Below are 122753 nucleotides of genomic sequence, written 5' to 3'. Positions count from 1 at the left end.
TGTTGTAGTTTGCGGTTTGCTGTTATGTTTAGTTTTACTTGATCCTTACGCATACATACCTTTTTTATTTTTTATTTTATTTACAAATATTTCTTTCTTTCTAATGTTCGTTTTTCTATACCAAATAAACAATAATAAAAAAATCAAAGTATATATAATTTTAGAAATGACCACAAACGGAGAATAGGGGTTGGGGCTTTGATGGCATGATTCAGCACAAATGGCATCATCTGGCACTGCCCACTTTTGCTGAGCCCCAAGGGGGGCAAGAGGCCGCTGTGCTGCTGTGGGAGACTTTTCAGGGGGCCGGGAGTGGCACCTGATTTTTGGGAGCCTCTCGGGATTCCAAAAGGGTATGCAAGTAATAATAATAATAATAATAATAATAATGCCATTAAATAATGCCACCATCCATAAGTTGTAGTACTAGGTACTCCTTAATGCCTCTTTTTTTTAAACTATATAATCCTCATGAAAATTGATTTCTTATTGTATTACTAATCCGTTATTTAGTCTCTGAGAGTTTTAGAAACATTGATGGATTGTTGATGTTACATACAGTACTTCCAGAGGCGTAGTGAGGATGGTGCCGGTGGAGCACCAGCTCCGGGCGCTGGAAGCTATCATGGCGCCGGAGCTGTGCCGGCACCGCCAGCTCGCCCGCTCCCCTGCGCTCTCGTCTGCCGCCGCGCCATCTCCCCCGCCCGCTCTCGGCTCCTCACTGTGCACAGGAGACGTGGTGCTATTTAAAATTCACGTCTCCCGCTGGACCGCTAGCCAATAGGCGCTTGCGGTCCAGCAGCCAATCAACTGGTGGCTGCTGGACCGTGAGCGCCTATTAGCTAGCGCGGTCCAGCACGAGATGTGAATTTTAAATAGCAGTGCACAGAGCCGGGGGCATCCATAGGGCTTCAACATAGCTTCAACATTAGTGGCTCGTGGGGCACCCGCCAGACAGCGCTGCCACCCATCGCTGCTTTTACACAGCTGAGGCGGCAGCTCCGGGTGAGGTGCACTCTGCAGCTCCTCTGTGGTGGTGGCCATAAAAAACATGCCAGAGGTGGGGTAGAGAGAGAGAGAGAGAGAGAGAGAGACCATCAGATATTCGGATTCCCCTAACAAGTATGGCCGCTGTCACTGAGGAGGGCTGCTGCGCATGCCCAGCTGCAGCAGTCCCTCCGCTTATACCATCAGGGGTGGAAATACCATAAAGATGAATGAAGGAGAGGGTCATCTGGCTGGAGAAGAGGAGGGAGACCACTTCCTCTCTCTGCCCCTCCTGTCACCTCCCCTCCTCTGCTCCACAATGTGCGCAGGCAACTGATGACCTGGCAGTGCAAAGAAAAACAACAGAGGAGCCTCCTTGCACCTGCGGGAGTCACTCTCTCTATGGAAAACACACACTACGTGGGGGAGTGGGAGTGGGGGCTCTGGGGTAAGTAACACAACATCTCTGAAAGGGCCCACCACCACTTTCCACATGCCGCTCTGCTGCTCTCCTAACTGACAGCAATCACAGCCACCAGCGCTGAAGAGCTTTGCTGGTTGGACAGTGACAGCTGACTTGTGCACATTTGTATTGTAGCTGCAGCCTGTGGCTCTGTTACTTGCAGGCTGCAGTGAAGGAGAAGATAGGGTCCCTGCTACAAACAGGGAAGCTTTCTCTCTCTGGGCCAGATTCTATATGCTTCAAAAGCGATAAAAGGGAGAGTGATAAACAGCCAGCCAATCAGCTCCTACCTGCCATGCCACAGACTGTGTTTGAAAAATGTTAGGCAGGAGCTGAGTGGTGAGTGAGTTGCGAATGGATTTGCAGATGGTATGCAGTCAGGGATCCATTCGCATATCATTCGCAGACTTGCAGAGGGCGGAATATAAGATAGGTGGCTATCTGATTGGAGTCCTCTGCAAATTTGCACAGCAGCAATCAGGCCTGTTGTAGTTTGTCAGGTAAAACAGGCAGTTCAATGGAACGTCGTTAGCGATATTGTTCATGAACTATATTGCTTAATGTGTACAAAGATTAATAAAAACAAAGGACAAAGATAAACCAGGAAGGCAAGGTTATACTGTATTACTGATTATGCCACTGTGTAGCAAATGCAGTGCACATAGGTAACAGTATACAGTAGTCATAGGGGAAATACAATCAGCCCCGACAATGTTTTGGGCTAAAAAGAAAGCAACAGGGTTTTACTGCAATTTTCTCCCAAATTTTTTTAAAAGGCAATTCAATTGTAGCACATATTTTTATCATGTAAAATGACCCGTTTTGGGGAAAAAACACATAAGGGTAAATAGATAGTAGTTCTTTTGAAAGTGACATCTTCCCCATAGCAACTAATCAGATTCAATCTATTATATTCTAGAACAAATAGGAAGTAGAATCTGATTGGTTACTATATATAACATCCCACAACCCAATTTTCAAGCGCTAATCTATGAATTAATTTTAAAAAAATTAGCTTTCTACTGCACATGCACAAATTTTTTTGAAGGAAATGCCCGCTGCGCCATTTCCCCGCTGATACAGGACTCTGGAGAAATGAGCATTGAAGAAATTGGCATAGGGGCATTTGTACACCGCACACACTTTACCCATTATAGATACATTAACATAGCAATGGCAGATAAGGGGCATACAGTATGGGGTCTGTTTGCATTTGGAGAGTTTTAAAGGCACAGAATGGGTGTGTATTTACAACTTTTTTTTCTCCCTAATATAACAGAAGCCTTCATGTTTCTTATTGGTAGGTGACAGTGATGTCATTAGGACTCAAGAGGTCCAGTGCTGTGCATTGACGTCCTCAGGATATGTGTGACGCAGCAGAAATAGTAACCATGAGACTGTGCTTTAGGAAGAAAAAGTTTTAATAAGAAAAGAAACATAAGAAAACTCCAGTATACCCTATTCAGTCACAGCCAGATGTTAGGAAAAGACGACTGCTACTAGTTCCTAGGTAAGGAACATATACTTTTAGGAGTTTTGTTTTCGCCCTTTTATTGCTTTGGATGGACGCTTCCCTTTCTTCCCCTGAGGAGCTTTTTTTGTTTCCTGCAGACATAAGGAAGAATCATGGAATACACAATGAGTAATAAGAAAAAAGTTTTACACCAAGATAGACATAGAAAATGACAGTGCGGTGTGCGGGGTGGAGGGGGGGCGTCTAATGTTACCCAATGTACTCAGAGCCGACTGATACTGTTCAATGTACTGAGCTCTGAAGCTCATGACAGAAGACATGTGTCATAGATACAGCACATGAGCACTTGCCTTTTTCTTGGGTCTCTTTGGCTTGTCATCCACATTTTTGCCACCAGCCTCTTCTATTTTACTGCTATTGCTAGAGAGAACAAAATATAATGTTGAGATAAAATAACAAATGGCACTTGTGTAGTTTCATGGTGGCAGGCTACGATACCTTTTCAGCGTAGGCTAAGCTACGCTGTCAGCGTAGCCCGAAGGCTGCCTACCATAGTCAGCGTAGTGTCTCCGTGGCAGCCCTGCATAGTCATCGTATTGTCCCCGTCAGGCAGCATAGTCACCGCACCGTCCCCGGGAGCTGCAGCTCTGTCCCCAGCATCCCTGGCAAGCCTAGTGAGTGCTTCTCACACAGCGCCGGTAACCGCCAGATCCCCTGCGCTGGCGGACGGTGGCGTAGAGGCAATCATGCGGGCGCCGGCAGAAGGCGCTCCATCTTTCTGAGAAGCATGAGCATCTCAGGCGCTTGTGCGTCTCAGTAACAACCCTGCCTGTGTCCGCTTTAGGGAGATGGACAGGGTTATGGGCTCGGTAGCGTGTGCATCTCCTGCACAAAGGGGGGTGGTGCGTGCGCAAGTGCATCTCATGCACAATAAAGGATGCATTTGCCAGTGCTCCATGTTACATACTGGCAAATGCCTCCATTTCAAACCCCCACTATCCACGCCAGCCCGAAGCGTGGCGAACGTAGCCAGTATGCATCCTCCTGACCTGTTCATACCCACTATCCACGTCGGCGTGGAGTTTATTTTATAAAGTGTGGCGAGCGCAGCGAGCCCCGCAAGGGGACGCAGATCACATTTTTAAATGTGTGATTTTAAATTATTTTTAAATCTATGATTTTCTAATATGCTGTGGCAGTGCATACACCACCACTGCTAAACCACCAGTCAACCAGATAATGCTGGCTAGGAACAGATGTAAGATACGGCCTTTAGGGCAATAAGGACGCTGACAAATCTGGGATATACCTTCCTTCATGTCTCCTTTTCTGACTGCGGGAACCCATCACACTGGTCTTTTTCCAGGCATAGTAATATTTTACTAAGCTACCAGTGGATTTGTGAGGAAGCTGCAAACAATAAAAGTAGATATTTAGTTGTAAAGAGCCCAATACAATTTATATAAAAGGTACTTGTTACCTAGAATGGCGCCCAGATTTTCTACGTACGGCTTCATGTATTTTTTTTTTACTCATTGTACACCAATATATCGCATCGCATTGCATGTCCCGCAAAATCGCATGCGATCGCATGTGATTTTATAGAGTGTGTCAGTAGCGCACGCAGGGGGAGTTTCTGAGTACCCAGAAACCCCCCCAGGGTCCCCTCTTTCCATGGGTACAAGAATTTTAAAAATCGGCCCTTGGGAACCGGATATATCTGACTTCAAACTAGTGGTCCCCAGCCAAGCCTGTTAATTGCTCTTCCCAGTCAGATATTTCAGGTTCTGTTTGACTTAGAGTTTTTCTTAGGATATATTTCAAAAGCTGGGACTCTCCCCCTTTGAAGGACACTAGTAGCTTGTCTCTACTCTTCCCAGTACCAGAGATATCAGCCTTCCAGCAGCTGGTTACTGCTCCAGCTCCACACACCTGGTATGTAGTTTTATATACTCGCTGGCAGATTGCTCTGCCTCCTGAATTCTGATCCCCTAGTGCCCAATAGCATTTGATAGGTGGGATTCTCTAGGTTTTAATTCCATTAAAATCTAAGAAATCTATTTCCGGGAACTGGAGATATCTGCAGTAAAGCAAGCTGTCCTCCCACCAGAAAATTATGAATAATAAGCCCACTCCACTATACACCCCTCCTCTGCATATTAAACATCCTCTACCACCCTGGAAGTTATGTATCAGGGCCCCTTCATTCAGCCCAATGCCCCCTTCTCCCACCCCATCTCCCACCATATGTGCAGTAAAGGGGTAATTAGTGGAAATTAGTGATCCAGGCCCTACATGCTGAGCGGTTGATATAATACCCCCTACCACCCGCGGGACATCAAAGCTTCCCCTACCACTGGAGGATTGGTAGGGGCCCCAATACATTGCTATGCCCAGGTGTCTACACTGCTGTTTTTTATATATATATATATATATATATATATATATGTGTGTGTGTGTGTGTATATATATGTGTATATATATATATATATATATATAATTATTATTATTATTTATATACATTTGGTCTATCTATAATACTTTAACTGACTCGGCATATACTGGGTCACCTAAGTGTCCATCTCCGTGCTTTCCCCCCCCCCCCCCCCCCCCCCCTGGAAACCCCCTTCTGAAAGAAAATCCTGCGTTTGCCCCTGCGTGTGATGCCATGACATTAGGTATACAATAATATGATTGTATGTCCCAAAAATAGGTTTAATCCCCCCCCCCCCACACTATCCACGCCACGGCGGCAGAACGTGTCCTCTGAGTTTTTCATTACCCCACTATCCACGTCGGCATGGAGTTGATTATACATAGTGTGGCGAGTGCAGCCAGCCACCGAGCCCGAAGGATTACTTTACATGTATTCCGCGTCCGCTCACCACGCTTCGGGCTCGGTGGCTCGCTGCGCTCGCCACACTGTATAGGTTCAACTCCACGCCACCGTGGATAGTGTGGTAATGAAAAATTCGGAGGATGCGTTCCGCCGCTGCTCGCCACGCTTCGGGGTGGCGTGGATAGTGAGTGGGGGGTGCGTTAAACCTATTTTTGGGACATACAATCATATTATTGTATACCTAATGTCATGGCATCACACACCCTATAAAATCACATGTGATCGCATGTGATTTTGCGGCAGATGCAATGCGATGGCCCGGGGTTGAGAGAGCAGTGAATAAATTACATAGGAAAATCGCATTGCATCGGACATCGCATGGCCCTAAAATGGCCCATGCGATGCGATTTCACTACGCAGAATAACCCACTAGTGGGCACCGTGCTAGGAAACAAGTACCATATAAAAATATAATAGTAAATGCAGTAACCAGTACAGGCAGGGGCACTACAGAGGACAGAGATGCAGAAACGGTACCACAGAGTAAAACAAAAATGAACTGCAACATGCTTTGGCCATTCTTGAACGTTCAAGTCTAAATAAAACAGAGTATTCCCTGCTCCCCTCCACCAAGATGGGATTTTAAATTTGTATTACATTTACTAAATATATTCAGCATTTGATTGGCATATATTAGCATACATTAATAAATGCTATACATGATAGGAAATAATACAACCTACTCATAAGTTCCCTATTACATACCAGATAAATGTGGTTGCTACACTCAGAGGACCAATAAATCTAGTCAGCAGGTGATAGTAACCAACACTTATCATGGGAGAAGAGATAGAAATTAGCAGGATAAAGTCTTATGGCGAGATGTATTAAGCCTTGAAAAGTGATAAAATGTAGAGTGATGAACCACAAACCAATCAGCTACTGCCTGTTATTTTTCAAACACAGTCTGTGACATGGCAGGTAGGAACTGATTGGCCGGTGGTTTATCACTTTCCATTTTATGACTTTTCAAGCTTAGTACATCTGGCCCTTAAAGTGAAAACTGCAAAATGCAGTAACCGGGTAGATTTCCATGCACTGAATATAGGCTGTGACATAAATGTGTCTATGAGAAGGCAGGGACATACTTGCCTACCCTCCCGCATTTAGCGGGAGTCTCCCGTTTTTCCAATCATTCTCCCGCCTCCCGCAAATCCCTGGGGTTCTCCCGCTTTTTTGTCCCCTTTCCAATAAAAATGTAATGCGCATGCGCGAACGCGTCATTGTGGGGGCGGGGCCTAAATGCGCGACGCCGTGATGTAATTAGGAAGGCCACCGCGGGGCTGTGTGGGTAGCGCTGGCCTGAGCGTGCAGGAGCGGCACTGGCAGCGGCAGTGGACTGAGGCATTGGCAGACAGTGAGTCGGGCAGCAGAAGCCGGGAGCACACAAGAGTGTCAGACTCGTCTCAGCTGTGTGTGGAGCAGCAGCCGCAGCAGCCAGTAAGTAAAAGCTTAAAGTTAACTGACTGTTTCTGACTGTAAGCTGCATTCCTCTCCCCCACTCACTACGCCTGCTTCTTATCGATCACCTCTCCCCCAACCACTGGTCCCCGACTGGCTTCCGTCCCAAGACATGCTCCACTCCTCCTGTCGTCATGCCACATTAATTTTCTAGCTGCCTGCCGGCCTGCCTTCCTACAAGGGGCACTTAAAAGATATATATATATATATATATATGGTGTAAGTGTATGTAGGTTGCAGTGTGTGCCACTGACAAGCTTTCATACAGCTTGTCACCTGTTTGTCATGTTCCCATGACTACTGTTATGTGAAATAATAATGAACATGGGATAGCTTACTATAGTCATTCTGTCATTTCTGCTTTTTGGGCGGGCACGGTCTAAGCCACTATATCGCTAAACTTCTCAAATCAGTAGGGCAGCTGTTGGCAAGAACATGTGGTTGACTACCGGAGCCGTCTATTTTGGTATGTTTAATAAGCATCACGGTCTGTGGCATGTGTATAATGGGTATCACAGTGTGTGGCATATGTATAATGGACATCACGGTGTGTGGCATATGTATAATGGGTATCACGGTGTGTGGCATATGTATAATGGACATCACGGTGTGTGGCATATGTATAATGGACATCACGGTGTGTGGCATATATATATAATGGGCATCATGGTGTGGCATATGTATAATGGGTATCACGGTGTGTGGCATATGTATAATGGGTATCACGGTGTGTGGCATATGTATAATGGGTATCACGGTGTGTGGCATATGTAAAATAGAGCATCACGGTGTGTGGCATATGTATAATGGGCATCAAGGTGTGTGGCATATGTATAATGGGCATCACGGTCTGTGGCATATATATATATAATGGGCATCACGGTGTTCTGCATATGTATAATGGGCATCATGGTGTCCGGCATACGTGTAATGGGCATCACAGTGTTTGGCATATGAATAATGGGCATCACGGTGTGTGGCATATGTATAATGGAGCATCACGGTGTGTGGCATATTTATAATGGGCATCACAGTGTTTGGCATATGTATAATGGCCATCACGGTGTGTGGCATATGTATAATGGGCATCGGTGTGTTACATATGTATAATGGGCATCACGGTGTGTGGCATATGTATAATGGGCATCACGGTGTGTGACATGTATAATGGACATCACGGTGTGTGACATATGTATAATGGGCATCAGGGTGTGTGACATATGTATAATGGGCATCACGGTGTGTGGCATATGTATAATGGGCATCACGGTGTGTGGCATATGTATAATGGGCATCAGGGTGTGTGACATATGTATAATGGGCATCACGGTGTGTGGCATATGTATAATGGCCATCACGGTGTGTGGCATATGTATAATGGGCATCACGGTGTGTGACATATGTATAATGGGCATCACGGTGTGTGACATATGTATAATGAGCATCACGGTATGTGACATATGTATAATGGGCATCAGGGTGTGTGACATATGTATAATGGGCATCACGGTGTGTGACATATGTATAATGGGCATCACGGTGTGTGACATATGTATAATGGGCATCACGGTGTGTCATATGTATAATGGGCATCACGGTGTGTCATATGTATAATGGGCATCAGGGTGTGTGACATATGTATAATGGGCATCAGGGTGTGTGACATATGTATAATGGGCATCAGGGTGTGTGACATATGTATAATGGGCATCACGGTGTGTGACATATGTATAATGGGCATCACGGTGTGTCATATGTATAATGGGCATCAGGGTGTGTGACATATGTATAATGGGCATCAGGGTGTGTGACATATGTATAATGGGCATCACGGTATGTGGCATATGTATAATGGCCATCACGGTGTGTGGCATATGTATAATGGGCATCAGGGTGTGTGACATATGTATCATGGCCATCACGGTGTGTGGCATATGTATCATGGCCATCACGGTGTGTGGCATATGTATAATGGGCATCAGGGTGTGTGGCATATGTATAATGAGCATCACGGTGTGCGGCATATTTATAATTATTATTATTATTATTATAATTTTATTTATAAGGCGCCACAAGTGTTTGGCAGCGCCGTACAAAGGAACAATACAGGGAGACAAAACTTGGCATAACATTGAATACATAACAAAAATACAGTACAAATAAAGAGCACCACAGTTCAATACACATTACAGCTTAAATGTAAGTAGTGAGGACCCAATCAACATACAACTAGAGGCTTGAGGCCAATGATGGAGATGAGTATGTGGACAAAGATGGTCACTGAGTGTTGGAGTAAAGGAGAGCTGTGAGTGACATGTGAAGAGAAGAGGGCTTTGACAACAGGAGGGATGAGGGCCCTACTCGGAGGAGCTTACAATCTAGTAGGAAGGGGAGACAGACGGATTACAAGAGGTGCAAGCGAGGGGGTGGTGGTTAGATAGCAGGATGTAAACAGGCAAGGGGTCGGAGAACCAGCTGGTTTATGCAGTGGAAGGGTACGCTTTGATGAATAGGTGAGTTTTCAGTGCCCGTATGAAGCTTTGCAAGGTCGGGGAGAGTCTAATGGAGCGAGGGAGTGCGTTCCACTGAAGGGGTGCAGCACGGGCAAAGTCCTGTACTCTAGCATGGGAAGCAGTGATCAGGGTGGAGGAGAGACGACAGTCGTCAGCTGACCGTAGAGGGCGGGAGGGTGTATGAATGGAGATGAGGTTAGAGATATATGGAGCAATGGAATTAGAGATGGCCCTGTATGTGAGTGTGAGGTGTTTGAAGAGGATTCTGTAGGGGAATGGGAGCCAGTGCAGATTTTGTTGAAGGGGAGTAGCAGAGTTAGAGCGGCGGGAGAGGAAGATAAGCCTGGCTGCAGCATTGAGGACAGATTGGAGAGGAGCCAGTTGGGATTATAATGGGCATCACGGTGTGTGGCGTATGTATAATGGGCATCACGGTGTGTGGCATATGTATAATGGCCATCACGGTGTGTGACATATTTATAATGGGCATCACGGTGTGCGGCATATGTATAATGAGCATCATGGTGTGCGGCATATTTATAATGGGCATCACGGTGTGCGGCATGTATGTATAATGGAGCATCACGGTGTGTGGCATATGTATAATGAGCATATGCCACATACCATGATGCCCAATATACAGTACATATGTGGCTGTCTGTGTCCCTGCTGTCACTCTCTCTGTGTTCCCACTGTCTCTCTGATGTCACTCTCCCTGTCCCTTTGTCCTTGAATTTTGTCTCATACTGTGTGGTACAATGTGTAAGGGCACTAGTACTAGATAGTATAAAGAGTCCGACTAGTGTGGTGTATAAGTGGTATGTGGTGTGGTACACTTCACATAAAGACACGCCCCTTTTCCCGTGGCCACACCCCCTTTTGCAGAGCGCGCGCCTTCGGCGCGCGCAGAACTATGTCCTCTGGTCTGTTCCATACTCCGACTTTATAATTTCATCTATATATATATATATATATATATATAATATATATATATATATATAATGTATGTATGTATATATGTAGATTGCTGTAGAAAGCGTCACTTCAGAGCTTGTGATCGAGTGATCAAGGGGAAATTTATTGTGTCAATGCAGTTTCGGGCCTCAGCCCGTCATCAGGAGGCCCGAAACGGCGTTGACCCAATAAATGTTAACTTGATCACAAGCCCTGGAGTGACGCTTTCTACAGCAATCTACATTGGCACACATGTACACTGAAGCAGGCACCCAGGCAAGCATATTGACCCCGGCAGCAGAAACAGAGTGCCGGTCCACTGATCTCTATATATGTATGTATATAATGATGCGCGACGCTGCTCTCAGTGCATTTTGCGATCATCTAAAATCTCCCTCATTTTGCTTTTCAAAAGTAGGCAAGTATGGGCAGGGAGCACATTCAGTGCAGCGTCCTGGTCATCTACAGAGACACCATATAACTAATCCTGTCACAGCTACATAGTTCCCCTATATTTTATTACTACATGTAGGCCCCATATTCTGAGATATCATGTACCGTACCACCACGTTAAGTGCTTGTGAGAAACCCAGCAGGAAGTACTGAATGGCTCTAATTGAATGGATGTGGCCTGGGAATCAGATGCGCTGCGGTGGCTGCGTGGGCCGTGTGGCGTCTCTGTTATCTCTGTGTGCTGCTGCGGCTCCCACCCGCCTCACCCTCCTCAACAATATTATTTGTGTGGTCCGCCCTAACTGTGGTGGGAATTGGATGCGGCATGGGTTGGTGGCTGCCATGGCTCTCGTCCACCTCTCCCGAGCAGCCGAGTCTGCCAGACAGCTCGTAATCCACACAGCGTTAGAGGAGGAGGAAGAACCCGGCACCACCAATGCATTCATTGACCCTCCTACTCCCCGGGTGCGCCGGACTATGGAGTGACTGGCTCAATATGCCCCCCACTATCCAGCGCCCCTCTAGTTACGGCCCTGGCTTAGGGCCACCAAAAATATTCAGTTAATAAAAAATGCAAGTTTAAGTTTTAATAATGACATTATTACTATCAGTCTGAATCAAAAAAGTTTTATATTAAGAATTGTGTTGATTACTTTACAATAAAAGTAGGCTTTGACGCAGGCTGAACGGTAACCAGTAGACTTTACGTAAGAAACTATTTACACCTAAAATGCCATGCATGTGTCCTGCTGTAGTCACCTAACATATGCCGGGGCTCTAACATATTATCCCAGCTGTTAAAAAGTAGTGTTCTTACCACTTGCTGGATCAACGGAAACACCTTCCCATGATGGCTGAATGCCTGCTCAAACAGGGCCTTATCTTCCGCTGTCCATTCCTCTAGAAGGGGGGTGAAGTTGGCCAAATCACTCAATGCCTTCTCAATATGATAATTGTGCCAGAAGAGCATGCCAAGAGCCTGTAAGGGAAGGACAAGCCAAGCGGGAGGATGACTAAGCTGCCAGCACTTACATGCAGACACAGTGTGGTCCTGTGAGCAATCCTTCCAGCCTTTATAAGGGGATAGTCACAGTATTGTCCAATAGGATGAACTCTGCACACTTGGCCCAAGCAAACACCATGGGATAATTGTAATAGGGTTGAAATTTAGAAAGTGAGAGATTTTAGGAGAGTTTTCCAATTTGGCAATCATTTACACTGGAAAAAAAGGTTGATTTTGCCATGTAAATGATTGCCGCTTATTTTAAAAAATGGGAAAACTCTTCCAAAATTTCTCACTTTTTGATTCTAACACCCAATTTCATATGGCCTCATGTTCTGGTATTTTACTTTTCCTGATGGAATGTGTTAGGACATGTATTTGGATTACGCTGGATGATCATGTGAAAATGGCTGGGCGTAATATTACTCAGTGCATACACACTGAGCAATTTTCACCCAACCAGCAATTTCACGGGGGGGGGGGGGGGGTTGGTTGGGCTAGTGAAACACTTTCAACAGTTGGAGACTGCGGAAAGGGCACAGGCCAGCCCATACACACTAGGGGCGAGAAGTATTAAAATGAAAATGCGGTAAAACTCCTGGTTTCCCGCATTTTCATATGTACTAAAATCCGGCTGCACCGAGATCACCGGGCAGGGTATCGCCACCCAAAAGTGGCGATACCCTATAGAAGCCTATGGGCTTCTTTTCACCTCCTCTGCTGCAACCCAACCACCTCGCCGACTCCCCTCTCCCCCTCCCTTGGGCTTAACTTCCTGAAAGGTCCATCTGGACCCTGGAAGGTAAACCCCTCCTCCCCCTAGCAACGCATCCGGACGTCCTTCCGGCTGCAGGGGGGAGGAGGAGGCGCCAGGGACAGCCAAGCTCAGATGTCCTGGCTGCAGGGGAGAAGTAGGACGCTGGGAGGTGACGGAGACGCCCTGCAGACCACAGTACAGGTATCGCGGGGGGCCTCCGTCACGCACCGCGATGCCAGCTGCATATGTTAGTACATATGCGCTGGCATCACGGCAGGGGCGTGGCAAAGGGCGGTGATGTATATTAATACATTGCACCCTAGGCGATTTTGTGCTCAAAGTAGCTCAAAACATTAAAAGTGAGTCTTTAGTGATGCACTGTAATAAGGACGTTTACATACTGGAACTAAATGTCCACTGTGGCAAAATCTATATTTAATAAAAGCAAAAAAAACCCTTTACCTGCTCCATGTTGTAGCCGTGCTTCTCTTTTGCAATAGCAATATATTCATCCACTGAAAAGTAATTACAGAAACGTTAGTAGTATACATGTGTTCCATAAACCCCACCCCAGGAAAGCCACATCCACTCTGAACTCCCAGATCACTGTGAGAATAAGGTGCGATATATTCCTGGAGAGTCACCGATTTCTTCCATTAAAGCAATAACTGCAGCAGATGATTTATGGGTATGGGTCATAGGGTCGACAAGAGGAAAGTCAACGTGCATTAGATTGACCACTGACGGTCGACATGCATCAAGGTCGACATGGGGTTAGGTCGTAAGGTCATAATGTCAACACAAGCAATATGTCGACATGGCCAGTGTCGAGAGTCAAAAAAGTCGACATGGGGTTTTAATGTTTTTATCCCGAATGACAACATACTCGACATGGACACACAAAGTGTGACCTTTGTTTGTTTAGGTAAGTATAAATGCTCTATTTCTTATAGGTCACTGCATAGACTTTGTACCACACAATATATTCAAACAAATTTATTACAACAGTATTGTTATGAACACCAATGTCTACATTTAATATAACAATCGTAACATCAGAATGACAATTTTATTGTACCGGAACATGAACTTGCTCCTCCAGACGTCTGCTCTCTGTACATATAAATCCACTCAATTCACAACGATATAGATATCATTTTCAATGTAAATCAATACACAGGTTTCTCCTATTTACTTCCTCAATGACTATACTGTATTTCCTTTCTTCAACTATGTGCTGAACTAACTAGTATAGTTTTATAATTATTTCTATGGTTCTAAGTGGTAATAATGTTATAGACAAAACAGTATACTTATATTGTTACTTCTATGTTATTGCGCAATAACTTGATACCTGCTATGTAACCTAAAGCGCTTTATTCCCATACACAGCGTCCCACCCCGTGGCCACTGTCCTGAAGACTACAGTCCCCTTTCAACAATCCGGGATACAACTACAGGTGAGTCACAGTTTATCTCAGTTCTTTCCTTCCTTAAAGATTTATACAGCACAGCCTGTAATAATAAACTTTCCTTTGGAATGAAGAGATAACATTATATCCATGCTGCAGATACTGTTGATGTAGAGATTACTGACCTCGAAATTAATAAGTATTTAACACAGTTCCATACGCAGCGTGGCTTCAGAAGATATTTTATACGTCTATACAGGCATCCATGGCTCTCTGCAAATTAGGCTAGTCGGATACTCTGATTTGCTGCACTCACTGTGGTCATCCAGAGCAATCTATTAATAACGCTTCTGGTAACACTAAAGGTGTGATGATGCAGATTTATTCCTCTCCGTGTCACCAAAATGGCTGCTGCAACTGTCCTTTAACTGCCTGCCACTCTGATAGGCCCGATAGCAGCTCTCCTCTTGCTAAATGTGTCAAGCCTTTCTCTATCTCTGAAAGTCTCCTGAAGTATAACTAGCACTAGTTTGGAGCGTCCCCTGGTGTTTTCACCGGATTTAGCTTGTTACTGTATGCTCTTTATTTATTTAATGGCAGAATGACGATTCTGTAGGGACGTCCCCAGGCCAGGTAAGCCGGCCGGGTTTAGTCCCCTTCTACTGGCTGTTCGCAAGGTGTAGGTAATCCTGGGTGTCACTAAACATATAAGGCAGTGCTGGGCTTGCCGGGGCAGGGTTCAACACTTACCACTCCCCATATTGGATGCTGTCAGTGTCCCGGCCTTCCACAGCACCGCTATCCGCCCTGCCTGCTGCGTAGCTCTGCTGACTACCAGTCTCTGAGGGGAACTGCCAGGTCATAACGGCTGTCCTGGTGCCAGCCACACTCCAGCCAACTTTATTATTCTTATAATCTCCCACTTGACAACCGTCAGCCATCAGCGAGACATCTGTATACTGTGACAAGTCTATGGGGACACTTTAACACAATAATCGCCACTTGCTGACAATCCAATAAAGTCCTTCCCAAACATCACATAAATAATGCAATATTTTCCCCTCTGCGAGGAAGACACATCTTTAGTACATTTATAAAAGGTTTCTTCATTTTTTTACACGTATATACAATCATATTGTAGGATGCCACAAAAGAAAAGCACCTCATCCCCTCACATGGCTCCCTGCACTTACCCTAAAGGATGGTAGGGCATGAAATACCTCCTGTCGGCACAAGTCGGCGCAAACAAAAGTCAAAAACCACATGTCAACCTTTTGACTGTCGACCTAGCACATGTTGACCGAATAGCCCTGTCGACCTAACCCCATGATGACCTTCAGACATGTCGACCTTCATGCATGTCACCCTCAATGGTCGATACAATGCATGTCGACCTTCCTCTTGTGGACCTAGTGACCGTATACCTGATTTATTGCCATTGTCTGCTATATATAACTACTTATCATCCATTTGCCAGATCAAATAGCTTTTTTACCATCACACATTTCAGATTCATGTCCTGGACCTTTTACCCGGTAATGCGGGGGTTAATAACATACAGAAGCTCATTTTATTTTTATCATTTTTAATGGTAAAATAATTCAAGAAAATGGCCAGTCGCCAGTCAACCTGGAAACATCCTCGTAATAACACAGGTTTCAGGTGCGGTCAGGGCCGGCGCTCACCCACTCCACAGGGGGGTACCGGGTGATGTGGTGCGCACCGCCGCGCCCCTCTACAGGGGGGGGTGCCAGGTGATGTGGCGAGGCCTGTTGGGTCACTCCAGGGGGGGTGTGATGTGGCGGCGGCCACTGAGTCACTCCACGGGGGGGGGTTCTCAAAGCCTTTGAAAAAGCTGAGAAACCCTCAGCGAAACGCATCAGGTGCTCCTGCACCCCTCTTCAAGCCTTCCTCCATTGCATATAGACTACAAACACCACTTGTTTTGGATACCTGAACCTGGACTCAATGTTGAACTTTACCCTTGCCCGGTTTGGATTGAAGCCATTACAGTAACGACAACAAGTTTAGCCACACTCCATCTGCTGCAAGCCTCACAGCAATAATTACCCCGCCACACGTGAGTGATATAAGCCCAATAGGAACAGGATCCTGTCAAGGAAGATAAGAGGGGTGCCATTCCCTTAATCCTAAATGCACCTTTATGTATCCAACTGCACCTTTTTCTAGGCGTTGTTTTCATTGAAGTCTATCAACTCATGTTATTATTATTAATACTTTTTATTATGTGTATGTGATGTCCTATGAGTATTAATAGTGGTGGCGCCGGCCCTGGGCGCGGTATGAACTGGATATCAATGTAAGAACATATTGCACTATAAGGACATCACCCAGTTTAAAAAGGACTACAAAGCGACAACAATTCAATGCCTTGTATCATATATGGAGGATCAGTAGGATTTAAACCTAACCTTATTTTTATTCTATGTCTATTCTAAGTCACACAGGTCACCTTCTGCCCTATATCAGTTTAACCATTTTCTCCAAGTTTAGAAAATGACTACATGCATGGCCTCAACATTACCAAACCAAACCTCAGCCACCCAGAACTGATATATAGAACATGGTATATAAATGTGATGTTGTAGTTCAGTGCGGTAGTATCTCCAGCCAGAAGATACTGAATGATGGGCTCAGAATAATTTGACCATAAACCCCTACTGCCATCTAGTGGTAGAATTATAGATATAAACAGATTACATTTCTTCACATCACCGCAACATGAGCATTAGATAAATTAATGATTTTAAAGATTTAAAGCATTATCTCCTAAAAATATGTACATTGGAATTGTTCAAAATGACATGTCAAATCTAATACAGATTTGAAAATGTCAAATTATCCTTAAAATCTAGAGCCCTGTACACTCGGGGGAGATATATTGATCAGCAATATATTGCTAGCAATATATGACTAAGCAATATATTGCTCAGTGTCCCCTTTTCATCAGCGACCAGAGATGGTCGCTGATGAAAAGGAACCTCAGCCGGCAGTGTCGCAGAGGTAATCAACTGGTCGCAGGACTGGGGCAGAAAACGGGAGCGCGCACCCGGCGATTTATCCCCGGGGCACACTCCCATCACTGGCAATATGGTTGCCAGCGACCATATTCCCAGCGATTTCAGCCCCTATCGCCCCCGTGTGTACTCAGCATTAGGATTATTGGTCCCTCAAGCAGCAGTTAATTATGATTATACCGACCATCTGAGTGCTACGGGCTCAGGAGGTGTACTGTTATCTCACCATGCTATCCTCTGCACACTTATTTCAGAATAAATCATCAGATGCATGTATTGCACTGGCCAGTGGCAGTTGTGCATTCTGTGCTAAAGGACACAGAACTTTTCTTCAGCAGAACGGTTTAGGATGCAAAACTAAGGGGCTTATTCTGATTCACTCGGTGAGGCACAATCACTCTCTAATGGACAAAACCATATGCACTGCAGGTGGGGCTGATGTAACATGTGCAGAGAGAGTTAGATTTGGGTGTTTTATTGTTTCTGTGTAGGGTAAATACTGGCTGCTCTATTTTTACACTGCAATAGACAGTAGATATCAGTTTGAAGTACACCCACACCCAAATCTAACTCTCTGCAAATTTTACATCAGCCCCACCTGCAGCGCATATGGTTTTGTCAATTAGAGAGTGATTGTGCCTTTCCGAGTGAATCAGAATAACCCCCTAAAAGTTCCAACGTAACACTGGTAGCCCACATAAAGTATATAGGCTAAAAGACTATGGGCCAGATGCACTAAGTTTCAAAGGTGATAAAAGGAAGAGTGATAAACAGCCAGCCAATACCCTCCTATTTAAAAAAAAAAAAATTCAAACACAGTGTGTGACATGGCAGGTAGGAGCTGATTGGCTGGCTGTTTATCACTCTCCATTTTATCACTCGTGTTCATTCTAGTACCCTGCACCTAGTCAGTGATGGGGGTATATTTTAATATTAAAAGGCAACATTTTTAGATGTGATGTATCCTTACAGCCATAGGTGTGCGCACATTGAGTGTGAGGGGTGTGCAGGCACCTCCAAATGCTGTGTCCACCCTTATGAACAACTCCCTGCTGCTAGCAATACCAGCAATACCTTTTACCAAAGTCTTTTGATTTTTAGACCTGTATTATGTTAAAATTAGTGCCGATCAATCAATTGTGTGTTTTGCATTGTTAATTGTACTAGACCGTTGTCATATCACTACATACCTGCATAATCCATTTTTTTTTACTTTATATGCATGTACATATAATATATATATATATATATATATATATATATATATATATATATATATATATACAGAGCAGGGCCGGCGCCACCACTAGGCAAGGTTAGGCATGTGCCTAGGGCGCCGGCCACTGGAGGGCGGTAGTGAGCCGGCCAGCAGCAGTAGCAGAAGCAGCAGCAGGAAGCTACGTCGCTACCGCAGTCTGCAGAGGTGGAGAGGATCAAGAAGCAAGCTGCCTGCAGGACTTCTACAGAGAAGTGTGCAGCTATTCCCCCACCCTGTCCCCCCCGCCGGAGCCCGCCCGCAGGCGTGGATTGGCCATTCTATTTAGCGGTACCTTTCCCGGGAGGCCGCTGCTACTGTGGCCGAATTAGGCAGCCGGGACAGCACAGAGCATAAATATACAGCTGAGCGGAGGTGGGCCTGCACTACAAGCAGGCGGCCGGCAGCTCACCTCAGGCTCAGACGCTGAGCAGTAGCCGGCGTCAGCCCAGTAAAGTCCCTGCTATTGGCTGCACTGCAGTGCAGTCAGACATAGTGGCCGGCCCCCGCCTCCTCCCACCCGCTGTTCTCCTCTGAGAACCTGAGACAGTGGCACGCTAGTCTACTCACACAGTGTGGACTGCAGAGCCGGCCCTAGGCATATGCAGACTAGGGCTGGCTCACCTTGACAGGGGCAGTGGCAGTTTTACGCTGACTCCTCAGTCTGCGCCTGTCAGGTCCTGCGCTTCTGCTTCCCCTGTCCTCTCCCAGCCGGCTTGATCATGGGTGCACGGGAGGGTTTTTTCCAAAGGGGGGCGTGGCCACGAGGGTCCGTGATTAGGCCACGCCTCCTCTTTGCCTGGACCTGGTGCAGCTCTGCCTCTGCTGCTCCCCTATGACTGGCTGCTGCAGGTGGCTCTGCAGCCATAACATGGACCCCTGTCATGATGGAGGGAGTCATCAAGATGGAGCAAAGTATCCCAGCCAGAAGTGGAAGGTAAGGTTTGTCAGCGTATGTGTATGTGCCAGTGTATATGTGTGTGTGTGTGCCAGTGTATATGTGTGTGTGTGTGCCAGTGTATATGTGTGTGTACAGTATGTATCAGTGTGTGTGTCAGTGTGTGTGTGTGTGTATGTGTAAGTGACTGCAGCTCCCCTGCACCCAGGACCACCATGAAGGTGTTACAGACTGTAGCATGGGCCTGATTCAGACCTGATCCGATGGGGACGAATTTGGCCCCGTTTCCGATGGGGATCTGCGCATGCGCGAATATGCACATGTGCAAATCCCTGTGCAAATGCCTTCGGTGACTATCACACTCGCCGAGGCATTCAGACTGGCTGGGAAGGGCAGAGGGCGGTAGCAGGGAAATGCCCAGCATAAAATCGCTGGATGTTCCCCTGTGATCGCTGGCATGTCGTTGCCTGCGTGGGGTGGGCGGCTGACGTCAGTGCCCACCTCCTTTTTGGCCATCTCCGGCCAGGATAAAATAAAGTATAGACTTACTTTTATCCACGAATAAAGGAAAAATCATTGGATAGTCAGCGACCGGCGTTCGGCCATTGGGAGGCAATCACATTCGCTAGGCTGCGTACATACACAGCCTAGTGAACAGGTCTGAATAGGGCCCCATGTCCAGGAACACAGGGGAACCGCAGCATGCCAATGATCCCTCCAGTGAAATGCTTCTTTGTTAGGATCACTGCACCATGGCAGCGCCTGCAACACAGGAGGAGATGAGCAGTCAAGGGGAGCGCAAGCACCACCCTAGTACAGCACTTCCCTCCAACCACCGACATCGATCCCTCCCCTATCATTACTTTACTCATGGTAGTGGGACATCACAGACCACCTGGGCTGGTGGAAGCACAGAAACAGAAGGGATGTCTGGCTGTGATGGACATGATGCTGCAAGTACAGGTTATACAGGGATCTCAGGGGGGGGTCGGGTGTCAATGGCAGCTATTTCTTTTTTACACGGTGGTGCTTCCTGCCTCTATTGGGGGGGGGGGGGCGGTATCCTGTAGGTTTGCCTAGGGCGCCTAGATGCCTTGCACCGGCCCTGATACAGAGTAATAAGAATATTAAAACTGAAATAGGCTGGAGACTATGTTCTGGCTGAGAGACATTTTATATTTTAGCGAGTACCAATAGATGATGCTAAACATGCATGATTGGCAGTGTTAGACACACCCAATGGGCAATGCTAGACACGCCCAATAGGTGGCGCTAGACACACCCCTTTGACGGTGCACCCTCTAATAAAATGGGCTGCGCACGCCTATGTTGCTGTACTTGTAGTAATACATTACATAACAATTTTACCATAAAAAAATAAAAAGATCTCCTTACCACTAATTAGGTGCAGGGTGCTAGACTGAATATTAGGGGGCCATTAAAGACTGTTCTACTTATCAGCTCCCATTAAGGGTAATGAGCAGGAGAGTAAATTAGGAAGACTGCTCTAATGTACAAGACAAAAGGAACGGTGTATTTGTACTGATGAAATGGCAAAACATTAATAACCAAAATGATGGTACATTCTTATCTCTAATGTACTTTCCGCCAAAAACTCATTCCTGAGATAAAACCATGACCTTTACATGTGTGTTGTTAGTATGTTTTCCCCATGTCTTTTTGGGGTGCCTGTTTGGATTTCACAATCCAAAAACATGCTTGTAGGTCAATGGTAGTCAATGGTAGAGGGCTTAGGCTAAACTATAATAGGGAACAGGGACTGAGTCTACGTCACAGAATACCAGCAGGTTGTAAGGTGTACTACAAGGCACGTCCACACTTCCCCTGTCACAGGGGAGTAAATTCTCAATACTAAGGGCAAGATTCTCTAAGCTTCAAAAGTGATAAAATGGAGAGTGATAAACAGCCAGCCAATCACCTCCTGTCTGACATATTTCAAACACAGTCTGTGACATGGCAGGTAGGAGCTGATTGGCTGGCTGTTTATCACTCTCCATTTTATCACTTTTGAAGCTTAGAGAATCTAGCCCTAAAAATGAATCGGAAATCTTGGCCTGTAAGTCATAGTTGCCTACCCTCCTGCATTCTGCAGGAGACTCCCTGAAATAGCAGCAATCTCCCTCTCCCTGATTAGTCTAGCAATCTCCCTCATTTCACCCAGCCCACATTACACTGTATCTTTTTGGGGGAAAATAGGAATGAGAGACAGATACATTTACACTGAATCATCAGTACCATTTCCCAGCACTTTACCAAGTCTAGTAACTCTTATTAACTGCTTTGGGGCTCATCTACATTTGGATATAAGTCATTTTAAAAGATTCCGCTCAGATGTAGCAGTACACAGCCACGCTTCTAGGTGCCACATTCACAATCTCTTTTCACAATCTCTCCATATATGGAACTAGACACGCCCTTTGGGTGGAGCATGACACACCCCCTTAATGGGGTGCTGTGCAAAATTCTATTACCAACTATAGGCCCTTATTCTGATCGGTGCGGATATTCCCGCATGCGGACGGCCCGCCGATGTTGATCGTCTGCGCATGTGCAGAGGTCACTCTGCGCATGTGCAGGCGATTTCGCCGCACGGATTCTTTATACGCCGCACAGGGGGCGTAGAGGGGCGTGAGGGGCTACTTAGCCTCATTACCCTATGCATACGCCCCGCGTTTCATGGGCGTTCCCATGCAAACGCGGGGCGTATGCATGGTAATGAGGCCGTGACGCGTGGGTACGGGGCGGGCATCTGACATCGCCGGATGTCAGCTGCCCACCCCCATACATGATTTCACACGGACAAGTGTCCGTGTGGTCTTGTGTTGCGGGACCTGGTGGAGCGTGCGGCCCTGCATTCGATGTTCGGCGACCATCGAATGCAGGGGCTGCTCCCAAGACGGAGGAGGCGTATCCCCGTCCAATTTCATGCGGATCGCCACATATCCGCGTACGGACGGCAGGTGACGATCCGTATGGAAGGCGGGGATTCGCCTGCACGGTCGCGGCCGCATATTCTGATCGGGCCGCACCGATCAGAATAAGGCCCATAATCTCCCTGAAACTAATTTTCAAAGGTAGGCAAGTATGCTGTAAGTATCCACCCCAAAAAATTAAATGGAAGAAATCAGAATTTCTTGTAGCTGAGGTCTCTACAACAACACTGAACATCAGACTTAAAATGTCCAACATGTGACACTTCCAAAAGACTGCTCATCATGCACAGCTGTATCTCATAGAACACCATGGCTCTCTGATGTATGAGCCACAGGACAAATAAGAACACACTTGTGCTATACTTACATTCGGCATCTGATAGGTTGTGATTCGGTGACCACATCAACATACCAAGCTTCTCATTCTCCTGGTAGGTTCCTGCCACTTCTGTAATACAGATGATTACAATTTATAGGAGTACTATAAATAATTAAAACTTGTAGCAGAGTTTATCTAAACTGCAAACCAAAATAGAACACTAGAAAAAATCCTACCTGTAAATGGAACTGTGATTTAGAGAACACATGTAAGCAGGGCTGCCATCAGTAATTTTGGGGCCCAGGACTCATTTCCAGTCCGCACCCGGGCCTCACCCCTCTCCTCACTTGACTTACAGTAACCTGGCTCCTGCTCAACCATCTCCTCTTCCGCTGAGCTGCAGCCAAGGGTCCTGGAGCGCAGGCTTCTTCAATCCAGGATGTCAGCGGCCAATTAAAATGCAGCACTGGTTAGTGAGCCAATCAGAGCTTGTGTACTGGCAGCTGCTCTGATTGGCTGCGGTACCAGTACAACTTATCTGCAAAGTTATTAGTATTAAAAGTGTGTGTGTGTGTGTGTGTGTGGGGGGGGGGGGGGGGGGTATTAAAGCTTAGCGATCCATTGTTGTACGGAAAACAGAAAGTATAAATAACTTTTAAACAAAGCCAGAGAGCACAGAAGAGAAAAACTGGTACATATATAATTGCTTAGTACAGAAAAAGTGCTTTCACTTTTCATTAAATGTTGTAATTAAGCATGTTAAAGATATAAAACAAGAAGTAAATAATTTTGGGGTATAAACAGGGGTTAAAGTGAGGGGGAACGGGGTGGAACTGAGTTCCACCACCTCTAATGGTGAGGTGGAACATTTTAACCTCCACATTGGCTCTGCACAGTAATTCTCACAGGAAAGCATTCTAGTTTGCAGAGGGATGCCAAAACCCCTACCACTGGCCCTGTCTCTGCCTAATGGGGGGAAGGGATGGGGTGTAATTAGGTGGCATAAAGAAATGAGTTCTCCCACCTCTGCATGACCACTGTATGTCCTGGGTATAAATAACTTTGTGTTATGCAACATGGCTGTTGCCATGCAAGGGGTATAAATATATATATATATATATGTGTGTGCATTGTAAGCACTGACTGCTTTTGCAAGTATTTAGATTTAGATTTTAGATTTCAGTTCCAAACCCCCCCCCCCCCCATCTAAATCTGCCCTACCTGCAGTGCAGCATGTTTTTTCCACAAGTGCACAGGGGGTGTGGTATGGGACTCCGACAGTCGGGATCCCGACAGTCATTATCCCGACGTTGGGATCCCGACTGGCCAGAGTCAGACAGCATGGCGAGTGCAAAAAAGCCCCTTGCGGGCTCGCTGCGCTCACCACGCTGCGGGCACGGTGGCTCGCTACGCGAGCCACCTATTCTATTCTCCCTCTATGGGGGTCGTGGACCCCCACGAGGGAAAATAGCGGGTGGCCGTCGGGCACCCGGCTGTCTGCGTTTTGACAGTCGGGATCCCGACTGCCGGGAACCCGTCCGGCACCCGTGCACAGGTACTTGTTGCTTTTTATTTTGCTTTATTAACCATCAGAATCAGGCTAAAGAAAAATGGGGTTTTTGTACTCTGCCATCACACCACAGTACCCACCACTCCTGCAGCCGCCGGCTCCTTGGTTGAAAGCAATGGACGACAGAAGTGACCACAGCATGTAACGACATATACATCCTTTCTTCATTATACATGTTGTGTGTGTTAGCAATATTGGGGCAGATGTATTAAGCCCGGAGAAGAGATAAAGTGAAAGGAGATTAAGCACCAGCCAATCAACTCCCAATTGTCATCTTCACAGTTCATTGGCTGGTGCTTTATCTCCTTTCACTTTATCTCCAGTTTATCTCTTCTCCAGGCTTAATACACCTGCCCCACTGATTCTGGGGATATCGCTAGTGACCACGGTCACCTGCAAATTGGACGCACATACTAGGTGATCTAGCCGATATTATACTCTAATTTGTCCGGAAACAACATCGCTTCCGCGTGTCACCAGCTTAAGCTTTGGATAGAGATATAGTGGACAGATATAAAGTACCAACCAACCAGCTCCCAACTGCCATTTAGCAAACTCAGCACCTGACATGTCAGTTAGGCACATACTGTCTGATACATTATATCCTTCCCCTTTATCTCTCTCCAAGATTAGTACACAAACCCCAAAGTACTAACCAATCAACGCCTGTAATTTTTACACAGCCTGTAAAGTGACAGAAGCTACTTGGTTAGTAATATATTTCTCTTCAAGCTTTGCCAAATCTCCCCACAAGAAAAACACCATGATATCTTGATCATTACCTGGCTTTAGCGACTCCTCTATCCAATGTAACCCTGGCAAAGCCATCATTACCTCTTAAGGTCACCACACTCGAAAAAATACTGAAACTTCTGGAAAAACTGATTAGTTATAGACTGGAAATTACTGATAAACAGCAAGTGAAGATGCTCAAAGGTACCACCACCTACTCACACCTTTCATTCAAAAGGCTGTAGCTGGTGAGTGAGTCATACCCTGCTGATGTCACAATTAAACGATCACCATCCCATGATGCTTAGCTGCACTTAGCTTAGCTGGGTTTATAGTTTACATGGAAAAGTGAGTGGTACTCAGATCTATCTCTGTAGTACAAGAATGCAACGCTAACCCCTCCGTTTGCGTCTGACTTTCTGCAAAACAAAAAAAGTACTCCATTCATCTTGTACACCCCCTACCCCCATTACTTTCCCCTTGTAATGAGAAATCTACTTATATAATTCTACAGTTATATTGCTCAAACCACACAAATATAGGAACATATATACATACTGTACATGTATACAGTATATATATAAATATACACACACACATATATATTTATGTGTGTGTGTGCACATTCAGAGGGCGTAGCATGGGTGTACCTTCTCGCACATCCAGCGGGGATAGTTATATAGGGCCTTATTTTGGTTCATTCTTTCTGACAAAATCCTTCTTAGATGGACAAAACCATGTGCACTGCAGGGGGGCAGATGTAACATGTGCAGAGAGAATTAGATTTGGGTGAGTAATTTTGTTTCTGTGCAGGGAAAATACTGACTGCTTTATTTTTACACTGCAATATAGATCTCACTTTGAAGTAAAACCCCACCCAAATCTAATTCTCTCTGCACATGTTACATCTGCCCCCCCTGCAGTGCACATGGTTTTGCCCATCTAAGAAGGATTTTGTCAGAAAGAATGAACCAAAATAAGGCCCATAGTCACATCTGGTTTTCCAGTGGTAACATTACAGTAAAGTAATATTGCAGTATCTATATCATGCTCTTTAGTATACCAGCGGCTCCAATACTCACTGTATTGATGGGGCTAACTGATAATGTGGGAGTGCACTCTAATCAATGAATCTAGTTTATAGATAGCTCATATTGCACCCTACTTTACCTATTGTGATGCTTCTAAATGTTCCTGTAAAAAAAATATTTATTATCATTAATTTTCAATTACCAGCTATATTTCACTGCCAAATATTGCCCGAGTGGGCATCTTATTGTATGCACTTCACGTTTATGTAAGTTTGCTGCACATTGATAGTTGGTTTGTTGTATGTTTCCTCAGCAGGTTGGGTGACGCCGGGAGTCTGGCCGTCTAGCGGTTGCTGGGCGACGGGAAGGCTCGGTGTAATTCTGACACCATCTCTAAGCGCCCTCCAGCATCGGGACACTTTACACCTGTATTTATTGAGGTATGTGTCACTTGTTTCTTTGTTCATCACTCACCTGACGAGGAGACTCAGGGTCTCGAAACATTGTGTTCAATAAAAGTATTTTTGCTCACCATACAAGTCCCTGGAGTGCCGTGTCAGAAGCTGTCTGCCGCAAGGAGAGTGAGAGCTTCACACTGAAAGTATATATTTATATATGACACCCTGATAAAAAAATGTGACAATACATTTGAAACGTTGGTTCAGAAGTTTTTGCTGCTGAGTTGTGTTTTTTTTTGGAGTGCCACCTATCTACCTACTGCTATATTGGAGTGAACTTTAATCTCCTGGGAGGGCACCCAGTCTATTAACAGCTGTTAGCGGAGTGCCGGCCACACCAACATCGATTTTATATATATATATATATATATATATATATATACATATACATATACACACACACACATATATCTAAATATAGATCTATATATATATATATATATATATATATATATATATATATATATATATATATATATAGTGGGGCAAAAAAGTATTTGGACAGCCACCAATTGTGCAAGTAGACCCACTTAAAAAGATGAGAGGTCTGTAATTTCCATCATAGGTACATTTCAACTATGAGAGACAAGATGTGGGAAAATAAAAACAGGAAATCACATTGTATGATTTTTAAACAATTTATTTGTATATTCTTGTGGAAAATAAATATTTGGACACCTATCAACCAGCAATATTTCTGGCTCTCACAGACCTGTTACTTCTTCTTAAAGAAGCTCTTCTATCCTCCACACGTTACCTGTATTAATGGCACCTGTTTGAGATGGTTATCTGTATAAAAGACACCTGTCCACACCCTCAAACAGTCAGACTGCAACCACGGGACTCCCATGATGAGGCCACACCCAAGTTTTCTTGAGGCCATGAGGAACGTTTGTGATGCATATAGTATATATCCAATATATATATATATATATATAGAATACAGACAGTCCGGCACTCACTCTCCAAACGTTGCTGCGCCCGGTGCCCTCACGAATAGGGGAGTAATAGCATACACGATGTGCGGCACTCGTAGCAAGAAATCACACGGAGTCTGGGATCAGTAATAACGTTTCATTCCTAGTGGAATTTCCTCAGATTACAATTTACAAATGCAATAATCTTACCTTATATCCCCACCCTGTGCACATAGCGCCGCCTTGGCGTCCATCCACGCTGCACGGCATCCCGATGACGTCACTGTGTCAGCGCCCTGCACCCACGCTGGCGCACATCAGTGACCCAATCACGTCGAGATCCTCCTAGCGTCTGGTTGCCAAGGTGACGGGGTCTGTGAAATTTAAAAAAACATACAAAGGACAAAATGAATAACAAACATATTAATACTATAATGTACTTAATCAGTTCAAAAGATACATGGTTATATATCTACTCGTACACTGTGCAAACATAGCTAAAAAGTGCATGTTAAGTCAAGATATCGACATAAGCGACATGTTAACCCCTTCCTGACAGAGCCAGTTTTTGCGTTCCTGACAGAGCCCTTTTTTTCAAATCTGACATGTCTCACTTAAGTGGGGATAACTTTTTTTTGCTTTTACTTATCCCAGTGGTTTTGAGATTGTTTTTTCGTGACACATTGTACTTCAAATTAGTGGTAAATTTGGGTCGATACAGTCTGTGTTTTTTTGTGAAAAATACCAAAATATCGTGAAAAAATGGAAAATTTAGCGATTTGCAAAATGTTAAATTTTCTGCTTGTGAGACAAATAATCTTACCACTCAAAATAGTGAATAACTAACATAGACCATATGTCTACTTTATGTTGACATCATTATTTCAACTTCCTTTTAATTTTTTGGGACACTAGGAGGCTTACAATATGAATAGCAAATTCTCAAATTTTCAAGAAAATTTCAAACACTGATTTTTTTAGGGACCAGTTCAGTTCTGATGTGACTTTGAGGGACTTGTATGTGAGACACCCCCATAAATGATGCCATTTCAAAAACTGCACCCCTCACAGTATTCAAAACAGCATTTTGGAAGTTTGTTAACCCTTTAGGTGTTTCACAGGAATTAAAACAAAGTGTAGGTGAAATTTCAAAATTTCTTTTTTTTTTGCAGATTTGCAATTTTAATACATTTTTATAAGGAACACAGTACATTTTACTAGAGAAATGTGACTAAAAATTGATTCCCCCAATTCTTTTGTTTTCATAAATATCCTATATGTGGCCCTAGTGTGCACGGTGACCAAACCACAGGCTTCATAATAGAAGGAGCACCTACTTGATTTTGGAGCCTCCTTTTTATGAGATTATTTTTTAGGCACCATGTAGGTTTCAAGGCACCATAAGATGCTAAAAGTTAGGAACCCCCCCACAAGTGACCCCATTTTGCAAACTACACCCCTCAGGGAATTCATCTAGGGGTATAGTGTACATTTCAAACCCCCAGGGGTTTCACCAATTGTGGTACAACTGGGCAGTGAAAATGAAAAATTATTTTTTTTACACAAAAATGCAGTTCTGGCTCCAAATTTGTCATTTTCAGAAGGTATGAAGGAGACAAAGCACCCCAAAATCTGTGCCCCAATTTCTCCCGAGTACGGCAATGCCTCACATGTGACCAAAAAATACCAGTTGGGTGCATGGCAGGACTCAGAAGGGAAGGAGTGATTTTTGGATTTTGCAGCTCAGATTCTGGTGGAATTTTGGTGGGTGCTATGTCGCATTAGCAAGACCCCCCAAGCACCAATACAGTGGAACCCCCCCACAAGTCACCCCATTTTGCAAACTACACCCCTCAGGGAATTCATCTAGGGGTATAGTGTACATTTCAAACCCCCAGGGGTTTCACCAATTTTGATACAAGTGGGCAGTGGAAATGAAAAATTACATTTTTTTACACAAAAATGCAGTTCTGGCTCAAAATTTTTCATTTTCAGAAGGTATGAAGGAGAAAAAGCACCCCAAAATCTGTGCCCCAATTTCTCCCGAGTACGGCAATGCCTCACATGTGACCAAAAAATACCAGTTGGGTGCATGGCAGGACTCAGAAGGGAAGGAGTGATTTTTGGATTTTGCAGCACAGATTCTGGTGGAATGAATGGTGGGTGCTATGTTGCACCAATACAGTGGAACCCCCCCACAAGTCACCCCATTTTGCAAAGTACACCCCTCAGGGAATTCATCTAGGGGTATAGTGTACATTTCAAACCCCCAGGGGTTTCACCAATTTTGATACAAGTGGGCAGTGAAAATGAAAAATTACATTTTTTTACACAAAAATGCAGTTCTGGCTCAAAATTTTTCATTTTCAGAAGGTATGAAGGAGAAAAAGCACCCCAAAATATGTGCCCCAATTTCTCCCGAGTACGGAAATGCCTCACATGTGACCAAAAAATACCAGTTGGGTGCATGGCAGGACTCAGAACGGAAGGAGTGATTTTTGGATTTTGCGGCTCAGATTCTGGTGGAATTTTGGTGGGTGCTATGTCGCATTAGCAAGACCCCCCAAGCACCAATACAGTGGAACCCCCCCACAAGTCACCCCATTTTGAAAACTACACCCCTCAGGGAATTCATCTAGGGGTATAGTGTACATTTCAAACCCCCAGGGGTTTCACCAATTTTGATACAAGTGGGCAGTAAAAATGAAAAATTACATTTTTTACACAAAAATGCAGTTCTGGCTCGAAATTTTTCATTTCCAGAAGGTATGAAGGAGAAAAAGCACCCCAAAATCTGTGCCCCAATTTCTCCCGAGTACGGCAATGCCTCACATGTGACCAAAAAATACCAGTTGGGTGCATGGCAGGACTCAGAACGGAAGGAGTGATTTTTGGATTTTGCAGCTCAGATTCTGGTGGAATTTTGGTGGGTGCTATGTCGCATTAGCAAGACCCCCCAAGCACCAATACAGTGGAACCCCCCCACAAGTCACCCCATTTTGCAAACTACACCCCTCAGGGAATTCATCTAGGGGTATAGTGTACATTTCAAACCCCCAGGGGTTTCACCAATTTTGATACAAGTGGGCAGTGAAAATGAAAAATTACATTTTTTTACACAAAAATGCAGTTCTGGCTCGAAATTTTTCATTTTCAGAAGGTATGAAGGAGAAAAAGCACCCCAAAATCTGTGCCCCAATTTCTCCCGAGTACGGCAATGCCTCACATGTGACCAAAAAATACCAGTTGGGTGCATGGCAGGACTCAGAACGGAAGGAGTGATTTTTGGATTTTGCAGCACAGATTTTGGTGGAATGAATGGTGGGTGCTATGTTGCACCAATACAGTGGAACCCCCCCACAAGTCACCCCATTTTGCAAAGTACACCCCTCAGGGAATTCATCTAGGGGTATAGTGTACATTTCAAACCCCCAGGGGTTTCACCAAATTTGATACAAGTGGGCAGTGAAAATGAAAAATTACATTTTTTTACACAAAAATGCAGTTCTGGCTCAAAATTTTTCATTTTCAGAAGGTATGAAGGAGACAAAGCACCCCAAAATCTGTGCCCCAATTTCTCCCGAGTACGGCAATGCCTCACATGTGACCAAAAAATACCAGTTGGGTGCATGGCAGGACTCAGAAGGGAAGGAGTGATTTTTGGATTTTGCAGCTCAGATTCTGGTGGAATTTTGGTGGGTGCTATGTTGCATTAGCAAGACCCCCCAAGCACCAATACAGTGGAACCCCCCCACAAGTGACCCCATTTTGCAAACTACACCCCTCAGGGAATTCATCTAGGGGTATAGTGTACATTTCAAACCCCCAGGGGTTTCACCAATTTTGATACAAGTGGGCAGTGAACATGAAAAATTACATTTTTTACACAAAAATGCAGTTCTGGCTCAAAATTTTTCATTTTCACAAGGAATGAAGGAGACAAAGCACCCCAAAATCTGTGCCCCAATTTCTCCCGAGTACGGCAATGCCTCACATGTGACCAAAAAATACCAGTTGGGTGCATGGCAGGACTCAAAAGGGAAGGAGTGATTTTTGGATTTTGCAGCTCAGATTCTGGTGGAATTTTGGTGGGTGCTATGTCGCATTAGCAAGACCCCCCAAGCACCAATACAGTGGAACCCCCCCACAAGTGACCCCATTTTGCAAACTACACCCCTCAGGGAATTCATTTAGGGGTATAGTGTACATTTCAAACCCCCAGGGGTTTCACCAATTTTGATACAAGTGGGCAGTGAAAAAGAAAAATTACATTTTTTACACAAAAATGCAGTTCTGGCTCAAAATTTTTCATTTTCAGAAGGTATGAAGGAGAAAAAGCACCCCAAAATCTGTGCCCCAATTTCTCCCGAGTACGGCAATGCCTCACATGTGACCAAAAAATACCAGTTGGGTGCATGGCAGGACTCAGAAGGGAAGGAGTGATTTTTGGATTTTGCAGCACAGATTCTGGTGGAATGAATGGTGGGTGCTATGTTGCACCAATACAGTGGTACCCCCCCACAAGTCACCCCATTTTGCAAACTACACCCCTCAGGGAATTCATCTAGGGGTATAGTGTACATTTCAAACCCCCAGGGGTTTCACCAATTTTGATACAAGTGGGCAGTGAAAATGAAAAATTACATTTTTTTACACAAAAATGCAGTTCTGGCTCAAAATTTTTCATTTTCAGAAGGAATGAAGGAGACAAAGCACCCCAAAATCTGTGCCCCAATTTCTCCCGAGTACGGCAATGCCTCATGTGTGACCAAAAAGTGGCAGGACTCAGAAGGGAAGGAGTGATATTTGGATTTTGCAGCACAAATTCTGGTGGAATGATGGTGGGTGCTATGTCGCATTAGCAAGACCCCCCAAGCACCAATACAGTGGAACCCCCCCACAAGTGACCCCATTTTGCAAACTACACCCCTCAGGGAATTCATCTAGGGGTATAGTGTACATTTCAAACCCCCAGGGGTTTCACCAATTTTGATACAAGTGGGCAGTGAACATGAAAAATTACATTTTTTTACACAAAAATGCAGTTCTGGCTCAAAATTTTTCATTTTCACAAGGAATGAAGGAGACAAAGCACCCCAAAATCTGTGCCCCAATTTCTCCCGAGTACGGCAATGCCTCACATGTGACCAAAAAATACCAGTTGGGTGCATGGCAGGACTCAGAAGGGAAGGAGTGATTTTTGGATTTTGCGGCTCAGATTCTGGTGGAATGAATGGTGGGTGCTATGTGGCATTAGCAAGACCCCCGAAGCACGGTGAAATTATGAACCTAATATTCCATAGATGTGTGGTATATTTTAAAACACTCCTTTATACATAGGCCGGGTTTGTCGGGGCAAGTGTCACACTGGAAAATAGTTTGCTTTCTTATTCCCTTTTTATAGCAAACTTTGCACCTTTTTTGTGTCCTGCCCTTTTTTCCAGTGGAGGGGATTTCATCAGGAAAATGCTGCCCTGGTACAATACGGGGGCCAGTACTAGAAGTACTGGGGCCCTCTGCCTGCTGGTTCCCAAATATTAGGCCCTTTATGACTTCCTCTTGAAAGTGCATAAATGTCCCCCTCTGGCCGGTAGAACGGAATAGCACGTAAGCGTTATACAGTGCCATCTGGATGATATACACGGCCACCTTCTTGTACCAGATTTTTGTTTTCCGCAGGGCACTGTACGGCTTCAGTACCTGATCTGAAAGATCCACTCCGCCCATGTACCTATTGTAATCCAGGATACAATTAGGTTTTGAGGTGTGGGTACTGGTACCTCGTACAGGGACGGAGGTGGTACTGTCTCCGTGAATTGTTGTCAGTATAAGGACATCCCTCTTGTCCTTATATTTGACCAACAACATATTTTCGTTGCATATTCCCCTGCTTTCACCCCTTCTCATTACTTGGGCAATGTGCGTTTTTGGGAGGCCTCTTTGGTTCTTGCGCACAGTACCGCAAGCTGCTGTACCTCTTGAACCAAGGGCCTTAAACAGGGGGATGCTGGTGTAAAAGTTATCCACATAGAGGTGATAACCTTTATCCAGGAAGGGGTGCACTAAATCCCAGACAATTTTCCCACTAACACCTACGAGGGAGGGGGGGCATTCTGGCGGTTCAATTCTTGAATCCTTCCCTTCATAAACCCTAAACCTGTGAGTGTACCCTGAGGTGCTTTCACACAGTTTATACATTTTTATGCCATACCTTGCCCTCTTACTGGGAAGGTACTGGCGGAATTTAACCCTTCCTTTAAAATGTATAAGGGACTCGTCGATACAAATAAATTTTTCAGGGATGTACACCTCTTCAAATTTGGCACTGAAATGATCAATGACCGGCCTGACTTTGAATAGCCGGTCAAAGGTGGGATCATCTCTGGGTGGGCACTGTGCATTATCGGTGTAATGTATAAATTTAAGAATTGTCTCAAATCGAGCCCGGGGCATGGCCATACGGTAAAATGGAGTACTGTACAGAACATCTGTACTCCAATATTGCCTAATTTCTGGCTTTTTTACTATGCCCATATGAAACACCAGACCCCAAAACGTCATCATCTCTACTGCATCTACAGGGGTCCACCTAGCAAATGATGACGTGGGGTTTTGAGCAATAAACTGCTGGGCATATAAATTAGTTTGGTCCACCATTAAATTTATAAAATCATCAGAGAAAAATAATTTGAAAAAGTCAATTTCTCTGAGACCTGTGGAATCAAATTGGATTCCTGGCATGGCCAAAAACTCAGGAACCTGGGGCTCAAAATTGTCTGGTGGTGGGGTCCATACGAGATCAATTGTTGGGGGGGGGGTCTCAGCTGCTCTACGGGGGCGTCTTTGAGGGGGTCCCTCATCACCAGAGGAGGAAGAGGAGCTTAAGGCGAATCCTTCAAATTCCCCGCTTGCATCACTGGCTGTGTCAGAGTCAGAAGCAAGCATGGCATATGCCTCCTCCGCTGAATACATTCTCCTGGATGACTGGGAGGACATTTGGGAGGACATTTGGGAGGACATTTGGGATGCCATTTTTATTTTTGTGTTACTGGTAGTGAAATGTTTCAACACGTGTATAGTGTAGGGGGGGGTACAAACTTTATTTCAATCCGGGGGGTATGTAGTGTGTAGTGTGTATGTGGTGCAGAAAAAAAAAAAATACTTTATACCAATAAAAAAAAAAAAAATGAAGGGGTTAAAAATAAAAAATTTAAGGGGTTAAAAAAAAAAAAAGGTCCTGCGCCAAAAATTGAGCACAGATGTTGGTCAGTAACGTCTGTCACTGAACAGCGCTCAAAGGCAACAGGAATTTGATCAAAAAAAAAAAATATAGATCAACCCTGTGCCGAAAAAGATGATCGGTGATGTACGTCACTGATCAGCGCACAGCGGCCACAGGACACCCACAAAATCACAGTGTGTGTAAAAAAAAAATTAAAAAAAGACCCCACAGCACTCACAAAAAAAAAAAAAGGTGATCAGTGATGCGACACTGATTACCAGTGAGGTGCAGCAGGTGCACAACCTTTGGTGCAACTGACAGGTATATATAAAAAAAAAAAAACCTCTGTACCCCCAAAAAAGTTGCTGATCACCTCAGATATAGTGATCAGCACAAAAGGCGGGGGCAGCAGACACAAAATTTAGCACTCTCTATCACTCTCAGTCACTATCTCTCTCTATCTCTCTATCTCTCACTATCTATCACTCTATGACACTGCAGCAGCAGCACTGACAGGTATATCTATATATAAAAAAAAACCTGCGCCCCCAAAAAGTTGCTGATCAGTTAATTTATACTGATCAGCACAAAAGGAGGGGGCAGCAGTCAGTTATATCAAAAATATATAGCACAATCTGTCACTATCTCTCTCTATCTCTCTCTCTCTATCTCTCTCTATCTCTCTATAACTATCACACTGCAGCAGCACAAAATATAGCACTCTGTCACTAGGCCTCTCTATCTATCTCTCTCTCTCTATCTCTCTCTATCTATAACTATATCACACTGCAGCAGCACAAAATATAGCACTCTCTGACACTATCTCTCTCTCTATCTCTCTCTCTCTATCTCTCTCTATCTCTCTATAACTATCACACTGCAGCAGCACAAAATATAGCACTCTGTCACTAGGCCTCTCTATCTATCTCTCTCTCTCTATCTCTCTCTCTCTATCTATAACTATATCACACTGCAGCAGCACAAAATATAGCACTCTCTGACACTATCTCTCTCTCTATCTCTCTCTATCTCTCTCTATCTCTCTCTATCTCTCTCTATCTCTCTCTATCTCTCTATCTATCTCTCTCTCTATCTAGCTAGTACACTGCAGCAGCACAATTTCACAGGAAGGCACAAGTAGCAACAGGATCCAGGAAGCAGTGATGAAGCAGCGATCAGGTAAGTATGGAGCAAGTATGGAGCAAGGTTCTGGTCAGTATGGCGGCAGGGGGGTACGGTGACCGCACTGCACGCTATTCCAGACCGGAATGGCGTCTGCAGTGCAGTCACCGTTAGTTTAAATCCCCCTCCTTGGCTGTGATTGGTCCGTCGGTCCGACGAACCAATCACGGCCTTTGGGGGCGGGCGGGGTGAGGTGGGGTGACACCAGTGTCACCCTTACACCCCGCGGTGATTGGTGCTGTACTTTACAGCACCAATCACCTCTGATCCCGTGTCACCGGCGAACGTTATTCGCCGGTGACACAGGAAAACGCTGTAATTGGCTGTTCACACTGAACAGCCAATCACAGCGATCGCCGACGGGGGGGCGGCATCGCAGCCCCCCCTGGGCATGCACGGACATGTCTGCTGTCAGGGACAGCAGACATGTTGAAACTGTCACCGCGTCTATAGACGCGGTGACAGTTTAAATCCATGACGTACATTTACGCCATGTGTCGGGAAGTGCTTCCCGACCATGACGTAAATGTACGTCAAATGTCGGGAAGGGGTTAATAAATATGAAAAATTAATCAATACAGCTGCGGGAGAACAAAAAATGGGCATAAGCTAGTATAGCAAACCAAGTCACAATTTAATACTAATTTCGAATTATCTAGCAAGTAGACATGATAATGGCATCATGTCATTTAGGCCTCGGGGCATAATGGTATCCAACTTGTGGATCCAGAATGCTTCTCTACGAAGCAAAAGAGCATTTCTGTCCCCCCCTCGTTTGAGCGGGGGCACATGATCGATCATGCGATACTTTAGACAGGTTAAGTTGTGGCCAGCTAGCAAGAAATGTCTTGCTACCGGCTGATCACTGGTTTTGGAAGCGAGAGCAATTTTAATTGAGGAACGATGGGTCCCCATACGTTCCTTAAATTTGCGGCTAGTTTTGCCGACATACGCAAGTCCACACGGGCAACCAATAAGGTATACCACGTGTGTACTTTCGCATGTCAGGTGATGTCTGATGTTAAATTTAGTCCCTAATCTAGGGTGAAAAAATACATCTCCTGTCACTAAAAATTTACAAGTGGTACAGGGGCATTTAAAACAGCCAGGTTTTTTGTTTTGCAAAAAATGTTTAGGTGCTTCACTACCTCTACCAGTAATATCAGATTTGACCAAAATACTGCGAAGGTTTCTGGAATTTGAGTAGCAGGGCATAAGCCTCGTATCGCTCAACCCAAGCGACTCATCCGTCTGTACAATATTCCAGTGCTTTTTGGATACCCCTGTGATCCCCCCAGATGAAGAATTAAATTGCATAACCCACGGTATGGTTTCACCTGTAACTTTTTGGGATTTGGGTTCCAACAACTGCAGTCTATCCAACTGAAGTACTCGGTTCTTAGTAGCCAGAAGAGAGTCTAACTTATAGCCTCTGATGGTGAACTTATGTATGAGTTCATCCATTTGCTTGGCAGCCGAGTGAATGTCGCTATTAATTCGATGGATTCTCAACATTTGTGAGTAAGGCAAGCCTTGTTTAAGCTTAGTCGGATGACAGCTACGCCAGTGCAAAAATGTGTTGCGGTCTGTATCTTTAACAAATACTGATGTAACTAATTTTGAATCTTTAACTGCAATTGCAACATCGAGAAATTCGATTTGGGACTGGCTCATCTTATAGGTAAACTTCACCGGGCTGTCAGAACAGTTGTTTCTATCAAAGAGTGCTATGAGGTCATCGGTGGCTCCCCTCCAGAAAAATAGGAGGTCATCTATATAGCGGGTAAAAAATAAAATCCTGGATGAAGAGATTCAAAATTAGTTACATCAGTATTTGTTAAAGATACAGACCGCAACACATTTTTGCACTGGCGTAGCTGTCATCCGACTAAGCTTAAACAAGGCTTGCCTTACTCACAAATGTTGAGAATCCATCGAATTAATAGCGACATTCACTCGGCTGCCAAGCAAATGGATGAACTCATACATAAGTTCACCATCAGAGGCTATAAGTTAGACTCTCTTCTGGCTACTAAGAACCGAGTACTTCAGTTGGATAGACTGCAGTTGTTGGAACCCAAATCCCAAAAAGTTACAGGTGAAACCATACCGTGGGTTATGCAATTTAATTCTTCATCTGGGGGGATCACAGGGGTATCCAAAAAGCACTGGAATATTGTACAGACGGATGAGTCGCTTGGGTTGAGCGATACGAGGCTTATGCCCTGCTACTCAAATTCCAGAAACCTTCGCAGTATTTTGGTCAAATCTGATATTACTGGTAGAGGTAGTGAAGCACCTAAACATTTTTTGCAAAACAAAAAACCTGGCTGTTTTAAATGCCCCTGTACCACTTGTAAATTTTTAGTGACAGGAGATGTATTTTTTCACCCTAGATTAGGGACTAAATTTAACATCAGACATCACCTGACATGCGAAAGTACACACGTGGTATACCTTATTGGTTGCCCGTGTGGACTTGCGTATGTCGGCAAAACTAGCCGCAACCAGTCAACCAGACTGGTTGTTAGATCCTAAGCTCTCTGATAATTTTCATACATCTGGCAAATTCTCTTGATATTTCTTTTTGGAAACATCCTGCATTTGTGATTGCTGAAATCTTATTGGAATATTACTGAGAATATCACGATGAAAACTGAATTTTGTTTATAGAATTTGCTTTTCGCCTGTCTCTTAACGATTGCTGTTGTCACATCAAAAGTGACTCGAGATTGCTGAGCGACAAATTTTATTGTTTTTGTGATTTATATGGTTATTGCTGATTACTATATCCGCCCCTGATGAAGTCATGTTTTGACGAAACGCGTTGGGCTAATTGTGATCAAGACCACTGGAATTGAACAACAATCATATCTGTTCATCAAACTGTATTTTTGAGATACCCCTGACTATAGGGGCTCTTTTTATATTTGTACCATTTTTTATATTTTATATTAAACATCGATTGTTTAAATCTACCATTGTTGTATTCTAGCGCACTCTGATACCCCCCTTGTTTTCCATTTCTATCATTCGGATCTTGTCTAACAGGAGATCCTTCAGAGGTGCTGCTCCCATTTCTAATAGCGCAGGAAGGGGTCCCCCCGTATCTGTATATATATATATGTATATATGTATATATAGGGAAAGCAGGGAATAGAGAGCGCTTAAGCCACCAGCTCAAACTTCCACCAATAGCAGTTAAATATAATGCAATACAGTTTGTAATCGTAAAACCAGAGTGCTTTTATTAAAAAAAAATTTTCAAGTATCACATCTGGAGATGGTATTTCTTTTGGAAACGTATAGTCAACAACCCTAACGTCAACAACGTATAGTCAACAACCCTGTTATGCATATATTTCACCTTTATACTTCATTATTATTATTTTTTTTTTATTAACAATTAAAATTTGTGCCATTGAAAATCTCACTAAGGGAAATCAAGGCATACTTATGGATTAAAAATGGTCTTTTAAGCCTGTTAAATACATCCCAGCTAATATAGGGGACAGTAATAAAATCTCTTGTATATAAATCCAAATCATCCATGCTAAATGCTAAATATTGTCCCTATAGGTATTTGTCACTTGTTTCCTGCGGACAATAGGAAAAACCTCTCCATCAGATTGTGAAATTTTTCTTTTATGCGTGGTATGTAAAACCTATGTTTTCATATGTTCCATAAACACCATAACTAAGTGGCATCAATGCTAATCTATCTCCCAATTGATAGGCTTATAGCCTTTTTAAAAGGTTGTGGAAAATCCTCACTACTAGTGGGAAAGGATCCTTCTACCCAATTGTTGGATAGATCTCCCCCCACATGCGGTACGTAAGACCTTTTTATACTGCTCATATACCTTAATCAAGCACTTTAAGGCTAATACCACACACTCTTCCTCCAGATAGGCTATCTCGCCTCTCCTAAAATCCCTCAAAAAGGGTCACGAATAGTGAAAAGACCGATCCGGGCAGTTCTGCCTTCGGACCCCTTACTACCACCGTAGGTACCATCGAATTCTACATGCTATCCTCCTCGTTCATTTTTTTCCTCCTAAAAAACAGATTAAGAAAATTACCTTATCTCTCTAGATTGTGGGAAGTCCTATTAAAACCTACACTTCCGTCAGTGATTGATTTTACACTGTTCTTTCTCGGTATGTACCTCCTTCATTATTGTACCTCATCATTGTACCTCTTTTAAACCAAAAAACATTGAATGAACAGTGTTATTTATGTTTGGCATTCTTTCTACCACTTGCAGTGCATGTGTGCATAAAAACCCCCTGATGAAGCCTTCCTGAAAGGCGAAACGCGTTGGGTTATTTTTGTTGACATCTCGAAAGAACACAACAATGGAATTTTATAAAAAAAAGTTTTAATAAAATATTCTGTTTATACAAAGTTGTATGTATTAATATATGAAGTGAAAAATTACACTCGTATCAGGTGGTGGAATACAACTTAGCGCTCACTATATCTTGGTTTCTATATATATATATATATATATATATATATATATGTATATATGTATATATATATAGTCCTTTGGAAAACAGCGGCACTCTAAATCTTCAAGTGGTGAAACAAGTGAAAACTTTACTGGTCTACAGTTTCGGGGACATCACCCCTTCATCAGCTCCTGATGAAGGGGTGATGTCCCCGAAACTGTAGACCAGTAAAGTTTTCACTTGTTTCACCACTTGAAGACTCAGAGTGCCGCTGTTTTCCAAAGGACTGCATATTTCTGGCTTCTCAGCCAGCACAGAGGGCAACTGAGCGAGTTACCCCACAGGGGGGGTTTGAGTGCCGGGCATCAAAGATTACTATATGTGTATATATATATATATATATATATATATATATAGTTCATGTATTATATTGAACACCAAATAATAATACAGAGAAAATTGCAGTGACTACCAAATCATAATGTTTCAGTGAATACTAGATATTGCAGAGAGCATTGCAGGTATTAATACCCCCTTTACATTAAAATGCAGAGCTGCACCCAACTGATGGCATATTGCCGGGTCAGTGGTGTCACTGTACATAAGAACAGGGCTGGTGCTAGGAAACAAGACCATTTTCAAGGGGAGGCTCTTTCTATGCAGATGGGTCCCTGGTTGCATTGAGCTGGCTTACCTGTTTACACTGCACTGAGAACTGGGTCTTTCCCAGAACAACCCCTACAAGCTAGCTGCATTGGATTCCCAGGTCAGTGATCCTATATACAAAGCTTCCTTTAGGCATATGCAAACTAGGCAAATGTCTAGGGGCATGCATTCCAAGCCTAGGGCTGGTTAAGCTTGACAGCAGGCTGTGGGGCACCTGACTGAACACATTTTATTTTTTAAGATTATTCCATCTGAGCAGTCAGCAATTTAAGCTCCAACCCTTTAGAAACCTACAAATCACAATGCCTAATGCTGCAACACTCCTAGCGCCTGCCCCAATCAGTGACTCCTGGCTGGTCTTCAAATTATCAACTTATGAATGTTAAGCAAAGAGATAGGTCTGTAGCTCAAACACATCAAGGGGTCTATGACCTGTTTTAGAATTGGTGCAAGAAATGTGTGTCAACTGAAATAGAGTTAAAAGCCTTGAGAAGTCTGGGCCTAGGACGTCTTTGAGCATTTCATAATAGATGGGGGTTAAGCTACAGCCGATAGCTTGTAATGTACAGAAAATAGGGTCTGCACCATTGGGGTATTGGTAAGGACTCTGACTGAAGATTTAGCTGTGGCTGGTTAAGAAAGTTAAAGTAGCTCTCAGGTTCCTGCTCTGTCCGCTGGATGAATTCCTGGCAGGGCAGCTATAGGGATATACTGTATGCATTTCTTCTATGCAACCTCAGGTAGTAGCACCCCTGACCATGCATAGTGTATGCTGTATGCATGGTCAGGGGTGCTACTACCTGAGGCTGCATAGAAGATGTTGGAGGAGTACCGATGATTCAAACTTGTAACTGTATCTTTTAAGTCCACCTCTTTTTTCTTGCTCCTACGTTCCGAGGTTCAACAAGCGATATGGAGCACAGGTTCAACAGGCAATATGGAACACAGGTAGGGAGGAAATAGGGGCATAGAAATCAAAAAGACTTGTGCTTCAGGCTGTGATCTCTTTCAAAAGCAGAGCTCCAGATACACCAATTAGTGAACAAATATAAAACTTGATGTTCCATGCCATCCTCAGGAACAAAGATTGTAATAAGGATATTTATGACCTTTTATGGTGGGTGTATGCTGTCCTCTGTAGAGCTCAAGGACTCCACCTTAAAACTAAGTAACTCACACTGTGAAAAAATCGTATAGCACAATATTGTATTGCTATAAAAAGGGATTTATTGACATACATAAAAAATAACTGGTAGTGGACTCATATAGAACAAATACCATGTACCCGATGGAATGCGATGCGATGCGATTTTGACCCCCTATGCGATGAAAAAATCGTATAAGCACCCTAATGGGTGCTTACAATGTTAAATGCACCCCCACACCACCCCCCCCCCACTATAAACGTGAACCCGAAGCGTGGCGAGCGCAGCGAGCCCGCGAGGGGCGGCGGTACGCGTCCTACGACCTTTTCATACCCCCACTATCCACGTCGGCGTGGAGTTGAGAATAGAAAGTGTGGCAAGCGCAGCGAGCCACCGAGCCCGAAGCGTGGCGAGCGGACGCGGATACCTTCACAGGTATACGCGTCCCCTGGCGGGCTTCACAGGTGTCCGCGTCCCCTCGCGTGGCTCGCCACGCGGACACCTGTGAAGCCCGCCAGGGGACGCGGATACCTGTGAAGGTATCCGCGTCCCCTCGCGGGGCACGCTGCGCTCGCCACGCTTCGGGCTCGGTGGCTCGCTGCGCTCGCCACACTTTCTATTCTCAACTCCACGCCGACGTGGATAGTGGGGGTATGAAAAGGTCGTAGGACGCGTACCGCCGCCCCTCGCGGACTCGCTGTGCTCGCCACGCTTTGGGTTCGCGTTTATAGTGGGGGGTGGCGTGGGGGTGCATTTGACATTGTAAGCACCCATTAGGGTGCTTAACATTGTATAAGCACCCATTAGGGTGCTTATACAATGTTTAATCGCATCGCATCGTATGGCATTGTATGCCATGTACAATGGCATACAATTTGAAAATTGTATGCCATCGCACACTATGGCACGAAATCGCGTCGCATCACATACCATCGCATGCGTTATGGTATGCGATGCGATGGGCGCCGCCAAAATATACAAGTACTGTACCTCAAATATTTTAAAAATCATTGTCTGCGTTAGGACATTCATGGTTTCAAAATATACACCCCACGTCCTATAAAAACTTTAATAAAAATTATTCTATAAAAAAAAAAAAGTTTTAGCACCCCTTTCTAGATGTTAAATGCACCCCCACACCACCCCCCCACTATAAACGTGAACCCGAAGCGTGGCGAGCGCAGCGAGCCCGCGAGGGGCGGCGGTACGCGTCCTACGACCTTTTCATACCCCCACTATCCACGTCGGCGTGGAGTTGAGAATAGAAAGTGTGGCAAGCGCAGCGAGCCACCGAGCGGACGCGGATACCTTCACAGGTATACGCGTCCCCTGGCGGGCTTCACAGGTGTCCGCGTCCCCTCGCGTGGCTCGCCACGCGGACACCTGTGAAGCCCACCAGGGGACGCGGATACCTGTGAAGGTATCCGCGTCCCCTCGCGGGGCGCGGTGCGCTCGCCACGCTTCGGGCCCGGTGGCTCGCTGCGCTCGCCACACTTTCTATTCTCAACTCCACGCCGACGTGGATAGTGGGGGTATGAAAAGGTCGTAGGACGCGTACCGCCGCCCCTCGCGGGCTCGCTGTGCTCGCCACGCTTTGGGTTCACGTTTATAGTGGGGGGTGGCGTGGGGGTGCATTTGACATTGTAAGCACCCATTAGGGTGCTTAACATTGTATAAGCACCCATTAGGGTGCTTATACAATGTTGCATCGCATTGTATGGCATTGTATGCCATGTACAATGGCATACAATTTGAAAATTGTATGCCATCGCACACTATGGCACGAAATCGCGTCGCATCGCATACCATTGCATGCGTTATGGTATGCGATGCGATGGGCGCCGCCAAAATATACAAGTACCTCAAATATTTTAAAAATCATTGTCTGCGTTAGGACATTCATGGTTTCAAAATATACACCCCACGTCCTATAAAAACTTTAATAAAAATTATTCTATAAAAAAAAAAAAGTTTTAGCACCCCTTTCTAGATCCGACAAAGTAGGTTGCCTGTCATTATACAGTGAGGGTGACAATGATTGTACATATTGCCACAAATTCTTTCCAAAAACCTTCATCTATCCAAGGTTGAAAATTTGCACAGTGATAGAAAAAGTATCAGTAATAAAATGAAAGACCTTATACCAGTACTTTTTTTATTTTACCACACTCCCAAATATGATGTATGTATGTATGTAGGAAAACTTCCAAAGCATTTCAGGCAATTGGACTGTGAATCCTTGTGAAATTTATTGTACAAATCTTGAGAAACATATGCCCTATGGATGATCTTAGCATGTACTTCTTGCAATGAAGATAGTAATGTCTTCATAACTATGTCGTAATATTTGATTATCTTGTTTGAAAATTGGAAGCAGGAATCTCCTATGCCTTTTCCAGAATTAACCACATAAGCGATGAATGTGTTTGCAGGAATTCATAATATAAATATCGTGTTCTATACGTAATTGTCTTAAATTGCCCGAGAAGCCTACATCACATCATTTGGAACATCAAAATCAACAGGTTTTGGTAAAGAAGCAATATAATTCCTAATTTGGATATATGAATAGAAAGCTTAAGGTGTCAATCCAAATTTATCTTGTAAATGTACAGTATACATGACAATATGGTCCCACCAGGATCAAGCATATCCTCAGTGGAGATTATGTCCTTACATTTCAGCCTCTGAAAGATACTGTCCGTAAACTCGGGGGTGAATAATGGATTACCCCAAAAAGATATGTTTTGTATATCCTGAGTTTTGTTTAAACTGTTTATTAATTGCAAGCCAAGTATTATAAGAGCCTTTAAAAAGAGGGTTAAGAAGACAAAATGATTGGCTTTTTGATCTGGGAGAGTGAAGCTATGCATTAGGCGAGTATATAGTTACATAGTAGGTGAGGCTGAATAAAGACTTGCGTCCATCTAGTTCAACCTATGTTTAAAGTAGCTTATCCCTTGTTGTACTGTATGTTCTGATATTTTAAAGACAGATTATGTTACTTATTGGTACCCATAGATGTTTTTAACCAATAAATGTTTATCCAACCTTATTTTAAACATATTTATAGTGTCTGCCGACACCACTTCTCCAGGAAGAGAGTTCCAAAGTTTGACTGCTCTGACTGTAAAGAAATTTTTTCTTATAGATGAACAAAATCTTTTTTCTTCTAATCTAAACTCGTGCCCTCGCTTCATAGATTCCTTACTAGTCGAAAAAAGGGTGTTTGACAGTTCCTTATATTGGCCCCTAATATATTTATACATGTTGAGCATATCCCCCCTTAAACGTCTTTTCTCTACTGTAAATAGTCCCAAATTGTTTAATCTTTCCTCATAGCTTAAATTCTCCATTCCCCTAATAAGCTTTGTTGCTCTTCTTTGGATTTTTTTCTAATTCTATGATGTCCTTTTTATAGTGCGGAGCCCAGAACTGCACTGCGTATTCGAGGTGCGGTCTAACCAATGATTTGTACAGAGGCATAATTACTTTTGAGTCCCTAGTTTCCATGCCTCTTTTAATACATGTGAGAATTTTGGGTACTTTTTGCCTAGAAGGGCGCCCACGATTTTGATCGTGGGCATCGTAAGGAAAAAAAAAATCGCGTGCGATGCGACCGACGCGATGACCGCGATTTCCCATAGGGAACAATGTTAAATGTCCCAATTGACCCGATTTCCCATACGGAACAATATTAAATGTCCCAATTGACCCGATTTTCCATAGGGAACAATGTTAAATTGCCCACAGAGGCCAAATAGGCACCCTGATGTGTGAAATGGCCCCCCCAATTGTTAACGCCACCCCACGATCAATGTCAACCCGAAGCGTGGCGAGCGGCGGCGGTACGCGTCCTACAACCTTTTCATACCCCTACTATCCACATCGGCGTGGAGTTGAGAATAGAAAGTGTGGCGAGCGCAGCGAGCCCGAAGCATGGCGAGCACAGCGAGCCCCGCGAGGGGACGCGGACACCTGTGAAGCCCGTGAGGGGACGCGTATACCTGTGAAGGTGTCCGCGTCCGCTCGCCACGCTTCGGGCTAGGTGGCTCGCTGCGCTCGCCACACTTTCTATTCTCAACTCCACGCCGACGTGGATAGTGGGGGTATGAAAACGTCGGAGGACGCGTACCGTCAGGGTGCCTATTTGGCCTCTGTGGGCCATTTAACATTGTTCCCTATGGAAAATCGGGTCAATTGGGACATTTAATATTGTTCCCTATGGGAAATCGGGTCAATTGGGACATTTAACATTGTTCCCTATGGGAAATCGCGTCGGTCGCATCGCATGTGTTTTTTTGGTCGCATGCGATGCCCGCAATGGCCGCGATGGGCGCCCTTCTAGGTAAAGAGTACCGAATTTTGTTGGCCTTTTTTGTTGCTTTATTACATTGAGCACTACACCCCAGATTGTTGTCTATTTGGACTTCTAGATCCTTTTCGAGTACTGATTTACCCAATTCATCCCTGCTTAGGTTATAACTAGCACACTGGTTATGTCTCCCAAGGTGCATGACCTTGCATTTGTTCACATTGAACCTCATCTTCCACTTTTTTGCCCACTCGTCTAGATTGTCAAGATCATTTTGAAGCGTGGTGACATCTTCTGATGATTTAATAACTCTGCTCAGTTTTGTATCATCTGCAAAGATGTATACATTGCTGAGTAACCCCATCCCAATATAGTTAATAAAAATGTTAAATAAAATGGGCCCAAGAACCAAACCCTGTGGCACTCCACTTAGTACTGGTATCATATTAGATACGACACTGTTCATGACCACTCTTTGTCCTCTATTACACAGCCAGTTCCCTACCCATCTACAGATATTTGCCCCTAATCCCATGTCCTCCATTTTATTTATCAACCTCTTGTGTGGTACTGTGTCGAAGGCTTTATCAAAATCTAGGAAAATCACATCTACAGCATTTCCATTATCAAGGTTTTTGCTAACCTCTTCATAGAAACCAAGTAGATTAGTTTGGCATGAACGATTTTTCACGAACCCATGCTGGTTATTACTGAGTAAACTATGAAGGTCTAAATATTCCTGGATACCATCTCTTAAAAATCATTCGGTACTTGCTACACAAGTACCAATCAAATAGTTTACCCACTATTGATGGTAAACTAACAGGTCTGTAATTGACGGGATCATCCTTTTTTTCCTTTTTTAAATAATGGCACTACCTCTGCTATTCTCCATTCTTTTGGTACCTTTCCTGATGATAGTGAATTATCAAAGATATAATGTAGAGGGGAAGCTAATTCCTCCCTTAATTCCATTAGTACCCTAGGATGAATCCAATCTGGCCCAGGTGATTTATTTGTTTTGATTTTGCTGAGCCTCAATATTATTTCCTCGGTAGAGAATTCAGTATTGAGGTCCGACTTGTTCATCCCATTTGTGGTATGTGTGCGTTCCACAGTCTGATCTCCCTTAGTAAACACTGATGAGAAGAACTCATTTAACAGTTCTGCTTTTCCCTTGTCCTCCGTAAAACTTTTTCCATTGATATCGGTTAGTGGGCCTATGTTGTCCTTAATTATACGTTTACTATTTATGTATTTGAAAAACTTATTGGGGTTAGTTTTACTTTCAGTGGCTATGCACTCTTCATAATCCCTTTTAGATACTTTAATTGCCCCTTTGCAAATTTTGTTTGATCCTTTGTATTTGGTGAACGCCTCCTTATTTAAGTTATTTTTATAGAATTTAAATGCTCTTGTTTTATTGTTGATTGCTGACCTAACATTTTTGTCCAACCATGGTGGCTTTTTTTTATTGAATTTACCCTTAGTTACTTTAGGAATGTATTTAATAGTTAATGATTCGAGTATATTTTTTAGATTATCCCACATTTCCTCAGCATTTATCCCCTCAAAAACAGTTTCCCACACAATTCTTTTTAGGGCTTCTCTGAATAATTCGAAGTTAGCTTTTCTGAAGTTTAGTATTTTTGTCGATCCTTTATGATGTAATTTACTGAAGTTGATTTCCAGTGAAACCATATTGTGGTCACTGTTCACTAGCTTCTACAGTTTGTGTGAGTAACTGGTCTTTAACCCCTTCCCGACATTTGACGTATATATACGTCATGGCCGGGATGTACTTCCCGACACATGACGTATATATACGTCATGACTTCAAAGTGCCACTGCGTCTCGAGACGCAGTGACAGAGGGACGATGTCTGCTGTCCCTGACAGCAGACATGTCCCTGCATGCCCAGGGGGGGCTGCGATGCCGCCCCCCCGTCGGCGATCGCTGTGATTGGCTGTTCAGTGTGAACAGCCATTCACAGCGTTTTCCTGTGTTACTGGCGAATCAGACGCTCGGTAACACAGGTGTCAATCACCGCCGGGCGTCAGGGGGCATGAGGGGGTCATCGGTGACTACGACACCTCACCCCACCTGCCCCCAAGGCTGTGATTGGTCCGTGGGACCCACGGACCAATCACAGCCAAGGCGCGTGATTTAAACTAACGGTGACTGCGCTGCAGACGCCATTCCGGTCTGGAATTGCGTGCAGAGCGGTCACCGTGCCAATCTGTCGTGATACATACCTGATCCTTGCCTGAAACTTACCTGATCACCGCTGATCACCGCTGGTAGCGTGCTGCCAGCAGCTGGATACTTCCTGGATCTTGTGACTTCTGTGTGTGCTGCTGCAGCAGTGTCATAGAGTCACAGATCGTGAGAGATAGGGACAGATAGTGACAGAGAGTGACAGATAGTGACAGAGAGTGATAGAGAGTGATAGAGAGTGAGAGATAGAGAGAGATAGGGACAGAGAGTGACAGAGAGTGATAGAGAGTGCTATATTTTGTGTCTGCTACCCCCCCTTTTGTGCTGATCAGTATATCTGTGCTGATCAGCAACTTTTTGGGGGTGCAGGGGTTTTTTTTTTTATATATATACCTGTCAGTTGCTGCCAGTTGCACTGTCAGTTGCACCAAAGGTTGTGCACCTGCTGCCCCTCACTGGTAATCAGTGTCGCATCACTGATCACCTTTTTTTTTTTTTTTTGAGGGTGCTGTGGGGTCTTTTTTTTAATTTTTTTTTTTACACACACTGTGATTTTGTGGGTGTCCTGTGGCCACTGTGCGCTGATCAGTGACGTACATCACTGATCAGCTTTTTCGGCACAGGGTTGATCTATTTTTTTTTTTTTTATCAAATTCCTGTTGCCTTTGAGCGCTGTTCAGTGACGGACGTTACTGACCAACATCTGTGCTCAATTTTTGGCGCAGGACCTTTTTTTTTTTTTTTTAACCCCTTCAATTTTTTTTTTTTTTTATTGGGATCAAATTCCTGTATAAAGTATTTTTTTTTCTGCACTACATACACACTACACACTACATACCCCCCGTGTTGAAATAAAGTTTGTACCCCCCCCCCCCTACACTATACACGTGTTGAAACATTTCACTACCAGAAACACAAAAATAAAAATGGCATCCCAAATGTCATCCCAAATGTCATCCCAGTCATCCAGAAGAATGTATTCAGCGGAGGAGGCATATGCCATGCTTGCCTCTGACTCTGACACAGCCAGTGATGCAAGCGGGGAATTTGAAGGATTCGCCTTAAGCTCCTCTTCCTCCTCTGCTGATGAGGGACCCCCTCAAAGACGCCCCCGTAGAGCAGCTGAGACCCCCCCCCAAATGATTGATCCCGTATGGACCCCACCACCAGACAATTTTGAGCCCCAGGTTCCTGAGTTTTTGGCCATCCCAGGAATCCAATTTGATTCAGCAGGTCTCAGAGAAATTGACTTTTTCAAATTATTTTTCTCTGATGATTTTATAAATTTAATGGTGGACCAAACTAATTTATATGCCCAGCAGTTTATTGCTCAAAACCCCACGTCATCATTTGCTAGGTGGACCCCTGTAGATGCAGTAGAGATGATGACGTTTTGGGGTCTGGTGTTACATATGGGCATAGTAAAAAAGCCAGAAATTAGGCAATATTGGAGTACAGATGTTCTGTACAGCACCCCATTTTACCGTATGGCCATGACTCTGGCTCGTTTTGAGACAATCCTTAAATTTTTACATTACACCGATAATACACTGTGCCCACCCAGAGATGATCCCACCTTTGACCGGCTATTCAAAGTCAGGCCGGTCATTGATCACTTCAGTGCCAAATTTGAAGAGATGTACATCCCAGATAAATTCATTTGCATAGACGAGTCCCTTATACATTTTAAAGGAAGGGTTAAATTCCGCCAGTACCTTCCCAGTAAGAGGGCAAGGTATGGCATAAAAATGTATAAGCTTTGTGAAAGCACCTCAGGGTACACCCACAGGTTTAGGGTATATGAAGGGAAGGATTCAAGAATTGAACCGCCAGAATGCCCCCCCTCCCTCGTAGGTGTTAGTGGAAAAATTGTCTGGGATTTAGTGCACCCCTTCCTGGATAAAGGTTATCACCTCTATGTGGATAACTTTTACACTAGCATCCCCCTGTTTAAGGCCCTTGGTTCAAGAGGTACAGCAGCTTGCGGTACTGTGCGTAAGAACCAAAGAGGCCTCCCAAAAACGCACATTGCCCAAGTAATGAGAAGGGGTGAAAGCAGGGGAATATGCACCGAAAATATGTTGTTGGTCAAATATAAGGACAAGAGGGATGTCCTTATACTGACAACAATTCATGGAGACAGTACCACCTCCATCCCTGTACGAGGTACCAGTACCCACACCTCAAAACCTAATTGTATCCTAGATTACAATAGGTACATGGGCGGAGTGGATCTTTCAGATCAGGTACTGAAGCCGTACAGTGCCCTGCGGAAAACAAAAATCTGGTACAAGAAGCTGGCCGTGTATATCATCCAGATGGCACTGTATAACACTTACGTGCTATTCCGTTCTACCAGCCAGAGGGGGACATTTATGCACTTTCAAGAGGAAGTCATAAAGGGCCTAATATTTGGGAACCAGCAGGCAGAGGGCCCCAGTACTTCTAGTACTGGCCCCCGTATTGTACCAGGGCAGCATTTTCCTAACGAAATCCCCTCCACTGCAAGAAAGGGCAGGACACAAAAAAGGTGCAAAGTTTGCTATAAAAAGGGAATAAGAAAGGAAACTATTTTCCACTGTGAAACTTGCCCCGACAAACCCGGCCTATGTATAAAGGAGTGTTTTAAAATATACCACACATCTATGGATTATTAGGTTCATCATTTCACCGTGCTTCGGGGGTCTTGCTAATGCCACATAGCACCCACCATTCATTCCACCAGAATCTGAGCTGCAAAATCCAAAAATCACTCCTTCCCTTCTGTGTCCTGCCATGCACCCAACTGGTATTTTTTGGTCACATATGAGGCATTGCCATACTCAGGAGAAATTGGGGCACAGATTTTGGGGTGCTTTTTCTCCTTCATACCTTCTGAAAATGAAAAATTTTGAGCCAGAACTGCATTTTTGTGTAAAAAAATGTAATTTTTCATTTTCACTGCCCAGTTGTATCAAAATTGGTGAAACCCCTGGGGGTTTGAAATGTACACTATACCCCTAGATGAATTCCCTGAGGGGTGTAGTTTGCAAAATGGGGTCACTTGTGGGGGGGTTCCACTGTATTGGTGCTTTGGGGGTCTTGCTAATGCGACATAGCACCCACCAACATTCCACCAGAATCTGTGCTGCAAAATCCAAATATCACTCCTTCCCTTCTGAGTCCTGCCACTTTTTGGTCACACATGAGGCATTGCCGTACTCGGAAGAAATTGGGGCACAGATTTTGGGGTGCTTTTTCTCCTTCATACCTTATGAAAATGAAAAATTTTGAGCCAGAACTGCATTTTTGTGTTAAAAAATGTAATTTTTCATTTTCACTGCCCAGTTGTATCAAAATTGGTGAAACCCCTGGGGGTTTGAAATGTACACTATACCCCTAGATGAATTCCCTGAGGGGTGTAGTTTGCAAAATGGGGTCACTTGTGGGGGGGTTCCACTGTATTGGTGCTTTGGGGGTCTTGCTAATGCGACATAGCACCCACCAACATTCCACCAGAATCTGTGCTGCAAAATCCAAATATCACTCCTTCCCTTCTGAGTCCTGCCACTTTTTGGTCACACATGAGGCATTGCCGTACTCGGGAGAAATTGGGGCACAGATTTTGGGGTGCTTTTTCTCCTTCATACCTTATGAAAATGAAAAATTTTGAGCCAGAACTGCATTTTTGTGTAAAAAAATGTAATTTTTCATTTTCACTGCCCAGTTGTATCAAAATTGGTGAAACCCCTGGGGGTTTGAAATGTACACTATACCCCTAGATGAATTCCCTGAGGGGTGTAGTTTGCAAAATGGGGTCACTTGTGGGGGGGTTCCACTGTATTGGTGCTTTGGGGGTCTTGCTAATGCGACATAGCACCCACCAACATTCCACCAGAATCTGTGCTGCAAAATCCAAAAATCACTCCTTCCCTTCTGAGTCCTGCCATGCACCCAAATGGTATTTTTTGGTCACATGTGAGACATTGCCGTACTCGGGAGAAATTGGGGCACAGATTTTGGGGTGCTTTTTCTCCTTCATTCCTTGTGAAAATGAAAAATTTTGAGCCAGAACTGCATTTTTGTGTAAAAAATGTAATTTTTCATTTGCACAGCCCAGTTGTATCAAAATTGGTGAAACCCCTGGGGGTTTGAAATGTACACTATACCCCTAGATGAATTCCCTGAGGGGTGTAGTTTGCAAAATGGGGTCACTTGTGGGGGGGTTCCACTGTATTGGTGCTTGGGGGGTCTTGCTAATGCGACATAGCACCCACCAACATTCCACCAGAATCTGTGCTGCAAAATCCAAAAATCACTCCTTCCCTTCTGAGTCCTGCCATGCACCCAAATGGTATTTTTTGGTCACATGTGAGACATTGCCGTACTCGGGAGGAATTGGGGCACAGATTTTGGGGTGCTTTTTCTCCTTCATTCCTTGTGAAAATGAAAAATTTTGAGCCAGAACTGCATTTTTGTGTAAAAAATGTAATTTTTCATTTGCACAGCCCAGTTGTATCAAAATTGGTGAAACCCCTGGGGGTTTGAAATGTACACTATACCCCTAGATGAATTCCCTGAGGGGTGTAGTTTGCAAAATGGGGTCACTTGTGGGGGGGTTCCACTGTATTGGTGCTTGGGGGGTCTTGCTAATGCGACATAGCACCCACCAACATTCCACCAGAATCTGAGCTGCAAAATCCAAAAATCACTCCTTCCCTTCTGAGTCCTGCCATGCACCCAAATGGTATTTTGTGGTCACATGTGAGGCATTGCCGTACTCGGGAGAAATTGGGGCACAGATTTTGGGGTGCTTTGTCTCCTTCATTCCTTGTGAAAATGACAAATTTGGAGCCAGAACTGCATTTTTGTGTAAAAAATTTAATTTTTCATTTGCACAGCCCAGTTGTATCAAAATTGGTGAAACCCCTGGGGGTTTGAAATTTACACTATACCCCTAGATGAATTCCCTGAGGGGTGTAGTTTGCAAAATGGGGTCACTTGTGGGGGGGTTCCACTGTATTGGTGCTTCGGGGGTCTTGCTAATGCGACATAGCACCCACCAACATTCCACCAGAATCTGAGCTGCAAAATCCAAAAATCACTCCTTCCCTTCTGAGTCCTGCCATGCACCCAAATGGTATTTTTTGGTCACATGTGAGGCATTGCCGTACTCGGGAGAAATTGGGGCACAGATTTTGGGGTGCTTTGTCTCCTTCATTCCTTGTGAAAATGAAAAATTTGGAGCCAGAACTGCATTTTTGTGTAAAAAAATTAATTTTTCATTTTCACTGCCCAGTTGTACCACAATTGGTAAAACCCCTGGGGGTTTGAAATGTACACTATACCCCTAAATGAATTCCCTGAAGGATGTAGTTTGCAAAATGGGGTCACTTGTGGGGGAGGTTCCTAACTTTTAGCATCTTATGGTGCCTAGAAACCTACATGGTGCCTAAAAAATAATCTCATAAAAAGGAGGCTCCAAAATCAAGTAGGTGCTCCTTCTATTATGAAGCCTGTGGTTTGGTCAACGTGCACACTAGGGCCACATATAGGATATTTATGAAAACAAAAGAATTGGGGGAATCAATTTTTAGTCACATTTCTCTAGTAAAATGTACTGTGTTCCTTAGAAAAATGTATTAAAATTGCAAATCTGCAAAAAAAATGAAATTTTGAAATTTCACCTACACTTTGTTTTAATTCCTGTGAAACACCTAAAGGGTTAACAAACTTCCAAAATGCTGTTTTGAATACTGTGAGGGGTGCAGTTTTTGAAATGGCATCATTTATGGGGGTGTCTCACATACAAGTCCCTCAAAGTCTCATCAGAACTGAACTGGTCCCTAAAAAAATCAGTGTTTGAAATTTTCTTGAAAATTTGAGAATTTGCTATTCATATTTTAAGCCTCCTAGTGTCCAAAAAATTTAAAAGGAAGTTGAAATAATGATGGAAACATAAAGTAGACATATGGTCTATGTTAGTTATTAACTATTTTGAGTGGTATGATTATTTGTCTCACAAGCAGAAAATTTAACATTTTGCAAATTGCTAAATTTTCCATTTTTTTGCGACATTTTGGTATTTTTCACAAAAAAACACAGACTGTATCGACCCAAATTTACCACTAACTTGAAGTACAATGTGTCACGAGAAAACAATCTCAAAATCACTGGGATAAGTAAAAGCAAAAAAAAGTTATCCCCACTTAAGTGATACATGTCAGATTTGAAAAAAAGGGCTCTGTCAGGAAGGCAAAAACTGGCTGTGTCAGGAAGGGGTTAAGTAAGCTTAGGAACCCACTGCTTCTTGCTGTTTTACATGTTTCGTTTTTCCAATCAATATCAGGTAAATTAAAATCACCCATAATTAATACCTGACCCTGATCTGATGATTGTTTGATTTGGTTTAAAAGAAGACACTCATCCCCTTCTTTTATGTTCGGTGGTCTATAGCATACCCCTATTAAAATTCTATTATTAGGTTTTTTGTTATTGTCGGTTATCTCTGCCCACATGGCCTCCGTGTAGTCTTCCTCTGTGCCTGTGCTCATTTCTTTCTAACACGATGTTAAGTTATTTTTTACATATAGGCACCCCCCCCCCCGCCCTTTCTATTTTCCCTGTCCTTTCTGTAGAGTGTATATCCCCCCATGCATAATGCCCAATTGTGTGACTCGTTACACCATGTTTCTGTAATACCAATAATGTCATAATCATCCCTAGTGACTACAGTTTCAAGTTCCCCGATTTTACCTGCTAAGCTTCTTGCATTAGCCAGTAGGCATTTTAATTTATGTTTATTTTTATTTGCGTCCCTAACATTGGGCCTTATTCTAGTTCACTCTTTCTGACAAAATCCTTCTTAGATGGACAAAACTATGTGCACTACAAGGGGGCAGATGTAAAATGTGCAGAGAGAATTAGATTTGGGTGAGTTATTTTGTTTCTCTGCAGGTTAAATACTGGCTGCTTTATTTTTACACTGCAATATACAGTAGATCTCACTTTGAAGTAAAACCCCACCCAAATCTAATTATCTCTGCACAAGTAACATCTGCCCCACCTGCAGTGCACATGGTTTTGTCCATCTAAGAAGGAATTTGTCAGAAAGAGTGAACTAGAATAACCCCCATTGTGTTGAATCTCTCCTCTGGACTTATTTGTATTCCTTACTAACTTCCTTGTACCCATCTCCCCCTTTGTAGACTCTCTACAGGCCTCCCCGCCATTCCCACTGCCCGACCTATTTACAGTTTTGAAACTTCTTCCTATGTCGTTAACTCCTTCCCATACCCTAAGGTCATCTGTACCTAAGAGCTGTAATGAGGTAAGATTACTGTTATTACATAATATTCCTGGAGCACCCCATGAATTACACACAATATTACCCTTATTAGTACCCCGGACATTGCCTGTAACTATGTCCTCCCCTCTCCTCCCCCAAATTGATTCTTGACCCCAATCCTACTATTCTCACTATGGGTCCCATAGTATCTAGCTATCCCCACCCCCCATTGCCTAGTTTAAAATCTCCTCCAACCCTCTAACCATCCTTCCCCCCAGCACCGCAGCCCCCACCTCGTTCAGGTGCAATCCATCACGGCAAAAAAGATGGCGCCTGACCGAGAAGTCTGCCAAGTGTTCCATGAACACAAATCCCTCCTTCCTACACCAATCCTTTAGCCACCCATTTACCTCCCTGATCTCCCTCTGCCTCCCTGGGCTAGCACGTGGCACTGGTAATAATTCTGAGAATATTACCCTAGATGTCCTCGCCTTTAATTTAATACCTAATTCCCTATACTCTTTCTTGAGGACATGCCACCTACCATTAACTTTGTCATTGGTACCGATGTGTACCAAGACCGCCAGGTTGCTCCCAGCCCCTCCCAACAATCTGTCTACTCGGTCCGCGATGTGCCTTACCCGAGCACCCGGGAGACAACAGACTGTACGGCGATCACGGTCCCGATAGCAGATTGCCCTGTCTGTTCTCCTGATGATAGAATCCCCTACCACCACTATCTGACTTTGCACCTCCCTGTCTGTCATCCCGTAAGAGCTAGATGGACCGCTCCTCTGGTTGCTAGAGGGAACAGTCTCATCCAGCTCTGTCATTTCGTCGCTATCCTCCACCGAAACTTTGTCCAACCGGGCAAATTTATTCGGGTGTGATAGATCGTGCATGTCCCTCCTGGCCCTCTTTTTCCTCTTTCTGACCGTTACCCAACTGGCTACCTGATAATCCTCATCTACCGGTGGCCCCATCCGCAACTCCTCCACCGTTCTATCTAAGCTTTGCTCGAGATTGGAAATATACCTCAGTCGCTGAACGGTCCGCTCTAGATCAGTGACCTGGGCTTCCAGGGCGGACGTTCGCTCACATCTCCTGCAGATGTATTCACACTGGGACTTTTGCTCCAGGTGCGTATACATTTTGCACGACATGCACTGAGTGATATTCTCAATCTGGGCCCCACCCATTTTATCTACCTCCCTGTGACTAACCCCTTAGTGTACAATAGAAAATTAAATTACAATGCAATTACACACTACAAGTTAATTTCTATCAAAATATAAGAAAGTTGATACTTATCTGTTCCTGCAGCTGTGTCACACTTCTGGTGTCCTCACACCTGATGAGTCTGCAGCAGTGTCAGCAGGGCTCTTATCTTGTCCTCTGGTCTCCTGTTGTTACCGGCTGCTGACACTCCACTCTGTATCTGTCCGCTTCCTCTGTGATTTCTTCAAGTTGCACATTTTCCTCAGTGGCCCACTCTCAGATCATGCAGCACAATGTGCACCTGCACTTTGTGGACCCTTTAACAGGTCAGGCACCTGGGCTTCAAGCAAAGAGGAAAAAAAACAAAAACACAGAAACAGAAGGGACAGAAGCTTCTTGCAACCTGGTTTAACCCCTTCCTGGATGTAACTCTACACTTAAAAAATGGCACTTACACAATGGCAGTTCAAATTCACAAGTTCATTATATTCACTTGCACCCTGCTGTTTTTATACTGCTGCTACGAATCAGCTACCCACCTGAGCAGATAACCACTCCCACACTCCCTCCTGCAGCAATATACTGAGTATGGCACCAGCAGTGCACAGTCCAAACCATATACCACAAAACCATCTCTTTTCAACAGCCAGTCGGTAAGATATTGAAGAAAGAAAGCATGAGAATAACTGGAAAGATCCAGTAAACCCATTCCACCCTTCAGCCTTGGTTGCATTAATGGTGTAATCCATTTGATGGTGTTTACAAATGATTACCGGATACAGTATGGGTGAAAGTGATGACGCGTTTTGTCTCCTAGTCATTATATATATATATATATATATATATATATATATATATATATATATATATATATATATATATATATACACATGAAACACATTTGTGGTCTGGCGCCTATAACTACATTTTAAATGTCCATATACAATGTCCATATGCAATAATCAATGATCCAATTTAGTGAAGCAAAGAGAGATGTTCGTCCAATATTAGTTTATTTTTCTTCAATGAATTGTCATAGATAAAACAGAAATCAAGAAACGTCCCTAGGGAGATGTTTTGTAACAGAGCTTGGGAAGTTTAATAAAGATACTAAAGGAAAGGAATGCAATTGTAGTGTAGATTTTGAGGTATCGTTATTCAACTGACCAAGGTACTGTACAGTATTAACCAATTATAGAATGACTGCCATCAAATTATTTTAATGAAAATAAATTTATTATTTTTTTTTTATTTTTTTTATATTATATACAGTATATTAGATTTGCTGAGAATACAAGTATGCACTGAAATCTATTGGGTAACTGAAAACTGTATGTGTATCATATGTGTTACAGTAGAAGTTCAATGACAGCTGGTATGCCCCAGTACACCATCCAGTAACGTGCATGGTGTGTAGAACATTTATGTAGTTATGGGACAGGGGACAGAAAGGCAGGTATTCCCTGATATCTATAACAACAGGGTTTCAAGACATTTTTCAGAAATCTGCACCACCAAACAAAACTCTCATGTCTTGGGTGGAAATGTTTCGGGAAACATGGCTAATCATAATAATTGACGTTCCAGCAGACCCCATAGCACCCCGTGAGGCTATCCTGCAATAATTCCTGATTACGTTTTTTTATCGCTGGCCATGCACAAGAGGATTGACAGAAAGCTGGCGCTGTGGGTGTCTAGATGTTTTAAGGGAAGGATGTGTGTTGTCGGCTCCGGCACCGATCCAACCGCTTCTGTTGCAGCCACTGTGAAAGTCTTGGGCTATGCACAGACTGCACACACTGGAAAAATCATTAGCTGGTGAGCAGCTAATCGCCAATCCATGCTAAGCAATTAGTAGGGGCGACGTATACCTGACCACAGGGCTCTGAAATTAGCAGAGCAGTAATCAGGTCTGAATAATCTCTAATGTCTAGCATGTCATGGACAAGGTTTCTTGTCAAGATTTTTTTTTGTTAAACACCCTGTATATATTTCATTGGCTAAGCAATTTGTTTTGGAAGAGCGACTAATAACACTGATTTTGATGGTTCATGTATCATTCAATATTATATGTGATGTAGATGTGCAATACAGTTGCAGAATTTTGATGCGGAAACATTGCTGAGGAATAACGCATCAAAATCGTATGTGCTTTTTCCTTTTGAGTTGTAAATTGCAGTGAAGCCCTTACCAATTTGTCTGCATTATATGCTGTTGATATTTTATTTCTAAATTCTCTATCACAAAAGTTTACTCTGTCGGCATCTGTGCTGCCCAATATCGGTCACGAGATGGGTGTGTGCAATCAGTCGTGACTGGAGTGGTCAGATGGTGGATTTGATGGTGTTGTGCGGATCTCAGGAAGAGAGGCGTGACCAGCAGGAGATGGGTTAACATGAACAGGTTTATTGAATGAACTCATACAACGGATAAAATAACCAGGTTCAATAATTCTTTGAGTGGACAAAATAATAAATAGATGCAAGTCTCTGATAAATAGCAAAAAGATGGCAGTCCTTTGCAAAATAAACAAGGTGGCAGTCCTTTGCAAAATAAACAAGAATACGTGCAGGAAATTCGGAGAGGACAAGGCAATGTTCAGGATTTGAGTTTAAAGAAAAAGAAGGATACCTGAAGATTGGACAATTGGATGATTGAGAATTGGATGGTTGGATGACTGAAGATTGGATGACTGAAGATTGGCTGACAGCTGCTGGGATCAAGATATAGCTGGACCAGAGTTGGTGAACTGTAAGCACTGTAGAGCTGACTGGAGAATAACCAGAGACTGGCCCGGAGTTGGAGGATTGCAGTGTAGCAACTGATGAGGGTCTGGATACAGCTGAATGGCAGGATTACTGGAAGCTTCACAGCAGAGATGTAGCACACAATAGCTGGGTGCAGGTCAGGAAACTGTGGAGTACCTGGTATCAGGACGTGGTAGCGACTTTGCTGAGAGCAACCTCTTAGTCCAGGAGCTGAATATTTAAACCCCCTGCCTTGCACTGATTGGATGAATATCCAGGCAGCAATTGCAATAGCAGAAATGGACTCTGAATGGAATAGTTGGTGCATAAGAGGACAGCTATCAAGACTTCAGCAAACAGGCAATCAGGGAGTTAATAGCTGATCAGGAGTTTCTGAGCTAGATAGGGTTGTCACAGGTGTGCAATTAGCAGCACACAGACTTTCATTGAATGTATGGAAGCAGAAGTGCAGGCTGGAATATCCTGAGAATGCAGCAACTGGAGAGAACATGCTGAACAAATGTGCAGAAATAACTAGGTATGTGACAATAGCCCCAAATCCCTGTCACTGGCAGCCAGAGGAGAGGATCAGCGCTGCAACTTTCCATGGTCAGCAGTGCTTAAAGTGGTCCTGGAGAGGTGGTGGAACTCACTTCCCTTGCCCCCCCCCCCCCCCTCCTCCCCCCATATATCATGGCCAGGATGCGTGCTAGGGTGTTCAGTGCCCCCCTGCAAGCTTTATATTTATGGCCTATCCCACACACCCATGACAAGAATAAGAATAATACCACCCCTAATTGAAATTATTCCCCACAGTGCAAAAGAGCCCACCACCGAAACAAAAGTGACCGTGCTCGCCGCAGATATGCCGCAAAAATTTAGGCAATGGCTTTGTGGGAAAGGGGATTATGCACACCGTAATGCCCATTACACATTATGCCACACACCGTAATGCTCATTACACATTACGCAGGGGGTGCTATCCTGCCAACTAAATATGTATAGTCACAAGAAAAAAGAAAAAGTAGTTGTAAAGGATGCACTCCAAAAGGATTGAAATTCGTTATTATATTTATGGGAACATTGTCCAAATTGGTGTCGAAAGTGGGGAATCCTATTAATCTTTAATATTTCATGGATTCAGGAGACACCCACTGTAGTTGCGAAATAAAGAGGTTAAAAATGTGGGACATACAACATATATACACTTAGGTGAAACGTAAGGTCGAAATTAAGTGTTAGATAGACTTTAAAATATAGGTCGATGGGGCTGTGGAGTTTGGCACTTGTTATTCGCTTGGGATTTATATATCCAGGATATACTTTAGAAAATGATAATATTTATTTATATTTCCTTCCGGGTGTGTATCTGTCTTATGCCTCTTGTTGGCTTTGTTTGAGATATATCATGCTCAGATACCACACATTGTATATCCTTGCCAGACCCTTCGTGGGCACTTGTCAGTGACTACTGTGCTCGTTATATATGGCTCTGGGTTTTAGCCACTTTATAGTTTAGGGAAATTCCCACGTGATGGTGTAATTTATAGTGCAATCTATATGCTGCAGCCGTGTTTTGGCAGTGTCATTATTTTTATTCAGACATGTGTTTCGCACTTATAGCTTCTTCAAGCTAACCAGAGGTGAGTCTCCCCGTGGCATATTTATTTGTGTAACCCGCCAATCGGTACATTCGATTTGGGTCACCTGCTCTTGGTAAGCCAATGCTTACAGGAGTTGTCCGGCAGTCGTTAGGGCTTAGTTCCGCCCTTACTGTGACGATGACTCTGGTGACGTCATCACGGCGGTCACGTGATCGGCGTCCTACGTCATGAGCCGAATCACATGGTCCGTCTTGACCAATTGATTGTTTTTTATATTGTGTATCCTGAAGTGCATTCCCGGAGATGGAACCCTGTATTGAGCATATAACATAACAGCCAGATTTCTTATGTTGGAAAATTCACTTTATATTTATTTTTTGTTTTCCATGCTAGCTGTGTAGGGCTATTCGATACCTTATTCTTCCCTGTACCAATTGTACAGGTCCCAGGGGATCAGTGGGGTATTCTCCCGGTTATTTTAGTATACAGTATATTATACACGATTTAGGGCGGACCCTGCTATATGTGTAATATATAATCCTATCATGTTTGAGATATACCATGTTATATAAAAGACATTCTCAGAGTGTATAATTGTTTTAAAATGTATTTGCCTGTTAACCATTCAATATTCAGTCTATAGTGTCTGATTTTTAAATAAAAAGTTGTTATGATGTGTGTTGTCCTAATTTCATAGTGCCTGGTGGTGATTAAAGTGCGGAAATAAAAAAGGAGGGAATTGAGTGAACTTCAAAAATGTGCACAAAGAAAACGCGGAAATATGTGACACTGTGTCCTTGGAAAAATTGTGGCAAATTAAATAATGTTGTGAATGAGATGGGAAATTGGTAAAGGGATGTGTAAGTGGAGTGAATATTTTTTGGAGAGATTGTCGGTGAGGTATTAGACAATATATTTAAAGGTGGTTGTGATAAATATATAAGTGTATTAACCCTTCAGTGGTGTTTTTTTTTGGGAGCGCTCCCCACTGGGCGAGTTTTTTATGGGGAGCGCTCCCTTAAAAAAAAAACCACCACTACCTCCCTGGGTCCGGGCAGCGCCGCTGCACTGTCAATCAGCGGCTGCCCGGACCTGCGCCCCCGCGCCGCATCCCCGGCAGCCGGCTTGTCATAAGCCGGCGCCAGGGACTTCAATAACAAACCCAGAGGGGAGGGGGGAGGGGGGAGGAGTCAGCGCTGCAGAGGGGAGGGAGCCGGGCAGCGCGAAGCTGCCTCAGATCAGTGAGTGAACTCAGCAGCGCTGCCCGGCTCCAAACAGTGGCAATCCCAAGAATTTTCCGGGCTTGCCAGAATGGGCACTGAGGCACAGCCTGGAAAATTCTCAGGATTGCCACTGAAGGGGCTAATAGGTGATACCCTGTTAGTGTTAGTAGCATCTCTAGTTAATAGAGGGATGCAGTGTTGGTGATATTTGTATGGATGTAATTGACCAATGTGAGATGAGAGTATAAGAAATAAATTTGTTTTTAATTAGACTTTTGATAATTCATCTCTAAAAGTTGGTAAATTATGTTAGAGATGTGTTGATATCTGATGAGAAGTCATATTGAATAGTATCCCTCATGGATTTATTCTGTTTGGTACCCACAGGCGTGATAAGTTTTTGTGGGACCCATTTAAAATGTATGCAAACCCGTAGATGGGATAGATGCATCACGTTAGGGGTCTGTTGGTCTTATAAGTGGAGATATCAAGTTGAGGATCCGTTGGTCCCATTGGTTGTTTATCATGTTAATGGAGTAGCTGGTAAGTATGTATATATCTCATGATGTCCAAGGTAGGTATTTGTGAAATTGATGTAGGATGTCTTCTTTTTGGTACCCACAATTTGGGTGAGACATGGTAAGTATTTGTGGGGTCCTTCTAGGATTAATTGTTCAATTGGAATCCACATGAAGGGGTGAGTATATCAAATGGATGTAATGAGTTGAGGATCTGTTGGTCCCATTGGTTAAGCCAAAGGTATGGCTGGTATGTATCCTACCATGTTATAACGGTGAGATTCTGTTTCTATTCCAATATAGGTTGTTAACATGTATCCTGCGAGGTTATACAGATGGAATTATTGAACAATGGTGTGGGTATGTCCATTGTGTTTCATGTCTTTTCAGAGTTATTTCAGAGTCTTTTGACAAAATTGGGGAAGGGGCGAGATGAGAAAAAGGGGGAATGGAGTGGTTTCTTCCTTATCTGTGGGCATACACATTCCTTTCAATATGGGGACAGTAGGAGGGGAGAAGGAAGAAGGAGGTTGGCGATACTTGGTAGTAAGGACGCCTAAGGTGTTATCTTACAAGAATGGTATATACAGTAGGAGCAAGTTTCATCTTTGCTCCTTTGGCCATGGCTAGCCATGGCTATTCTATTGTTCTCAGCTGCAATACGTATTGTATTGCAGCTGAGAACAATAGAATAGCCATGGCTAGCCATGGACAAAGGAGCAAAGATGAAACTTGCTCCTACTTTAGCTGTTATATTCATTCAAACCCTTAGGTTGTAGGCAATCCATAAGAAAGATAAGTTTTGTTTCAGCTTTGAGTAGTTTCGTATCCAGGTCACCTCCCCGGATCCCCATACGGATAGGCCTCATGCCAAAGATCTTGAGGCCCATGCGATCACTTCCATGGTGCCTCCAAAAGTGTTTGACTACTGGGGTTAGCCTCTTGAATTTGGCAATGTATTTTACTGCATTGCAAACTGAGCAGACATGTTCTAATATCCATACATAAAGGTAATTAATTCATTGATTTCCATGTTTTTCCAAATTTATCTAGGTAGGATTGTTTAGGTACCATGTAGTTACAGGCCTTACATCGTCCACATTTAGTGGATCCTTGTTTGGTGGTACACTTCTGAGGTGGACAATGTTCCCATTAATATAATAACTAATAATTTCAATCCTTTTGGAGTGCATCCGTTACAACTACTTTTTCACATTATGCCACATAAGTGCAGCTCACCTACATGCTCATTGCTAGGATCTTCTTGCTCGATGCCAGGGGTTACATGCTCAGTGGCAGGGGTTACATGCACAGTGCCAGGGGTTACATGCACAGTGCCAGGGGTAACATAGGAAGGGTGAGTATACTTGAGATGGGGTACTCAGAGTAGAAATAGGCACCCAGTGGGGTGTTGTGCCAAGCTGCTCCAACTTAGGGGTGTCACCCCTCTAAAAAACGTGTATAGAAACCAGAAAAATAATGTGGAGCACTAGGTCAGATCAATTGAATATTACAATGTTAATTTATTAAAGGAAAGTAAAAATACATCAATAACAATAACAATAATAAAATTGATATGTGTATCAATTACGAGGATGGACAATAAAGGTTAATACTTATTGTATCTGGAACACTGCTTGATTTATCTTATTCCCATGGAGATAGTAACTCCTTGATTCACTTGATGGTATGTCACTTGGAATGCCGTGCCGGATAAGGAAAATTTTGCTGGAGGATGTTCTTATTCACAATTATTTCTGGGGTCCTCACAATAGATGGAAATTTTTGTAATCCACAGTGGGTTTATTCGCGCTGGAGGGTGATCTTATTCCCAATTTTTGGAAAGGTCCTCACGATTTGTGCGGAATTGATGGTCCACAGTGGGTGGGAGATGGAGTCCCATGCAATGAAAACAATCCGGGTGGTCGGCAACATGATAGTCCAAGGGTGGGCAGGAGATAGCGAATGGCAATGTCCAGATAAACCTCTAGAGTCCAAAGTAATTTAAAAGTAGCAAGTGCTGCCTAACATGTTTCGTCGTAACCTTACGACTTTATCAAAGGTATTGACCTTTGATAAAGTCGTAAGGTTTTACATGATATCACTCCTAGATGCTCATTTAACAACCTGATCATCCAAACTAAGTACAGAGAAATATATAGGATTACGTAAAAGATCGCAAGAGGAGCCCTAAACTTTACAATATAGTTGTTAATATATTTGTCCTTCTGCACCACATTAGAATATAGGCCAATCACCGTAAAACAAGTAAAATGTAGATAAATATTTCAAATGATTAAAAATTTGTAAAACTAACATTAATAATTAAAAAATTAAAATATAAAAAAATTGAATAAATTTAATGACTAAAATATACACAAAAACTAGTATCGAAGTACTTAATAAATATAATAAAACCATCATCATTAGGCTACAAAATCATGTTCATTTACCCTTTCAAGAGAACAATTACTTAACACCGCACACTAGACACTTATATCTAGTGATTAATATCCAGTTATCCTTTGATTTTTAATAATCTCTGAAAGGATTTTTTGTACTATAGCACATTTTACTGCTTGTAGACTGACTGATAAAAATGTCCTGTTTTGGACCCATTATCAGTGTAATCTCCAATTGGGCCATCGGATTCCATTAAAATAATTGTATAGATATGCACTGACTTAGGATATAGTGAAATTATCATCCAATTGAGTATTTACTTCGGAGTCCTAGAATATAGGCATTCATGTAAACTTCAGCCAAGGGATCTGTTTTGCATTAGGTTATAACAGCGTGACCCGGCTTTACCTAGCATTTGAACTTAACTCATATTACAGCTCATAGCTGACTCATTTATAATACCATACTGTAATGCCCACCGGAATATGCCTATTAATTAGTGTTTAAACTTTTAATATACCACATGATAGATGCACAACTCTGTCCCACCGTAAGTTGTGTGTTCCACAGAGCGTGCCATCAGGCTTTCACACAGAGCACCGGACTTCCTGAGTCTCTGTTCGTTCCAATATGCGGCTCACCCAGCTGCGACTTCCGGGAAGGCACTTCCGCAATACACAGGAAGTGCGGCAGCATGTGGTTAGCGGCGGGAACGTGCACCCCATGTGACCACATGAGACAGGGTATTTAAGCCGGGCCCGGGCAGCTCCAGTCATGGAGGCATTTCATACACCATGCTGGTTTATCTTACCTAGTTGGATTTTGATGTCTTGACTGCACCAATAATGTAAGTTTGTCTTTATTTGTTTCACCATGTATATGTATTGGATTGTGCATCCATTAAGTTGTTTGCATTATGTTATACAGTACATTTCAGGCTCCTTGATAAAGGTCCAGGTACTAAGGAGCGAAACGTCGGGGCTCATAGGTTGTACTGTTAACCTCAAGTTGCACTGATGGAATAAAAAGTTTTTTATATCTATATCAAAAGGATCATTCTTTGATACTTGGCGAGTGCTCATAGCTCCTAACGAGCATTGGACTATTTTTTGGACACAGGCACTGCTTGCTTGTTTCTTTTATGTGCACTCCACTGTTTTTAGTTGATGCCCAGGTGCCTTCCAAGAGGTAATATATTCCAAGCCCGTGGTTGCTGGTAGGCTTCCTTCAGGAAAAAGAGGCGGCACTCAAAGGGTCAATAAGTATTTATCGTGGTTATAAGTGCATTATAAATACAAGACGACGTTTCAAGGCCAGCTTCGGCCTTTTCATCAGGTCAAATACAGTGCATCATGAATGAAGTAGACAAATAAGTGAACAAGAGGCTTACCTGCCAGCAGGTTAATATAGCGTGCAAACACAAACCGAATTCAGACCGGTGTCCAGGGGTTGCGACTTCCGGGGAATCGGACCGCCTATGCCTCACCCCCAAGTGGGTGTTTGAGGTGTCAATCACAGCCATGGAGTCGCAGTACCTGGACCTCGTAAAAATGTGCATAAATTGAGTGATAAACTTAAATCCATATGTGACAAGTGAAACAGTAATGTGGGGTACACACCAGGATGACCACCGTCGTCCACGACCGATAGACGACCATGGGACGATTTCCCTTGGACTTCCCGGGAGCTCCCAGGCAGTCCCCAGCAAACGATTAGCAAAAATTGTTTTTTTTTTTTTTGCAGAATGATCTAGATCCGATCCCGATGCGCCCGTGATGGTCGTTAAGACGGTCGGATCGCTGGTTTTTGTTTTTTTTGCAAGAACACATGCGACCGTCGTCAGATTGGCCTTTGAAATTTAAATGAAGGGGCTGGACTAGCAGAGGGGATAGGAATAGCAGCAGCCATTTTAAACCAGTGTATTTCTGCTTTGTTACTAGTGAGGCTTGGTTTATACCTGCTGAACGCTGGACATAGCTATTTACACATTACTTTGTTTTGCCTGCCATTACAAAGTGTCTTTTAACCCTGCACTATGGAGAATGCAGTGATGGGTCGTCACCAGCAACATTACCTGCTCTATTATGCTGTGCTGAAGCTCAGGCGTCAGAGGGCCCAGCGCAGGAGAGCAAGATCATGCTGGACAAAGCAGTGGCTACTGCAGCGTCAGATTCGTTCGCACATGCCACTGCTCAGGGACATCAGGGAAAATAACCCAGACGACTTCCGGAACTTTTTGAGGATGGATGATGCCACATTCCAGGAATTGCTGCGTCTGCTGACTCCCCACTTCAAGAAGCAGGATACCAAGTATCGCATGGCTATCCCTGCTGAGGAACGGCTGGTGGTGACCCTGAGGTTTCTGGCGACAGGACGGTCTCTTGCTGACCTGAAGTTTGGATCCCTCATCTCCCCGCAAGCTTTGGGCCTCATCATCCCGGAGACCTGCAAAGCCATTGTGAAGGTGCTGCAGTACCAGTATTGCAAGGTAAGGATGAAAAATACACTGTACACTTTATTGTGCAAACAAAATTGTTTTATTTATAATTTAGGCCTAGGACAGAAACAGGTTTTTTAGGCCTTTCATATGTAAAACATGTGTAAATATATATACAAATATAGATTTATTGTGTCAACACAAATATATTATAATACCATATAAAAGATATTTTACAAAAAAACACACTACTATATAAAAACATTTAGGTATGTATGACCCAGTTTAAACTTTCCCAATAAGTATGGGCTACTGTGTGGCAGAGGAGGTCTGCCGCAGATATGTAAAGGCTGCGGCCCACATGGCACATGGCGCAGATGCAATGGTCCCGGCCCCATTGATGTGCGCCATACGCCATGTGAGCAGTGGCCATCACATACCTGCAGCTGAGACCATGTCTATCGCACAGTACCCCATACTATTGGCAAATAAAAAAGGGCAATAATTTGAGTTTGCTCTCCAGATTGAGGAGAATCCTGTTCTCCCTCTGGTAATGCAGGTACAGGTAGCAGCATATACGTAGAAAACCAAGAAAAAAACACTCTGGTAACTTATGAAACAGGCCCTTGTGTGGCAGAGGATGTCTGCTGCAGATATGTAAAGGCTGCGGCCCACATGGCGCATGGCGCAAATGCAATGGTCCCGGCCCCATTGATGTGCGCCATACGCCATGTGAGCAGTGGCCATCACATACCTGCAGCTGAGACCATGTCTGTCGCACAGTACCCCATACTATTGGCAAAGAAAAAAGGGCAATAATTTGAGTTTGCTCTCCAGATTGAGGAGAATCCTGTTCTCCCTCTGGTAATGCAGGTACAGGTAGCAGCATATACGTAGAAAACCAAGAAAAAAACACTCTGGTAACTTATGAAACAGGCCCTTGTGTGGCAGAGGATGTCTGCTGCAGATATGTAAAGGCTGCGGCCCACATGGCGCATGGCGCAAATGCAATGGTCCCGGCCCCATTGATGTGCGCCATACGCCATGTGAGCAGTGGCCATCACATACCTGCAGCTGAGACCATGTCTGTCGCACTGTACCCCATACTATTGGCAAAGAAAAAAGTGCAATAATTAGAGTTTGCTCTCCAGATTGAGGAGAATCCTGTTCTCCCTCTGGTAATGCAGGTACAGGTAGCAGCATGTACGTAGAAAACCAAGAAAAAAACACTCTGGTAACTTATGAAACAGGCCCTTGTGTGGCAGAGGATGTCTGCTGCAGATATGTAAAGGCTGCGGCCCACATGGCGCAAATGCAATGGTCCCGGCCCCATTGATGTGCGCCATACGCCATGTGAGCAGTTTCCATCACATACCTGCAGCTGAGACCATGTCGATGGTAAATGACAAAATAGCCTATATTTTAAGACAGATCCTCAAAAACAGGAGACTCCGGATCTTCTATCAGTAAAGAACTGTAGAATTGACGGTACTGGGAGGGTTGAGAAGGCTGTGTGGGTGTCGACTGGGTATGTGTTGGAAGTGTGCTCGACTGGCCTGGTACGGTGGCAGGCAGAGTAGGCACTGGTGATTCTAATGACAGTGGTGTTTCTGGTGCACTACCCATGCCAACTATTTTAGTGCCACTGCTGAGATACCCTAAACTGCCATTATACACCAACTCCATACATAACTTTTCAAAAGTCAGTTGCTGGTCCGGAGCCATGTTGCGAACACACTCTGCCACATAAGTGAAGTAGTTGTCATGTTTGTCCGGGTTTCTTTGCAGGACTCGCTGTGCCCGCATCATAAATTCTTCATTGTGCTTCTCCTTTTTTTCCTTTGCCACGCATTTTTTTTGCATGGGGGAATGGTGGAGTGGGTTCCAGGGTGGGTGGCGGAGTGCGTGCCGGAGTAGGAGCTTCGCTCGATGTGCATGCATTATCAGATAGCACAGACAGGTCCGGGGTTGGAGGTGGGTCATCAGCAAGCTGTAAAAAAATTGAACAACAAGTTTACTAATCAATTCTATTTACTTCTAATTTCAGTTCCCTACCAGCGTGAATGGAAAGTCATCGCAGAGGAGTTTGAACAGCGATGGAACTTTCCAAATTGCGGTGGAGCCATTGATGGCAAACATGTCAGCATATCCCAGCCTATCAATAGTGGTTCCTACTACTTTAATTACAAGGGCTATTTTATAATTTTACTAATGGCTGTGGTTAATGCGAACTATGAGTTTATCTTCCTGGATGTAGGAAGGAATGGCTGTGCATCGGATGGTGGCACTTTCAAGGACACAAAGGCCCTTATTCTGGTTGGTGCGGTCGAGCCGCATATGCGGCTCCGACCGCACCAGACGAATCCCCGCCCACCCTACGGATCGCCACGGCCGTCCGTACACGGACGGCTGGCGATCCGCATAAAAATGGTGGAGGCTACGCCTCCACCATGGTGGGAGCTGCCCCCTGCATTCGATGGTCGTCGACCATCGAAGGCAGGTCCGCACGCCGCGGCAGCTCCCGCAAGCTGAGACCACACGGACAATCGTCCGTGTGGTAGCTTGTATGGGGGCTGAAAGCTGACATCCGGCGACGTCAGCTTTCCGCCCCCATGAGTTGCGTCATGGCCTCATTACCATGCGTACGCCCCGCGTTTGCATGGGAACGCCCATGAAACGCGGGGCGTACACATAGGGAAATGAGGGCATGATGCCTCTCACGCCCCTATACGCCCCCTTTGCGGCGGACGAAATACGTCTGCGGCGAAGGGGGCTGCACATGCGCAGATTCACCTCTGCGCATGTGCAGAGTAAAAACATCGGCGGTACGGCCGCACGCGGGCCGTACCGATCCGATCAGAATAAGGGCCAAAGTTCTACGAAAGGCTCACAGCGAACACCCTTCACTTGCCGTCTGTCCAGGAAACTAAACAGGGGCTTAACTTTGTGTTTGTGGCAGACGAGGCTTTTGGCCTGCACGAGCACGTCATGAAGCCATATTCGCAAAGGGGCCTGAACTATGACAAAAGGATCTTCAACTACAGGCTACCCAGGGCACGGCGTGTTGTGGAAAATGCTTTTGGCATCCTGGCTAGCCGGTTTCGCATTTTCCACACTGCCATTAACCTGAGGGTGGACAAAATTGACTGGGTTGTCACGGCGTGCTGTGTCCTGCACAATTTGCTCCGCAGAAAAGCCACACAGCAAAGGGCTACAGGCACAGCACTCCAAGAAGAACAAGATCTGCCAGAGAAGGTAGTGCAGATATCCTCCTTGCAAACCCCAACACAATACTTGGTACTTGTGTATTTTGGCGGCGCCCCCGATGTCCGTCGTACGATGAACGTATCGCATCGCATGCCATGTACCCGATGGCATGCGATGCGACGCGATTTTGACCCCCTATACGATAAAAAATCGTATAAGCACCCTAAAGGGTGCTTTTGAGCACCCTAATGGGTGCTTACAATGTTAAATGCACCCCCACGCCACCCCCCCACTATAAACGTGAACCCGAAGCGTGGCGAGCGCAGCGAGCCCGCGAGGGGCGGCGGTACGCGTCCTACGACCTTTTCATACCCCCACTATCCACGTCGGCGTGGAGTTGAGAATAGAATAGTGTGGCGAGCGCAGAGAGCCCCGCGAGGGGACGCGGATACCTTCACAGGTAAACGCGTCCCTTCGCGGGCTTCACAGGTATCCGCGTCCGCTCGCCACGCTTCGGGCTCGGTGGCTCACTGCGCTCGCCACACTATTCTATTCTCAACTCCACGCCGACGTGGATAGTGGGGGTATGAAAAGGTCGTAGGACGCGTACCGCCGCCCCTCGCGGGCTTGCTGCGCTCTCCACGCTTCAGGTTCACGTTTATAGTGGGGGGGTGGCGTGGGGGGTGCATTTAACATTGTAAGCACCCATTAGGGTGCTTAACATTGTATAAGCACACATTAGGGTCTTATACAATGTTTAATCGCATCGCATCGTATGGCATTGTATGCCATGTACAATGGCATACAATTTCAAAATTGTATGCCATCGTGCACTATCGTACGATATCGCATCGCATCGCATACCATCGTATGCGTTATGGTATGCGATGCGATAGGCGCCGCCAAAATACACAAGTACCCAATACTTCACAGGGAGTGCACGAGCCAAACAGGTGAGGGAAGAGTATATGGCCTACTTTAATGGGGAGGGGGCTGTGGATTGGCAGGAGGAATCAATTAGATAGCCAACAAAGTAGACTCACCAATGCAGACTGCGAATTATCCTCCTCATGCACCGTGACTTCTTGGTTATCATGTTCGACCATCAGGACTACTCCTGTCCTCATCGACTCCTGGCTGAGGGTGAACGTCAACCTGTCGTAGTACCAGAGCGATGTTTGATATATCTCGTCGACTCCAGCACCAGACTTCTTTGCAGCCTCCACCTTCTTGTGTTCTTTCAAGAAAACCGTCCGCAGATTCTGGATGCGTTTCCGCACCCATTCTACGTTGGCCTCTGGGTGAAATGGGAGACTGTAGCGAGACAAGTCCTCCAAGGCTTGATTTCTTTTCATTTTATTCGAATACTCCTTGGACTTGGTTCGCCACAGGCATTCATGGGAACGATACTTCTCTATGAACCCTTCCAAAAAATTCCTGTTCTTTTGCGTTGGACATTGGGACTGTAAAAAGATAAAACCATTTTAGTTATTATAGTTATAGCCATGTTTTGTTTCATATTTAAATTTTTATAGTTATAGTTACCAATTTACCTAGTTCATATGTTTTAAGTATTTAAAATGTTAATAAACTTTTATGAAAACCACTATACATTTTATTGTGCAGATTGCTATTCACACGAACAGGTGAATGGGGCCTAGCAGAGAGGAGTGCATGGAATACTGCAATGGTGGACAATGGTTATATATATATATATATATATATATATATATATATATATATATATATATATATATATATATATATATATACACAAACACACACACACACAGGTGAATGGGGCCTAGCAGAGAGGAGTGCATGGAATACTGCAATGGTGGACAATGGTTATATATATATATATATATATATATATATATATATATATATATATATATACACACACACAAACACACACACACACACAGGTGAATGGGGCCTAGCAGAGAGGAGTGCATGGAATACTGCAATGGTGAACAATGGTTTTATATATATATATATATATATATATATATACACACAAACACACACACACACACAGGTGAATGGGGCCTAGCAGAGAGGAGTGCATGAAATACTGCAATGGTGGACAATGGTTATATATATATATACACAAACAAACACACACACACACACACACACACACACACACACACACACACAGGTGAATGGGGCCTAGCAGAGAGGAGTGCATGGAATACTGCAATGGTGGACAATGGTTATATCTATATATATATATATATACACACACACATGGGGCCCACCCGAGCAAACAGTGACATGGTCAGGTGCACAGTTAACAAACCAGTGCTCTATACACACTATATACTGTACATTGGTGGCAACAGTGGGCATGCATAGGAGAGCATTGGGAGTGCAAACATACCAGGTTGTTGTTCTGGGAGATGAGACAAGAAGGAGAGTCTTTTGAGGGATTTGAATGTCCACATGTGTATATTTATACATTTTATATTATTGTAACCCCCTTTGTTATGAAGTATAAAAACTTCTATATGCTATTACAGCTTTTTTTATTCTATTATAATAAATTGTATTTTGTACAGGATACCGTTCCACAAATTTTTGTTTTAACTTATATTCAGCCAGCGCTGGTACATATTCCTTTTAAGAAGGAGAGTCTAACTGCTGTGCCAGCACTGTTTGCTATGTGGAAAAACATGGCGCCGGGGGGAGTGTTTAGGAAATGCCACTCAAATTGGCTGGATCAAACGACGGACGCACCGACGGACGGCCGATGGATGGCGGCAAAAACACTCACGATCTGCATGCGATTGACAGTCGGTCGGCCTGGGATTGACGGATCCTACCTGCAGCACGTAGGACCAAAGATGCGACCAAACGAGTGGCGTGTACGCGCATCGGATCGGATCAAATAAATGACAAAAATGCACAAAAGTACATACAATCTGCATACAACTGGTCGGAATTGGATCTAAATTGACAGAATCGGGCCATAGTCGTCCTGGTGTGTACCAGGCATAACTTAGCAGACTATGTTAAAAACTGAAGAGTACATCCATATAAGTTACAATGTAAGGAATCGATTTGACATAAAGCCAATGTGAAAAACACCTGCAGAGAAAAATATAACATGTGGCACCGGCAGTTCACTAAAAATAGGCTGTGGTATGTTATGCAGCTACAAGAAAAATTTCAGAAGCACATAATGAAGACATCTTAAAACAGGCAGATAACTGTCATTGGGGCAGATGTATTAACATGTGGCACCGGCAATTCACTAAAAATAGGCTGTGATATGTTATGCAGCTACAAGAATCATTTCAGAGGCACATAATGAAGACATCTTAAAGCAGGCAGATAACTGTCATTATCCCAAATGGATGGATTAAATAAATATGTTCCACGAGAATTTTTCGTTTAACCCTTTAGGTGCAATAGTATTAAGGGTAAAAATCCATTTGGATTTACATTGGGACAAAGCCCGTTGTCGATCTCCTCCTCTCAGAGGGGGCGGTACATGATCTATAATCTTACAACGAAGGCTTGTCAGAGAGTGGCCACAGTTTTTAAAATGTTTCCCTACCGGTTGATCCATCGATTTTCCACCCCTCTAGAGCAGCTTTAATTGCAGAGCGGTGAAGAGCCAATCGAGTGCGAAGATTTCTGATAGTTTGTCCAACATATAAAAGTCCGCAAGGTCAGATTATTATGTAGATGATGAATGAAGTGGTACAAGTTAGTGAATGTCGGATACGATATTGTTTACCGGAATGTGGATTCTTGAAGTAAGTGCCAGGTTCCATATAATTGCAGGTGGTGCATGATAAACATTTATGACAACCTGGTTTCTGTGAAGGAAGACTTGAATTCAGTAATTGGTTTTGACCAATCGATCCTTGATACTCCGGCCCCTTTTATAGCTGGGTCGTACTTGAGTGTCCTGAAACGGCAATTGTGTGTCACTGGTTAGCATTGGCCATAATTGTTTGGTGGTTTGAGCAATGTAGGGACTCATTGGGGTAAAAGTGGTTATAAACGGGATTTTGTTCGAACTGGTTTGGGGACCTGACCCCACTAGTAGTTGTTTGCGGGGAATTTGCAACACATGGGGCCAAATGTAATAGGGTGAGAGTTTCAGAAAGTGAGAGATTTTGGGAGAGTTTTCCCATGTTTTTTAAAGCAGCAATCAATTATATGGCAAAATCAACCTGGTTTTGCAGTGTAATTGATTGCTGCTTTAAAAAACATGGGAAAACTCTCCCAAAATCTCTCACTTTCTGAAACTCTCACCCTATTACATTTGGCCCCTCACTCTTCTGTTGTAGAAGTACACGGTAACTGTATCCACGGTTCGTGAACTTAATTATCATGTCTTCCAATATTGGTCCGCTCTGCGATTAAAGCTGCTCTAGAGGGAAAACCGATGGATCAACTGGTAGCGAAACATTTTAAAAACTGTGGCCACTCTCTGAAAAGCCTTCGTTGTAAGATTAAAGATCATGTACCGCCCCCTCCGAGAGGAGGAGATCGACAACGGGCTTTGTCCCAATGTGAATCCAAATGGATTTTTACCCTTAATACTATTGTACCTAAAGGGTTAAACGAAAAATTCTCGTGGAACATATTTATTTAATCCATATATTTGGGATAATGGGGCAGATGTATTAAGCCTTAACAAGAGATAAATGCAAGGGTGATAAGGAGATATAAACATCCAGCCAATCACATCCTTACTGACTTTTTTCAAACACAGGCTGTAACATGGCAGTTAGCAGGTGATTGGCTGGACGTTTATCTCTCCTTATCATCCTTGCATTTATCTCTTGTTAAAGCTTAATACATCTGCCCCAATGACAGTTATCTGCCTGCTTTAAGATGTCTCCATTATGTGCTTCTGAAATTATTCTTGTAGCTGCATAACATATCACAGCCTATTTTTAGTGAATTGCTGGTGCCACATGTTATATTTTTCTCTGCAGGTGTTTTTCACATTGGCTTTATGTCAAATTGATTCCTTACATTGTAACTTATATGGAGGTACTTCAGTTTTTAACATAGTCTGCTAAGTTACTGTTTCACTTGTCACATATGGATTTAAGTTTATCACTCAATTTATGCTCATTTTTCCGAGGTCCAGGTTCTGTGACTCCATGGCTGTGATTGACACCTCACACACCCACTTGGAGGTGAGGCATAGGCGGTCCGATTCCCTGGAAGTCGCAACCCCTGGACACCGGTCTGAATTTGGTTTGTGTTTGCACGCTATATTAACCTGCTGGCAGGTAGGCCTCTTGTTCACTTATTTGTCTACTTCATTCATGATGCACTGTATTTGACCTGATGAAAAGGCCGAAGCTGCCTTGAAATGTCCGTCTTGTATTTATAATGCACTTATAACCATGATAAATACTCATTGAAGACCCTTTGAGTGCCGCCTCTTTTTCCCAAAGGAAACCTACCAGCAACCACGGGCTTGGAATATATATATATATATGCCATACTAACATCTCCTGCCCCCACCATTATCATTTCTGGATCCCCTTTCATACTCACTCTACCTTCCTAGACAGAACTAGATTTTACATCACTCTGTCTCCTCACCAGTCGTGGAAGGCATGGAGGGCAATGTAATCATTTTTCAATGGTGCCAGCTGTCAGAGGTGTACAGATAAAGGCTTCTAAAAAACCACTGACGGCAAAACTGCAATAATTAACAGTGAACAAACAGCTGGATCTGTGGACCAGTGTCTGGGCAGCTGCTTTCACCTGCCAGTGGTTGTCTTTGAGAGGCGGACTGGGCTGGGGGGCAGGATGCCACCTGCCTCCCAGGCCACTATATACCTCCCAACTGTCCCGTTTATCGTGGGACCAACCCGTTTTTTTGCGACGGTCCCGCCCCCGTCCATGTGCCGCGGCGGGGGGGCAGTTGGGAGTCCTATTCTGACAGAATATGACGCTGTGCGCAATCACACAGCGTCTATTCAGCGATGCAGAGGGCGGAAAATGGGGGCATGGCCCAATGGCGCCCACCCCTTTTTGAGGCTGTAATCAGATTTTTTATTTTTGTTTCCTCATCCATTTTGCTGTTGCGCTGGTAGAAAAGCTGGGCCACTTGACTAAAAGTTGCCAGCCAGCTCCTGCTGCCTTTACAAGTCATTTGTTTTATTTATTATGACATAGCAAGCATGGCATCATGATGTCACACACACCGCTCTGCTGACAGAGGTGACGCCACCACTGAGCAGACGGGTTTTAAATGTAGCAATTTTTTAAAACAAATCTGGCAAGCTTGTACTTCTAGTTCACAATTTTCTAGCTTCCTTTCACAGCCTAACCATGATCTTAGTTACTATGGGCCTTATTCTAGTTCACTCTTTCTGACAAAATACTTCTTAGATGGACAAAACCATGTGCACTGCAGGGGGGCAGATGTAAAATGTGCAGAGAGAATTAGATTTGGGTGAGTTATTAAGGTTCTGTGCAGGGTAAATACTGGCTGCTTTATTATTAACCAAATCTAATTTTCTCTGCACAAGTAACATCTGCCCCACCTGCAGTGCACATGGTTTTGCCCATCAAAGAAGGATTTTGTCAGAAAGAGTGAACTAGAATAAGGCCCTATAAAATAATTGAAGTTTATTTAATACCTGTATGCTGTGGAAAGACAAAGGCCCAGTTCTGTTGAAATACATATATACAATTTTTTTTTTTATTGTTTTATTAAAAAAAAGCAACATGGTAAAGATGTTTTATCTGCTCATCCTCCTTCACCTCTTTTTGCACTGGATGCACTGAACAAGAAATTTAATTAAAAAACCCTAAATAACAGTTTTCCAGGTTGTTACCTCAGTTTTAAATGTACAAAAGCCTCACCCGCCAGGGCTCCGATGTGATATAGCTATCGCCTTCTCTCTAAAGCAATGTGAGGTAATTGACACGGATCCCTCCCAGCATGCCCCGCTGACCCTGCCATTACTCTGCACATGGGCAGTGGGACTCCCGAGTAGCAGCCCAAGAAGCCATCACTCTTATCGGGAGAGCTGCCCTTGCGTTGCTAATCAAATGCTGGTACATATAGAATTAGCATTGTTGTGATGGGTGGGAGGATTCGGGATGAAATCCCGACGGTCAAAATCCCGAAGGTCATAATACCAACAACCATTGACCGACCGTCAAAATACAGACAAGGTCAAAATACCGACATTTAAAATACCAACACGGTCAAAATACCGACATATATATATATATATATATATATATATATATATATATATATATATATATATATATATACACACACACACACACACACACACACATATACATACATACACATAGGTCAAAAATTATACACAAGTTATTCCTATTTTGTTGGTCTGTATGTTGACATAAAACCCGTATGAGTGTACCGCGTTCCCTCACATGGCTCGCTTCGCTCGCCATGCTTCGGGCACGGTGCCTCGCTACGTTCAGCACATTATTTTATTCTCCCCCTGCACCCTTGTGCAGGGCATGAATTTCCGCCTGTTGGCACATGTTGGTGCGACATGGACAGTCAAACGTAGTACCGCATCCCCTCGCATGGCTCGCCATGCTTCGGGCACGGTGCCTCACTTCGCTCGGCACACTATTATATTCCCCCTCCATGTCCGCTGGGATGGTAAAGTGTGAACAAGTTAAATGTTGGTATTTTAAATGTCGGTATTTTGACCTTGTCAGCATTTTGACCGTCGGTCAATGGTTGATGGTATTTTGACCGTCTGTATTTTGATTGTAGGTAAATTTACCTCATCCTGGGTGGGATGTACTGCTAGTGGTTGATACAGGTTGGCCCATTGTGGTGAAGAAAGCATAATGCCTTGATGTATTAACATCTTAGCTGCCAGAGAGGGGGAGATAAGTCTCCTACCTCTGAAAATCCACGCAAGTCTCGTTTCGCAACAGAAGTGATGTGCTGCTTCTTGCCTCCTGGACAGGCCCAATAAACATGTTCTAGATCTTGCAACAACAAAAAAAAAAATAGGATCTCATTCTGCAAGGGCTGCTTGGTTCATCTATGTAGTAAATTGCACTGCATGTTGCACATATGTTCCTATTGTACTGATGATACATCAAGCATGTAAAATATTTACATCTACAGCCTGCACTCTGGCATGCACTCTGCAACCGGTGGTGGCCTAAAAAGTGACATTGCGAGGCCACCAGCCTTGCTCCTCCACCTGGTCATGAAAGATCCTTTAGCCCACTACGAACTACCATGCCTGCACTGTTCTATTACTATTTACGAAACCGCTAAATCCAGTTTCCGTCTTTGCGCATAATTACAAGCTTGGCCCCGGCCGGGGTCACTGCTAAGCAGCAATGAGCGTGGGATTACTAAGAGCCTCGCACTCATTTAACCCTATAATAGCAGTCACTTAGTTGGGAAGGAGCACTCCGTGTCAGCCAGCCCCGAGCCGGCCATGCCTAGCTAGGGCCGGAGGAGGCACTCCCCTTCGCTGACCGGGCGCTGAGCCTGAGGCCGCCGTGGCTGACACAGGCGCCAGACTGGCTCCCGGGTGAGCGGCGGGTCTAGTTCACAGTCTCGTTCGCTGACGTCACTTCCGGGGCACAGCCAGTGCGCGCAGGGGGGGTAGAAAGATTATTACAGTCCAGACGAATGGTCAAAATGGCGGCCACGCAACTAACGGACGAGGAGCTGGTTTCTGAGCTAAGGCGCTCTGGCGTGATGCCGGGTCCGGTCACGGACAGCACCCGCCCCGTTTACCTGAAGAAACTGAAGAAGCTGCGGGAGGAGCAGAGGCCCCGGGCCGGAAAGACGCGGGTAACAAACAGCAACCTGACGGTGGCGGCGGCTGCAGACGGGCGCTCGGAGAACCCGGCAGCCCGCCCGGCCTCCGTGGATGTGACGCATCGGCGCAGCGCCCGGTACCCCCAGGCCGGGAAGCCCTCACCGATACTAGGCTTCAGCTCCGATGAGTCGGACGCGGACGTGGGGCTGGGGGCACATGGCGGGCGCAGGGAGAGCAGCAGCCCCCCGCATCAGGACACGGATCCGGCTCAGCGGAACTGCACGGGCAGCGGCGGGGACGGGAGGAAGGCGGCTGCGTGGTGGGGGACGCGCAGGCCGCACAGCCCCCCGGAAGAGGCGACCAGAAGCCGGACAGTGAACGGCAGCCGCCTCCCTCACTGCCGGGATTACTCCGACTCTGACGAGGAGAGGGATTTGGGGGAGAACGAACCGCCGGGCCGCCGCAGCAGACGGAATAAGCCGGCACGGGACAACGGCATGGACCCCGCTGAGCAGCCTGGCTGGGATCCGGCATCTCTCAGACATCGCGGAGCCGCCAGGAAGCCCCACTCTCCGGACTCCGGTCCCCGCAACAACCACCTGGCGGCACACTACAGCCCGGAGGGGCCGCGGCTCTACTTCACCAGCGGCAACAGCGTTACTCACAGCCGGGCCTCCCCCTCCAACCACACGGCGTCCAACCACACGCACTACCCGTACACCGGCAGCAAGAAGAAGCCGCAGAAGGTCCCTGAGCCCGAGGAGGCGCTCCTCCAGCAGTTCCGGAGTGAGGAGGTGTCTCCCACCGGGGGCTTTAGCGCCCATTACTTGTCCATGTTCCTGCTGACTGCGGCCTGCCTCTTCTTCCTGGTGCTGGGACTCACCTACCTGAGGATGAGAGGCTCGGGCCTGCCCGGGGGGGAGAGCTGTAAGTATTCACAGAGATGTCGGGACCCCATCATCAAGTAGTGTCTGCTATGGAGGGTGTATATAGGGGTCTGCATATACTTATAGCTGCCACTTGTAAAAAAGGATTGTCCGCACACTAAAGCAATAGAAGACTGCTAATCCTTTGCTCCAATTAATGTATTGCTACCCAAGTAGTGCAACTCCCTACTTACTGGTGGAGGGAGGCAACAGCAATGTGATGCTAGACAGAAGTAGCATCCTCTGCTATAGAGCCCGGCATCTGTTTAACATGCATAACATTCTGAGAATGCCCAAATAAGCCATAAATAAGCTTTTATTTTGCCCAGGTTATTACAATGGAACTCCCATCATAGTCACCAGGTTCACTGTGTAAAGGAGTTGCTTTAGATGACTGTTTGGAAGTTATTTTATTTTTGACACATCCAGAAATGCAGTAAATTATGAAAAGACCCTCTTGTGTTTTATTTGACTGAGGTACATGCAATCAAATGCCAGTCTCAATCACCAGGGTATTGTAATGGATACTGTTCTGATAAGAGGACAATCTAGGGCTGATGTACAGTTGATCGTAGTTGTCCTGTTGGTTTTATTTGTATACGGTTTAATTTTGTCCATTTTCACAAAACAATTCTGGCATATCCACCTGATTGTAGCTGATTATACTTTGCGCTTGTTTGTAGAGAAGTGTAATGTTTAGGGCATATTCACCTAAAGTGAACTCATGGTCCAGAGCAGGGACCTCTGCACAAATACCCCCCCTCGCCCCAAATCTATTACTTTAATATATATGACTACTGTTAAATGTTGCCGTATTATTTGAAAATGGCCCTCAGCACATAAGAAGACTATGCTAAATTTGTATAAAGGTAAATGGTTTCAATTTGAATCTAAGTGAGTTGTTTAGGTTGTATTTTATATGGTCTGCCTGGCTAGTCTGACACTTCATTAAATTACTATTGAGTTCTGTATAACTCTAGCTTGATGTAACATTAGCAATTACTGCTAACTGTCCTGTTGTATACGAAGGTTCTCTTCTGGAGTAAAACTGGCATATGGTACCTGTCACAATTGGAATCCACTTAAAAAAAATCTCTAACTTTTACTTTGACTGTTTATAATGGTAGGTTTTTGTTCTACAGTAATGTGGCTTTGATTCGCAGGATAAGTGACAAGGTTGGAAATGACCTGTGTATGGTGCAATGGTCACCACAGGAAGATAGGATGGTTATTTTTCTTGTTTTTGTGTGATGTTCCTATATGTATTTTGTATGAAATTGGAGACTGAAGCAAAGTGGTAAAACCGTGTCGATGCATGTTTTATAGACTAGTGCAAAAAATGTGCTGTTAAGTAGTCCTCATTATATCATTGCGCTAAACTTCTTTGCTAGTGTGGTATTTAAGAATTAAACCGGTAAGTACATCAGTTTAATCCTTCATAAAACAGTGCACTCTGTACCCTCCATCTCTTATAAACTCTAATTGATTACACAACACAGTATTCTAATTGTAGCAATAATTAGTTTTATACATTTTAACAGATCTTTCATAAACACTCCTTTGGCGTGAATGATGTGAGCACACAGAAAATCATTGTGACTATAATTAATTTAGTCGCTTCAGCATGCAGAGATGATTGCTTAAATCCGCACTAACACCTATGGAATGTAGTTTTGTCTTCCTGCTAAAACACTATTGAGCTAGTTTTGCCTCTTTTTATGTCTTGAATTAATCATGAATGAGGGGATGTGTTTTACTTGTCAGTTTTAAGTGTTTAATACAGTGGTTCCCAAACTGTGTGCCTTGGCACCCTGGGGTGCCTCAGGACACTTGCAGGGGTGCCTTGGGTTGGTAGACCAACATCAATTCATATTATTTATGGTCAATGTACCAGGCAAAACCAGTGCTTGTGGCTGCCAATCATAATATATGTGGACAAACAGAAGCAAATCCTGTCCCTCACCAGATAACTGTGACATATAAACACAATGCACTTAATTTAATATTTTTTTTTCTGAATTTCTCGATAAGAAGCATTTGCCCTTGGGGTGCCTTGAAAATATTTTGATGCTCTAGGGTGCCATGATTCAAAAAAGTTTGGGAACCACTGGTTTAATAGCTTTTACTACTCTAATGGTTATTCAATTTGACATATACTTTTATCTCATTGACACCTTGTTTTCTCTACTTTTGTGCAACATTTGATAACTGATAAAAAGAAGCGCACACACACACACAATTGTCTCAAATCTTGCTATCCAACTTTATAATGCCTGAAGACATAGCAAGCTCTGGAAACCCATGTTTTCCTGTAGATTAGTACAGTTGCCCAATAGAGCATTGCCTTGGAGGCTGGCCAGGAATATACCTGGTAATGACCAGGATTGAGGCCCTGACATATTGGACCTGTGCAGGGTGTGGTATAGTAGCCCGACAGTCGGGATTCCGACAGTCATTAGTCAGACGTCGGAATCCCGACTGCACAGCGTGGGGAGCGCAATGAAGCCCCTTGCGGGCTCGCTGCGCTCGGCACACTGCGCTCGCCACCTATTTTATTCTCCCTCTATGGGGGTCGTGCACCCCCACGAGGTAGCAGTCGGGATTCCAACATCGGAGGAATGACTGTCGGAATCCCGACTGTCGGGGAGCCGTCCGGCACCCTCTGTACCTTTTCATGCTGAGCCAGGACTTAGCTTGCAATGTTTGAGTTACTGTCTTTTCCTAATGTGTTTTAATTTTCAATTTGTTTTATGAAAAGGAGATTTCTACAGTGTATTACTTTGGTATGTGCAGTGTCACTTGTACAACACCTGAAAATTATTTGCGTATTGCTGTCTCAAGCTAGAAGATGTGGTTACTCTTATTAGCACCGTTCATGTTAAGTTATTTGTCTACCAGTGATTCATAATTATTGCTTTGAAAGTTAGTATAACTTGAAACAAAGAAAAACTTTAGTCCTATGCCTGTAATATGGCTAAACAAGTCATGACTTGTGATTTTTGCAAATGTTCTCCAATATTTAGGTAAAACATGACTCCAATTTGATGCTTAATGTTGCAGCAGTACAAATCTGTAAGGATAAGGTTGGATTACCACATTGCTGCTACAGGGTTCTCTGATATCTAGCTATATCATACTTGCAGGGCATTCTTATATTGGTTACATGTGTTTTTTTTTTTAATTAAAAATGTTTTGCTTTTTATTGACTTCTAGTCCCATGTGTAAAAAAAACAAACAGTGATTTTTCATAGAGCTCTGTAAAATCAGTATGGGTCGACACTCAATAGGTTGAACACTATTGGTCCGCAGGCCATAGGTTGACATGGCTTAGGTCAGGCATGTCCAAACTATAGCCCTCCAGCTGTTGTGAAACTACAAGTCCCATCATGCCTTGCCATAGTTCTGCTATTAGGGAATGCTACAACAATGGCATGGCATGCTAGGATTTGTAGTTTCACAACAGCTGGAGGGCCACATTTTTCATGGGTTTTGGTGTCTTGTTGACTTACGCAGACATGGTATCAGTGTACCGCGGCACCTCGTTTCGATTTCCATGCTTCGGGCACTATTATGTTCTTTGTTCACATACAGCTATAACGCAACTCGTGCTTGCTGGGGCTGGCGATAGAATCGCCAGCCTTTGGAAGGGGGCTCAGGAGTTGCTTGCGCGCCCTGTTATGATGGAGCTCATAGTCGGTCCTCGCCTCAGGTCACCCTGCCAGTTTCCAACTGACTGGGACGCGCGTGCCAGTCTAATGGAGTCCCTCTCCACCAGCGGGGACATTCTGGCGAGCGCTGGCAGTGAATGAGAGGGGCTACATCTGTAGATAGTTAAATATGAAAAACACTTGTTCTTGAGAAGAACATAAGCTACTTATGTTGACCTATTGCTAGTCTCAACATTTTGTCCCTTTTGACCTAAGCCTGTCTACTTTTTTTAAGGTATTGACCTATGGCCTGTTGACCAATAGTGGTTAACCTATTAAGGGGCAGATTTATTAAGCTCGGTGAAGTAATAGTGTCTGGTTTTTATCACTGGCCAATCAGCTCCTAACTGTAAAGTTACAGGCTTGGCTTGAAAAATGACAGGTAGGAGCTGATTGGCTGGTGATAAAAACCAGACACACTTTCACTTAACCGAGCTTAATAAATCTACCTCTGAGTGTTGATCTTATTAGTATCCACTGCGTACTGTGTAAAATGGATAGTTGCATGCAATAAAACGTGGTTTTAGATCCAGTTTTGCACTGAAGACCTTTTTATAGTGTTCATTTATGCTCATTGCATTGTATGTGTTGTGCAGTATGGATTATTGATCCTTGTTGAGTATATAAAACATTCCAATCGGTCTACCTGCTGTTTATGATTTCTTGAAGTCATGGACCATGCAGAATCTAAGATGAATGTTCCTTTGGTACCTTACCAGCCCTTAATCAATCTTCACTAATGCCATCACAACAAAGCATGACTGCAAATGCCTGGGTCCAGATCTACAGGGAGCGCCACGGCTGATCGTTGTTGGGTTATTACCAAAATATAGCATTTTAATGCTGTGCATAATAACCCCGAATGTCTATGCATCTTAAACTTGACTGTCCTTCACTGCAGAATTACATCTTTTGTTCATGTTATATATTTTTATTTACAGTCACATTTTTTTTCTTTCTTTTTTTTCTTTTCTTTTTTTTTATTTTAGTAAGAAGTCCTGATGATCTTCCTGGTGATGTAAGTGTTTTTATTTTATTTTTATTTTTTTTATTTTTTTCATTTTGCAAAAAATATTTTGTACTTGTCAGAATTATTTAAGTAGTACACTGGTCATCTACACTCTTTCAAATGTCACCCCCCCCCCCTCCCCCATATAAATATTAACAACTATATGGTCTATACCACTTTCACACCACAAAACCAGGTTGTACCTGGGATTTTGTACATGGGGCTGAGACCCCTTTTTGTCTGGCAGCCAACGCGGCTTATTGACGGGTCGATATCACTGGAGGCCAGTGCAGAGGCCATGTATGGAATGATCGCATTGGTCTGGCTTACCCATTCACACTCCATCGAGCTGTGTTGAGCCAGAGCTGCTCACTACCGGAGTTGAAATACTGGGTTGCTGGACCTGGGTTATTTCAGCTGGGTGCTTTCACACTGCAGAATATCCTGAAATGCTGTACATTTATCTGAATTAGCAAGGCAAATTGCTGAAAGAGGGTATTAATCATCTGTGAATAATAAACCATAACAGGTTTTACTTTACCTGCATACAAACCAACATGCAAGAAGGTTTGTTTTTACAGTAAAAGCTTACTGTATCCACATTGGTAAATAAGGTATTTGGAGTAAAGTGCTGCTAATCCAGTGCATGTTATATTTTGTGAATTTCCGTCATCAAAAATGAACAATGTTTGTTTTCATGGAATAAGTCATTTTTGGGCAGGTAGGAGGGCATGAGTGTAAGTTTCAAATTAGTAATTTTTTTTTTTTCACCCTAAAAAATTGGTATGAAATGTCACACAGCTCTGCATTTTAGGGCTGCCTTCTATTCAAAGGACTTGGACATATCGCAGGAAGATCTCTAAAATTTTTTCTAAAATAGAGGATTTGAGATGTCTAAAGGCCCAGGTACCATTAAGATGATGTGGCGTTCACTTGAGAGATTTGCACCAAGAAATGTTTGCAAACAACAATAAATCCAAGTCCTAAAAACTTGGACAATCTTTTTTGAATGTTATGTAAGAGTGATACTCATCAAGCTAATACTGGTATGAGAAATCATGCATATTGTCTTATTTGTACACTCAATTGTGCACTACCTTGCATCACATGTGAGAGCTCCTGGTTGGCAGTGCTACGCGACTACCAGACGTTGTGGCATGCAGCGCTGTTCATAATAATGAAGGACAGAAGGAAGTGTTATGTCCATTAAATCATCTGATGTATACAGCCAATCAAGGATGGTCCTGGACTAACCACCAAAGAGACCTGCCAGGGAAGTCAATTAGCTGTGGTAACTTAGAGCAGGCTATTTATTTCCCTCCCTCATTGCTATTGTTAGTCCCCGCCAGCAGTTGTTTTTTTTTTGTTTCTGAACAGAGGTAAATAAAATCCCTTATAAATGCCTTGTTAACTGATGCCTCAACTGTGTTTAAAACACAAGTATAGGAACTGTTCCGAATGTAAACTCCGGTGAAAAAAGGATGAAGATCCATATTTGTATGTGAGTGAGCTGCCAGGTCCTGTTTGACTGTTTGGAGTGGGCTTCCTTTGTTTTCCCTTATAAATATTTTCACCTGAAAATGCGTCTTAAGCTTGATACAGTTTGTAATCCCCAACACTGCCCATGTTCACTATATCGTCGGTGCTTTGGAAGAATGATATAGTGCATACACACTGATCCATACCATTCACGATGATATTAGTGATCTCATCCTCCCTGCTCTGTACAAAGTAGCTGATTTATATTTTCAAATTGAGCTGCATGTGCAGACGACAGGGGGACGGGGGCATTGACTTAGACAGGAGCACACATTGTTCTCCATATAGTGGGTAGGTAAACACTGAGCAATTTGCACTCTATATCATTAACAATATCAATATTGGCCATATTTTTAACAGTAAATCACCCAATGTGTACTCAGATTTAGTCACAATGTTACTAGTATGTACCCTAGCATTAGTAGTTGACAGCCCAGGGTTTAAGTCAGTGGTTCTCGACCTCTGTCCTCCGGTCCCCCACACAGTGCACGTTTTCCGTGTCTCCGCACAGAATCATAAGTGAAAAAATTGGCACCACCTGTGTCTTTTAAAATGTGTCTGAGTAATGAGTGCACATGCTGGGTGACCTAGAAAACGTGAACTGTGCGGGGTTTTGAGGACCGAGTTTGAGAACCACTGGTTTAAGTGATGGTGCTGTGATGTTTGTTTAGTGTTTTTCTGATGACATGCATATCTGTACTGTTCTTGCATCAATCTATACATTAAGCCACATCTTTACAATTGAATTTTGAGTTTGCTTCACAAAATACATATTGGGCTGCAATTTTATACTCCTAGTTTAAGTGTACACTTGTGCCACAAAATGCTTTTGTTAAAAGTTTGTTTTATTCAGTTTTTTTTTTTTTTTTTTTCGAATGCACACTGCAAAATTACCCTGATTAATGTCAGTTCACAGTGGCTCTAAATTGCACACCCTCAGTAATGAAAGGTGCCATCTGCTGAGAATAAAATGATTTACACAGAGAGAGGATGCAAATGCACTATGCGGTCATTACATTATAATCTATAAGAGGTTGTTGGTATATTATTGGCCTGCCCACCAATCATCCAGGTCACCTTGTCGAGCAGGTCCCTAACACTATTGGGTCACCACCTGGGACGCAGGGAACCCCGAAACATGATCCAGCTAAGGACCCCACCAGGGCATCACAATAAAGAATAGTGATAGTAAAGTGGTAACATTATAAGTATGAAGGTTACTACTATTTGTTTGGAGGTAGAGAGTATGAAATAAAGAGTGCATACATAAATAATAAACATGATGTAAAAAGTGACTGTATTTAAGTTGTGATGCCCTGAGACAGTCCAGCCAGAGCAGCCCGGGGGCCCCACGCCCAGATGCCAACCCCAAATTTTCTGACACTATGTACAAATAAATTAATGGCAGTTCTAAATGGGTGTTAGAACCCAGACACATTGAAGCAGATTATTTTTGCTGAACTTAATCTGCCTGTACAGGCAGATTGCTGTTCTAGGCTTTCCCTAGCCCTGGTGCCTCTGTCTGCGAACAACCAGCCATGTTTTATAACTTGTTCCCAATTGTAAAGCGCAGTGGATAATTGCAGTCCAATATACATGCTACAAAACTAATCAGTGTCTGCTTTGAATCCATGACTGTTTAGAGCTGAGGCCAAACAACTGGATACTGTGGTGCTCCGTATAGATTTATGAATGTTGTGTGACAAGTTTTAGGTTTTTCAGATACAGTACATTTGTAAATGTGTGCTTCATTGTAGAAGAAAAGGGGAAATGGTCCTTGGGTCGACGCAGGCAAGGGAATTACATGGTTATGGTCGACAGTGAAGAGGTTGATAGGCTTTTAATTTTTATTTTTATTTTTTTAGCCAAAAGGCGGTATTTCATGCCCTACCATCCACTAGGTCATGGAGGGAGAATAGCATTGCGTGCCAAGCGTAGTGAGGCATCGTGCCCAAAGCATGGCAAGCACAGCGGTACACGATACGGTGTCCATGTTGTCAGCATTCGGCACAAAAAAACATGTTGACCGTTTGACCTTGTCTTTCTTAGGCATGTCAACCCAAAGGCATGTCAACCCAATGTATGTCGACATTAGTTTGGTCAACCAAATGTATGTCTACGTTAGTTTGGTCGACCCAATGACCCATATTTGAGGAAATCAAAACTTGACCTGTTGGGGATTCTCAAGCTGTAGAAAACAATAAGCAATGTAGACTGATTTTTAAGGATGGGGGCATTCTATGATTAGTTAGTTGCTGCCAAAACTGACTTCATAATCAATTTTTCCTTTTTTTCTTCTCCCGCAGTATCTTTGTTTTGATTGAATCTGTTTCAAATTATCTATTTTAGAGAACTGAGAAAAATCTTTTGATGAATACACTGCATAAGCTGCATGATAAATTGGCAAAGAGAGCAGGTAACTATTCTTTATGTGATGATTATCTGTACTTCGCCAGTAATTCTTATTTTGGTACAAACGGGATGTAATGTGGAAGGCATTGGGAAATGCTATTTCTCATTCATCCATTTTGCCAACCCTTCTAGACCATGTGGTGTAATGAGAGTTGAGAGCGCGCTTAAAAGCCTAATTTATATTCAGGTTTGTGACTGTGAGTCAGAATGTGGAAAAAAAGGGAAATCACATTGTATGATTTTTAAATAATTTATTTGCATGTTCTTGCGGAAAAATAAATATTTGGACAATCGAAAATTTTAAACTCAATACTTTTTAATATTGGTTGGCAATTACAGAGGTCAAACGTTTCCTGTAGTTCTTGACCAGGTTTGCACACTGTGCAGGTATTTCGGCCCACTCTTCCATGCAGATCTTCTCTAGATCTGTTATGTTTTGGGGCTGTCCTTAATATGGATCAGTCGTTCTGTTGCCTTTGCAGAAAAGCAGCCCAAAGCATGATGTTTCTACCCCATGCGTCACAGTAGGTATGGTGTTTTTGGCGTGCCACTCATCATTTTTTTCCCTCCAAACACGGCGAGTGGAGTTTAAACCAAATAGTTCTATTTTGCTCTCATCTAACCACCTGACATTCTGCCAATCATCCAGATGTCCCTGGCAAACTTTAGACGGGTCTGGACATGTGCTGGCTTAAGCAGGGGGGCCTTTCGGGCACTGCAGGATTTGAATCCATGATGACGTAGTGTTCACTCTAGAAATTTAGTCGGGCAAGGTGCCGGGAGGGGGGGGGCGGTCCGGGCCCGCCGACGTCACACTTGCGGGCGGTCCCAGGCCGCCGACAACACTAAAGTGGGCGGGCCCGGCCCCGCCGAAGATGTCGCCGGGCATCGTCGTCTAAGGCGGCGCTGGGCTTCCCCGTGCAGGCACCAGGCTGTTAGCGGGGTGCTGCGAGAGGGGCAGGGCGCATTGTGCCCTTAAACAGCCTAGCGGGAACACTAACGTAGTGTGTTACTAATGGTAACCTTTGTGACTGTGGTCCCAGCTCTCTTGAGATCATTGACCAGTTGCCCCTGTGTAGTTCTGGGCTGAATCCTCACTGTTCTCCAGATCATTGGTACCCCATAAGGTGAGATCTTGCATGAAGCCCTAGGTCTAGGGAGATTGTCATTGATCTTGTATTCCATTTATTACTTTTTTTTGTAATTGCGCCAACAGTTAATCTCTTCTCTCCAAGCTGCTTGCATATTGTCGAGTAGCTCATCCCAGCCTTGTGCAGCTCTACAATTTTGTCCCTGGTGTCCTTAGACACCTCTCTGGTCTTGGCCATAAAGAAGAGGTTGCAGTCTGACTTTTTGATGGTGTGGACAGGTGTCTTATACAGATAACCAGTTCAAATAGGTGCATTAATACAGGTAACAAGTGAAGGATAGAGATGCTTCTTAAAGAAGACGTAACAGGTCTGTGAGAGCCAGAAATCTTGCTGGTTGGTAGGTGTCCAAATATTTATTTACCACACGATTATACAAATTGTTTACAAATCATGTAATCTGAATTTTGTTTCTCACATTTGAAGTGTACGTATCTACGATGGAAATTACAGACCATCTTTTAAGGGGGGTCGACTTGCACAATCAGTGGCTGTCCAAATACTTCTATGCCCCTCTTGTATATCTGCTTGGGAAGATGGACAGCCTCTTATCTTTCATTACTGGGTCATAGAATGTAAGTGAAAGGCCTGAAATCAGAGGTAACAAATGCTCTATGTAATTTGGTTGGCACACTTGCACCAGCACATGGTCAGTTGTGTCAGAACAAGGTTGAAGGGAAATAGGTCACATTTTGTAGTTTAGTCTAATTGCTTTTGGAAGTCTTACATTTTGTAATAGAGGGTAAAGGATAGAGCTCATTTTACTCTAACAAATTACATTGGAAAAAATGAACTGACCTTTTCCAGATCAGTTGGAGAGCCTTCTTTGAACATAGGCTGCTATTATAAATGTACTGCTCAAAAAAAATAATAAAGGGAACACTTAAACAACACAATGTAACTCCAAGTCAATCACACTTCTGTGAAATCAAACTGTCCACTCAGGAAGCAACACTGACAATCAATTTCACATGCATGCGGAAATTATAGGCAATTAGCAAGACACCCCCAATAAAGGAGTTGTTCTGCAGGTGGTGACCACAGACCACTTCTCAGCTCCTATGCTTTCTGGCTGATGTTTTGGTCACTTTTGAAAGCTGGCAGTGCTTTCATTCTATTGGTAGCATGAGACGGAGTCTACAACCCACACATGTGGCTCCGTTAGTGCAACTCATCAATGATGGCACATCAATGCGAGCTGTGGCAAGAAAGTTTGCTGTGTCTGTCAGCGTAGTGTCCAGAGCATGGAGGCGCTACCTGGAGACAGGCCAGTACATTAGGAGACCTGGATGAGGCCGTAGGAGGGAAACAAACCAGCAGCAGGACCGCTACCTCCGCCTTTGAACAAGGAGGAACAGATGGAGCACTGCCAGAGCCCTGCAAAATGACCTCCAGCAGGCCACAAATGTGCATGTGTCTACTCAAACAGTCAGAAAAAGATTCCATGAGGGTGGTTTAAGGGCCCGACATCCACAGGTGGGGGTTGTGCTTGCAGCCCTTCACCGTGCAGGACGTTTGACATTTGCCAGAGAACACCAAGATTGGCAAATTCGCCCTTAAACAGCCTAGCGGGAACACTAACGTAGTGTGTTACTAATGGTAACCTTTGTGACTGTGGTCCCAGCTCTCTTGAGATCATTGACCAGTTGCCCCTGTGTAGTTCTGGGCTGAATCCTCACTGTTCTCCAGATCATTGGTACCCCATAAGGTGAGATCTTGCATGAAGCCCTAGGTCTAGGGAGATTGTCATTGATCTTGTATTCCATTTATTACTTTTTTTTGTAATTGCGCCAACAGTTAATCTCTTCTCTCCAAGCTGCTTGCATATTGTCGAGTAGCTCATCCCAGCCTTGTGCAGCTCTACAATTTTGTCCCTGGTGTCCTTAGACACCTCTCTGGTCTTGGCCATAAAGAAGAGGTTGCAGTCTGACTTTTTGATGGTGTGGACAGGTGTCTTATACAGATAACCAGTTCAAATAGGTGCATTAATACAGGTAACAAGTGAAGGATAGAGATGCTTCTTAAAGAAGACGTAACAGGTCTGTGAGAGCCAGAAATCTTGCTGGTTGGTAGGTGTCCAAATATTTATTTACCACACGATTATACAAATTGTTTACAAATCATGTAATCTGAATTTTGTTTCTCACATTTGAAGTGTACGTATCTACGATGGAAATTACAGACCATCTTTTAAGGGGGGTCGACTTGCACAATCAGTGGCTGTCCAAATACTTCTATGCCCCTCTTGTATATCTGCTTGGGAAGATGGACAGCCTCTTATCTTTCATTACTGGGTCATAGAATGTAAGTGAAAGGCCTGAAATCAGAGGTAACAAATGCTCTATGTAATTTGGTTGGCACACTTGCACCAGCACATGGTCAGTTGTGTCAGAACAAGGTTGAAGGGAAATAGGTCACATTTTGTAGTTTAGTCTAATTGCTTTTGGAAGTCTTACATTTTGTAATAGAGGGTAAAGGATAGAGCTCATTTTACTCTAACAAATTACATTGGAAAAAATGAACTGACCTTTTCCAGATCAGTTGGAGAGCCTTCTTTGAACATAGGCTGCTATTATAAATGTACTGCTCAAAAAAAATAATAAAGGGAACACTTAAACAACACAATGTAACTCCAAGTCAATCACACTTCTGTGAAATCAAACTGTCCACTCAGGAAGCAACACTGACAATCAATTTCACATGCATGCGGAAATTATAGGCAATTAGCAAGACACCCCCAATAAAGGAGTTGTTCTGCAGGTGGTGACCACAGACCACTTCTCAGCTCCTATGCTTTCTGGCTGATGTTTTGGTCACTTTTGAAAGCTGGCAGTGCTTTCATTCTATTGGTAGCATGAGACGGAGTCTACAACCCACACATGTGGCTCCGTTAGTGCAACTCATCAATGATGGCACATCAATGCGAGCTGTGGCAAGAAAGTTTGCTGTGTCTGTCAGCGTAGTGTCCAGAGCATGGAGGCGCTACCTGGAGACAGGCCAGTACATTAGGAGACCTGGATGAGGCCGTAGGAGGGAAACAAACCAGCAGCAGGACCGCTACCTCCGCCTTTGAACAAGGAGGAACAGATGGAGCACTGCCAGAGCCCTGCAAAATGACCTCCAGCAGGCCACAAATGTGCATGTGTCTACTCAAACAGTCAGAAAAAGATTCCATGAGGGTGGTTTAAGGGCCCGACATCCACAGGTGGGGGTTGTGCTTGCAGCCCTTCACCGTGCAGGACGTTTGACATTTGCCAGAGAACACCAAGATTGGCAAATTCGCCACTGGTGCCCTGGGCTCTTCACAGATGAAAGCAGGTTCACACTGAGTCCGACAGACGTGACAGTGTGGAGACACTAAGGAGAACGTTCTGCTGCCTGCAACATCATCCAGCATGACCGGTTTGACAGTGGGCCAGTAACGGTGTGGGTTGGCATTTCTTTGGGGATCTGCACAGGCCTCCATGCGCTCACCAGAGGTAGCCTGACTGCCTTTAGGTACCGAAATGAGAGGCTCAGATCCCATGAGACAATATGCTTGTACAGTTGGCCATGGGATCCTCCTAATGCAAGACAATGCTAGACCTCATGTGGCTGGAGTGTTTCAGCAGTTCCTGCAAGACTAAGGCTATGGACTGGCCCGCCTGTTCTCCAGACCTGAATCCAATTGAGCACATCTGGGACATCATTTCTCGCTCCATCCACCAATGCCATGTTGTACCACAGACTGTTGGCGGATACTTTAGTCCAGGACTGGGAGGAGATCCCTCAGGAGACCATCCGCCACCTCTTCAGGAGCGTGCCCAGGCACGTGGAGGCCACACACACTACTGAGCCTCATTTTGACTTGTTTTAAGGATATTCCATCAAGTTGGATCAGCCTCTAGTGTTTTTCCACTTTCATTTTGAGAAGGGCTCCAAATTCAGACCTCCATGGGTTAATAAATTTGTAAAGTATTTAATAAGAATATTTAGTTCATTCAGATTTTAGGATGTGATATGTTAGTCTTCCCTTTTTATTTTTTTGAGCAGTGTATGTTTGAAGAAAAATAATCAAAAAATAAAATACTCCTTCCCCAAAATCCTTTATTACTTACTAGCTGACCCGCCTGGCAAAACTTTTTATTTTTATTTCCGAAATTGCTCTAAAATTTGGTCTTCTGCTGTGCCAAAGGCCCAAGATTGAAATTTGTTAAAGCCTCTACCATAATGTTAGAATGTGTTTGCATTGCTACTCAATGACCGCAATGAAATCGGGTGTGGTGTTTGAAACACACTGCTCCTGACTAGCTTAGGTGTGTTGATGAATTCCACATCCACTCCTGAGATTTAACAGATAGGATACATTTATTTTTTGAGTTCTGTGTGTTGTGCTGTTTTTGAATGTGTGGTGGTGTTACGTATGTGTATCTTTGGTATATGTATATCCCAAATTGTTTAACGCCTCCACCATAATGTTTGAATGTGTGTGCATTTATACTCAATGGCTGCAATTTAATCGTGTGTGATGTTCCTTCGTAATCTGTTTCCAAGATCGTCAATTCCAGATAATCCATCAAGGCAAATTGAACCATGTTTTTTTTTTTTTTTTTATATTTCTAAGTGAAATTTCCCAAAAATGGCTTTGAAATGCGTACCACTGGGTCCAGAGGTACAATGTTGCTGAATTTGGGGTGTCTGAGTTCCATGGTGTCTCCACAATGCAACACACGCGCTCCAACTTATTATATATAAAATTAAATAAATATAGATTGATCTTCTATAAAACTAAGCATGACCTGTATCAAACTCCTTGGTATGAGTGCCCTAACCAGGACTTTAGATGGGTTTGGATGTCTACAAAAAATGTAACTCCCCTACTGAGTAATTGCTTTCCATGACCAGATTGAAGATCCTCCAGCGAAGCGTACGCAGACCACACACGCCGTGTGTGTGCCCCGCATTCCCTCCCCCCTTGAAATGTGATTTTGATCTGTCTAGTTTAAATTGTTGCGTCCTGGTCTGGTTACCCGGTCTGTCTGTAGCCTGAGACGTGGTGTTGTGGCGCCTCACCACACTATACCGCGCTCGCCACACTATATAAAAAAAACTCCACTGTTAACCTATTTTGTTTATATGAGGATGCTAATCTGCAACCTACTGTTGATAAGTCATCCTTTTATTGAGGCTAAACTTCTCATATGTCCAGCCCAGTCCTGGTTGGGATAGATGTTGGCATGTTAATTCTTTCACATGGGCCTTCAGGCAGACCAATATTTTCCACCACCAAGAAATACTTTGGCTTTTGCTTCAGGATTAAGTCGCATTTCCAAGGCTAAAACTTAGTTTCTACATGTACGTTATGTGCAAATCAGCAGAAAATAATGCACATTGTTTGAAAGAGGAGGCTCTAATCTTTTGAACATAGGTGACAGTAGGTTGGAGATTGGACACCTTTACTACCCCTTCCTTAAGTATCACATGGCTAGCATTTCTGTAGTGCATTGGTTGGTGATAGTCTCATTTGAACAATGAGCTTAAATGCATGAATTTACCTGTTGCACATACACAGGATGTTTTACAGCATGCCTATTTGGGTTTAGCAGTTGTGTGGCTAAACATATGAGTGTGATCAGTATGAAAAAAAATAATCAATGAATATCTCCCATTTGGTTAGCGGTGAGATTTGGGCATGATATATCAATTGCATATGGCCCTCAATGTGTATGACCAGCTCCCTTGTCATTGCCTTGTATCATATACTGAATGATGTTATATTGAATAAAGCCTACTATCCTCTACTGAAACGGATTGTCTGTCATACACTTTATCTGTGAGGGATGAGGTGGCTGCTACTGTATTTCTCATGGGCAGTTCACTGTTTGTATTACACTGTTGTAAGTGTGGTCTCAGATTGTGTAATTTTACATACACGTGGAAACACCATTATAAGACCTAATTAAATATGGAAACATTAAGGTAGTGCGGAAAATCTTGAAGTTGGCTATCACGGATATATCTTTAATTATTGTAGTTGGGGAGGTTGTCATGTCACAAAGCAAAAATACAGAATTTTATAAGAGAAATTATGATCTCCATTAATGGCAATGCCACGAACACAAAAAGAACATGTTGAAATTGTCTTGTCTTGATTTCTGCAGAACAAAACTATTACGAATGATTTCTGCCAATGCCACCCGTTGCACACAGAGAAACTGGATCAGTTGCAACTGATCCAAAGTGGAAGGACAAAAACTGCTACAGTTGACGCAACAAATGCTGTGCTGGCATAATTTTCAAAGTACTCACAACCACCTTCTGTCTACACATAAATGGCCTATTTAATGGACTGTTTGGGTGATATTAGTTGAAATTAGCACTCAATACTTGTAATTGCAGGTGTGCTTTTATTTTTCAAACTAAATTTCAACATGTTCTGTTTAACCCTAAGTGGCAAATATCTGTGACAGATGCGCAAAATGTGTGTCGCTCACATTGGTTAGATAACTTCAAATGAAAAATGTTATGTAAAAACAGATTGTGTCCTATATAAAATAAGCATTACAGGTAATTCTGATGAATACAAAGGTTTGCTTGGCAAATTTCACACCTATTTTGACAAATTCCCTTGGCACTTAAAAGGTTAAGTTGGTGCTATTGTTAATGTCACTACCTGTAAAAGAAAATACATTAAAACAAAGCACACCATTGTTTTTATTATGGAATTCTGCATCTGTTTCATATGTCGGATGACTAGCTCCTCATCTTGAGTTGCATTCAAGATGGCTGCCATAGTGGATACCTACTTTTTAACATTTTTACCCCCACTAACCTATCATGTGTAGACAATGGATTAATATTTCTGTACTCCTTGTCTTTCTATAATGTGTTTCCATACTTATTGACCAGCGTGTGTGTGTGTATATAATCTTGCAGATCGCAAATGGAGTTAATTGAGAAGTGATTTGCTTATGTAAAGATGTTGTCATATATCTAGTCTCAGTACCATGCAGCACAAGATGCCTGGCGTGAGTGAGCAGCTATGCAAACTTCAGACTTTTTTTTTTTTTTTATATATAATGAAAATGCGTCTTCCTCTCAACGCAGTATGTGACTAGGACAAAGGAAGAGACTGAGCTGAATAATTTGATATAGTACTTGTTTGTGAGTGGGTTTGTATATGGATCAGAACCAAACTTTTAATGGGGGGTAAAATTACATATTGTAAGCTTGCAAGCAGGGTCCTCCTACATTTTTTTTTTTTTTTTTACTTACTACCCAATTTGTTTTATTAATGTTTCCAGTTGTAAAGCCCAACTGAATTTGCTACACTATATAAGAAACTGTTAAAGATAAGTGTCTGCTGTTACATTATAGCACTTATGTGTACAGGTTAAACTGTCGCATACAGATGTCATATATTAAACTTGGTCAAATTGCATTAAGATGCATTTTCGGAAAGACACCCGACTCTAACAAATTGCCACTTGACATAGCGTGCCATAGCAACAAAAATGTACAAGGACAAATGTGTATCAAGCAATATCCTCACTAACTTACAGGCTCTGAAAATTGTATAATGTAACTTACATTCCTTGACCTATACAGTTAAGGTATGTACTAATTCTTGTGTGGTTAAGTTTGAGAAATGTCCTTTTTTCTTTCCTCTAATTTCAGTTTTTTTTTTTTCCCTCACATTCTCTTAGGAGACTACATATGTGGTGATGCCGACTACAGTCGTATTTCCGTCCAGGAAGCTGTGGAGTATTTACAGGTTGGTCAAATTTAGATGTTCTTGCTACAGGTGGACTTGCCAATTGTTTTTTGTTTTTTATTTCATTAAAATGTCTTTCTGTAAAATATTAGTGCTGTCAAAAATAATGCCCAAGTAGGTCACTTTTTTTATTTTTTTTGTAATTGGCCAAACTAAATCCTCCTGTACTTTTTTACAAGGAGTGGTTGAACTAAAGATATACTTGCCCTTTACTGATCTCTTATTTTCTTATACATTCAGTGACCTTTTTCTTCATAATCCTTTAGAAATGCAGTGTGCAGTACACTTTAATCTGTATAATGAAAATGCATCCAAAGTGTTATACAAAGACCCAATGTCTAGACGCTTTCAGAAAATGGAAAACGAGAAATAATTGCTACTTTGAGATTTCATAATCTTGATTTTTATCTAATGCAGTCTAATTCTTATTGGCCATAAAAGGAGTTTGACATCTATTATGTAATAGGAATACAAAATCAATAAGGATAAAGGCCGAGAATTTGCTTCAACTTTATCAGGGATAAACTGATAAAGGTGTAAAGCTCTACATGTGAAAACTGTACATAATGGAGAACAAGTTGACATTTAAAATGGGTGCTTGGGGAAAAGCAGAGTAGAGACATTCAGGGCAGATGGGGCAACAAAAGACAATGCTCAAATTCTTGTAGGTGTTAAACTGCAGTGTAATGAGTAGTATTATGGCTAGCTTTCCTGGAGCTGGAAGGGCATAGCGTTAATGGTCTTGGATGTCATACCAAATAGCAGTAAATTACATTTTTAGTTTGTTTGTTCATGGACTATGCTTCTTCCATAATCCTGCGTGTGTCAGTTCTCATGATTTTCTAAATGATGGTTGGTAGTGCAGAGAATCTCCAGATTCGGGGATATTCCTAAATTTAGAAGCCAAAACTGTGTCATTAAAAGACAGTTGTCTGCAGAAATGTTACATCTGGCTAGATAATGATGGGAACTGCCACCAGTTCCCATAATAACCAATAAAGCTCACCAAGAGGGAGCTGGAGACTCTCAGGCTGACCTCCTAGCCTGCCTCTTTGTTTTAGCTTAGTATTTTCTGTCATAAACCTTTTGGAGGTTCCTTCTCCACTTAGATGTAGAGTTTGGGTCTCTGGATAGGTAAGGGTCTGTCAGCGCCTATCCATAAAGGTGTTGCCAAAGCTCAATCACGTTCCTGATGTGTCTTCAATATAGGTAAGTGCTAATGCACTCTGCGGTCCCTAGCTTGTCCCCACTCTCCCCCTTCCCCATTACTTAGTTCCCATTTATTTTAGAGGGGAATCTGTTTGACTGTGCGGGTGGCCTGCATGTGCTACACACCCTGTGCTCTGATGCCCTGGATACTGATCTGATGAGGCTACTGATGCCGGTGCAGTCTGTAGCTCAGTGGCATCAGACGCCGGGCCACACTTTCTGCCACCGAGTGGAGGGGTCCTGGCACACTTATCTCAATGGTGCCTGATTTATTGTACTGCCTTGCACCTGTTTTACATGCAGAGGGCGGGTATGTGGTAGCGGTGGGAAAAGATGGGGCAGAGCCCATCGCAAAAAACCCCTAAACCAGTTCTGTTGCACAGGCTAGTACTAGAGTACATAGCTGCACTGAGAGCTGTAGTACTAGCTGGAGCTTATACAGGCAGCTGAATTCTGCACCTCTGCTACATTGGGCTGGCTCCTTTCAGACTGCTCTTTTCTATCTCCTAACCCTACTTTCCCTCTGGAGGGTTGTAAATAACACTGGGGTGTTGTCTGGTTTAGTGAGTTAGATGATCCAATTTAGGGCTCGACAAATACTGTGGCCTAGGTCGCCATGATTCTGCTTCCTGGTGTCCAGATTTTTTTGCAAGGAGGGAGCAGAATTTGGTCATGGGCAGGTCAGCGGCAGCACGGGCAGCTTTTCCAGACCCCCCTCTCCGCTACCTGCTGAAAGTCAGCAGCAGCGCATGCAATGGTGCCCGACCCTCTCACCCCCTACTGCTGGTAGGCAGCAGCACAGGCAGCCTGACTCCTATCCCCCTCCTGACTGAAACTGCAGCGCTGCCCTCTCCCCCTCCTGCTGGAAGTTAGTGGTGCCTGATGCTTTCCCCCGCTCACCTGACCCCCTCTCACCTCACCCTCTTTTTGCCACCTATCACTTGATTACACTCACCTCACCACCTATTACTCTACTGTCGCCCCGTCACCTCAACCCCTCTCAGCGGTCCAGGACCTGAACCCACCCCCCCCCCCCCCCCCCCAGTTACTTCAACCCCCCCCCCCCCCCCCCCCCCCCCCCAAAAAAAAAATGTCCAGCGTCAGTCTCAGATTCTTTATTTGATTTTGTTTAGATGAGATTGTCAAAACGGTTCCTGATAGATATTGGTTGCCTGACAATTTTATTAAATATTGATTATTCAATTTATTGCATTTACTAATTATGGCTTCTTTATCCTGTTTATTTGAAGTGTCAGAGGTGTTTATTAAGGAATCACCTCACAATTTTGTGGTGATTGCTTAACCCTTTGAGTGCCAAGTGAATTTGTTAAACTAGGTGCGAAAATGTCAAACTGGATAAATAAGGTACAATATAATTTAATCGATATTAAATAAATGAATTGTCAGACAGTCGAGATACTTGGCATAAATAGTTTGGGTAAAAATCTGAGACAAGTGGTTGACATCCCTGGTTAAACTGACAAGAAATTACCCTTCTGTTATTGCAGGCCCGGAGCAAGTAGAATTTTTGGTGTAGTTGGGTGGCACATCAGTCTTTCTTGAGGTTTGATGTGCACAAGAAACATTTCTGGCTCTGCCATTGACTATTTTTAGTACTCCCAAGTTTTCATAAAGGTGATGTTAGTGGGGATGATCCTTAACACCAGAGTCCAGCAGGTGTTTCATGGCTTTCAACATTCCAAAGATGGTACGGATGGTTCTTTAACCACAGCAAGTCTTCTTCCACTTAAGTTTGCTTGATAAGATAGATGATGGTGGTATTCAAGGATCTGCACTTTGGACTATTCCATTCCGTTCAATATCAATGGTCCGGTTCCCACCGCCATCTCCACAGACAGGTCAGCTTGTCACTGTGGATCAGGGTCTCTCTGATTTGGTAGCTTAAACTCATTAACCTAATGGTGGGGAGCCAGTTTGGAGTCTGGGAGTGGGTCATCTTGACAACCAATGCCAGCCTAAGAGTCTGGAGAGCAGTTCCTTCTTGACTGTCAATTTTGGGGGTATTGGCCGGCTAGTCTTCCCATGAGTGTCTTGGAGCTGCGAGCAGTTTACTTCAATGGGACAAGATTCCGCAGCGGTGGACTCCCACACGGTGCCCTGGCTTTACGATGTAGTATATCTATTTCCACCAATTCCATGCGTACCAAAGCATATCAAGCAGGAGACTGCCTCAGTCACCTTTGGTTGCTCCGGATTGGCCTGAATGGGCCTGGTTCTTGGATCTCCACCTGCTTCTTGTGAGCAGCTGTGGCCTTTGCCTTTTTTGGGCAGACGTCTTACACGTAGTGTGGCTGTGTTTTTAACAGGGTGGATGTTGAGGCTGATATCCTCAGAAGCAAGCAGCACCTTCCGACTGGCACGTCGGTGACCTCATTTAACCAGCCAATGGTTTTGTCATGCTTTGCTAGAGGACTCGAGATTGTCTTTTTTTTTTTTTTTTTTACCTGGTTCGGGCTCATAGTATTTATGTGGCCCGAATGGCGCCTCTGCATGAAACAGATTACGCTGTTTGTACTGTACGATGCGGCTTGGGAAGTGTGGCTGCCTCTGGAATTTGCTGGTCATTCGGCAGGCTTATTTAAGCAATGTTCATCAGTCTCCTTTGTGTATTTCTGCTCGTTTGTTTGGTTCATCCAGGGCTGCACGACAGGGCAAACACTTGGTGCACTGTTTATTTATTTTTTTTTTCTACAAGAAAATAGGATTCAGTCTTTTTCTCTGATTCCACGTGGGGCTCTGAACACCGTCCTAGCCCTCTTCATCTGCCTGGTTATGGTCTTGTGCAGGGGTAAGCAATAATTTCAGCTGGGGGGCCGCTTAACACTTCCAGTAAATGTTCAAGGGCCGCACTCAGGAAAAGTGGGTGTGGCCATGCAAAAGGGGGTGTGGTCACACAAATAGGGGGTTTCTTAAAGTGCAGTGTACCACACCATATACCCCTTATACACATTTAATAGCACTTGATTAAAAAGGGTTGAGATTACCTGAAGGGTAAAAAAAGGGGCAGACTAGATGGGCCAAATGGTTCTTATCTGCCATCAAATTCTATGTTTCTATGACTAGCCCCAGGTTGCAGTGGCAAGAAATACGTAGCTACAGGAGCCATGTATACAGGAATCCAGAGCACCCCTGTAAGCAGCAGCAGCAGCGATATTATTGAGAGCAGGGCCCCCATGCCACACTACCAAAGCAAACGGTACTAAGAAGCCTGGAGATAATGCAAAGTCAGAAAACATATTCGGCCCATAAGGTAGCTAGTTATTTAGGCAACAGAAGCGGCAGGATCATCAAGGACCTTAGTATTATCGCAAGGGAATGTAGTAGTCTTGTCACCAATATCAGGTGTCTCCTGAGAGATTTGGCTTCCTCTGATATAGAAGCTAGAGACAGTTAATAAGAAGGTGATTAGCAGTACAATAATAGCAATAATAGCAGGAGCCAGAAAAATGTGGATACCAGTAACAGCAATAAAGAGCCCAGTTGTGCAGGTGGGAAACCATGTACTGAATGTTACAGCAATTGCTTCATTCTCACCATGTGGAGGTATGCAGCAAGGAGGCCCCAAGATGGTGCAGGATGCCCTCAGACTCCCGGGCACAGCAGCAAGGGGCCGGGGAGCAGTCAGGTGATACCAGATACATACTGCTTTACAGAGCCGAATTTCCCATTAGGCGCGTCCGCTCCCAGTAATGCTGTGCGGGGCGGATGCAGTCGGGCATCGTGGCGGCATTACACTTAAGCCTTCCAGTTAACTGACAAGCAGCTCAGCTAGTCGGGCCGCTTGTCATTGTGATATAGGTCCATTCGGCGGGCCAGACCTGAGAGGCTCGCGGGCCGCATCCAGCCCGCGGGCCGCCTGTTGCCCACCCCTGGTCTTGTGTGTTCTCTTCTCTAGTCTTCCTCTGTTTTATCCATCTGCTCATTCTTAACTTAAGGGCTTGTGGGGCATGGAGGGGAGGAACTTTCACATTTTTCATTCTTAAAGTGCCATCACCAACTAACACTTGTCCATACCCCAGTGTAAGCTCTTTCAGTGTCTCCTGTGGAATTTGAGAAAATAATTTAATGGTAATTACCTGAAGCCTATTTTTCTGCTACATTGGCCTGTCTCATGTTTAATCCTATTTCATACAGAGGTGGGAATAGGGGGTGACGATAACAATATTTAGAGATTTGGTTTTGTGGGGCTTCTTTGGCCAAAAGACTCAATTGGTGATGAGTCTTATGCAGTATACAGTGGACATGAGTGGGTCCAAAGATTAAAAGAATATCAAATATCAGGAATATTTTATCCCTCTCAAATTCACCAGTTTCTAAGATGCAATTGAGAAAGAAGACTGAATCTGATTGCTATAGGCAACATCACCTCCCTTTTCATTTTTAGGAGCTTGTGTAAATTTACTTGCATAAGTACTTTTGAGACTGTTAAATCTGTGGAGACGTATCTGGAACAAATAGGTGTCTAATTCTGATAAACTCCTAAATGTGTGCACAAGAATGGTATGTGAGAATTTAGAGATTTTGACCACAGGGGAGGCTGGTAAAAAAACAGAAAGGGAGAGGTCTTCACAGATAACTGCTAATGTTACACAGAATGAATCGTAACTAAGGAAGCAAGGTAGTTTAGGACCCCACTTCCTGTACTCAGAGCGAAACTTCTGTCCCAGTCTAGGTCTTTACCCAACCCTAGACACCTCTTTCAAAGGCTCCTTGGATATTTTTGAAAAAAGTTTAATGAATACAGGGATGGTTTTAAGAAAAAAAAAAAAAGTAAAATATCTTAGGTAAGATACACATTTTGGCCCCCTCCATTTAAGACCGTTTCTGCTAGACCATCTCGGGAAGTCTAAGTTGATTGGGAGGGGAGTTGTTTGTGGTGGAAGCGTTGATATTTTGATATGGTGTTCTTTTGCAGTACAATTCTTATCTAATAACGTGAGTACCTGTACATTGTGTTTTAAAGATCACATCCTGGATACACAGCATTTAACTTTATTATTTCTTTACTCCCCATCCCTCCTTCCTTGGCCTGACTTGTCTTCATACTATTCTAAATTAACACTAACTTTCTGTTTTTTTTTGGTTTTTTTTTTTGTTTACAGGGTTTAGGTGAAGAATATGTTGGTGAGTTGAATAACTCATTGATATGGATATTACAGTCTGGAAGAGATGTTGGAATCAAGTGAGTGCATGAGTCCGAAACCGTGTATTCCATTGCTGTTACTGAGATCTCCGTAAGCTGCTGAGGAAAAATCTGCACATACCATACTATTTTCTACCCTAAATACATTAACATGTCTCCTATGGTATCCTACTTTGTATACAATTAACTGTTTTCTCGGTACTTGTGTATTTTGGCGGCGCCCGTCGCGGGCATCGTGTGCCTTAACTTTAAGGCACACGACGCAACGCGATGGACGCGATTTCTCCATAGGCTTCAATGTTAAAATATTTTTAACATTGAAATACTGTCGGTCGCGTCGGACTTGTGATTATAATGGCACAAGATCAAATGTAGTTGATAAAGTCCATCTAACATAGAAAACAATGGGAAATGGGCCAATATGGCCCATTTCTCCTTCATACTTCATGGCAGCCATTACATTGGGTTTATCCCCTTCTCTCTCCCAATTAGACAGGTAGTTTTTTCCCCTAGGACCCAGCTCCTCCTCTTCCTCTTGCTATATAACCGAGCACCTCCCCTTAGACCATAGTCTTTTTCCTGTCTCCTCTATCTGTAAACAGGTAGTTAGATTAGTGTAGAGACATGATTAAAAGACCTGGCAGCGAGGGGTGGCGGTGCCTTACCCTATATATGTGGTCCGGAGCCGGTGGCATGGATCTGTGCTCACTGAATGGGTTGGCGGAGCCTATAACCCAGTATCAAGGAGGTATGGGGACTCACCTAAGCCTTAAGTGCGGGAGCCATGGCGCAAGTATGGTGAGTCCAGAGCGCTAGAGAGGTGTGTAGCGGCATCAGCGTGTTCCCCCAGGCTGGCGTCTGTTTCCGGGTATGGGGAAAGCAGACGCCGGAGGGGAAGTGAGGCGAGCTTCCGGCGCGCGGTCTGCGGTGCATAGGCAGACCGCGTGCGTTCCACTGACAGGAAGCGTACGGCGCTTCCTTGCTCGGCGTCCCGTGTGAGACGCGCGGGCGGACGTGACGCATATGCGACGCGTCAGCACGCGGCCTGCGTTCCAGCGCGGGTCGCGTGCGTTCCACAGGGCGGAAGAACGGTATATATAGCGCCTGGCCGGTGTGACAGGCGCTCTTATCTGCGTGGTACTCTGTGGAAACTCGGCTGCAGTATGGAGGGAGCCTCTCCTAATGTGAATACACCGCTGCCCAGGTAAGTCCTCAGTGAGGACTGGTTATGGTCTATTCTTATGCTGGATAGTCAGTTAGTTAGTTTATTTTTTCTTCTGTTTTAGTGTGCCTGTTGTGGCCAAAAAGAAGACAGCTAAAAAGCGATTGGATAAGATTTGCCCTGAGTGTGACAAGTCGTTTATTGGAGAGGATGTATTATGCAAATGTTGTCTTCAGAAGAAGGAGTCTGCTTCAGTGTCTAGCCAGATATCAGAACTTAGAGAATGGATGGAGAAAAATTTTGTCTCTAAGAAGGAATACTCTGGCAATAAAAGGTCTAGGTCTCAGATCAGTTTGGATGTGGACGATGATGTGGGATCAATAGGGGCCGGTTCTGATGACGGCACAGGTGGTTCCACGGCCGAATCTGGAGAAGTGATTGAAGACGAGCGTTTGTTTGATTTAGGTCTAGTGGAAGTGGTGTTAAAAAACTTATATAAGACCTTGAATTATAAACAGCCAGTTAAAACGGAGTTGGACACTCTTTTTGAAGACAGGTCAAGGAAAGGCAGATGCTTTCCTGTCCACAAAGTCGTCAAGGACATACTGATAAAAGAGTGGAATAATGTGGACAAACGTGTGGGGTCCTTTAAAAGGGTTGAGAAAATGTTTCCCTTAGAAGATGAGGAGTTTTTAAAATGGAGCAATGTGCCCAAAATTGATGCATCTGTATCTGAGGTTACTACCCGCACGACTATTCCGTTAGAGGACGGTGCTTCCCTGAAGGACCCTATGGAGAAGAGGATGGAGAGTGCTCTGAAACGTTTGCATATATCTACCTCTGTGTCCATGAAGGCAGGCGTAGCCATAGCTTCTCTGTCACGGGCATTACGCATATGGTGTGCGGCACTGCAGGATGATATGCAGGATAAAACCTCCCGAGATCATATGAGCAGAAGCCTGGCTCAGATACAAATGGCCATAGATTATGTATGTGAGGCATCACTAGACATGCTGGACTTTTCAGCCAAATCTTTGACCTCAGGAGTAGTAGCCAGAAGGGCACTCTGGCTGAAGTCATGGTCGGCGGACTCTCACTCCAAAAATAAACTGGCCACACTTCCGTATGAGGGGGCCTTTCTCTTTGGAAGTAAGCTTGACCAAATGATTCAGAGGATGTCGGGGGGTAAATCGGTCAGGTTACCCCAGGACAGGAGGGGTAGATTTAATGCCTACTCCAATAGGCAATCATTTAGACAGGCCAGGTCTTACAGACCAGGTAGGCCTTTTCGTGACAAATACGCATCAGGTACGTCACGGGCGTTTTTTCGCCAGTACATTAAAAAGAGAGGCGAAAGCTCTAGTACAGCCCAAAAACAGTGACGCCAGGGGCGCTATGGAGCGGATTCCAGTAGCAGGAAGACTGTTGGAATTTGCTCACGTCTGGGAGCACAACGTCTCGGACAAATGGGTCTTAGAGATAGTATCTCAAGGATACCGGTTAGAATTTCTGTTAAAGCCGAAATGGGCAAAGTTTTTAAGTTCCAATCTTCCCCTATCAGAAGCGGAAAAGGAGGTGTTGAAGTCAAGCGTGCAGGATCTGATCGACACAAATGCAGTCGAAGAAGTTCCGTTAAAAGAAAGAGGTGTGGGGTATTACTCCCGGTTGTTTGTTATAAGCAAAGCCTCAGGCGGGTTCAGAACCATCCTCGACTTGAGGAGTCTGAACGATCGTCTAAGGAAAAAGAAGTTTCATATGGAAACAACCAAGTCGATCTTGATGGGAATCAGGAAGGACGATTATCTGGTAGCAATCGACTTGAAGGATGCGTACTTTCATATTCCCATCTTTCCGGCCGACAAAGTATCTAAGGTTTGCCATAAAAGAAAGACATTTCCAGTTCACATGCCTGCCATTCGGGCTAACCTCATCACCCCGGGTCTTCACGAAGGTTCTGGTGGTATTAATAGAAAACCTGAGAAGGCAAAAAGTGATGGTGTGGGCATATCTAGACGACATCTTGATAGCAGCACAGTCCGAGGAAGAAAGTGTACTAGCAAGAGACTACACCATCGAGTTTCTTCAAAGGCACGGTTGGATGATCAACTGGGAAAAAAGTCGTCTCACTCCGTCAAGAAGGATTCAATTCCTAGGCATCTTGGTAGACACCGTCTCTTTCCAAATAGCGCTCTCAGAGAAAAGGTGCGAGAAAGTCCAGCAGCTGATTTCTCTTATTCACAGCGAACCCCGCGTGCCCTTAAAAACTGCAATGAGTTTGCTCGGGATGATGGCTTCAGCAGTAGAAGTTACGCCTTGGGCAAGATGGAGAATGAGGCCACTGCAATGGTTTCTCCTGAGATTCTCACGAGATCATACGCCACTAGATCAAGCAATAAGGATCCCAAACGCAGTAAAGGTCTCCTTGAATTGGTGGAGCTACGATCTGTTAAGAGAAAGAAGATGGTCCCTACAAAGTCCGTCATTCGTAGTGATAACTACAGATGCCAGCGCCTCAGGCTGGGGGGCGCATGGGGTAGGAAGATCGTGCCAAGGAAGGTGGTCAATGCAAGAAAAAAACTGGTCCTCGAACCACAAAGAGTTGAGGGCAGTGTGGCAAGCGATAAAATTCTTCGCGGACGACATAAAGGGGTCACATGTACGGGTGTTCTCGGACAATGTCACGACAGTCTCTTACATCAACCGTCAAGGAGGCACAAGAAGTCGGGTGTTGTTGGAGGAAGTAGAGAATATAATGTCTTGGGCCGAAGTAAATCTGCTGTCTATTACAGCCTTGCACATTCCAGGAGAAGAAAATCAAGCAGCAGACTTCTTGAGTCGCAATACATTAATTCCAGGCGAATGGGAACTAAAGCAGTCAGTCTTCCAGCTCATAGTGGAAAACTTCGGCATGCCAGAGATCGACCTAATGGCAACATCGGTCAACAAAAAGGTTCCCCGGTTCTTCTCACGGTACCCAGCACGCGGGTCGTGCGGAGTCGACGCCCTATCTCAGGAGTGGAGCTATTCCCTAGCCTATGTGTTCCCACCATTTTCTCTCATCCACAGAGTGTTATGGAAGATCAGATCGGAGAGATGTCAGGTGCTGATAGTTCTTCCATATTGGGCCAGAAGGGCTTGGTTTCCGATGCTAGAGAGCATGGCGGTAGCCGGACCTCTGTTTCTGCCAGTGTCATCAGACCTTCTGTCTCAGGGACCAATCAGATGCCAAGATCCGCCGAACTTGTCGTTGACGGCGTGGAAATTGAGAGGCAGCAACTAAGGGAGAAGCACCTATCCCCAGAAGTGATAGAGATACTGCTCCAGGCGAGAAAAAAGGTTTCGTCGGCTATCTATTACAGAGTCTGGAGGATATTTGCTAATTGGTCTAAAGGCAAATTTCAGTTTCCAAATGCATCCATCTCTCATGTGCTACAGTTTCTGTGTGACGGTTTCAACAAAGGGTTAGCAGTTTCTACCCTGAAAGTGCACGTCTCGGCATTAAGTGTACTATTAGACCAAAGGCTGGCAGATCATACTCTAGTAAAAAGGTTCTGTCAGGCCATCAAGAGGATCCGGCCGAGGGTCCGTTCTTTGGTTCCTCAATGGGATCTTAACTTGGTGCTAAATGGGCTTATGGAGGCTCCATTCGAGCCGTTGGACAGAACAAGCCTTAAGTTTTTGACATGGAAAGTGGCGTTTCTGGTAGCAATCACTTCCGCCAGAAGGGTTAGTGAGCTCCAGGCGCTGTGCATTCAGGAGCAATATCTGAAGATATTCCCGGATAAAGTAGTCCTGAAGACTAAGAATTCTTTTTTGCCAAAAGTGGTGTCATTTTTTCATTTAAATCAGGAAATTATTTTACCTTGTTTTTTTCCCAATCCTTCAAATAAAAAAGAGAATTTGCATTCATTAGATGTGGTCAGAGCCATTAAAATTTATTTGGATAGGTCTGCTTCATTCAGGCAAACAGAGAATTTGTTTGTGATTCCGCAAGGTGCGAAGAAGGGATTCGTTCCAGCGAAACAGACAATTTCACGATGGCTTAAAGAAGTCATTTCCTTTACCTCCAAGAAAGTAGGTCGTCCAGTCCCGGAGGGTATCAAGGCACACTCACACGGGCAATGGCGGTTTCTTGGGCGAGAGAGGCGAACGTATCGGCCAGTGAGATATGTCAAGCTGCTACTTGGAAATCTCTGCATACGTTTTCCAAGCATTATGCCCTGGATGTGGCAGGAGCACGTTTCGGAAGTGAGGTCCTAAGACAAGCGCTAGCTTGAGGTATTGTATATCCCGCCCTACTGCTTTGGTACATCCCAATGTAATGGCTGCCATGAAGTATGAAGGAGAAAGCAAGGATTATACTCACGATAATACCTTTTCTTCGGAATACTTCATGGCAGCCCATATTTTTTTAGCCCTCCCTGTTTCTGTTTTTTCCCTAGGATCGGGTCGGAGACATTCAAAAGACTATGGTCTAAGGGGAGGTGCTCGGTTATATAGCAAGAGGAAGAGGAGGAGCTGGGTCCTAGGGGAAAAAACTACCTGTCTAATTGGGAGAGAGAAGGGGATAAACCCAATGTAATGGCTGCCAAGAAAAGGTATTATCGTGAGTATAATCCTTGCTTTCTCATTGTATATGGCCCCGTCATGTCCAAATATAAATGCCCCCCATTGTCAGCGGCACCCCAGTATTGACGCCAACCCGAAGCGTAGCGAGCCCGCGAGGGGCGGCGGTACGCGTCCTACGACCTTTTCATACCCCTACTATCCACGTCGGCGTGGAGTTGAGAATAGAATAGTGTGGCGAGCGCAGCGAGCCACCGAGCCCGAAGCGTGGCGAGCGCACGCGGATACCTTCACAGGTATCCGCGTCCCCACGCGGGCTTCACAGGTGTCCGCGTCCCCTCGCGGGGCTCGCTGCGCTCGCCACGCTTCGGGCTCGGTGGCTCGCTGCGCTCGCCACACTATACTATTCTCAACTCCACGCCGACGTGGATAGTAGGGGTATGAAAAGGTCGGAGGACGCGCACCGCCGCCCCTCGCGGGCTCGCTGCGCTCGCCACGCTTCGGGTTGACGTCAATACTGGGGTGCCGCTCACAATGGGGGGGCAGTTATATTTGGACATGACGGGGACATATACAATGAGAAATGGGCCATATTGGCCCATTTGCCATTTTATTCCATGTAAAATGGACTTTATCAAGTCCATCTTATCTTGTGCCATTATAATGGCACAAGACCGACGCGACCGACACGATTTCAATGTTAAAATATTTTAACATTGAAGCCTATGGAGAAATCGCGTCCATCGCGTCGGTCGCGTCGTGTGCCATGTTAATGCACACGACGCGGTGGACCCGGTTTTTCACACACGATGGACGCGATCCTCATCGTGGGCGCCGCCAAAATACACAAGTACCGTTTTCTCATGTAGGTTAGGTAGGAGCATTGTCATGCTAACCCATTATAGAGCTTGAAAAGAAGATAAAATACGTATGAGCTGGAAGAATTGGGCTATTCCATACGCCCTTCCAACTGACCAGAAAATATTTAAAGCCCATCCCACCATACAACTCCCCCATATACCAGTCCCACATCTTTTTAACCCATTCTGCACTTGCAGAATTTTACCTAATTAAGCTGAAGGGGCCTACACACAGGCAGATGTGCTGAGCGATCTGTCAGGGCCAGTGTTCTCCAAGAACACAGGCAATAGCGACGCATGTGACCGTGCATGGCTATCACTTTGGCGCCTACACACGGAGCGATGTGGTGCGATCGCTTACAATATGTGTGTAGGTCCTATAACTTAAAACTCCAAATTGCCAAATAATCATTATCTGGGTTTCCCTGGCTACCGTTAAAATGTTTTCCTATAGTTTGCACCAGTTCCGAAACCCTGAAAAAAAGGTTGTGCTAATTCCTATAGAAATTGCTGCCACTAAATATCCAAAACTCTGCGGCTGCTCTAAATTTTGCTTAACCTGGGAGAAAAGAATTACTGCACCTAAATGGTAGGAAGAAAACCAGGAAAACTGAATTAGCTGAGCGTTGAATTTAGAGAAGCTAGCCAAGCTTCTGAAAGAAGTAAAGCTATTAAAAGCAATGTGACCTTTTGCCACTGCTGTGGAAGCAGGTATATTAGTTTTGCAAGAGCAGGTTGAGCGCTGTCAACCAAGATTGTAAATGATCAAGTAGATTGATCTTGGATCCGAGGTTTGAGATTGGGAGAGAAGTGTTTAAAGGGGCATATACACAGAGCAACGATGGTGTGTGGTCCCATGGGTCACTGTTGCCTGACTAATCTTGTCTACATGTAGTAAAGATCTAGTCAAATCACTATGCTAATCCTAACACTGGTTAGCATAGACCGCCCATACACACATCACTACGTGTTAATGGGCGATCTAGCTGCTGGGACGTTCAAGGGAAGTTCTCCTTCCCTAAAACGCTCAGCACGGAGGGTGTATACAAATCTCAGTGTGTGTGTGTGCCTTTTTTAGACCAGAGAATTGGGTGGCCATCATTTTTACATTATCTTTACAATTTGGGTTATGTTGTTTTTGATTGAGCAGGTTAAATTTCCATTAGATTCAATTAGTGTTTGTGATGTGATTTGTAATCTAAGGTCCAGATGTGAGGGAACAAAGAATGTGCTACACTTTAAGTGTGATATTGAGGAATGAGAAGAGGTAGGAGGCTAACTTCATGATATATGAAGAAATCTGCTTTTTTTTTAAATCCGTATCCATTTAAAGTGGTGGGTTGTGGTTTGAGCCCTTTTAGGTGGTGGGTAGCACAGTTAATGTAGTAAAAAAAATTGGTTTGACTGCATTGAAGCATCCGTTGTTGATTGAAATTGAGGGGAAGATTTATGTTTTTGCACTATGGTGTATGGTGGTACCTGCACATTTCGAGCTTGCAAATATTACTTTTCCCCATGCCCCCATGTGGAGAACTGTGCTAGATTACGGGGACGCTACGTGCTCTGTCACTAGAGGTGCTCCTATTGATTGATTAAGGGTTTCAAAGTGATGCTCTCCTTTTGGAGAGTAGTTAGGCCAGGGGGTGTTTTTGGGAAATTTTAACCAGCGCTTGTGCTGCAAGCACCAGTCAGCTGCTGAAAGCAAGTGAATACTTCACCGAACATGTGAAAGAACACTGTTCCTCTTTGCCAAATCAGCTGCTAATACATCCTGTCTGTGTATGGAACTTTTTTCTCAACAATAGTGACAAACCACGTATAGACAAAGATTAGCTTTACACCAAATCATTCAGCTACCCCTGTATCATTCCTTGAATTTGGAAGATAAAAATTGTGATCCATTAATGTCCTGCCTTACTTCCCATGTCTTGCTGTAGTGTTGGGTTCTCCAGCAGCATATTTTGGTTTGCTATGTAACAATCTGCCAACATGGAATGCTGCATGATGATATAGTTGTGTGTGGTGGATTGTTTTATTTTAATATAACCATGGCTGACAGCTGCTTTGCCCGATTCTCAAAGCTCCTTATTGCTAACACTTTTCTGTTTCATATAGATGTTCAGGAGATTTGGAGGATGATTTAAATATAACCAGTGTGAAGTACTTGGAATCCACACGGCCACAAATGTCCTTTTTATGTCGCATCCGTCGTGCAGTTATTACTGTAGCCCACAGACTGTCACTGTTGCTTCTAGGTAATTGTATATGCATTCAGTTGTATCTTTTTTAGTATAACCAGTATAGAAATGTATGGGGGAGCTTGCTCTGTCATTCGTAAGAAAAAAAAATTCTCTCCCTTTTTTATATAGGTATTGCAGTGGTTTTCGGAGTTCTTCGATATATGCGATACCGTTGGAAAAAAGAAGAGGAGGAAACTAAACAGATGTACGACCTGGTGGTAAAAATTATAGGTAAGATTTAAGACTTTACGGTTTTTCTTCAGACCAGCAGCATGCTAAAATAGTATCCAATGATGTTAGCAGAGCAGTGGTTCAGAGGACATAATAAATCCATACATAAATTTGCTATTGCTTAGTCTTGATAGAAAGTCCTCTTAAAAAATAATATATATATATATATTTTTTTTTTCCTCTTACTTATTACCGTAGTTGGGGTAAATGTCAGTGTTGGCTTTATCCATACCTGTCTAGATTTCCTGCCTCATTTATTGTTTAAACAGAAATTGTAGGGGCTCTGCACTCACTAAATTAACTGATATTAATAGTGGAGATTTAGTTCATGAATTGATCAATGCATTTAAGCCTGCAGCCCTCTTCACGGGACCACACTTTTCTGCAGGTCCTAACACTATTGCTCAAAATGGATACAATACACATAGCTATCACATTAATGTTTGATTCCAGGCATACTATATGGTCTAAAGCTCAAACAAACACCCCCCTCCTCCTGCGGGCTGCTGCCCGACATCAGCGGTCACCCGGACTAACCAGCACACAGTCCCCTTGCCAGCCAGTACCAGTCATCAGCGCTGCCTTTACCCGGAAACTCCTGTTGGCTGCTGCCTGCATCAGCGGTCACCTGCCTCGCCCCCCCCCTCCGTGCCCGCACAGGGTCAGAGACAGTGCCGGTCCCACAGACACCAGCCCCGGGCCGCACTACTCGGCCACAAGATAATTATATATAGCTTTCTAAGCCCACACGCCTCCCCAGCAGCCTGGCACCTGGGCAGCAGGGGCGAGCAGGCGGTCCCTGCAGTGTATGGACAATCAGCGGCGGGGTCCCTTTCAGCGGATGGGAACTAGTTCCCATCCGCTGCAGGGACCTTTCCACTGACCTCCTGCCCACCCTTGCTGCACAGTCTGATGGAGTCCCTGTGCTCACCAGCGGGGACGTTCTGGCGAGCACCAGGCAAAGAGGGGCTCCATCTGTACTTGTAGAATAGCAATATAATCTAAATCTAAAGTACTTCTTGCTGTGTGTGAAATGCTCTAGAAATACAATGGGGCAAGGCTTTAAAATTGCCAGGGCACAATGATTTCCTGAAGCTACTTACCGGGAACACCAATCTGTTGTGTTTTCAGCGTTATGAACTTGTTTATGTGTGTATGTGTATTATATCTATGTATATGTGTGTGTGTGCGCACACACACACACACACACACACACACACACAATCTATATGTCTGTGTAAACCATTTACATGTGTTTCTTTATTTGACTGTTTACTTTCAGATACATTAAAATGTCACAATGAAGCTTGTCAAGAAAACAAAGAACTAGAGCCATTTACACCAATTCCACATGTGAGAGATTCCTTAATACCTGCTAGTGACCGGTATGTTTCAGCCTTTTCACTTGTCTGATACATTAGAACCAAAATATTCCCCCACCACTCACAACTGTATTATAGGGTATTTTAGGAACAGTGCTATTAAGCTCGGTGAAGTGATAAAGTATCTGGTGTTTTTATCACCGGCCAATCAGCTCCTAACTGAAGTTACAGGCTTGGTTTGAAAAATGACAGGTAGGAGCTGATTGGCTGGTGATAAAAACCAGACACTTTATCACTTCACTGAGCTTAATAAATCTACCCTATAGTGAGTTCACTTTTTTTAGTTTTCATTTTTGAAAGAAACAAGAGGGCTGGTCTTTCAGTATGTATAAAGATAGTTTGGTACTTCCTCATTTTTGCGGCCACAGGAATTTACGTAGCGTAACCCACACCAGCCTGTGTCCACGCCACCATATATTAACTTAAGTTGTGACGAGCCACCAAGCCCGAAGTGTGGCCAGCGGACGATGATGCTATTCTCAAAGCGGCTAACGTAACTGGTGTAAGCTGCTGTGATTCACGCACACACTTATATAACATAGCAGTAATGCTAACTATTACATAATTTGTGCTTCCCAAAGTGTACCCTGAAATGTATGGGTATGCGGCAGTAACATGGCCATCTGGGATGTATATCTTGAAATGATAAAGCTAGAAATTTTTAAAAATCAAACCTTTTATAAAGACAGGTCTATAATTCTAGAAGTAAACTATAGTCTCTAGGTTCATGTGACTGCATTATTTTAATTTCTCCCCCCAATTTTTTTTGCTAAAGAAAGAACATGAAGAAAGTCTGGGAACGAGCAGTTGAGTTTTTGGCTGCAAATGAGTCTCGTGTGCGGGCGGAGTCACAGAAAATTAATGGTGCAGACTTCATTGTGTGGAAATGGATTCAGCCTTCCACATGTGAAAAACTTTCAGCCATCCCTTCTAAAGTGTGGCAAGGACAAGGTATGGTTAGGGTCGTTTATTCTCTTTTACTTTGTCATTCCCTTGCCTTTCTGGATCTGAACATATTAATTAAATTGGTGGTTTTTTTGACAATCATTTACATGACTATAATTTATATTTTTCAGCAAATGTAAATTTTTTTGGATTATTTGATTTGCATATGAACAATGCTATGTATTGTTTATTCTAGCACCCACCATCTTTGAAAACCCATGCAGTTCCTGTTCCGTGTCTGGGTTGTCGCTGTCTGCTGTGGTGTCTCTAGCACAGGTCTGGTTTGCATATCAGTGCTGATATAAAGACCACACTGTGCTAGAAGCACTACAGCAGACAGCGACACCCCATGCAGGGAAGCGGAACTGCATGCGTTTTCAAAGATGGTGAGTGCTAGAATGAACACTAACTATGTATGTAAATATGTATGTTAAACAACACCCCCCCCCCCCCCAATTCCCCTGCCTGCAGAAGGTTGCTATGTTATCGGAGTAGTGTTGTCTGTAAGAAGTAAGCTTAAAATTAATTTCAGAAGGACTCCTGCCAATTAGGGTGGCCAATATCGGGATTGGTGTGATTCCGGGATTTGGCACCAAAATTGCTGTGATTTCAATTCCTGGATTGGAGTTTCTTATTCCAGGATGTAGGGATTACACTGTGCATGTGCAGTCTAATGCCATGCAATGTCTGAGCACACACTCAGACGCTGCCTGGCTGTTCCCGATACCCGCTGTGCAGCGTGGTGATCAGAGGTCACTGCGCAGGCCTAGCCACTGCTGCCCGCCTGCTTATGGTTTCACTCCGCACTCGGCCAACCGCTTTCGTCAACACTGCTGCAGTTTTGGGATGTTTTTTTTTTTTTTTTTTTTTTTTTATATAGATTAGGGAGGCCAATCCCGGGAATCCCAGTATTGAGCATTTTTGGGATTGAAAATTTGCCTTGGGATTGGCATTCCTACTGCCAATATCTGCATCTCCAGTTGTTTTGAGAGTTTGGTATTCACAGGGCCGGCGCCACCACTAGGCAGGTCTAGGGTGCCGGCCACTGGAGGGCTGCGTTCTGGAGCCGCTGTCTTGGATCCAGTTAAGGTGGTGGCGGCGGTGGCCGCATCAATATTGATATGTGACACTTGTGTGCGACTGACTCTCTGAATCTGTATACAAAGTACATCAAGCTTTTTTTAGAATGCGAGTTCTGTATATAGATTCTGTCACACTAAAGGTTTCTATGATGGCCACCCAAAAAAAAAACCAACACTAGCAGAATTGCACGGGACTTGCAGCTTGCTCATGCTAGGCATCTCGTGCTACGTGGCGTATTGAGGCTTAGATTTATAAGGACACCTCTAAAAAGATTTTGGTTATTCCCTCTTTATATTTTCTTGATTTATTTCTATGTTTTGATTACTTCCCTATATATCATTTTATTTGCTTTAGCTGAACTTAGTTAATTTTTTTCCATGTAAGAATGGTACACAGCATGGTATTTAAAGTAGTAAATATATTATAAAAGGATACTGTACATCTAGTTCCTACATGCTGTAAAATGCATTTTTCACCCTGGTTGTATTTCAGTAAGTTTCACACTAGTATTATATTGAAAACCATTTTTTCTACTATAACTTTTTGTCCTTTTTGTTTTGCAGCTTTCCATTTAGATAAAAGAAATTCTCCTCCAAATAGCCTGACTCCATGTTTAAAGATCCGGAATATGTTTGATCCAGTTATGTGAGTAAATTGAAACTTATAAATTCTCAACTACTGATAAAGGGGGTATTCAATCCTGGACCAGTATTTCCGCTGGGCGGAAAAAGCAGGCTTCAGTATTCAGTCCTGGCCGGAACGGTCCTGTACTTTCCTGCTACAGTTTGGCCTCTCTGTGGAGGTGAATCTGTATTGTCGGAAAAGGCCGCTGGATTATTGAATCTGTGGCCGGTTCCAGCTATTGGCGACCATTTTCACCGATGCAGGGACTTTGAATTGTAGAATTTTCCACTAGTCGAAAGAATTAACCTGACTTTTAATAGGTCAAATGACCAATCGACTTAATGTCAGAAACTGCCACTATTTCTGCTGGGCGGATTGAATACCCATCCAGGCTTAAAAAAAAGTATTGAGGCAAATAAAAAATGGTGAAGAATGCATTCTAAGTTACACACACACACACACACACACACACACACACACACACACACACACACACACACACACACTAACTATATATTGCTAATGAGGCTTTCTTAAAAAGTTAATTCTAATGGAGAGAAAAAAAAACCTAAACTAAAGCCGTGTGTGTATCTATCTGTGCTGTACGGCAGCACTCAGGACGTGCAATAATCAAGGCTCACACTTTCATTAAAGTGTTAAACGTTTCAGCGCAGTGGCAAACACTTTAACGACAGTGTAAGTCTTCATTATTGCAAGTCCTGAGTGCCGCCGTCTATCACAGCTATATACCACCTCTAAGCAATCACTCTGGAGACTGTTCAAGGCTTTTGGATTTTTTTTAAGTTTTACATTTCATAGCGCCAATGTTTCGTTACAAGTGTGAATCTCTTTTCAAGGCTATATTATAGGCATTAATATACAGTTTGTTCATACTGTGTAATACAGAAAAAGTCTCATGTAGCTCTCTAATTTTACAAAAGACATTGCTTATGTATTTTATGCTTAGTGACCAGATCATGTGTAAAGGCCCTTACACACTGGGCGACTTCCAGCTGAAAGCTGCTCAGTTTACTTGTTTGAGCACACTTGAATGCCCTATTGTAAGAAACAGCCATATCTGACCAAAGTAAAAGTATAGCCTAAATACAATGTAATGTAAATATAATGTATATAGGGTATATTTCTGGCTCTGTGGAATTTTGGAACCCTTAGGGGTATATTTACTAAAGGACGTTTTTTAAATTGAGCTAAAAGAGTTTTCATGGCTAAAACATGTTTACTAAGGGCCCCATACATCAGCAATTAATTGTGACAATTTTCAGATATGGAGATGATTGCCACAATTTATTTTAGATGTGTGGGCTCCCCCTTTTGGCAATCCCAATCAAAATCGCCAATCGATTGCTTAATCAGATTTTTAAACATGCTTAATAATCTGGTATTATCTGCGGATCATTTTTATGTGTGGGCATTCCCAATTCGTCTTCTTTATCTATTTACATTATGAACAGCTGAAATGACAATCGATTGGGCAATTTCCAGATATGAAGATGCAATCTTTAGATGGAAAAATCTGCCTATCACTGAAATAAATCTGTAATGTGTGGGCAAAGTCAGATAGATTGTAAAATCCATTTATCTGGCCAAAAATCCCTGGATCTGGAAATCCATTAATTGTGATTGCTGATGTATGGGGCCCATTACATTGAAAAACTAGTCTTAAAAAATCATCTTTCAGTAGATGTTTGTCCCTAAAACTGCATTGATTTTTCAAATTAAATAGAAATCAACCTCTTTAGTTAAAAATACCGGTACTTGTTTAGTTTCGGATGTGATATCGGCCGATCCGATTTTTTTACCTGTTCATAACCCCACTATCCACTATGCATGGAGTTGATTTTATATAGTGTGGCGAGCGCAGTAATCTGCGTTCCCTCGCTGGGCTCGCCACTCTTCTGGCTCGCTGCGCTCGCCACACTATATAAAATCAACTCCATGCGTAGTGGTTAGTGGGGTTATGACCAGGTAAAAAATTGCATCGGATCTGCCGATATCGCATCCAATATATCGGCTGCCGTGAAACTAAACAAGTACCAAAATGCCCCCTAATGCAGGGGTTCCCAAACTTTTTTGAATCACGGCACCCTAGAGCATCAAAATATTTTCAAGGCAATCGAGAAATTCAGAAATAAAATATTAAATTAAGAACATTGTGTTTATATGTCAGTTATGTGGTGAGGGACAGGATTTGCTTCTGTCTGTCCACATATATTATGATTGGCAGCCACCAGCACTGGTTTTGCCTGGTACATTGACCATAAATAATATGAATTGATCCTGCTCCACCAACCCAAGGCACCCCTGCAAGTGTCCTGAGGCACCCCAGGGTGCCTAGGCACACAGTTTGGGAACCACTGCCCTAATGGATCCCAAAAGTAACTTTACAAGTCTTCCTTGTCCTGGGACTTGTTAGACCAAATGTGTAGTGGAGATAGATATATTATAATGTTTAACATGGGTACTTATGTTAGTTGGGCACCCACTAAGCTATTCGCTTAGTTTTACGCGTCCGCTCGCCATGCTTCAGGCTCAGTGGCTTGCTACACTACATAAAATCAACTATATGCCGACATGGACAGTGGGGGTATGAACGTACTTACTATAGTGGGCACCCAACTAACATATAAGTACCGTAATTACAATTGAACCTTTCCACATGGTGCTTCATTCGGTGTACACCAAATGTGGGCGCACCCTTGCTCATTGCACATGAGTTTTTATTAACTTATAGTGGATAGTGTTCAGGATATTCATAAATGTCCATTTTGATGTTAAAGTTTACAGAACATATTGGTGCTAATAAAGGTGGCAGTGTAGTCAGGAACCACTGTATAACGTGTTAATTTTTAGTCTGTATTTCAACTTCTCTTGTAAAGCAATGAACTTTATTAGTATTGCTTTATTCACTACTATCCACTGGTTGTTGTTTTTTTGCAGGGAAATTGGAGATCATTGGCATTTGGCAATTCAAGAGGCAATCTTGGAGAAGTGTAGTGACAATGAAGGGATTGTTCACATAGCAGTAGATAAAAATTCCCGTGAGGTAATTGTAGTTTCTCTGGATTTGTTTCTTGTGATTTCTTTAATAAACCATTTTCCCTGTTGGATAAATGTAAATGTTATTGTTGCAGGGTTGCGTATATGTTAAATGCTTGTCTCCAGACTATGCAGGCAAAGCTTTCAAGGCTCTACATGGATCTTGGTTTGATGGTAAGTGTAATTTTAAATTAGCGAATAGTAATTATTGGGTAAAGCCTTCTTTTAACTCTCCTCCTCCTTCTTCTCCAGGAAAGCTGGTGACTGTGAAATACTTGCGATTAGACAGATACCATCATCGCTTTCCCCAAGCTCTTGCATGTCACACTCCTTTGAAGCCATTAAACAAACATATGAACTCTATGTCGCAGTTAAATATTCCAACAACCACATCAAATTCTCAGTTGTCATGAGAACTTTCTATTATAAAGACTGTTAATTGCAACAGGGGTGGGGTCCTGACTTGCACCTGTCTTCCTCCCTTTTTTTTTTTTGTTCCCTCCCTCGCCCTTAGAATTCACCTCACCCATCCTATCAGTATATCACAATTTTTCAGTGAAAGAACATGTCATTTGGGCATGCAATAAATAAGCATCCAGTGGACATTACATGCTTTACAGTAAACAAATGTTGTCATACAATGGCTTACATTGCATCTTTATACAGGACACTTTTTTTCTTTGTTTTTTTAATGACCATTTTCAAAAGTTAATGGTTTTGTGAACCAGATGACTTCTTTTTTTTTTTTAATTGAAAAGCAGAAGATAATTTATTAAATTCCTATGGGATCCTGCAACGTTTTTTCAATATATAAATATTATATACCCTTATAGTAAAATGTAAATTGAGGTTGACTTCTGCTGCTGTAGATAGTGATGTTGCAGCTGTAGTACAGGGGCTATCTGGCTTTGGTTACGAAGACAGGATATGGAAGTTATACTGACCTTTTTGTATTTAAATGTAAGTGATGGTGGCGGCAAGTTTTGTGCAAATGTCTGCTTAAAAGCAGTAAATAAGCTTCCTATTTTATTCATAACATAATGTTATTTTATATAATAAATTGGCTGCACCATCTCATTAAGGTCAAACAGCCAATTACCTTTAAAAGTATTAGATAAAAGTTTAAAAATCTTTTCTAGGTTTTATATAAAATGTCTGACTTGGTTTCGTGTGAGATCTGATACCAATTGTAAAGATTCAATTATTGTGAGCAATAAATAAGCAATTGGCAGATGCTGGACAACTTATTTTGTGAAAAGATGTATTTATTCAAACATATGAGGACTGACAAAACGTATGGTTGGTATTTTCAATATTTCTGAAATGCTTTTGTTTTCAGTAAACTTAGCTTGCGCCATTTGGAGAATGTACAGATCAAGCAGATGATTTTTGCTACCTTCGTGTATGTTGCTATATTGGGCTATGACACCTAAACTTGTAGTAAATGTACAGAAAAGGAAGTTGCTTGTGTTCCTCAATATTAAAGTTTTTTTTTTCTTATTAAAGGAGCAGTCATTCTACTTCATTCTGTATATAGGAAATGGCAAATTATGTCATAGAAACCTTTTATCTTTGCCTGGACAAGGGGA

General features: G+C 43.6%; 3 protein-coding genes across 4 annotated transcripts; 1 reads left to right on the top strand and 2 right to left on the bottom strand.

Moving 5' to 3' along the window:
• Positions 1-2852: 2852 nt before the first annotated feature.
• Positions 2853-15264, bottom strand: LOC146072421 (REST corepressor 3-like). Its single transcript, XM_083179670.1, has 6 exons — positions 15127-15264; positions 13427-13479; positions 12022-12183; positions 4234-4334; positions 3275-3344; positions 2853-3055 (listed from the first exon to the last, which is right to left on the bottom strand). The coding sequence occupies exons 1-6, from the start codon at positions 15134-15136 to the stop codon at positions 2978-2980; spliced, it is 474 nt and encodes a 157-aa protein (XP_083035796.1). The 5' UTR covers positions 15137-15264; the 3' UTR covers positions 2853-2977.
• Positions 15265-67302: 52038 nt separating this feature from the next.
• Positions 67303-81205, bottom strand: LOC146074428 (uncharacterized). 2 transcript variants are annotated; one of them, XM_083182458.1, is made up of 3 exons: positions 79265-81205; positions 72417-72836; positions 67303-70156 (listed from the first exon to the last, which is right to left on the bottom strand). In XM_083182458.1, the coding sequence occupies exons 2-3, from the start codon at positions 72726-72728 to the stop codon at positions 69983-69985; spliced, it is 486 nt and encodes a 161-aa protein (XP_083038584.1). In that variant the 5' UTR covers positions 72729-72836; positions 79265-81205; the 3' UTR covers positions 67303-69982. The 2 variants fall into 2 exon arrangements, with proteins under 2 accessions (XP_083038584.1, XP_083038583.1); XM_083182457.1 differs by lacking the exon at positions 79265-81205 and having other exon boundaries at positions 72417-73024.
• Positions 79799-122411, top strand: LEMD3 (LEM domain containing 3). Its single transcript, XM_083182455.1, has 13 exons — positions 79799-81074; positions 85770-85798; positions 89678-89744; positions 98574-98641; positions 104974-105053; positions 113718-113857; positions 113972-114073; positions 115356-115458; positions 116231-116406; positions 118047-118128; positions 121066-121171; positions 121260-121338; positions 121417-122411. The coding sequence occupies exons 1-13, from the start codon at positions 80015-80017 to the stop codon at positions 121575-121577; spliced, it is 2253 nt and encodes a 750-aa protein (XP_083038581.1). The 5' UTR covers positions 79799-80014; the 3' UTR covers positions 121578-122411.
• Positions 122412-122753: the final 342 nt, after the last annotated feature.

This window comes from Crinia signifera, chromosome 4 (genome assembly GCF_055691185.1).
Source record: "Crinia signifera chromosome 4, ASM5569118v1, whole genome shotgun sequence".
Lineage (NCBI taxonomy): Eukaryota > Metazoa > Chordata > Amphibia > Anura > Myobatrachidae > Crinia > Crinia signifera.
The sequence above is the reverse complement of the archived record's forward strand: the minus strand, read 5'-3'. Positions and strand labels throughout refer to the sequence as shown.

Coding starts and splice junctions, on each gene's coding strand:
- LOC146072421 (XM_083179670.1), bottom strand. Junction 4,335..12,021: donor TTCCGTTGATCCAGCAAGTG/GTAAGAACACTA, acceptor TATTGTTTGCAG/CTTCCTCACAAATCCACTGG. Junction 3,345..4,233: donor AAAAGGAGACATGAAGGAAG/GTATATCCCAGA, acceptor TGTTCTCTCTAG/CAATAGCAGTAAAATAGAAG.
- LOC146074428 (XM_083182458.1), bottom strand. CDS start 72,728: ATGAAAAGAAATCAAGCCTTGGAGGACTTGTCTCGCTACAGTCTCCCA. Junction 70,157..72,416: donor ATAATTCGCAGTCTGCATTG/GTGAGTCTACTT, acceptor ATTTTTTTACAG/CTTGCTGATGACCCACCTCC.
- LEMD3 (XM_083182455.1), top strand. CDS start 80,015: ATGGTCAAAATGGCGGCCACGCAACTAACGGACGAGGAGCTGGTTTCT. Junction 89,745..98,573: donor TAAATTGGCAAAGAGAGCAG/GTAACTATTCTT, acceptor ACATTCTCTTAG/GAGACTACATATGTGGTGAT. Junction 121,172..121,259: donor TAGATAAAAATTCCCGTGAG/GTAATTGTAGTT, acceptor TTATTGTTGCAG/GGTTGCGTATATGTTAAATG.